Source organism: Lissotriton vulgaris, chromosome 12, assembly GCF_964263255.1.
Source record: "Lissotriton vulgaris chromosome 12, aLisVul1.2, whole genome shotgun sequence".
NCBI classification, from domain to species: domain Eukaryota; kingdom Metazoa; phylum Chordata; class Amphibia; order Caudata; family Salamandridae; genus Lissotriton; species Lissotriton vulgaris.
The window spans coordinates 385,001,904-385,146,082 of record NC_141700.1 but is presented as its reverse complement, the minus strand read 5'-3'; the positions used below and the strand labels follow the sequence as shown (position 1 = coordinate 385,146,082).

Genomic DNA, 144,179 nt, shown 5'->3' with positions numbered 1-144,179 from the left:
CCAGACCTCCCACATTCTATTACCAAGGTATGGACCTGACTAAACCCTTGAGAGAATTCTTGATGCAGATTCTTGGCAAAATTATCTTAACCAACTTAACTTAAAACTGCTACTTACTCATCCTTTCCCACGTATTAGGCTTAGGTCAGGTACATCGGGGTAGGCTTAGTTAGAAGCACCAGTTAAGTACGTTAGTCAATATATTTATGTATGTATATATTTTATCCATTTTAAAGTTTCATATGGCTAAGAAACCATACCAATGCTTTTACAGTATTATTTCATAATTCTACTTTTACTGTACGCACTTTACTTTAAGTATTGCAATTGTGACAATTCACTTCTCTTGCATGAGAAAGAAGACTGCTCAATAAATAACACTTTTTTATTGAAAACGCCCGTCTCTCTATTTCTCTGCACTCTGGTGAAACTAAGTATGCACTGCTGACTGAGTGAAATAGCGGTCTATAGTTTTCACACGACTCTAGAGATATACTCTTATTCTGAGGGAGCAAAGTTGTCATGTTTATGCGGTTGTCGGAAACTGAATTCCTTCTTGTCTGAGCCAGGGGAGGTGGTCCCTCCCTATTCATTCAAGAAAGTTTCCAGTGACCTCTGAGCTAGCTGGCGCAAACCTAAATTAAGTTCAACATAGTCAGTAGAGACCTAGTTGACCTCAGTCCTACGTCTACACTGCTGTTTATGTTATTCCAATGCGCAGAGCCTATTGGGAAAATAGGAACTACACTACATGGCGCCCAACGTTTGGTAAGGCGATAATCTACCGCAAGACACTAGAGTAACTCAGTCGTGCTTTTTCACACAGAACCCTTTCCCCGTAAAAACTCCAATAGATGTCTGGAGTGGGTGAAAGGTTAATATCCGCTGGAACTTAGTAGGATGAGAATCCTATGTATTAGTTTTTGGTTTGATCAACGTTGAAGGATACAGTGTTCCAAAATATTGTGCACCTAATCTTTGTTTCCTTGAAACTCGATCTGCAACAGAAAACTTTCAGTCAGTTAAATGGCAGAAAGTGACGAAGAAAGGGAGCGAGCAAGAATAGCAGCTCGACTCTTAGAGGAAGACGTAAGTCTCCATGAAACTGACCCGGATGCAATACTCATTCTAGTCAATGTAAGAAGAACTATAACTCTAAAACATATAGAAAATGGACTGACACCACGAGGTGGTACAGTCATATTCGTGATAGAGGCACATGAATATCGGCAGACAGAGGTATTCTATTCATGGATACATTTTCCAGCAGCACATGCTACGACAAAAGACTTCCACTGTTACAAAATAGAGGAACCTCCGGATGAATACACTCCTTTCGAGGAGATTGAAATCCCACTAAAATACTAAGAGCACCTGCTCTGGTTTAAAGGCGCCCTAAAACATAATGATCACATCACCAGGCTCGGTCCACTAGGTAGACCAGAAGCAACGGGGTCGGTCCTATGCAATTATGCAACACACCCAGACTATGAAATAATGTCAAGCGAACAACTCCTAGCTAAATTAAAAGAATTAACAAAGGCAAATAGAGAATTAGTTCAAGTGGCAAGGGATGATATAAAGAACCTCCAGAAATTGAAGGAAACTGATATAGCAGAACAACCATTTGAACTCACCAGAATCATAGAAAAATCCTATGAAGAGCTAGGAGGAGATAGTTTGGGTGGGAAACCGGTAAAATCCCAACTAACTGAAAATCCTGAAAAAACATTTATTAAAAATAATTTAAAAACTCCAAAAAAGAGTTGGGAAGGTAATAAACAAACCATTCCCAGGGAAAAACGTTTCCAGTCCAGAGGAAGGTCTCCTCAGCGTAGAGAGAGATCTCCGGGCCGAGAAGACAAGTCTCCCCAAAGGGAATCCTCTGAAAAAAGATACAACCTTAGAAATATGGATAAAATAAAAAAACCTGATAGATATCAAGATATTGATACACGTCCCTCTCGATCTTTTCAGACTTCCTCACAGAAATCGGAAAGAAGAGGACGGTCAGAACACAGAGAAGAGCACGCCAAGTCCAAAGACAAGGAACCTGCTCATCAAAGTAAAAATTTACAATTTCCCAGAAAGAAGGTAGCAAGTATTAAAATTGAACATGCCGAAAATTCTGAGGACGCAGCTGAAAAAGGAGAGTGGGCACAGACAATGCTAGACAGCGCAGCAGAAGTGACCATAGCTCGCAAGATCCTGATGAATCTTCTGGAGACAGTGGACACGAATGAGTACATTCAGGTGGAAACTGCAAACACACGAGTTAGTGTGCCCCATAAACTATATGAAATCACATTACGTATAGAGGGAGATAAAACTCGAAAAATAAAAGGTCTCTTTTGGGAAAAACTCTCAAAAGGCTATGACATTCTGTTAGCTGAGAAAGACTGGCCACCAGAGTTTGTCAGGGAGTGCCCTCATGGTGAAGAAATGATTATGCCTGCCTTCTCGAATCACATCCCGATTCATAAAAAATACACATTGGCAAGAAAATGGGCAGTAGCCCAAGCTCCTGCTTTATCCAAAAATCATGTAGGATGGGATGAGGACTCACCTCACCACAAAATCCAGTTAAATAAATCAGCCCACTGCACAAAGGCAGTATCCAGTTAAGCAAGAAGCTAAAAAACAAGTCAGGGAGATCTTAGATCAACTTGAATACCAAGGGGTGATCGAAACATGCACCTCTCAAATGAACAATCCTTTGTTTCCTGTCTCCAAGCCAGATGATTCATATCGTCTAGTTTTGGACTACAGACACCTTAACTCCTGTTGTAAAACATTTGCAGTACAAAACTCACATAGTGCAGCACTAATGAATAACATTGTGCGCAAAAAATATAAAACGACATTAGACACCTCTAATGGATTCTTCTGTCAAAACATTGCACCTGAAAGCAGGTATTTGACCGCTTTCTCAATATTTGGATCGCAAAAACAATTTTGCCGACTCCCACAGGGATTCAAGAATAGCCTAGGATTATTCTCAGCAAGGGTAACAGTTACTACAAATATATGATGATGAAGCATTATCATATGTGGATGACATCTATCTCACAGATGATGACCTGGAGACTCACTTAAAATGGGTGAACACCATAATACTTGGACTCACTTCTGAGGGTTACAAATTCAACTTTAAATATTCACGAATTGCCCATCTAACTGTCCTATTTTTAGGATGTGAATTATCAAGTGAAGGCAAAAGCCTGGCACACAATTTCTTAGAGAAATGTGCTGTACTCCAAGCACCAAAAACGCTGAAGAATTTACAATCACTATTAGGTTTCCTGAATTTCGGAAGAACCTACATTCTAAATTATGCTGAGAGGGTTAAACCTCTCTATGAATTAATAAAACCAGATTTCAAACAAGTCAATTGGACTCAGAAACACACAGAGATTTTGAGATCATTGCAAACAGACATGTTAACTAAAACAAAATTACAAACTCGCAAAAATACACGCAATCTTGTAATCCAAGTAATCCCAGGAAAATACGGATTCACATACCTGACCTCTAATAAGGGAGAAACGGTACCTATAGCTTACAAATCACTTTTGTACACTGAAGCTGAAATGAAATTCAGCTTCACAGAAAAAATTCTAACAGCAGTTAGAACTTCTGTAGCTAAAGAAAGACCCCTAGCCCAAGGCTGGAGAATTACCTGTTCTTTCAGCCGAATCAGCCCTTGAGGCATTAACAAGTCCACGTAATTTGATTAAAGTGGCTTTAGATCCGAAATGGAAAGAATGGGAAAATTCTTTTGTTACAGAAGACGTGAAATACTATTTTGACCCAAAACTGAAAAAACTAGATCTAGTATACGAACGCGAATATCCTCTGCCAGCTGAAATTCTGCCTCTAGAAAAATATACCTGTGTAATCTACATTGACAGATTCGTACAACACTATGATGTTGAAAATAAATCCTATGATGCAGCGTGCGCGATTGTTAAAGGTCGCTGGCGCTCTGGTAAATTCAAACCAATGATTACCAAAACTGAATCACTCAGGAAGTGTTCAGCACAGCGAGCTGAAATAAGAACTTTAAAGATGGTGCTTGAAAATGCTGATCGCGAATTCCCCATACTAATAGTGTGCGATTCGTATTTCTGCGTCAATTCATATAACAGTGACATTCAGACATGGATCAAAAACGGTTACAAAGATGACACAGGTGCTACAATAAAGCATAAAAGGCTTTGGGAACAGGTATTTCTTTTGCAGAAAGAACTACGAAGGACTCACGTGATACACGCATTGAGTCATCAACGTGATGGCGTTCACGTTGCAGGGAATTCATTGGCTAACACAGCCACAGCAGAAGCGGTTCGACCGGCTTCCGTAGCCACTGAAAAGCGTTCAGAAAAACACATAGATGGGGAAACCATGCTGGCAGTAAAAGCCTCATTAAAAGGCGATTATGCAGCATTACCTCTTAACTATCCACTCAGTAATACATACATATTGATGCAAACTCCGTTCCATTTGCTCGAATCCCTGGAGTGGGGGATAGGGTAATTCCAAACACGAACCAGAGAATCTTCTTACTACAAGAAGCACATATGGGGTTGGGTCTGAGGCACCAAGAGATCCTGAAATCTCTGATGGAACTACAAGCGGAGTACTGGTGGCCAGGAATGAGCGTAGATATCTACTATTTTGCAAAAAATTGCAAGGACTGCAACAGAGGTCGCAGTTGTGAACCGGTCCAGCCTGTAGCTCAGATACCACTATTAGATAGCATCCGGTTATCAATAACGCAGAAATCCAGTAGGAGAAATGCGTCCCCATAATAATTAAGACTGAATTCACTTAATAATGTAGACCCTAGCACTCGGCTGACGCCAGAACTGTTATAAAAGATTTGCGAGTCTTTATCGGCACATACGCAATTGGCATGCTACATTCTGATCAGGGTCCTGCGTTCAGCTCTCGAGCTTACAAAGAGGCCATGAACAGTATGGGCATCGCATTGCGGTACTCTTCTCCCTTCCATCTTGAGGGAAATGCGGTTGTGGAAAGAAAAAAACGGGACATAAAGCAATCTATAACGGCCAGGGTATTAGGTTCGGGTGATGGGTGGGTCAAACATTTAACAAGTGTCCAACGTAGTCTTAACAATCTGCCAAGAAACTCTCTAAAAGGTCTCACTCCATACGAACTATTGTTCGGAACTAGAATGCATATTCAGGACCTTGATAGTCACACTTCAGTGGTAGAAGAAAAAACCTTTGATATCAAAGATTGCTTGGCTGTTTTACAGGATTTAAATGAAACAAGAAAAAACCTGAGTAACAAAGTTGAAACAACAGTCGACAGCCACTGAAGAAAAACCACCTGTCCCAGCAAGACCTGTCTGGATTCCAAAGATTGGGGATCTGGTCAGAGAAAAGATCGCGGCAAAGAAGGAATTTGGGCCTTCTTACAGAAAAGCAGTACCTGTCTTAGCTATCAACGGAACAAAATCAGTTGTACTACCGCCACTTGCTGGTAAAAAGGGGAACCGAGTTGTATCCATCGACCTGGTAAAACCACAATCATGTGGCCGATAATAAGTAGTAGGCCCAGTGGACTCCCAAGAAATAGCAGAATACCAAAATGTGCAACTATCCAAGATGTTCAAACTGATAGACTAATCACATTTGATAAACCTACAGTACAGAAAAAGGACTATGCAACAAAGCCATGGAACTTGTGCCTCTTGAAACACAAATCTCAACAGGTCGTTATGAAACACCTGTCTACAACGATGTAGCCTCGGACTATGCAAATGAAACAAATAAAAATGCAAAAGAAAATGAAAATCCGGAAGCAATTCCAACAATTGACAGAACTGCATCAGGCTACTTCATCAATTTCGACAATTTCTCTGAAGATCCAAGCGAGCATGAAGAAACGCCTCCAACAAAAACTTTTAAAAACAAAGTAATTGAACTTTTTCAACAACTAAAAGGAACATATCTAATTTCACCATGGATTGAATTTTAGATTGTGTTAGGTGTACTTTTCTTCCTGCTTTGACTCATCATGGTTTTATGTTTGGGAAAATTAATTGAGGGGAAATATAGTACAATGGACACAGCAAGTCAGAACATCAACTTGGTCCTAAAGCCACACACATCCTCTCACATCGAGAAAAGAGAGCTATCATCAGTGAAAATCACAGCCATTCCAATACCCAGTGGGGTAGCATGGGACAGAACTGATTATGACATTTTTGGCCCGGTCGAGCTCTTAAAGTATCCTCACCAACTCAAGATTTCATTAAGTGACTTTGTGACACCTAGTACCTTCTCTGATGACTGGGACTTTGAAAACATGAATATTATGATGTCAGATTTAGTAATGTCAGCCAAATTTACAGAACATGATTACTTACAAGGTTCATCCAATTATGAAGAGCTATACTGCTACAACCATTATGGTGATCACTGTTTACATAAAACTGCTCAGCCTAGAAATGTTTTATCTTTTAACCAGTGGGAACACTGTCCAACTCCACCAATAGGCAGTTCGAAAACATTTTTTGAGAAATTCCAATACTTTTCAGGGTTTAATAACAGTGATCCAGGAACGTTTTATTTTAAAATGTTAAATAGAACAGGAATGAAAACAATGTTGACAAATACTAAATTGATTCATTCAGAAAATTTTTATGACAAAATGTCTACATTAGGTTTCGAATTTTGGAAAAACACCATTGAAACAAAATCAATCTGGGGTTCCAAAGATTGGCAAGTACAAGGACTAGAAGCACTATTTAGGGCCTGCATGATCCCAGAACAAATTATATTTTTGAATGACACTATTCAACAAACTACTTGTCTTGGACTAGCTAAGATAAATGACTTGAATACACCGTCTATTCCGAAACCCATACCTGATAGTGACAGCACTACTGATGTGGAGATAGACGTATCTAATATTTTACACCAAAACAGAACACATACTGATTGGAAAAAGTGGTTGATCTGGCCAACAGACACGAATAACTGTCAAGATAGATTCCTGAACAAATCACAGGGGTTCAAAATGACCAGACCAGACCCTAGATACTCCCAGAGACAACATCCAGGGATAGTTACAACATACAGTGTAGGGAAACTATGCCTTGAGTGGCTACAGAAATCCAGACTGGCTGAAATTAAGCAACACTTGACTTTACTTAAAAACGGTGCTGACTTGCGTGATTTCATAATGGGACCACGCAAACAGCGTCAAAAATGTTACATAGCAGCCGGTATATACGCTGCATACAACGAAGCATGGAAAGTAATGCAAAGTGAGACAGCAGAAAAAATACAAGAAATTGATCGTATAAATTTGGAAAAATCACTTTCTGTTGTGGACAATGGGTTAACGACTCCGTCTTCCTGAATATATTCACTGGACAGCATTGTATCATCTGCCGTTGATATAATAGAGCAGGACTTACTAATGTTACAACATGGTAAGTCTCAATTACGTTCTATTGTACAGCTTGGCTGGACGTTGCAAAATCTACGTTCAGGCTACGTGCCATGGCGTTTAATCAACACAACGTCATTATTTTCTATCTTTAACCTTACTGATAAACAAATCAGTTTGGCACAAAAAGGAGCAGACTATACGATTCTGAGCATTGAAAAACTTGAGAGATTACCATTGACAATGTCAGAGAGACCTGTCATCGAATGGATAATACATGGAACGATTACAATTCCGATAACAACTTTCCAGTTTAAATACGGTCAAGAGTATATACCAGCAGGCCAGTATGAAAGGTTGGGTAAAGAAAACATCAAATCAACCTGAGATTTACCTTATACACACAGATGTTATAGTGAAGGAAACAAGGAGGTATTTCTTAGAGGTAAAAATGGTAAAAAGTCACTAAGCAGTACACTTCTGTGTCAAGGAATTCATTTGCATGGAGCCTGCGAAGTGTCTTCAAACAACCTTTCATGCACCTGCATGGCACGCCTGCAAAACAGATAGAGCCATTTTTTAGACCACTTTCTAACAGTAGTTACATTTTAATAAGTGACCACAGCTGTTGTGGCATGCTGCCAGGAAAAGCCTATCTGACAACTGTAACTTCCAGGGCCATTTGCTGTATGCAAGTATTGTATCCACACAGCAATCCAGATATGGGGGCTGCGTTATGGCCTCGGTTGAATATCTCTTCTATTCGAATTGATACTTTAAGCAGAATGAAGTCTATTCTTTTACAAACAACTGTGCCTCTAACGTCATCCAAAGAAACATGATCTGCAAGTTGCAAGGACAGCAGCATAGATACATACCCTTTTATCAACAAATTGCCCCGTACATTTCGTAGAAGTGTTAAGCCAAATCTTAAACATGTCTGATACCAGTGGCATCGCACATGTATTTAAGACAATTTTTTCAGGACTGTTAGCACCCTTTGAAACAGTTCTGGGCATCGTCCCGAATTTAGTCCATTCTGTCTTTTGCGGCCTACCCTTAATCTTGGGACTCGTGGCAGGAATTTTATTTTTGCTCCTTCTGCACCGATATGGCAAGCCAATCCACAGGCAAGACTCTAGCAACGATGGAAGAAACGATCCTAGCAATACGATACAGAGACCGTATAACTGAGGTCCTCGGATTGGCCCGGCTAAGAGATCCAAGTACAACCTGGTTTCTTTCATTCAGACCGATCTGGCAAGATTGCATCATACCTGTGCTTCGATGTCTGCTATGCGGAGAAGAATGCGTGTTGGACGTCTGTCTTACACTACAATCAGCAGTACCAATGGAAATCGATACTTTGCTAGGTCCGGTAACGACTCATGCATCGTGTTGTCCCCAGCGGCTACCGATTCTGATGACGGCATTCGTTGAGACTTCACCACTACGAGTAGGTGGCGGTGAGGTACTAGAGGAAAGCAGCACCGAACAGGTACAGCCTTCTGTGAGCCTTGCTAATCCAAACATAGATGATAGCAATCACGCAGAGAATTGCACTGTTGCAGCATTTTCTTACTTGGTCGAACTTTCACCTGATGAGGTAGACCAATTTTTTGCAGGTCTGTCTGAAATAATGTTCTCTCCAGTCAATGAGAATAACTCTTAATAAAAACAATGAGCACACAGCGTTCCCTGAACTCTGAATTCGGCCTTCAATTTTTGATAAACAAAGCCAAAGAAAATATTTGGAACCTTTTCCCCTGAAAGCAAAATTATTTTTGCCCATTTTTCAAAATATTTACTTTTTTCGGCACATGATACTCTGCTTAAAGTAGAACTATTCTTAGAGAACAGAGCTTCTATTTTAGGATACTAGAGACAATATTTTACCTCAGCCTCTAGCACATATACAGCAATTTGTATAAATATGTGATGAAATGGTCTCGACCTTCTTTTCTGTATTTAGAGCCATTTCATGTGTAATTTTCGCAATTTATTCAGCTGATATATATATATATGCATTTATCTGAATGAAGACAGTGCTAGAATAGCGTACAGTACAAACACTCATTTTTCGTGTATTTACCTTATACCATTTCAAATGCGAAATATGTATTTTGGGGTGGGTCAGAAAACACACATGCATCATTGAATGTTTACTATTGCTTAGTTTTTAGTAATGATGGACACCAATCCGAGGAGTGGGTGTCGTGTTCATATCTAGGACCCTAATTCTATATTCCCGATTTATGCCCTTGTGAGGTATAATCCATAATATCCTGATAAAAGGCATAAGAATCCGATTCATATTCAGTAATAGCCCATGCAATCCAAAGCACAGCACGGCTACTCCCATAGACTCCTAGAAAGCACAACGCGTTCTTTAAACAAATCAAGCCTCCAGCAGCCCGTGAAAACCCCCCTGCTTTTGTTTTGATTTGAACAAGAACTCCTGAAGTCCAGAAAGAACTGTTAGTTCTTAGTGACGTCTTCTGTCCAACCTTACGTCAAACCCGGCACCTTCCAGGTATAAAATACCAACAGTTGCCTTAAGCAAACACACAGTGGTTTGGAGCAGAGCGGCCATTTACTTGCCCGAGAGCCCAGCTGATGCGTGTGCCCACGGAAGCCGCCCCTCCTGTTTGACGCACAGAGAGAGATGCTGTCTTTTTCTCCAGCCGAGAAAATCCAGCTCCGGTGTTTCCAGCCTACCCTTGCTGGTTGCTGGAATATCGAGTCCCGAGGAAAGAGATACCAGACCTCCCACATTCTATTACCAAGGCACGGAGCTGACTAAACTCTTGAGAGAATTCTTGATGCAGATTCGTGGCAAAATTATCTTAACCAACTTAACTTAAAACTGCTACTTACTCATCCTTTCCCACGTATTAGGCTTAGGTCAGGTACACCGGGGTAGGCTTAGTTAGAAGCACCAGTTGAGTACGTTAGTCAATGTATTTATGTATGTATATATTTTATCCATTTTAAAGTATCATATGGCTAAGAAACAATACCAATGCTTTTACAGTATTATTTCATAATACTACTTTTACTGTACGCATTTTACTTTACTTTAAGTATTGCAATTGTGGCAATTCACTTCTCTTGCATGAGAAAGAAGACTTCTCAATAAATAACACATTTTTATTGAAAACGCCAGTCTCTCTATTTCTCTGCACTCTGGTGAAACTAAGTATGCACTGCTGACTGAGTGAAATAGCGGTCTATTGTTTTCACACGACTCTAGAGATATACTCTTATTCTGAGGGAGCAAAGTTGTCATGTTTATGCAGTTGTCGGAAACTGAATCCCTTCTTGTCTGAGCCAGGGGAGTTTGTCCCTCCCTATTCATTCAAGAAAGTTTCCAGTGACTAGCTGGCGCAAACCTAAATTAAGTTTAACATAGTCAGGAGGGCGTGGCTAGCGGCATGGAGGAGTGAGACGTGCCTCAGCTCAGCTCCTGGCCCGCCGCTTAAATCCGACATATACTTTCACCCCAAAACGACTTTAAAAACCTGAGAGAAGGTAACCGGAGCCAGTGCGGGTACCCTGACCGCGAATCCGCCGGTTCCCCCGCAGGTCGGAGCTCGCAACCGGCCTGGAAAACATCGGAGGCTGGAGCCGCGCTGGGACGGCAAGATGGCGCCCGAGGAGAGCCGACGGACCCAGCAGTGACCAGAGCGAGGAACCGGCTTGGCGCCCCGTGAGCTTGCTGGCGGGCGGAGACGAGTGCCGGAGGAAATCGGAGACTGCATGGTCGGACGCCCGGTCATCGCTCCCCCGAACGATGAGTGCCTGCCTTGGTACGGGGAAGCCTGAGCTCGAGACCGGCGGCGCTTCCCTGGACCCCTCCCCCCCCAGTGACTGCAACCGCCGCGAAGGGAGCTGGAAAGTCCGTTTTTGCGGGGGCCTCGGCCGGAGCGGACCCCCCCCCCCGGATCTTGGGCCACGGAGGAGGCTCTTGCACATCGGGACGAGCCTGAACAGCGGGGGGCCCGCAGCACGTCACCTGGGTGGCAGAGGACAACATATGTAGCTTGGTGGTCTCACCCCTGGTCTTCATTGTGAGCTCACAGACACAGTCATTACGCGTTTCGACTGGTAAAACTGTCCTTGATCACATGTAGAAAACAGCGTTACACTGAATTTATTTGTAAAAGTGTTACAGTACACCCATCAGACATAAAGAAATGACTTTCACTCTGTTTTCGTGTATAATGCATGTGGGTCCAAGAAAATAATTTTGCTTATCCTCAATAAACATTTCTAATGCCATCCGGCTATTAAAAAGTGCACGCTGTATGTGACTGGGCGAGCTGCGAGGAAGACACTGAGATTGACCCCCCTCACCCACCGTGCATTGCCTTTCCCGGACATTTGTACCTGACCGGTGGGGAACGATGGGGAAGAGAGACCCGCCTGCCCGAACTGCCCGACAAGAATCCATCGAGACCTACGCAATGGCGAAATCGCAGAAAGAGCGACCCCAGACTCCCCCGGAAAAGCGCACGGACATGGCTGCGCTCCTGGAGGCGATCCAGGCCTCTAGAATCGACATTAAAGACTCCAGAATGGCGTTGGAAACTAAAATAGGCGAAGTAGGATCCGAAGTGCTGCTATTGCGCCAGGACTTTCGCAACCTCACTGAGAGGGTAACCACAGTGGAATCCAGAATCGGGGAGACGGAGGACTCCGTCGCCACGCTCCGCAAAGAAATGGCGGAGCTACAGGCATCCCACAGGCAGCTGTTGTGGAGAGTAGATGACGCCGAAAATAGGGCACGAAGAAATAACCTCCGCTTTGTGGGCTTTAGAGAGGGGATTGAGCGGACTGACACGGCAGCCTTCCTCCAGGGCTGGCTGCGTACCACCTTCCCGCATGCCCAGTTCTCTACCTGCTTTGTGATCGAAAGAGTGCACCGGGCACTGCTGGCGAGGCCGCCGGAGGGGGCGAGGCCGCGGCCGATCATCGCGCACTTCCTAAACTACGCGGATAGGGACCTCATCCTCCGTGAAGCCAGGAAGGCGGGTGAGCTGAACTTCGAAAACACGCACATCATGATCTTCCCGGACTACAGCCAAGACGTCCAGAAGCTGCGAAGGTCGTACGACTTGGTCAAGGCGAAACTCCGGAATCTGAATATATCGTATATGTTGCTCTTCCCGGCGAAATTGAAGGTGATCTTTAAAGGGAAATCGCACTTCTTCAGCCGCCCGGAGGAGGCCTGGCAATGGCTGGAAGAGAGACCCCTGTTTCGAGAGGCTGAGGAAGAGGGCCGCAGAATCCGGACAGAGCTCGCGGCAGCCAACTTTCGGAGGAACTCACCGAAGCCCCAGAGATCCCAAATTCCGCGAATGCGGAGAGGCTCACACCCGTCACCATATGTGAACCCCCGTCAGGATAACGGAGGATTGCTGGACTGTGACGCGTCCTCTGCTGTTACCGACCAACGGGAGACCGGATCCGGTGGTCGGGCCCTTCGGCTCTCAACGGACGAGGGAGGACTGGACAACGGAACATTATCGGAGATGGAGGAAGCGACGGACCGCTCGACGCACCCTCTGGAGGTGTTGATACGGGAGATGGAGCAGGGGGCGACAGGTGGAACACAGGAACAAGACATTGACACGCAGGACTCGCAGTCGTGAAGTGGTTTGGGACTTACATTTGTGTTGGCGGCGGGCCGCTGCTGACACCACGCAAGTTCTACGTACCTTCTTTCTCTTCTTTTCATTCTATGGACTCAGTTGGGGCTTTTGGGATGCGGTTGTGGGGCATGTGGTCTGATTTGCTCTAGATACGACAGGCCTCGGGGCACGACGCACCCACGAAGCTGGCAGCCCCTGTGGAACTCCCGTTTTGAGCCCTGGGGCTAGTTTGATAGCTGTCCTATTGGGTGGGCGACAGACCTTTTACTACCTGAAAGTCCTAGGGGCGCATGGTTTCTTGGAAGGACTGACTACTGTTTAAGTTGGGGAGGGATGTGCGGGAGGGCGACTGACCTGCTCCCATTGATGGTTTGGTCCCATGTTGGGGCACAGCTGGAAGGGGAGGGAGGTGGGGTGGGGGTGGGAGGGGAACGTTGGTGTTGTTATTACCTCATGTTGGGAAGTTGGGGAGGGAGGGGGACAGATGTGCGTGAAGCAGTGAGTTCGAGAAAGTTTACCCTTGCTACTACTCTGGCCCTGGGGTCCGGTACTCTATGGTCCTCGTGAAGTGCAATGGCAAGTACACTAGCTGAACCAAGCCGAGATGGCGCCGGGGTTAAGGCGCTAACCTGGAATGTGAATGGCCTGGGGTCCAAAATTAAGAGGAGCCTGGTTACTGCCTATATTAAGCGCGTAGCACCAGACATCATTTTCCTTCAGGAAACACATTTGAGGGGGAACCGCTGTGCTTTTCTGGCACGCGGACAATACATAGTCCTGGCGCACGCTGGATACACCATGGACTCACGGGGCACAGCAATACTCATTAGGAAAACGACACCCTTCACAGTGACACGCACATGGTTGGACCCACAGGGCACATTTGCCGGGGTGCAGGGGACTTGGAGGAGGCGCAGGTACACGCTGTTGTCAGTCTATGCTCCACCCAAATTGCAAACACGAACGATGCAGGAGATCACGAACATACTACTAGATACGGCTGACACGGTACAGATTATGGGTGGGGATTTCAATGACGTGATGTCCACGACACGCGATATATCTGGGAACCCTCACACAGTGGCTGCAGAGACTGCTTTGGCGCGTAGAATGGACACGATCGGTCTCACCGAGGTATGGCGGTGGCTTCATCCTGCGCAGGAAGCTTACTCATTTTACTCTGGGGCCCACAAAGTCTTCTCTAGACTAGATTATATATTCACTTCGAGACAGGAACTCTCGGCGGGGGACTCGGCAGAGTACAGGGCGAGGGGTATCTCGGACCATTCCCCGCTGTTCGTACACATAGGGCGGGGAAGGGGGAGAGGACAGGCACTGTGGCATATGTCGCTATGGGATATACAAACTCCTGAGATTCTAGGGGGCATTAGAGCGGATATCAGAGTCTTTGTGGCGGAAAACGAGGGATCGGTGCAGTCCGAGGTTATACTATGGGAAGCCATGAAAACCGTGTTGAGGGACCGCTTCCAATCCAGGGTAGGGGAGGCCAGAAGGAAACGCGCTGAGGCAATAGCGAAAGAGGAGGCAAACATCTTGACTCAAGAGGCCGAATACCACAGAACGAAGGGGGAGGTACATCTCACAATACTGCTAGACACTCAAAGGTTGTACAGGGAACTAATCACGGACGAAGCGCGTACACAGGCGCTGGCTACCCTACATCGCCTGTATGATGTCGGCGACAAATCCGGGAAACTCATGGCATGGCTGAGCAGGCGGGAGCGAGCGGCCAGGTGGGTGGATTGGATTGAGCTCCCTGGTAAGGCGTGGGCGTCCTCGGATGACACTATAGCAGAGGCCTTTGCGACCTATTTCGAAGACTTCTACAGGGCTGGAGACCTAGGGGACCGCGAGGTGGTGCCGTCGTTCCTGGGTAACATGGAAGTTCCGCAGTTGACCCCCGAAGATAGCGAGGCTTTGGAAGCCAACCTGTCCTTGGATGAAATCGCGGAGGCGGTGGCTGCCCTGAAACCGGGGAAATCCCCGGGACCTAATGGTTTCCCGGCGGAGTTTTTCAAGCGGACGGGGGACCTCCTTTCACGCCACTTGAAGTCGCTATATGCGGATGCGTTTGACTCCGGGAGTCTCCCGCCGGACCTGGTCCTAGCTACCATAATCCCGATCCACAAGGAGGGCAAGCCCAGAGGGGACTGTTCCTCCTACCACCCAATCTCCCTTCTGAACATTGAGACTAAAATCCTGGCCACTATTCTGGCAAGGCGCCTACGACGGGTCATAACGGACCTAGTACAACCAGACCAGTCCGGGTTCCTGCCGGACAGGGCCACTAAACTCAACCTGCGGCGCACCCACAACTGGCTCCAGGAAGTCTGTGACAGAAGTGAGCCACACTGGTTCCTCTCCTTGGACGCAGAGAAGGCATTCGATGCGGTCCACTGGCCCTTCCTAATGGGAACCCTTGAACGTTTTGGGTTTGGGCCCAAGTTCCAGCATTGGGTGCGACTTCTATACTCGAACCCTAGGGCTAGAGTGCGAATTAATGGGCGAATGTCGAGAGAGTTCGCGATAGAGCGGGGGACACGCCAGGGGTGCCCGCTATCCCCACTCCTCTTTACCCTCACGATTGAGATCCTTGCGATCCGTATCCGGCATAACCGAGATGTGACTGGCTTTCACTGGGGGGAATTGGCCACTGAACAGGAGAAGATCTCCCTGTACGCCGATGATGTGCTGTTGTACGTGACAGACCCGGCTAGGACAATACCGGCCTTATTCAAGGAACTAGGCGACTTTGGGGCAGTGGCCGGACACACTATAAACTGGCATAAGTCGATCCTCTACGACCCACAAGGTGCACCGCGGGGGGAGTGCCTGCCTGAGCTACTCATCCACACCACGGAAGGCTTCGGGTACTTGGGGGTCTTTATCACCCGAGATAGGCGGCGCTCCTACGCAGACAATGTCGACAGGGTGTTGGTGGCAGCGAAGGCGGAGATGGATAGATGGAGACCGCTCCCGCTCACCATTTTAGGCAGGGCCGCCCTGTATAAAATGATCCTGCTACCGAAGTTTTTATATGCCCTCCAAAATGAGTACTATCCCTTGCCGGCTATGACAATGCGGAAAATTCATGCTGATCTCCGCTCTTTCTTGTGGCTGGGGAAACAGTCCCGGGTGGCACTCACGACTCTGCAGCATTTTCTTACTTGGTCGAACTTTCACCAGATGAGGTAGACCAATTTTTTGCAGGTCTGTCTGAAATAATGTTCTCTCCAGTCAATGAGAATAACTCTTAATAAAAACAATGAGCACACAGCGTTCCCTGAACTCTGAATTCGGCCTTCAATTTTTGATAAACAAAGCCAAAGAAAATATTTGGAACCTTTTCCCCTGAAAGCAAAATTATTTTTGCCCATTTTTCAAAATATTTACTTTTTTCGGCACATGATACTCTGCTTAAAGTAGAACTATTCTTAGAGAACAGAGCTGCCCTGTATAAAATGATCCTGCTACCGAAGTTTTTATATGCCCTCCAAAATGAGTACTATCCCTTGCCGGCTATGACAATGCGGAAAATTCATGCTGATCTCCGCTCTTTCTTGTGGCTGGGGAAACAGTCCCGGGTGGCACTCACGACTCTGCAGCGCCACCAATATAGTGGGGGAATCTCGCTACCTAATCTGGAGGCCTACTACTGGGCAGAACACCTTACCCCGATCAATGATTGGATACACGCCCCGGCTGATCACCCCACTTATGCACTAGAGAGATCCAAATGGGGCAATAAGACGGTGCTACACTTCTTATATGGGGGGGGAGGGGGTCGCCAGCTCCTCCCTGCGACTAAGATTACCTTGTCGGCGTGGCGCAGAGCGACGGTTAGAATGGGCTGGCATGAAAGGCCCACCCGCCAAACACCCCTATGGTCATGTGGGTGGCTGGCTGAGCTGAACAAACTACGGGGATTTCAAAGGTGGGACGATATCGGCATCTCCACAGTAGGGGATGTCATAGCAAGGGGGGAACTTAAAACCTTCCAGGCGCTGCAGCAGGACTTTGGCCTCCAGAAAACCCAATACTATAAATACCTACAGTTGCGACATGCGTGGGGGGCACAAAACATATCTCTCACAGACATACCCCAGTTTGCACCACTCGAGGGCCGCCTACTGCAGGAACGGGTACAGAGGGGGGCGGTATCTATGACATACAAAACACTGACAAATAACATGTTGGGTGATTTACAGGCTCTCAGGGGGAGGTGGGAGGCGGATGTGGGCACGCTGGAGAACCTGGATTGGGAACTCATACTCATGCACCCGCGAGAAGTGGCCATAAAATCGAGGCTTCGCCTCATACAGTTTAAGGTCCTTCATCGGGTCTACTTTGACAGAGTGAGGCTCTTCCGGATGGGGAGGGTTGCCGACACCTCTTGCTTACGATGCCAGCACCAAACAGGAGATTTCTTCCACATCATTTGGGGGTGCACTGTGATACAGGAATATTGGGACGAGGTCTTCAGTGAATTGAGTGCGATACTGGAGGTGGAGATACCTAAGGACCCCAAACTGGCGCTTTTGGGCATGTCAACGGAGGTGGACATCACACGCACCTACTCATTTTTCTGCTGTTGGCTTTGGTAGTCGCAAAAAGAGACATAGCAAGATTGTGGGGGGCGCCTGGGAAACCCAACCTGGAGGACTGGAGAAGGGGTTTAGATATGTATATGGCAGCTGAACGAGTTACCTATAAAGCTAGAGGCTGCCCACGAAAATTTCAAAAAATATGGGCTAAGTGGAGGCACTACCATGGATTGGAGTAGGAAGTTGAGACCGATCAGGGAGGAGGGCGGGTGGTAGGGTGGATCACCGGGGTGGTACTTTTGTCGCTGATTCCAGCATAGTTGCTCCCGGAGGGTTCGGGCCATGGGATTGCTTATATTCAATGTCGCACAACTTAGAGGGCAGAGGGAGACTCGGGGGTCGGGGGGGTGGTAGAGAAGGGTGTCACGCTGCTTGGGGGGGGGGAAGTGGAGGGCGGGAAGGGGGGCTTCGAGAAGAGGTCTCAGTTGATGACTTTACTTGCAGTTGAGGGGGGTGGGGGGAGTTTGGGGTGAAAATGACAAATGGGTTCGTCATGATGAATGTTATGTAACTGACTATTAAAAAAGTTGCGTAATGACGGGAAGAGCGGAATGTTGACGCTCCCCCGCGATGTCTCGTTTCTTGTACTTATGATTCGCCTGATGCAACAATAAAAAGAATTTTCAAAAAAAAAAAAAAAGTTTAACATAGTCAGTAGAGACCTAGTTGACCTCAGTCCTACGTCTACACTGCTGTTTATGTTATTCCAATGCGCAGAGCTTATTGGGAAAATAGGAACTACACTACAGTACCAAGTTGTAGTATGAGGGAGGGCCACCTTGCATATTCCGGGCCTAGTGACACTAGTGAACTATAGTGGTGACACCAGGGAACATATTTCTTACCAGGGGAGTTTCTTTTTTTTTTCAGCCTCCAATTCTTTTCTAGGAAGTATTGTGTTGTTTGTTTGGCTGGAAGACAAGACAGTTGGGTGGCTACAACCAGGGGTTAAATAGGATGGGCACACTGACAGGGGGTGGGGGTGGAGGGGGTGTTAGGATTGTTAGAGGGTGGGGGTTTATTGAGTAACCTTGATTGAAATGAAAATATTTTATGGGCCATCTGTATAATGGCTTTGTATATGACTATCATCTGAAAGGTTCTGAGGGAAGTTGAAAACAATAAAAATCTTTTTACAAAAAAAAATCAGGCTCTACCAATTTAGAACAAATTATTGTAGAGTGCAGGAGGGGACTGCAGGCGGCGGACTTGGGACCCACCTCTGTAACCTTTGATGACGGGAGGGGACCCCACATCTTTACCTCAGACCCCAGTGACACGAGCACCTCTCGAGCAGAATCAGTGACTCCGCCCTTAATAACCCAATCACCCAACTGGCAGACACAATCATTTAAATGACAACTGCAATAACTCCTGTTTCCCCTTTACATTTTTGACTATATCATAATCTGGACTCTATCAAGAGTGTCTCACTGACTTTTTGGAAGAATCTGAATTTCTTGATTCTCATCAAGCAGGGTTCCGACCGGCTCACTCCACCGAGGCGGTGATCCTCACAGTGTTAGACACTCTCCATAACATGGTCAATGGTGGCTCCCCGCAGGCTCTAGTCCTGCTTGATCTCTCTGCAGCCTTTGATACGGTCAACCATAATCTTCTGGTCGATCGTGTCAGAGACGCGGGAATCATGGTACCCACCCTTGGCTGGATCATCTCCTTTCTGGAAAACTGGTATCAGGCAGTTAATACAGCGCCATTTACCGCTCCCAGAATAAGAATTTCCTGCTGAGTCCCTAAGGGCTCTTCGCTTTCTCCCCTGTTATTCAATCTGTACCTTCTCCCTCTTGTCCGAGCCCTGAAAGAGCGTCAAGTTTGCACATTCAACTACGCTGACAACTTTCAACTAATTTTTCCTATTAGCAACTCCCCGGAGTCGGTCCACGCCTTTCAGTCCACCATGCTGTTCATTAGTCAGTGGATGAACAGCAATCATCTTAAGCTCAATCCGGACAAGACGGAGTTGGTTCTAACCCGGGCATTACTAAGAATCCTTGGGGCCCTCATTTTTGGCCCAGGGAACTAGGCCAGTCCCCCTCTCCAACGAATTCGGCAAAGAGCCTTGGGATAATCATCAGCCAGGATCTCACGATGAAGCCTCAGATAGGGTCAGTGATTTCACCCTGTTTTTTTTAACTCAGGAAAATAAAAAAGATCTGTAGGTTTCTCACCTACGAAGCTCGGATTCAGGTGATTCTTGCCATGGTCATGTCTCACATCAACTATGCCAATTCACTTTACTTTGGCATTCCCCTTTATCTAGCAAAACGCTTACAGTTGGTTCAAAACCAGGCGGCTCATTTGCTTGTTCATCAAACCAGACATCTTCATGATACTCCTCTCCTGAAGCAACTTCATTGGCTCCAATTGTAATCCAATGTTGGATTTTTCAATTCAGGAAAATAAAAAAGGTCTGTAGGTTTCTCACCTACAAAGCTCGGATTCAGGTGATTCTTGCCATGGTCATGTCTCACATCAACTATGCCAATTCACTTTACTTTGGCATTCCCCTTTATCTAGCAAAACGCTTAGAGTTGGTTCAAAACAAGGCGGCTCATTTGCTTGTTCATCAACCCAGACACCTTCATGATACTCCTCTCCTGAAGCAACTTCATTGGCTCCAATTGTAATACAATGTTGTGCCTTTAAGGTTGGGTGCCTCATTTTTAAGTCACTAAATGGGAAAAGTCCTACATTTGTGAACAACCTGATCCACAAGCACGTTCCCATGTGAAATCTTCGCTCAGCACATAAGTTACTTCTGTCCACCCCTCTTTTAGATTGAAGCATACTGGTGGGGCCATGTTTGCCATTCGGGCCCCTATGCTCTGGAACTCTCTTCCCTCTGAAATACGCCTCTGTACCACTCTTCTCAGTTTAAGAAGTCATCTTAAAACCTGGCTATTCCGTCAGGACTTCTAATTGCGCATCTGTACTTGGGTTCTAAGCATAGTAGCGCCATGAAACCTCCCTGGTGTACGTGCGCTTTACAAATTTATCTTAACATAACATAACATAACATCAAGACGCTGGCAGTGCAGCTCTCTCCCAGTTCCATCCCATTTCCTGTTTTCATATGGACTGCTCACACCACTTGCTTTGGGTGTATTCACGGTTTGCCCCCATGATACATTTGTGTGCTTGTACCATGTTTGGTTTGGACGTACTGCCCATTGTGGTAGGTCCCCACTATTCGGAACATTTCTCATCCCAGTTCTGACCCTATTATCTATCCCTCTCCTACGTTCTAGACTAATCCTATCCATGTGTTGGGCGGGTGCTACCAAACCTTAAAAAGGGCTATCATCAGCAAGGTCCATGAGGCGTCTCTTCAGATGCTCTTTCCCTCTTGACACCACCATTGTCTCATCATGACCCCCACAGTGGACATCTGTTTGCTCACTCTGAACATACGAGGTATACACACAGCCCGCAAACGATACACTGTTAACTCTTATATTAAACAGCAGCAGACACTGATAACTCTAGGACAAGAAATTACCTTACTGCTGGAGAACTACACCGTCTGCTCAATTGTTGGAGGGTTACCCTCTGCACCACCCCGTAATCAGCATATACACGGGGCGCTGTTATGGCTCCGGCCTGGGATCCTCTTCTAGGAAACCCACAGTGTGGTTGATACAGAGGGACGATATGCCCTTCTAGAAGGGCTCTTAGATGGCCAATTGGTACACCTAGGCAGCATCTATGCACCTAACACTGAACAGGGCAAATTCTGGGACTCTCTGTCTAGCAACTTAGCCCAGTTTAAAACATCGCCAAGGATACTGGGAGGGGATTACAATTGTGTGCTAGACCTTTTCCTGGACAGACGCCACCCTCCCCTTCCCAGCTCCCCTACTGGGGCGCAGGCATAACGCTATCAAACCTGAGTGAACCACTGGCCACTTGTAGATGTCGGTATCCAGTGGCAAAACAATATTCCTTTCATTCAATCCCACATAACCTCTGAGTGAGCCCTATATTGCTTACTGTGCTCGCCCGCGGTTGTCCCCCTGGTCCAGCATGCCGACTATCTGAGCCAGATTCTACCTCATCACAATGCACACCTCACCTCCCCCGCCACCCATGTGGCGGCTGCCAAGCGACTGTCTAGCGGACCCAGGGTTCGCCATGAGCAAGAAAATAATATTCAGTGCTACCTCTCTGAGAATGCGAATACGCATCCTCTAGGATGCTGGAATGGGGTGCCTTTAAAGTTGTTACCAAGGGGGCATGCATTCAACAGATATCGGAGGTCCGCGCAACACTAGACCAAAACTTACAAGCGGTGAAGCATATACTGGTGGCTCTTACCAAGGCAGCGGATGCCAAAATGGAGTCACTGACTCAGATTGAGGAGGCAAAGACTGCATATGCAGAATTGCTAGAGGACCTTCAGCCGTACAACTTTAGGGTGCACGCCGCCATAGGGCATCAATAGGGGAGAGGTTAGGGGCACTGCTGGCCTGTCTTATCTGTCAACACACTGACATAACGGTGATTACAGAAATAGTCACTCCTTCTGGCGTTTCGGTGCCCACCCAAGCAGAAATCCTAAGGACCTTCTCTGACTACTATGCCGAGGTATACAGGGCTCCAGAACAAGATTGTTCTGAACCAATCGATCCATTTCTCGCCATCCTTGCCTTGCCTCGAATTGATCTGCCCGAGAGGACCTCTCTAGATGTAGAGATCACATCAACTGATATGAAACAGCCGATCTTGGCCTTGGCCCGGAACAAAGCTCCAGGCCTAAATGGCCTACCACTAGAATTCCATAGCACCTTTTCCACTCTCCTGGCACCTCAATTGGTGGACATGAATAGGGAGGCGCTAAAAGGCGGGGAACTCCCTGGTTCACTTTGTAAATCCCTCCTGGAATCGTTTTTAAAGGTGGGTCGAAATCCAACTCTGCTGGCCTCCTACGATTGCCCTTCTATCTGCAGATTACAAGATCCTCTGTAAGATCCTGGCAGACCGATATGCCTAAGCCCTCCCAGTACTTGTACATTTGAATCAGTGCAGGTTTGTCCCGGGCAGGAGCACCTCCCAAAATATCCGCTGATTGCACTATGTCCAGGATCAGGTAAAGGGTCTTTTTCTCCATGCCGCTTGTCTAGTCCTAGAGAAGGCATTCGATACCCTGTCCTGGCCCTGTCTATTTGTGGTCCTTCAGTGCCTGGGAGTGGGACCCACTCTCCTGGCCTATAGAAGGCTGCTATATTCAAACCCTATTGCTCTGGTTAGTCTTGGCCGCTATATCCTAGCTCCCTCCCTAGCATCGCGAGACAAACACCAGGGATGTCCACTCCACCTTACTCTTTGCTTTAACGATGGAGCCCCTGGATGTTCGTCTCCGGGGGCAGGGCAGAGACTAGAGTATTCCTCTGGTGAGCATTACCCACATTATGTCTATGTACGCGAATGACCTGCTACTCTATGTGCAGGACATAACGATGGACCTCGAGCCTCTATAGGCCACGCTCGCAGACTTTGCTACTACGGCCGAGGTGAGGGTCAACTGGACAAAATCCTCTTTTTATCCTCTTGACCCCGAACTCCCCCGAGAGGTACCATATGGGAGATAGTCACACCTAGAGTGCGCAGGCTCCTCGTTATATGGAGGTTCAACTTTACCACACTCCCCATGATTTCTACGGGGGAAACCACTGTCTGGTACTGGCCGGTATAAGAGCACTAGGTTTCTGGAAGACCCTCCCACTGGCCCCTATAGGGAAAATCACCCTGGTGAAAACGGTCCTCTTACCTCACCTTCTTAATCACTTCATGAATCACCCGCTCTATCCCCCCTGCCCCTTTCTTCAGGGACTGGATGCCCTACTCTACTCGCTCATCTGGGGAAATAGTTGTAGATGAGTAGCCATGGCCAAGATGCAGCTATCAGTCAACTGGGGAGGGTTGGGGGCCCATCATTTGAAGAATATTTCCTTGCAGCACAGCTTCAGTGGGGGTCACGATGGGCGGCGGGCTGTTATTTGGGGGAGGCCAGCTCTGACACTGGGCCCATATTGTTACCAGCACTAGAACATCTGCTACTGCCAGGAACCTGACCTGTCTCGACCCAGTCGGCCAAGGTGGCGGTAGTAAGGTCCTGTATACTCCAAGTCCGTCGCCTGTCTAAAGGAGCCACGCTATGCACCCCATTGCTACCACTGGCGGGCTTGCCCCGGGGTATACTGCTCAGGCACTGCAGGCCTGGACGGACCATTCGATTCTCGAAGTGGAGCCCCTTTTAACTGACGGACAGATTCTCCCATTCAACTGAGGGCAGCAGACTCCCTGGAGGGCACTTCCTTCTCCACCGGCTAATTATCTTGGACTGCCGCCAGCTTTGGGATCTATCAAGTGGTGAACCCGTAATGCACCCGGTACTCCACACAGTACTGTACATGGGCCCTGGCCATCACTTAATAACTTGGATATGCAAGGACATCCGCGAGCTCACAGCTATGCGACTCACCCAACTGAGGCATAAATGGGAGGAGTTTGAGAGGCCACTACATAAGGAGTGGGATTGTGACCTAGAGTTCCAGAAGAAAGTGTCCCGAAACTCTTGGTTCAAAAACATACAATTCGTTATCCTACATCTCGCATACCCGATACCAGCATGACTTCAACACTATTACCCAGTCAGTTTTCCCGTCCCGATGTTGGGCCCCCAGCGCAACATTTCTGCACGTGTTCTGGGACTGTACCGCCTTACAGCACTACTGGAATGCTATCCACAACACATTACAGGAGGTCATGGGGCTCTCTGACATTACCACCTGCAAGGCCTGCTTGCTAGGCATATATTGATGCCGGAAGCATTGCAAAGTCCAGACACGGTTCACTACCCTGGCCCTCCTGTTAGGTAAGCGAGGAATCACAATCCATTGGCGTGTGCCTACAGGGCCTCCATTGGCAGCATGGATAGGTGCATTCAGTAAGTGGGGTGCAGCTGAAGAGGAAGCAATCCGACACGAGGTACGGGGAACACACAGACAGTGCATCTCCACTGAATGGGTCATGCTCTTTCTGAGCTTCCAAGGAACAACTGAGAAACTGTGGACATCCCCACCGCCGCAGGTCTCACCCAAGGCGCCCCGCTGCATGCCCTCACCCGTCGTCTCAAGCAGGCCCTCCCCTCCAAAGTCTCCTACATGGCATATATGAACACATAACAATAACCGCTTCCCCCAGGCCATCTCTAGCCACTCCCCGCCTAGGCCCGCAACCCCAACAGTAAAGCCACAAATGTCAAGAACCCACCCTAATCCACCTCAACCCCCTGTCACCTATCCTTGGTTGGTACATAAGTTTGTAGTTAGCCAACTTGACCCCGATTTTCCCTTCCCTTACCCTTACCGTACACACGTAGGAAGACAATCCCCCTTCTTGTGGAAGGACTAGCTCCTTAAAGGTATCATTTGAATTATTCACATTGTCAGTTTCTAGATGCCCTGCCTTTAACCATGATTCAGTACCCGCGATATGTCTTTAATATTAGGCCTGTATTTACGGTTAATAACAATGTGTATTGATCTTTGATTGGGGAAAACCCTATAAAATGGTTTAACCCGTTGACCTCGGCGCAAATTCTGCCACTGTGCAGGCGAAATAATGAGTGGGCGGGGTTCGGAGGGCCCCCAGCCCTCTTCCACACTGTGACGTCAGACGGCCAGGGGGCTGTCCGATGCATGGAAAGGGATAAAAAAAAAAAAAAGGTTAACTGGACAGTGAGTTGTCAAAAGGCTTTTGAGACTCTGGAGGAAGCTATGTGTTCAGCACCCATTCTAAAAGCTCCAGATTATACCAAGCAGTTCATAGTGAAGACAGACGCTTCTGAAAATGAGATAGAAGCGGTCCTATCCCAAAGCAAAGATGACGGCCAGGACCAATATGTGCTTTCATTAGCAGTTTACTTCCCAGAGAGCAGCTTTGGAGTGCCATTGAGGGAAACCTTTGTTGTGGTTTGGTCCCCAGCTACATGATGGCTTCACTGGGTAAAGAGATGTCTTGTTTCAAATATCTTGTATTGGTAAACCCACACTAATGCCAGCGTCTCGGGTTGCAGGCTGGCAAAAAACCTACCAGCCTCTGGTGTCCTTGCTGACTGGTTTTTACCAGCCTGCCACCCGAGACGCTGTTCTGAACTTCTAGGGTGAGACCTGCTGATTAGCCACGAACGCGCTTAGTTCCCAATATGACTCTCCCCCACCGACAAGCCGCTCCTCCATTATCACAATGATCACTGCGGACGATCGTGTAATGATATCTTTCAATTTAGCTTATTATGGATTTAATTACATGTTACCACTTTACTTTACTTTTCCATTTCCATATCCCCAACATAAGGCACTACCCTGAGACCATAGGTTCCCTCAGTGTCTCTACCCCATTCCAAGATGGCGCGCTAACACGCAGCGCTGACGCTTGTACGTCAGAACCCCAAACCACGCCCCAAGACCAAGCAGGCCGCGTTGCCAAGCAACTAGCAGTGGTACACGCCCCCAGAACACGACTTTTAGCGGCGCCGGACACCGCTGAACTCCGCCAGCTGTTCTACGTGCCGAGCGACACGCCGGTATGTGGGTTTAGGTGCCGAGTGGCAGAGCCATCGCGCTGCTAAGGTAAGGGGGTGTAATGTAGTAAGCCCAAGACCCTGAGACTTTTTTCGGGCTTTTTTGGACCGCCTAACGGGGCCATCTGGGTCTTGTTTCCCCGCCATTCAGGGGTTCCTGGAAACTGCCCTCACCGGGTGTGTGGCGTGGGTGCGGCGCGCGCGATGCCCCCGGGCCCCCGGCCACCACGGAGGTCGATACCTGATCCTGGGGGGGTGCCTCGGCGTCCCAGCCCCCTTGCCACCGATTCCTGGACATGGGGGTATAACGCCATTGGGATGGACCGTGACCCCACCTTGGTGGTACGCAGTGGTTGGCCCTTGGGGGCCCGGGCAACTCCGCTGGGCCCTTGCTCCCGCCGCGATCTGACCTGAGCGGTATGTTTTGACGGGTACCGACGGGTGGTGGGCGAGACCACAGATGGACTGTTGGTCGTTTCCGCCCTCATCACACATCCCTGCCCCTCGGGACTATCACCCGTTTTTCTAACTCCCCCCTCCCCCTCTTCCCTTGTTTATCCCTGGCAGATACTTATCTCACAGCGCAGGTCCCACAAGAACAGACTGTGGGGACCAGCATTAAGAGACTGAGGGTAAGATCAACAACGTAAATCTCCTTTGCCCCCTACCTCCCTTACCTGTTCTTTGAGCTAACATGGCCACATTCCTCCGAAGATTAACAAATATAATCTGACATACGCATGATTTGCGGAATATTTGCTAGACGCCCAAATGTGGACATAGTTGACCGCTTTTCATTACTAAAGATATTTAGAAAGTCTCTCCTTTCTCTCACAATCGATTCATATGATCCCAATGGGCGGAAATTAACGCCTGTGTGTCTCTCTCTAAGTATACAATACTGACCTTCATTTTGTATGTGCTTATGGGGAATATTTATCTATTTTATTCTCCTCTCTCATAGGGTGGATTCCTACGCAGGACACCTACCTGCTCCGGTCTTTGACCCCTCAGGTTGTATAATACACACTCGTTAGCCCTTCCCGGGCTGATTATGAGTTTATGAGCACAAACCAAGGTCCTGAAGAATTGCCGATAAGGCATGAAACATGTCGACCTGATCATAGGCGAGGGTTGAACGAGACCAATCTCCTTAGTTTTTGAGTCCCGGTACCCCTCCCTTCACCATTTTTAATAAGGTAGTTAGCCACATGAATAAAGGTGTCTTAGTGGACTATACTAACCTTTTTTAACACACACCCCCTCACGCTCACTACTCCATCTACTTAGGCCCCTCACACACACTCGATCTAAGGCCAGGAACAAAAGATCTCCACAAAAGCGTAGCACTCAGTGCTACCCGTCAGGCATTGCAGCGCCGGCCTGACGCTGGAGCAGGAAGCCGATGATGAGACGAGACAACCTCCTGGCAAAATGACAGCAGTCATGAAGCTAGTAAGTTGTGTGAGGCATCCCTAGTTCCGACAAGGGACACTTTTTCCCTGACGTTAGGATACACATTCACCCAGAGAGAGAGAGAGACCATCTAGCCATACTAATACTACCCCCTTGGGGAACTTTGTACATCTTTTTGTTACAAGATTAAGACAGGACACGTACACTGGACCCCCATAAATATTGTCCTTTTTTAAGTCCCTCCCTGTTGTTTACCTGCTGATTAGCCTCCCTGGGCCGGCAAGCTTCAAACAGCTGATGACTCCAGAACCTTGGGAGAACTGCCTGCCTTCGATAAAGAGACCAAGACCTCCCAAATAATAGAGGAACTGTTCACTGCATCCTGCAGGAACTCCAAAAGCAAAGGCCAAACCCCGACAGCTGAAGCCACCACTGCACCTGTCGCCTCCCGCCTGAGTTGAAGTGGGCCGCCAGTGTCAGAGAGGTACGCCAGGCTTCCAGAACTAGAGTCTATCATGGTTTCACCCCACGTGTACTAGTAAACGTCACTTTCAGCCTGCATGCAAGCCCCCCTAAACTGCAACTTCTCCTGGTAAGAAACCCCAATGCCTAAAGACACCTCTGCATCCACCGCCCCCAGGCCGCGGAGAAGAGGACCCCAGGTGTCCCTACGTCCCATAGCATCTCAAGCCTTTAACCCCTTAAGCGCTGCCATCGGCCAACGGTCGTTGGCCGACGGGCCAGCACTCGTTATTCGAACGTTCAGCACTGGGTGCTGAACGTTCGACGCAGCTAAGAGGTTAACCCCTATGTTGGGTCACCTCGACTGGCCTTACAGCCTCTTTCCACAGTGACCAATGTTCATAGAAACCTATTGAGCTCCCAACGCTGTTTTGCACCCTGCAGTCCTCGTGTTACTGGTAGGGTTCTGTTGGGGTTACCTTGGAACTTGCCCACCACTCACCTTAACTGTTGGAAATTGGTCCTGTAAGTCTCTGTACTATACCTGCTCGCAGAACTTGTTCTTCCTTCCATAGGATAACATTGCCGAACTCAGAAATTGCACTGTCCCCACTTTTTGGTTTAGATTTCTTTTACTGATTTCAATTAAACAAAATCACATACAACACCACCATCAAGTATTACGTCGAGCAGGGCACCATCTGGTATCCTGAGTATAGCTATGGCAGAAAATTCAGAACATGACAACAAAAATAAAACAACCCACCCCTCTCCTCCTCCAAAGAAAAACATAAGAAGGTAATTTTACTCTAGGCTTCTTGCACCAGCAAGAGGAGTCCTAAGGTAGGAAGGTCTATGTTGTAGCTTGATCAGTCGAGGCTGACTGTACAGGTGGGTCCGCAAGCCACAGAAGTCGCAAATATTTGGGGCATGTGAGTTCCGTAAAATCAGTAGATAACAAGGTAAACAGGGGTTCCCACAAATTGTGAAAGGAGGCGCCAGGATGAGTAAGTAATAGCAACATTTTCTCCAACCCCAAAATACCCCAGAGTCTGTGGAGCCATCCCAGCCGGGTAGGAGTCATCGGGGTACCCCTATAGGAGAGTATATTTTGCAAGGCAGCCCCTAAAACTAAGACCATCTGTTTACCCCTCCGGCATTTAAGAGGAAAAGTTATAGGGTTCGGGAGGCCCAGGAGAACATACGCTGGAAATCGAGGGATTTGGGTGTCAAAATGAGAATCAATGTCGTCCAAGATCAGCACCCAATAACCCACTCAGGATGGGCAGTCCCATAATAAATGGGTGAGTGTGCCCAACGACCCACAGGCTCTCCAGCAGTGGGGACTGCGAGAGGGGTGCTTCTGTAGAGCGGGGGGAGGGGAACATACCAATACGTAACTATTTTAGTGGCTGTTTCGATGGAGGCAACATTGCGTGATGAATGTTGCGCCCTAAGGAAAACATCAGTCCATTCTTTCTGTGTTAGCGTTTGCCCTAATTCCCCTTCCCACCTTATCTGATCTTGAGCCTTCCCAGTGTTGTGAGAGATTGATACATTTCTACAGATCAGATGTAAAGTGGGAGTCGGTGTGTCGTGTAAGTAGCTACTTCTCAAACGTTGTAAGGTGCCTCTCAGCCCCCTCCCACACCCCAGTGTTCGGAACCAGACGGCAAATCTGTAGGTAATAATACCGTTCAGTCTCCGGAAGATCGCGATCCTCATGGAAGTCGGAGAAGGCCCGGGGTCCTGTGATATAAAAAAAAGTGCCCAATGTAGCAACGCCCCTCCCATGTCCAGTGCCTGAACCCTACTTGATCCAATCCTGATGCAAAGTCTATGTTGTTAACTATGGATGTAATCGGCGACGGGAATGTCGTGAGCTCCTGTGAGGTGGCAACCTTATCCCAAGCTAAAAGAGTAGGGTTGGTGATCTTAGACAAGTACAAGTTACGGGGTCGTGCATGTTGAGAAAGGAAGGAGACACCTCACAGCGGTTGCCCGGCCAAGGGCCGATCCATAAAAAGCCAGTGCTTTTCAGACTCTGGGTGGGACCATTCGACCAGGGCTCTCACTTGTGTCGCCCACCAGTATGCCTGCAGATTAGGGACCCCTAGTCTGCCCTCCACCGGGCTCCTGAACTCCAAATCCCTACGTAGTCGAGCTCTCTGATCTCGCCAAATGAATCGTTCTATATCTCACTGTAAGGAAAGTAGGACTTCCTCCGGTGGCACTAGAGGGAGCATTTGGAATATGTAGATGATCTTAAGAAGGATCTTCTTCTTTATGACAGCAATGCAGCCCAACCACGACAGCGAGTGTTGTCTCCATCGCCGTAGACAGTCCCAAACCTGGGGCAGTAGTAATGTGTAATTCGTTGTGTTAGTGACCTGCAGATTGTCAGAAAGTTGCAGTCCCAGGTAGGGACTGCAACTTTCTGACAATCTGCAATAAGACTGCTGCAGGAGATCTAACGTCTCGGGATCAAGAGAAAGATGAAGAGCTTGTGACTTATGCACATTGATCTTAAAACCCGAAACTAAAGCAAACCCATCTAATTCCGCCAGTAGGGCAGGGAGAGACTCCCTAGGCCGCTCCAGCATAGCAACCACGTCGTCCGCGTAAAGACAAAGCTTGGCGCCGACCCTCCAAACCGCTCCTATTATGCAGGGGTCGTCTCTTATCCTTTGCACCATATAGAGGACAAATAAAAGCGGAGATAGGGCACATCCCTGCCTCGTTGTATGGAGAACGGCTGCGAAACGGTGGGGCTGGTATAACCGCTAAATATCCAATCTATAAATTGGGAGGGTATGCCGAAGTGGGATAGCGTCGCCTTAAGATACGGCCAATGAACCCTGTTGAACGCTTTCTAAGCGTCGACAGAAAATATCATCCGCTCAGCAGGGAATCCGTTTAACCAGTCCAGAAGATGAAGGAGTCATTTCGTATTGTCGGAGCACTGACGGCCGGGGACAAAACCGAATTGATCCGGGTCAATCAGCCCGAGAAGATGAGGAGAGAGTCTCTGCGGCAGTATATCCGTAAAAAAATTAAAATCCACGTTCAAGAGGGAAATGGGGCGGAAAGACGGACACATGCGTTTATCTTTGCCCGGTTTCGGGATAACCATGATCAGCGCTTCCATCATTGAGGGCAGTAGAGGGGCAGAGGGCCCAATCGAGTTATAGACACTTACCAGCAGTGGGGCCAGAGTATTGCAAAAGGTTTTATACAAAACAGAGGGAATCCATCCGCACCAGCTGATTTGTGGGGCTTTAATTTTGAGATGGCGGAGATAACCTCTTCCAACCTTATAGGGGTAGCAAGCTCCTCAGCTTGGCGAGGGAACAGTTGGACCGGGGATATGCCCTATAAATACTGCTCCGGGACGTCCACCGTTAACATCTGGGCTTCGTATAGAGCAGAGTAGAATTGGCGAAACACATCCTCAATTTCTTGATTGGTGGTACACTCCTCTCCCTGCTGATCTACCATAAGGGGAATATGGATTGCTTGCCTTTGCGCCTGTAATCTGTAGGCTAAGAGCTTCCCGCATCGATCCCCACCAACATAAAAAGCATGCTTAAGCCGAAGGGGTATGAGAAATACATATGATATCCCAACTGGTATAATTCAAAGGCAATTGGGCATTATTTTTCACTCACACACCTTGAGCACCAAGTGCAATTTGGGTTGCTAATATTTGTTTTATTTGTATATTGCAGTGCTGTCACAACTGCCAATTGCCCTGTTTATTTTCCCTTTTTTTTAATACTTCTACATTAAAAATGATGCCATGAGCACATACATGAGAAAATTACAATTTGTCCCCATGGGAATCACTTAAAAACTTTTCATAAGTTCTTCATTAGTCACAACAGTGATCTATCATTCAAAAAATGCAAGGAAAATACAGTTTTTACTTTTATTTATTCTTTATAGATTATTTTCTTTATCAAAAGCATATAAAATGGCAACATAAATACTACTCTGTATACTGATTTTGTTTCTAGTAGTATGTAACACCTTTTGTTTTTAAACACGGAACAACAAAATACCATGTAGATAGGAATATGTCTCAATCAATTTCATTCATTATAACTACACAAAAAAGTGGTATGAATGACAACAAAAAGGTGTTAAGCGTTGACGTTTCGGTCCCTCGTCGGTTTATAAATTCCATAGGACCATCGTCAGGACAAGTTGCACAAATATATCTACAAATAAATACAAAAATCAATAATACACTCCTTGCATCAATGGTATCATCTAGTCACCCAAAGGGGAACAAAGGGAAAACAATCCAAGGACATGCACCCTACTTGTGACTAAAGGTGTACAAACAACACCACACCAAAACATGACAACCTGTGCACTGTGTGGTTCTTACTACTTATACTAAATATTAAAAAGATTTATCTCACCAGAGACCTCAAGCCGGAGGTTCTCAGCACTAAACGGACAGTAGTGTCCACATATCTACAAAATAGAAATGAATACCAGCGTAAGGCTAGTGTCAAAACATAAATAAATCTGTGCCTGAAATGAAATGGAACCCTTCAACACTATACTCACAATAACAGCTTCAGACAATCAAGCGTGTTATTCCATACAAATATGTATATTAGCCCTGTATCAAAAAAAGGGTTACATATCAATTACCCTCTTCATTCCGAATATTTTACACCAAAAGATGTTTTACACCAAAAAATGTGCACAGCAACCCTCGATTTTGAAAGTGGAATACTCACAGCCAGAACAGATCAGGGGCAAGTGATACCTGTAATCAAGAAAGCCAGTTAGCGATGTAAAGCCCATCGCGCCGAGTTCCCTAACTAAAGCACTGTACTATCGGTGATGTGAGTTACATCCAACCGCGTACCTCACACTAACTTGGTGTTACACTGTACACGCACTATTTAAATTAAACCCAGCCGCGTAGCTCACACATACTTTGATTTAACCGGTGCTGCGTCTAACTTCCTCTCAGTTTGTTAGTGCAAGAATGCCGAGCCCGGCACTCAGTATACATAGACCTTTGCCCTTAGCAGCGTCATGACGTCAGACGCATGCTCTATATCGGTATGTTACGGGTCGGTCTAAATACAATGTATTCGTCATAAAAGCATTTTTAAGTTTTGCAGCATTAAAAGCCCAAGAATCTCAGTGTCATATGTCGGGCTTACTGAACAATTATGGCGGCCATCTTTGAACGGGGTCCTATTATGTACAAAATACAGTAAAGGGCAGATGTATAACTAACCATCGCTACTATCCTCAATGGTTTTCTAAAACCACTTATGTTTATCATACCAGCGCCATACTTATAGATCAAATTACCAGATGTAACTTCGGTGGAAGCCCACTGGTTTCGGGCATCATGTATCAGACTTATCGCAGAACTCCGGCGGCCATCTTAGATAAGGGCAGATTTAATATTCTAACTCATAGCCAACCGTCGCTCATACCCAGACAATGGCCAGAGTCATGTCATATTATAATGGGGTCCATTATATACGGACTAAAGTTTCTGGCAGATCTAATATTCTAACTAATAGCCAACCACATACAGTCATCAAATAGAGTCTCCTTACCTCCTCCTTATGATAATATTGTATTCAGATCTTGCCTAATTGCCTTTGAATTATACCAGTTGGGATATCATATGTATTTCTCATACTCTCTAACCCAATCCCAACACAGTTGACGGGTTTTTGCTCCTGTTATTCGTACAATAAGCCGAAGGGGGGGGATAATAGGCTCTATCGACATCTAAGGCCACTAGTTGGATCCTTGCCACATTAAGCTGTTTCCATACTCTGGGAGCGCCTGTCCTCTGGTGTATGTGTTCTAGTTCAACAACCTCTCCCGTTAGTCGTTCCCTCTTCTCCCTCCTAAGCCTATTGTTCACTGCTGCTATCCCCAAGAACTCCCCCCCCCCCCTAACCACTGTTTTTAATGCATCCCAAAGAATGGCTGCCAAGATGTCTGAGGAATCATTTATGTCAAGATAGTCAGTGATAGTTTTAGTGATTTGCTTTATCATGATGGGCGTTGTAACATCGTCTCCTACAATGTCCAGAAACGGTGTGAAGGTTGTTTACAGCTCAACGACAGGGAAACCCCCACCCCAGAGTGATCAGATATGGGGCAAGGTACTATCACCGCCTCCTGTATCTTCTGTGTGAGGGTGTCTGTTGTCAATATATAATCAATCCTGGCAGTGGCTCAGTGGTTAGAGGCGGCAGACCCGGAAGCTGAGATCGGCTGAGATCGGCCGTGGACCAGGGTTCGATTCCCCGCCTCGGCGGGTCTCGGGCTCAAAAATTCCACGGAGTCGACAATTCTCGCTCCGGTGCCTACTCGACTCACGGGGTCACACTCTGCGACTCTGGGCAATAGCTTGCTTAATCTCCACTACGGCCCCTCGCGGCGGGATGCCTGGCTTTCACCTTGTGGATACCTGGCCGGGGTATCTCATAGGGGAATACCAGGACGGGTTCCCTAAGCAAGCGCCTTGAGACCCCTGTGTTAAAGTGCGCTATATAAAATCGAAACACACACACACACATTTACACACACATACGTTTTGTGGGAATGGTAGTAAAAGGTGTACTCTCTGGACCCTGGGGGACGCAGTCTCGAAACATCGGTGAGACCGGCCGGGGCCAGTAGACGAGTCCCTGTTCTGGAAAGGGCCCCTGTCTGTCCTACGCGCTGCGCTGTCTGTCCAGGTCATTACCAAATGCCAAATTGAAATTGCCCCCTAGGAGAAAAGATTTATCCGGCGAACAGGACAGGTCGTGGATCACTTCTCTGATTAACCCCTCCTGCCCTTCATTGGGGACATAGGCCGTAGCTACTGTAAAAGTATGCTGCCCCAGTGTAAAGGAGTAGGTAGGGGATCTGCCTTTAATCTCGGCCTGCTTAGGACCGATCTGTCCCCTAAACCCTGCAGAGACCAGTATTGCCACTCGCCGTTTTTGAGTGCCAAGAGGAATACATTTCTTAGGGGAACGCCTTGGACCGCAAGCTGTGGGTGTCTTGTGCCAGGAGATGCGTCTCCTGGGGAAGGCATATCTAAGCGTCTGAATTTTCTAAAAAGGACAAAACAGCGCGCCGCTTAATCGGGTTATTAAGGCCCTTGACGTTAAGGGATAGGATCTGGAGGTCGATCTGCAGAAAGGAGCAAGAGAAAAGGTGGCAAGCACAGGGTGGATACTAACTCAATGTCACCTAAACGCGCACCTGCCTGCGGGAACAAGAAATCAATACTACACACAAAACCCAATGGTCTATGCGCCCTGGAAGGAAGAGGAGAGGACCCTGTTGCCCTTAACGAAAAACTAACTAATAATAACAACAGATCAAGATATCCAACAGTGTCCTGGGCTAGCAGCCCTATGGCGAGACGTGAGATGGTCAGCAGGAATCTCCCGCCACCCCTGCCCGACCCATCACCGCAAGGTCCAAGTGCGCCCATTAGCAAAATGTCCCCATTTTACCGGATCCAAATGACTTCAGTCCTCTGCTGCTGCGCCCTCCACAAGTGTGTCAAGAACAGCTTTGCACTCTTTTGCCATTGTCGCTGGATCTGGGCGCAGGGGGGACAGAGTTCCCCCCCAACAGGGCTCCATCGCACTGTTCCGGACTGCTGGCCTTCAGAACCACACCGCTCCGGGGAACTCTTCCTCTCCTCCGGTAAGTTAAGAAGTGATGTAGCCTCCTGCAGTGTACAAATCTGGTCGAGCCTGCCTTTCTCCTTAAAAATGAGTCTGAAAGGGTGACCTCAAGAATAGGAGATGTCCTTGAAACGCAGGAACGCTGTGACTGCCCTGAAGTCCCACTGAAGTCCCACCGTTTCTGTAATGTGGAGGCGGCGAGGTCTTGAAATAGGAGGGGGCCGAGCTGACCGAAATTCGAGGGGGTGCTTGGCTTGCTCTTCCCGGAGGATCCCTCCCTTGAGCTGGAAGTCATGGACGCAAGCTAAGATGTCGGGGGCGGGGGGGGTACAGTTGCCGATCGATTAGGCCCCACACGACGCGTCCAATCCAGCTTGTTCTTCTGTTTCGAAGGGGCCTCCAAGATATGGCGGAAAAGTTCCTCAACAAAGGATTCAATGGCCTGCCCCTCAAGGCCCTGAGGAACCTCCCAGATTTGAATGTTGTTCCTCCGGGAACGGTTCTCGAGGTCTAACGCATGAGCCTAGAGGTCCAGTTGCTGATCCTGGAGGCACAAGACTTCCTGTTGAAGCTTATGGATCTCTTCGTCCCGCGTTGTCTCGTGCGTCTCCAGAGCACCCACTCTCCCCTCAATGGAATCCACGTCCCTACGCATCTCACGGAGTTCCGAGGTGATTTCTCTTTTCATGGTTGAATTCCCCGGTCCATGAAGCAAATAGAAGGACGCTACGGGTGACTGGGCCCTTCGCCTGCGTGGGATCTCGTTCTGCTGAGGATCCCCCTGTTGTCTGCGCCGTTTCAGCCCCACCAGTGCCCATCTTGTGGAAGAGGTCCTTTACGGACTGTTACTTCTTGGGCCTAGTGGACACCATGGTTGAGCATGAGGGGGAGACTGAAGTCCCTTTGGCAGGGAGGCTCCACGTGTAAGTAAAAGGTGCTTGGCCACAAGATCTGGGGGAAGGAAGGCGCACCCCAAGCGAGTCCCTTGCTATGCGTGCTGCCCCCAGCGAAAGTCTTCAAAATGCTAACCGTGCCCCTCCTCGATCACTGTAGGGGTCAGGTAGGCCCAAAAACTCCTCTGTGGGGAGGCAGGCACCAATCCCTGGACTTGTGCCCGTCAGACCAGGATCTCCCTCTATCACTACCCTTTTCTGGGGTACAGGCTGCCAATAGTGACGCATCCACTAAGCCGTGCAGACTGGGATAACCACCCCGGAGGCACAGTCCATAAAGACCAGCACAGCGGCCAGCCTGCGTCCGCTACCTCTGTCACCCTTGTCGTAGTATGCTGCGAATGCTGGGGTAGCTGCACATGTTCAAAATGGCGGAGATGAGGGTACCCAATCCCCGGCAGCGCAGCAGCGCAGTACCACAGTACCTTTAGAGATAGTGCCTTCAGCTTTCCCTTCGCCGTTAAGTGTCCGTGACTCAAGTCTCACTCGCCGCTCAAGACCCAAGGAGCAACCTCCACTGCTCCCCAAAAGCGCTCACCATGTGGCTTGAGGAATACTCCTAAGCAGTGAGAGAAGGTAAGCCAGCAAGTCCGAGGAAAGGCTCTGGCGTGTGCCCGTTCGTCAGCCCCGCCGATGCCCAGGGCGGGAGCAGGCTCCTCTGCACCTTGATGTCTTTGCTCTGCCACTGCCCGCAGGGCCTCAGTGGCAACCCAGCCGGCTGGCCCACCGTCTCCCCCCGCTGGGCAAGTTCACAGGGCCGGCAAAGCACTCCTTCTCCACCTCGTCACCGCTGGTAGCCCGGGGTCGAGGTCACAATCTTCTCTTCCAACACGACGGGGCGTGCTCCAGCGCAGGCGCTCCTGTTCACCCGGGACTTGGCCTGGTCGTGCTGATAAGGCGTGCGTCAGCCTGTGCCACGCAAGCTGCCCGCCTGCCCTCCTCTACATGAGGGACTGCCACCAGCACTGGGGAGAGGAAGGGCTCTGGTGTAGTCCGGCATTACGTTGGGCTGCTAAATGAAGCTATGGAGCAGGGAATTGGGCAAAGGACCGGAGCGGCGAGCAGGCACGTCCTACTCGCCCGCCATCTTGGCCACGCCCCCTGTCCTCACTTTTAAAGGTGAAAAGAATTGATATTTTAAAACGTACTTATGTGAATGATTATTTTCTGATGCCTAAACATATATAAAGATACTAGCTATTTTCTTTAATTGGTGTGGACTCCTTCTTGAGTAGTGTGTCATTTATTGATCATTGTGTTGATTTGTAAATGTCTTGCACTCCTTTGTGTTAAGCCTAAGGCTTCTCGAACACACTACCCTCAATAGAGCACTTTGGGATTGCGTAGCAAGGACCTGTTCCTCATAAGGGAATCCCTGTACTCATTACACTGTATATTAGGTTAGCGATATATCACATAAAGAGCCAGCTTCCTACAATTATAATACAGGCATGTACAGCCCCTGGGCCTCTAGGTCTCAGGGACCATTTCAATAAAACCTTTGTGCCTAACTTGGCCCCTTGGCTAGGATAACTCATATAATTATCTGACAGAGAGGGGTACGGGGTAGAGGGACAGAAGCACATTTTCCTTCTACTCAAACTGAGGAAGAATCCAAAACTTTATTCATTATACAAGCTCATTGCTCAGATTAACGCAGATGCAAAAAACTCTCCACTAAAATATTAGTAACTAGATTACAAGTACTCATGCTTCAACTGGTTCACCCTGACAATCTGGCTTTTATGTGGGGAGACGGATGAAGAACAATGAGAAGAACAGGTAAAAAAAAAAAAAAAGCAAGGGAAATCCATCTTCTGCATTTTGATATCATAACCAAATCATGGTTGGGAGAGGATAGGGCTCCAGTCCTGCATGAAGCCATTCCTCTAGGCTATCAAATAATCACCCAAAATCGTATAGCCAAAAAAGGAGGTGGCCTAGCTGTTGTATTCAGGCAAACAATACATATCACTTATATGGACAACATCTCAATAAAGAATTGTGCGGCTCTTCTAACAAGATGCAATCCAACACCGTCTTCCTCCTGTAACTTCGTGCTCCTTCACAGACATCCATCTAGCAAGGCAACATTCACAGAAGCACTTCTAGACACAGTCTCAAACCTGATAACAATACACTCCAACCTATGCGTTCTGGGTGACCTTAACATTTGGTTTGATAAACCCAATATGACCCATCCAAAAACAATCACCGGCCTAGACGCATTGAACCAGCATCAGATTGTCCACAATCCAACACACGCCGCTGGACATATCCTAGATCTCATTTTGGCTAATACTGAACTAGTTACCTTTCAAACTATAACTCCAATCACATGGTCAGACCACCCCTTGGTTGCTTTCCAACATAAAATAACGCTAAGCGACTCACCTAAAACTACCTTACATCCATCCACCTATCGGCTGTGGAACAAACTCAATTTGGAATACTTGGAAACACAACTAACATCCAGTACAAATCTGGAAACCATACATCCTGTTCAAAATCTATACGAGTGGCTACAGGAAGCTTTTGACATCCTGATACCACTCAAAATCACACAACAGAACAAAAGAAAACAAGCATTTACAATGCAATGGTCTCGGCATTATTAAAGGTAGAGCTATTGGCATTGCTCATGATTTTTTTTTTAAATCATAAATAAATGTCATTGTCATTTACATTGCCAATAGCTTAATCGTTAAATAAATGGCATTGTCATTTACAATGCCAATAGCGTAATCGCTCGCAAATGCAGGCCCTATTGCATGACCTATTTGCAATATTGAAACCCAGCAGCTGCTCGCTAATATTGAAAATAATCTCTGTGATCCGTTCCCATTTCTCATATGTGAGGTCCTGTTTTGATCTTAAAAAAACTTTTTTTATGGATGTTGCATAAAACAAACATTTCTTTGCAAAATATCAGTAATAAACTCACACATCACTCACATTAAAATTAATGAAAGGAAAAAGGTATTTAAAACAATCTGTTGAAGAATTATTCCAGGTCATCAGGGCAAGACTCTGCAGAACAGCAATGGCTCTATCAGGAACCCCTGAAAGCCAGGGGCCTTGGGCCAGAGGGCACTTTGCCCCTGCCTTAAAACGTCTCTGCTTACACCATATCTGCAAGACCATGAAAAGCCACGCCAAGTGGCTTGGCCTTGCCTTGTACATATGGTTTAGCTCTCTGCGCCACCGAGCATCATAAAAAGTGATGCAGTGCCAACGCCAGTGCTTTTAAATACGCCCCATGGTATGGAGACTATGGAAGAGAACAGCTTGGTGCCATATGTTAATGAACAAAGCGCTGAGGGGTTTCATATTTTTGATAATTGGCATGAGAACTTACCAGCAAACTGTACCTCCCACCGACACCCCATAAATATTGAGTAGAGTTTGGATGAATAATAAAAATACCAGCCCTGCCAAGTGTCACATATCTTGTGTTATAAGAAAGTATGTTGTCACTGTACCGCATTTAAAACCATTGTCACGCAAATAAGCTTAGTAAAAAGACCAACAGCACCACCCCAGGAAGAGACGCACTAGTAATGTAATACATAATAACAATAACTGCGAACCCTTCTGCTCCCTCCCAACTCTGCCGAAAGTGACGTTAATGAACTACGAGCAGCCAGTTGAACCCTGCGAGGCTGCATTCTTGTGGAGAGAGCAACATTATGCTTTAGTAAATCAGAGGCACTATGCTTTTCTGCAACTGGTATTCGGAACACGGGTATTTGAAAGTACTTCCCTTCGCCATATTGAAGACAAGCACAACGGAACCGGGGGCAGGAAAGCAAGCATATCGGAACAGGGGCATCAAGCACACAGGGGGCAGCAAGCACGACGGAACGGAACGGGGCAGCAAGCACGACGGAACGGAACGGGGCAGGAAAGCAAACACGACGGAACAGGGGCAGGAAAGCAAACACGACAGAACGGGGGCATTACATGCGGGAAATGACAGCTAAAGATGTTCCTTACCTCATTAGAGCGCACTTTGTTGTGGCGCCGGTCAACCCAAGCAGTGTGTGCTTCTTGGCGCTAGTATAAGGACCAGTGAGCGGAGTCCACATTCCCACGTCTTGGAGGCAGCGGACTAATGATATTGAATTATTTATAAAATATTGTATTTTCCCAATAAAACAGGCAACTGTTAAAGACTGGGTTTGGAAAATGCAGCGAACTGTCCCTCTGCAGACGGGCCGTTGGCGCAGCCCGCCTGCCCCCAGGGTGTGCATGCAAAGGGGTTGGGGGGTCCTTCCTCCCAAATTTAGTCATAATCCGGTGCTCGATGGCTCTGAATGAGGAGTTCACCCCCCCTCCCCCCCCCCCCCCCCAATGGATCACACGAGCCTCTCACCTTGGCAATGGCATGAAGGAGTCACAGCCTCTGCTCTGCAGTCTCCCCCCTACCTCGAGCGGTGCGGTCTCTCCTCTCCAGGGAGGGGGCAGCCGCTGCCGTCCAGTGGGAGTCGTCTCTTAACTCTTCCTTCAGGTCGCTGTAGTGTCTGGCTTCACGTTCCTCGTTTTCTGCAGTCTCTCGACCACAGCTCCTCGGTCTCTGCCGCACCTGGCTGCAAACCCGAGGGTCTCTGCTTTCCAATAGCCGTAGTCTCTTGCCTAGAGCTCTACGGTCTCTGTTGTCCGGTTTCTGGGGCATCTGATTGTATTTGCTTATTATTAATCGTTCATTATCGGTTTGGGAGAAAACATACCAGCAGCTCTCGCTGCAGTCTGTTGTAACTTCTCTTCTTTTCACAGTCCGTCGTCTTTTGCTCCAGTCGCAGTGGTCTCTGCTTTCTGCTGTCTCTTCTCTGCAGTGCCCGCCGTGACAACAATCAGGGGCCGGGTTTGCAGACTCTGTAGCCTAACAGTACCTTGCAAACTCTGCAGTCTAATTTTAGCTAGCAAGCAGTGTTTTGCAGTGTCTGACTCTTGTTGTCAGCCTTTCTCACTGTAATTCGCGTTTGAAGGCAGTCTCAGCCCTGGTCTGCAGTCAGACCGGAGCTTAGGGGCAGTCTCGGCTCTTGTTTGCAGTCTCAAGCCTGGAGGCAGTATCGGCTCTGATTTGCAGTCTCAGCCCTGGTCTGCAGTCAGACTCGAGCTTAGGGGCCGTCTCGGCTCTTGTTTGCAGTCTCGAGCCTGGAGGCAGTATCGGCTCTGATTTGCAGTCTCAGCACTGGTCTGCAGTCAGACTCGAGCTTAGGGGCCGTCTCGGCTGTAGTTGGCAGTCTCGGCTCTGGTTTGCAGTCTCGAGCCTGGAGGCAGTCTCTGCCCTGGTTTACAGTCTCGAGCCTGAAGGCAGTCTCGGCTCTGGTTTGCAGTATGTCTTGAAGTTGGAGGCGGACTCAGTTCTTGAGGTTCACTTCCTAAGACTCCGCGCACTTCCGCATCAGTGCTGTTCAAACAGAAGGTTCAAAGGGTATTCACCACAGCGCCAAAGTGGAGGCCGAGGAAGTTATTAGTAGACAAAAGCCAACAGAAAACAGCACAAAACAATGAACTAGCGCCCCCCCTCCCCGACGCTGCCTACCTCAACCATACCAGCAGCAAAATGGCTGGCTCAAGCTTGCGAAATTTTTCGGATTCGGGGGCGTGTTTTGCTGTCCTGAGTGACGGACCACGTCACGAGCTAAAGAACAGCAAAAATTACGCCCCCGAATCCGAAAAAGACGGGGCTTGTTTGGAGTGACTCACTTCTCTTCCAATGGCTGGCCTCTGTTTAGGAAGCCAGCCAATGGAAGCGAACGGAGCAGGGAGGCGGGTTTAAACTGCCCTACTCAAAAACAATAATTCTCTGGACCGGAAGCTGCGCAAAGCTGCGCTTTGCGCAGCTAGGTCCCTCGACCTAAAAAGCGCCTTGGAGAAACATAGAAATAAAAGACATAAAACAACAAATTAGAAAGCTGCAACGTACATGGCTCAAAACAAACGCCAAACAAGACAAACTTCACCTACAAGTCGGCTATCACAAAAGCTAAGAAAAGGTACTATTCAGACAGAATTCAAAACGCTAAATGTGCAAATAAAGAATTCTATAAATACTCAATGACCCACTTGTGGGACACCCCCGCGCCGCACGGCCACCAGCTGCTGCGTGTGCCCCCAGTGCCTGCCTCTGCCTCAGCGCCGTCCTCGCTGCTGCCTTGAGCGCTCCCCTTTTGTTTTTGCCCGTTTTGTCGGAAATTTGTGCTTGTTTTCTGTCTGTGCCCGAGATCGTGTTTCCACTGTTTTTTTCCCCGTTTTGCCCTGTAATTTTGCCTGCTTTTCTGTTCCGTTTTTTTACCTCCATTGTGCCTGCCTCCTTCCTGCTTGCCCGCCTACCTCGCCGCTCTCCCTCCCCGCTCCCGCTTCCCGCCACCGCCATTAGCCCCGCCCCTTTTTCTTCTGTACCCTCCCAGCTGCTCCGCCCACCCGCGCACTTCGCCTTAAATGGCGACCGTGCGAACGCGCAGCGGTCACGCGCAGCGGGCGCGCCGATTGTGCGCCGAAGGCGCGCCAAAGGTAAGCCCGTCTGCGCCCGTCCGCGACCGGACCGCGCCCAGCGCCAGGACCCCTGGCCCACGAAGACCCCGACCAACCCGCCCGACGTACTCCGCCGCCACCCTCAACGCACTCAACACCGGCCGACTCCCAGAATGCCATCAAGCCGCTCCACGAGGTACCCACGGACCTTTCAGCTGCCACACCTGCAAGTTCTCCTGCACCCGGTCCAGCCTCGCACCAGCACCCGCCAAGTCGAACACCAGCAGCACCCACCTCAAGTGCATCCTGCTCAACACCCGCTCCGTCCACAGACACGCCATCGAACTCTGGAACCTCCTAGATGCCACAGCCCCTGACGTTGCCTTCCTCACGGAGACCTGGATGAACGCCTCTTCAGCTCCCGACATCGCCATCGCTATCCCAGAGGGCTACAAGATCGTCCGGAGGGACCGAAACACCAACCAGATGGGAGGAGGCATCGCCATCGTCCACAGGAGCACCATCCGTCTCACGACCAGCACCGACAACACCCTGACCAGCGCCGAACACCTGCACTTCCAGATCCACACCAACCCGAACACCACCCTCAGAGGCACCCTGATCTACCGACCCCCTGGACCACGCACGCAATTCAGCGAGGACATCGCCGACTTCGTCAGCCCGCACGCCCTCCCCTCTGCTGACTACATCCTCCTGGGAGACCTCAACTTTCACCTGGAGAACAACAACGACCGCAACACCAGCACCCTGCTCGACAACCTCGCCAACCTGGGACTCAAGCAACTGGTGTCCACCCCCACCCACCTCGCCGGACACACACTCGACGCAGTCTTCTCTTCCAGCACAGACATCGACTTCAGCCACGCCACAGAGCTTCAATGGACGGACCACAGCTGCGTCCACTTCACCTTCAAGAGAACGACGACCCACCACCACCAGAAACAGGCCGCCCGCAGAAGCTGGAACAAGATCACAGCAGACCAGCTCGCCACCTCCCTGAGCCAGCACCCTCCTGCCAGCTCAGCGAACCCCAGCCAGGCCGCAGACAACCTCACGAAGTGGATCAACAACTGCGCGGACGAACTCGCCCCACTGAGGACCCCGCTTAGCAGACCCGGCAGCAAGAAGGCCCCATGGTTCACCGACGAACTCAAGAGCTCCAAGAAGAGCTGCCGAGCCCTCGAGAAAGTCTGGAAAAGGGAACCGACACCGGACAACAGGACCTCCTTCAAACTTGCCACCCGGAAACACCACCAGCTGATCTGCGCCGCCAAGAAAACAGCTTTCAAGGACCGGTTGGACAACAACGCACACAACTGCAAGGAACTCTTCAACATCGTGAAAGAGCTTTCCAACCCCAGCGCAGGAAACAACGACATCACCCCATCGCAAGACCTCTGCAACTCCCTCGCTTCATACTTCCACAACAAGATCGCGGACATACACAACAGCTTCAACAACCAACCAACGCACACCATGACCGAACAACCATCCCCCACCACCACCCTCCACGCCTGGACCCCGATCAGCACCGAAGACACCATCCGCACGATGAACTCCATCCACTCCGGATCACCGACCGACCCCTGCCCTCACCACGTCTTCAACAAGGCCGACGCTGTCATCGCACCCCACCTGCGAGACATCATCAACACATCCTTCGACACCGCCACCTTCCCCGAGAGCTGGAAGCACGCCGAACTCAGCGCTCTTCTCAAAAAACCCACAGCGGACCCCACCGAACTCAAGAATTACCGCCCCATCTCGCTCCTCCCGTTTCCAGCCAAAGTCATCGAGAAGACCGTCAACAAGCAGATGGCCGCCTTCCTCGAGACGAACGGATCCCTCGACCCCTCACAGTCCGGCTTCCGAGCCAACCACAGCACCGAGACCGCCCTCATCGCCGCCACCGATGACATCCGAGCCCTGATGGACAATGGAGAAACAGCGGCCCTCATCCTCCTAGACCTCTCCGCGGCATTCGACACGGTCTGCCACCGCACCCTAGTACGGCGCCTCAGCAACATCGGTATCCAGGACAAGGCGCTGGAATGGATCGTCTCCTTCCTCAACGGAAGAACACAGAGAGTCCGCCTACCACCGTACAAGTCAGAGGCCTCCGAAGTCATCTGCGGCGTCCCCCAAGGATCATCTCTGAGCCCCACCCTCTTCAACGTCTACATGAGCCCCCTCGCGGCCATCGTACGCAAACACAACCTCAGCATAATCTCCTACGCCGACGACACCCAGCTGATCCTCTCCCTGACCAACGACCCCGCCGCCGCCAGAGCCAACCTGCACGAAGGGATGAAAGAGGTAGCCGAGTGGATGACGACCAGCCGCCTGAAACTGAACTCGGACAAGACGGAGGTCCTCATCCTGGGCTCCTCACCCTCCGCCTGGGACGACTCCTGGTGGCCTCCCGCCCTGGGCACCGCACCCAAACCGACAGACCATGCACGAAACCTGGGCGTCATCCTGGACTCCTCCCTCTCCATGACCAGGCAGGTCAACAACGTCTCCTCGGCGTGCTTAAACATCCTACGCATGCTAAGGAAGATCTTCTGGTGGATCCCCACCGAGACCAGAAAGACCGTCACCCAGGCCCTCGTCACCAGCAGACTGGACTACGGCAACGCCCTCTACGCCGGTACCACCGCCAAGCTCCAGAAGAGACTCCAGCGGATCCAGAACGCCTCAGCCAGACTCATCCTCGATATCCCACGAACCAGTCACATCTCCGAACATCTGAGAGACCTTCACTGGCTCCCCGTCAACAAAAGAATCACCTTCCGCCTCCTCACCCACGCACACAAAGCCCTACACGACCAAGGCCCGAGCTACCTCAACAGCCGAGTCAACTTCTACGCTCCCAAACGCCACCTCCGATCAGCCAACCACGCCCTCGCCGCCGTCCCCCGCATCCGAAGAGCGACTACAGGAGGAAGGTCCTTCGCCTACCTGGCCGCCAAGACCTGGAACTCCCTCCCTCCCGACCTGCGCCTGACCCAAGACCACCTCTCCTTCAGGAAGAAGCTGAAGACCTGGCTGTTCGAGCAGTAGCGGCACCCCCCCCCCCCCCGCCCCCCCCCCCCCAGCGCCTTGAGACCCTACGGGTATGTAGCGCGCTTTATAAGTGTCAATGATTGATTGATTGAATGAATTTCGCAAACCAAATTGCCTAGAAAGAACTTATCCTGTTACTCAAGATTTCACAGAGACAAACTAGCAAATCATTACACGGATAAAGCAGACACGTTGGACTAGTACTTAAAACAGAAACAAAGCACCAGCACTAACTCTTGTACAAAACAACAATCCAAAGAATGTTCTAATCAAGCCTCTCCGTTCCTTCCAACACATCTCACACAATGAATTTATGGACCTGGTCAAAGCAAGCAGGCCTGCCGGCAGCCCTTCTGACCCCTGTCCCCCACAAACTTTCAAGACAATTCTTTTAACAACCTCTGCTGCCACTCCAGTAAGAAGAATCATCAACGATTCCTTAACTACCGGAATATTTACAGAAGAACTCAAAAAGTCATACATACGCCCTTTACTGAAGAAAACAAACTTGGACCCGGTGAACCCTGATAACTACAGACCAATTACAAATGGACCTTTCCTGGTCAAACTGATAGAAAGAGCAGTGTTCGCCCAGATGTCACAATTCATTGAAGAGAATGACATACTTTCTGACTTCCAAACAGGATTCCGTCCAGGAAGAGGCACTGAATATGCCCTCCTTGCAATCTGGGATGACCTAAAGAATACAGTTGACCGCAACGGGGTTGCTGCGCTACTTCTCTTGGACCTCTCAGCTGCCTTTGACACGGTTGACCATGACACTCTGAAACAAAGACTTTATGAAGCCGGAGGGAACTGCTCTAGACTGGATTGCGTCCTACCTTTGAAACAGAACTAATGTCATCCATACCCCATCTTTCTCGTCCAAACCGTACTCCACAAAAGCAGAGGTCCCTCAAGGTTCTATCATCTCGCCCATGCTTTTCAACATCTACATGAAGTCATTACCAGTACTGATCAATAAATTTCATCTAACGAGCTATAACTATGCAGATGACACACAAATACTCCTTCAACTGGAATGCCCCAAAGACATTGGAAAATCACCATTTTTCAGCTGTCTCAGAGCCGTGGATCAGTGGATGACTTGGAGCCATCTCAAATTGAATTCTTCAAAAACTGAAATACTCACGTGTGGCGATTGGAAACATTATAACCCGCTTGCCGCAGGGCCTGATGAACTGGGATCACTGCCTAAAGTATCAAAGGAAGTAAGAAACTTCAGAATGACCATGGACTCCAAGCTGTCGATAAATGCCCAAGTGGATAAACTTGCAAGATCAAGGTTTGCTACTATAAAAACGCTGCGACGAATTTTCCCTCATTTGGGATTTCCACACAAGGTCCAAGCTACCATCTCCCTTGTTCTGTCCAAACTCGATTACGCCAATAGCCTCTACCACGGATCACCTTTAACGACCATGAAAAGACTACAACAGATTCAGAACTCGGCTGCCAGACTACTCTTGCATATCAAACCGCGAGACCACATCTCCCCTGCCTTGAAAGCCCTGCGTTGGTTACCGGTTGCCAGAAGATCCACGTTCAAGCTGCTTTGTATCACCCACAAAGCAATACATGGAATAGGACCTCTCTTCATCAGGAATAAAATCACCAAACACATTCAACAAAGGAACCTCCGCTCTAAAGGAGCATCTCACCTCAAAATCCCACCATACAAGAAAAAAACCATGGGTGGCGCATCCTTCTCTGTTCAAGCAGCCAAACTATGGAACTCTTTACCCCCCAACATAAGGTCCACAGACAACCACCTTATCTTCAGAAAACGACTGAAGATTTGGCTCTTCCACCACATAAGCACCATACGCACGACATTTACAGCATATCCCTCTGTACATAAGCATTTGTTTTCACTATAGATATGTACCTATCTTTGTGTATAACTTTGTATAAACATGTAAAATAATATTATGTTAAGAGAAAAAATAAATAAATAAAAATCATCTTTGGTCTACATGTACATACTTCCATTGTGCATCTATGTACCTTCCATGTACTTGGATCTGTGTGTCTGTTACTTTTCTCCTGAAAAAGCATATCCAATGAACTACCCTATTTCTTATCCTGTGCCTTTATCAATATCTTTAATCTACATATACTTACCTCCTTTATCTATATACTTTCAATGTACTTATGGATCTATATATTTATCACTTTCTTCTAATTCAGCATTTCCAATGCACTACCCTATTTCTCAGCCTATACTTTGCTCAATATATATTCTAGCCCAACCTTCTGACTCATCTCAAACTTCTTTCTACTACTCCTTCCAATGCACTACCCTATCTCTCATCCTATACATCTATCAATACATCCTCTAAATCCACTCTCTCATTTATCCCAAACCTCATACCACTACTATGATCGCCAAAATAACCCTTTCTAAACTCTCTCCTACTCTACCCCCCCTTGCATCATCCGACACCTCTTTTTACTATACCGATCCCCTAAAACAAACCTTTCTAAACTCTTCCCTCTGACTCCTCCCCTCCAAAACTCCTTTTTACTCATTCAAAAGCCTCCTCCTACTGCTAAGACCTAAAAAAAAACCCTTCACTCTTTTATCCCTCCACTATCCTTTTCAATCAAAATTAACAGACTAAAATGTTCACTTCTCAAATTCCATATTCAACTATACTAATATACTACCCAAATAACTGAATAACATATCCACTACTCAAATTACTTCATATTTATACTATACTAATTTTCAACACTAATCCGTTATGGGTTCCGGAGTGGCATGCCACTCGCCAGAAAAGCGCTTCAACACCCATCAGGGGAACAAGTGCTATATGAATGAAAATCTTTCTTCCCCTTTTATCCCTCTGCTATTCTTCTCACTCGAAGTAACTGACTAATATCCACCACTGAAATTACTTCATATTTCACCAAATTAATTCACCACTTATCCTTCATAGGCTTCCTGAATAGCGTGCGTCAACAAGCGCTATATAAATACAAACCTTTGTCCTCCTCTATCCTTCGCTAACATTCCAAATCCAAATAACTGACTAACCTAACCACCACTTAAAATGTGCTTGCATGTTTTACTATACTAATTCAACACTAACCCTCTATTGGTCCCGAAGTAGCGTGCTACTCGCCGAAAAAGCGCTTCGAAGCCTCGTCAGGGGTAGTAAGCGCTATATAAATGCAATTACAATACAATACAATTACAATAAAAGGCCTTCAACTGGGTTGACCAGCACATCAACTCAATTACAGTAAAGTTCTTTATTGCGTGATTGATAAAAGTCTTTGCAATTGAGCTAAGAATACAGAAGATAGCACCTTTACAAAGCACATAAAACAACTCATTTCATTACAAAGAGGTTAATTTAAAAAACATCAAACAATTAACAATGTGTTTTTACTTTTATGTTAGTACTGTTTACTACAAGTGAAAATTGTAAAATCTCTTTAAGCAAAACTAGGTTAAAACTTCAACTCAACCAGAAAAAACCGTGGTATAGATCAGAGGCATCACCATGGGGTAAAAAAGATTTGAGAAAGAGAAGAGAAAAGAGAAATAAAAAGAAAGGAAGAGGAAGAGACAGATGGGACATTGCAGAAAGGAAAAGGAAGAAAAAAAGGGAAACGGAAGGAAGGAAGGGATCTTTTGGGAAGCTACACCTGGACACAAAGACAACACTCACACAGATGAGTCAAAAGGATATTGAGCAACCAAACCCTTAGAAGCTAAAACCATATATGAATCCAAAGTTCTCCAGACACCACTAGAAATTGAGGGAGAAATATGAGCTTCATCAACTGAGGTGTGTGCACCTCTCAAATATGAGACCCAAGCCACAATTGGCAACAATCCTTTGAAGTTCTGTGCATCCCAAAACTACTTCTTCCTCTAGCAACAGAATTCCGTAAGAGTGCTGATCAGAACACAGGGCCTGCTCTGGCCATCAAAGGGAACAGATTTAAAAGTCTGTGAAATGAGTAGAATGCAAAGCCGCAAAGATAACCAGAACTGACCTCCCTTCATCCTTAACAAATGATTCTTGCTGCCACTCTTACCTAAATGCCCAAGAAAAGCTAATGGACTGCAAATCTTACCCACCGGCCCAAAATATTAGAGACAGAAGCGAGTCGGAAAGCAGCAAGTATGGAGAGAGAAGTTGGAGTGTTAATGTGATTGCAGGACAGTGGTGGATAGTGTCGGGGCTGTGGCAATTGTTGTGGACCGTTCAAACTGGGATAGGACAGCCATGGCTTTAAAGCTTTCGATTGCACATGCCAGGATGCAGCAATGTTGACTGATTTTAACTAATACTATACATGTGCTATTCTGCCTAATGTACACTTGTCGTTTTCTAGTTTGTTTAGGACCCTATTAGTCCACATCTCTAAATCCTCAAATAGTGAGAGTAGGCCAGGGAATTCAGGAAAAGCTAGTACGTTTGATTTATAACAACTATACATCAGAAGGTCAAAAAAATATTCTTCTCCATACAGCCCCTGAAATACGATAGGTAGACTAACATAGTAACCAGTGCTTAGTCTGTAAAAAAAAAAGGAACAGCCAAGGCCCTTACCAGGAAGCCACTGTCTTTTGCACTCCCCATGTCGCTGTCAGCACTGCCAATTACAGTGTCAAAACAACTACTAACCATCACACTCCTACAAGTGTGACAATTCTGACTATTCCAGGCCCTCAAATCTATAAGAATGGCTTTGGCAGCAGGTATTAGTAATTTTTTAATGTATTTTTAATTAATGAACAACTGCTGTGCTCCTCAATAAATTGGACAAAAAGTCCCACGTGGCATATTGTTGTGAGTGCTGGTGTTGACAAATTAGTGACGTGCTGAGCAACCGGAAACCATTGGCTTAAATTAGGCACTGATGGTAACTCAGAACCTGAAGTGTTACAGACTTACTATAGTAAAGAGAAAAACTCTTGTCCATTTTAGTTCTGTAAATTGTATACATACTACATTGCATATACTTTCTGCGTAACTGATATTAAAATGAAGATGTTAAATTATTGATTCGCAATTTATATAAAATAAAGAAAAGACTGTAACCTAAGTGTCTTACATAAATGAGACAAAGAGCAGAAAATCAACTGTTGACATCGAGATATGGCCACTGAAAAAAACTTCAGTAATGTGATTTACCATCAGTCATGTTTGTCTTAAGATTGCAGCCTCCTTCCATGTGAATAAAAAACTGAAAGACAAGCGGTGAGGACTTCAAGTCTGAAGAGGCTACACAGTTGTTTGTCTTGTCCCAGGAACAAGTTTCTATACACTGACTATACCTATATTTGTGAGTAAAAAATTCTAGCAAAGAGGGAGCCTCAAATTACCACCTTAATGCCTTTTCTCGAAGGTGCCCCGGGCAACAGATCTGTTCTGACTGAGGGAATTCAACCAAATGGGCTTTAAGAATGGTTAAATAATGAAAGACTAGTTGATCGTTACAGGTATTATAACAAACAAAAAAGGGTAACAGAAATAACGCGGACATGCGAAGTGAAAACTGAAAAAAGTATTTTATTGTCATTTACAAATATTCCACCACATTGGTTCGAAGAGTGATTTCAGAGTACTTTGAACATATGAATTTTGCGTTCTGCCATATTAGTTCCCAATTGTTTTTTCAGGACCCTGCAAGAGATGAAAATAAAATATGATCAAAGATAAAAAGTGAAACGTATAAGACAGTGAAATGCTAAATCTATTTGCTTGATATACCTTGAAAAATATGATAATGGTGACCGTTTAATGTAGTCCTTCCTGTGCGTAATACTACGGGGATATTTTAGTTCCTTTTAAAGGAATATGCTACTTACCAGTATGCATCTGTTCTTGGCATGTAGGGCTGCTGACATTCATATCTGTGCATAGATCGCTGCCTAGTGTTGGGTCCGGATGATAGCACATTGTTGTCCTGGAAGAGTCTTTGAAGTATCACTAGATAGGTGGCTCCTCCCCTGGACTACAGTGCGCATGGGCATCCTCTCCATCCTCAGATTGTTTTTCGCCATTGTGGCAGAGATGGAGTGTAATACAGTAAGTGAGGACCATGCCTGAGAATGATTCTGAGTGCTACAGCTGCGACAGGCACCGGGGAGGAGGGCGGGCGATATGAATGTCAGCAGCCCTACATGCCAAGAACAGATGCATACTGGTAAGTAGCATATTCCGTTCGAGGCATGTGGGCTGCTGAATTCATATCTGTGCATAGAATAAATAGCAGTTACCTCCTTAGCGGTGTTTGCCCGTGCCAGCTCCAGCAGTCTGAAAAAGAGTTTTGAGAACAGCCTGTCCTACAGCAGCTTGCTGTTTGGAGTGTACATCTACACAGTAGTGTTTGGTAAATGTATGTATGGTGGTCCATGTGGCTGCTTTACATATATCTTCTAGGGGAATGTTACCTAGGAAAGCCATGGATGCCCCTAACTTGCGTGTGGAATGCGCTCTTGGGGGAACTGTTAATGTGCGTTTCGCTTTTTGATAACAGATTTGTATGCACTTAACAATCCATCTGGCTATACCTGATTTGGAAAAGAGTTTGCCTTTGTGTTGTGGAGAGAAGGCAACAAACAGTTGCTTAGTCTTTCTGAAATCTTTTGTCCAGTCGATGTAATACAGGAGAGCTATTTTAACATCTAAGGTGTGCAGTGCTCGCTCTGCCACAGAATCTGGATTGGGGAAGAAAACTGGCAGTTCAATGTTTTGATTAATGTGGAACTGCGACACCACTTTAGGCATGAATTTAGGGTTGGTACGTAGCACTACCCTATTAGCATGAATTTGTATGAAAGGCTCTTGAATAGTTAGGGCTTGAAGCTCACTAACTCTTCGTAGGGATGTGATGGTTACCAGAAAAGCCACTTTCCATGTGAAAAACTGTATTTCACAAGAGTGAAGGGGTTCAAAGGGTGGTCCCATTAGTCTGGTGAGAACCACGTTTAGATTCCAGACAGGTGAAGGAGGGTGCCCGAGAGGGATCACTCTTTTGAGTCCTCCAGAAAGGCTTTAATGGCAGGCACCCTGAAAAGGGAAAGATGCTGCCTGTTTTGAAGATACGCCGCAATGGCGGCCAGGTGTATCCTGATGGAACTATATGCCAGATTGCATTTGTAGAGATGCAACAAATAGCATATGATGTTTTGCGTGGACGCATCCAACGGATCAATGTCATTATTGGAACAGTAAATGACCAACCGTTTCCATTTGGCCGCATGACATGCCCTAGTTGTAGGTCGCCTTTCCTCCTTGATGATGTTCATACAGTCAGGGGGCAGGTGGGGGTAGCCAAACTATGACCTCAGGAGCCATATCGCAAGGCTCAACTGTTGTGAATCTGGGTGCTGAATGTCTCCATGGCTCTGAGTGAGGAGACTGGGCGTGAGGCGCAGCCTTTCGTGGGGCACCACTGAAAGTTCTAGGAACGTGGTGTACCAGGCTTCCCGTGCCTACGTTGGAGCAACCAGGATGAGCGTCATGGAGTGTAGTCGCAGTTTGCGTGCCACTAGTGGTATGAGTGGTGCTGGAAGAAAAGCGTACGCAAATCTGCCTGACCAGTTCATCCATATCGCATTGCCCTGAGACTGCGGGTGTGGGAACCTGGCGGCGAAGGTTTGTCATTTTCCGTTTCCTGTGTGGCGAATAGGTCGATCTCTGGATGACCCCACCGCTGGAAATATGGTTGGAGCACTGAGGGGTGTATCTCCCACTCGTGCATCTGATGGCTGTGCCTGCTGAGCAGGTCCGCCATCTGGTTGTCTTTGCCTGGGAGATGTTCTGCCATGCGAACATGTTTCTCTGAATGGCCCTCTTCCACATGCTCTGGGCTAGATGAGACAATTGTGGAGAGTGCGTCCCTCCCTGCTTCTGGATGTAATACATGGCAGGCATGTTGTCCGTCCGGATCAGCACGACTTTGTTGCACAAGTGTAATTTGAACGCCTTCATTGCCATGAAGATCGCCATGAGCTCCAGCAGGTTGATGTGCATCTTTTGCTGCTGTGTCGTCCATAGTCCTGGTACTGTATAATGGAGGACATGCGCTCCCCAGCCCTGGAGAGATGCGTCTGTCGTCAGCATTACCTGTGGTACAGGCTCTTGGAACGGTCGTCGCCTGCAAAGGTTTTGTGTGTTCCACCAATGCAGAGAGTTAGTTGTAAGCACGACCGGTCACCAACACTAGGACTTTTAGATGTCCATGAGCCTGGTTCCACTGTTGCGCTAAGCACTCCTGGAGGGGACGCATGTGCAGCCTCGCGTGCGGGACTATGAAGATGCAGGAGGCCATCATACCTATCAGTTGCATGAACACTTGCGCTGAGACCAGGTGTTGGGGTCTGAATTTCTGAATTAGCAATTGCATGCTGGTGACTCTGGCTGCGTTTGGCTGCGCTGTTGCTATGATAGTGTTTATTGTTGCCCCTAAATACTGTTGTACATGTGCGGGCTGAAGGTGTGATTTGGGGTAATTTAGTGAAAATCCTAGACTGTGTAGGAGGTGAATTGTGCGGGACATGTGGCTTGCACATTGCTGGGCCGACTTCGCTTGAACAAGCCAGTCGTCCAGGTAAGGATAGACATGGATGCGTTGTCTCCGAAGGTGTGCAGCCACTGTCGCCAAGCACTTGGTGAACACCCTGGGGGCTGTAGTGACCCCGAAAGGCAGGACCTTGAACTGGTAATGCTGGTTGTGGACTGTGAACCTGAGATACTTCCTGTGACCTGGGTGAATGGGAATGTGAAAATAGGCATCCTTCAGGTCTAGTGTTGCTAGGAAGTCACCTTGCCTGAGCAACTGTAGAACTTGCTGTAAAGTTAACATATGGAAGTGTTCTGACAGGATGTACTGGTTTAGGGGTCTGAGGTCTAGAATGGGCCGCAGGGAACCGTCCTTTTTTGGGATCAAGAAGTACAGTGAGTACACTCTTGTACCTTGCTGTTCTAAAGGCACGAGTTCTATGGCTCCTTTTTGCAGCATGCTGAGTACTTCTTGCTGCAATAAGTGCATGTGCTCTGCGGACATAGGACGGTGCCTTGGGGGTATGTTGGGAGGAGTGGAGGTTAGTTCCAGACAATAGCCGTATTGGATAAGTTGTCTCACCCACCTGTCTGTGGTAATGCCTTCCCAGACTGGCAGGAACTGCTGGAGTCTTCCCCCGACCAGTGTTATATGGTCGGGGGGCAGTGACAAGGCGTCACTGTTTATTGGTGGCGGAGGATCTGGCATTGTTATTTCCACGTCCTCTGCCTTTGGTGCTGTTCCCACGATATCCACCCCGGTTATTCTTGTTGTAGGTGGTTTGCGTGCTCCCCTTGTTGTACTGGGCTTGCTGTAATGCCTGACCACTAGAAGCTCCCCTGTTACCGGAGTGACGAAAGGAACTGCCCCTGAACCGCTGTGACTGCAGAGCCCCCATGGATTTTCCTGTCTCAGTGTCTTTTTTAATTTTCTCAAGGGTAGTGTCTACATCAGGGCCAAAGAGAAAGTCAGGGTTAACTGGCTGATTTAGCAAAGTTGTTTGGATTTCTGGTTTGAAACCAGAGATGCGGAGCCAGGCATGACGTCTCATCATTACGCTAGTGTTGATGGCTCTAGCTGCTGTGTCTGCTGCATCGAGTGCACACTTGATGGATGCATTTGAAATCAACTTTCCTTCCTGTATCAGCATTTCTGCCCCCTCTTTGTAAGCATCAGGCAGGTGTTGTATCAGCTGTTCTAGCGTGTCGTAGTGAGCCCTATCATATCTGGCTAATAGGGCCTGTGTGTTTGAGATCCTCCAAATATTAGCCACTTGAAATGCCACCCGTTTACCAGAAGCCTCTAAGATTTTGGATTCTTTGTCCGGAGGAGGAGCATCACCACTTGTTTGAGAGTTTGCTCTCTTGCGAGCATTAGCCACTACTAGGGAGTCCAATGGGATTTGGCCCTTGATGTGCATAGGGGCCACAGGCGCAGGCCTATACTTTCTTTCAATCCTTGGGTTTATAACCCTTGCCCTTTTGGGTTCCTTGAAAATGTCATTAGCATGTTTGAGGACACCCTTTAGCATAGGCAGTGTTTTTACCGATCTTTCTGAGGTGGAGAAAGTATCGAAGAGAAAGTCCTCCTCCACTGGCTCTGCGTGCATGTCAACATCATGGTTAAGGGCTGCTCTTTCAATTAAGGCATTAAAAGCTGCCGTGTCTTCAGTAGGCGAGGTTTTGACACTATAAGACCGAGTGTCTGGCGTAGTATGGGGATCATCAGGGTCAGCAGGGTCAGTCCATTGTTGAGACTCCCCTTGATCAGCGTCAGCATTGTAAATGAATCCCATATGACTATAATCATCTCCCACTTCCTCGTTGCTGCGTGTGGGTGAATCGGTACCATGTTGTGTATAGGACTGAGCATGTTCAAAGAACAGGTGAGGTTGCAGAGTCCTTTTTCTTTTTGAGGGGGATTTTATATGACTCCAAAGGATGTTCTGGTGCGATTTTCCTTTTGTGAATGGTGAGTCTGCCAGAATCCGAGTCGATGTAGAGCTTCGACTGATTGTCATACGAGGGGGCCTGGAACATTACCTCCTCTGGAATGGACTGAGATTTAGGAGGTCCCGATACCTTTTTGGAGGGTTTGGCGCTCCTTTGTGGATCGAGCATTTTGGGTCGAGCGGTTGGGGGCAGTCCGTATTTAATTGGTGGTGGAAGCACCGGAGACGAACCGACCGCCTTAGGGAGTGATGTCGGCTTCAATCCGATTGGCTTCGATGTATCACCAGCATGCTTTTGGCCTTGCGTCGACTCGAGCTGATGGTGCACAGCAGGTACGGCCTGGTCTTCGACGCGAGATGCTCCTTCGGGTCGGGTTTGGTCTTAGACTTCGACTCGAGGGCCTTACTGAATAGCGTCTTTGAGGCTGCAAGCGTCGGTTCGACAGTCTTTTTAGTCTGGAGACCTTTGGCAGTGTAGCCATGTTTGGACGTCGATGTCGTCAGACTGACGTGCTTGATCGTCGAGACTGGCTTCGGCGCCCCGCTCTTGGGGTCGGCGCCGCCTTGTGGCCCCAAAGGGTCGATGACGTTAGTAGACTTGACTGGAGCCGAGGAGCTCGAGGGCGTCGATCCGAGGACTGCCTTCACCAGTTTCGGTTTCGCTTTTGCCTCTGTTGGTTTCGGTTTCGATTTCTGTGGATCGACCGATGGCTCCATAGACGTATTCTTAGCCGGGCCTTGACGCCGGGCTATAGAATGTAACTTAGGATCTCGGCTAAGGCCTTCCCGCGATGCCTCGACCTGAGCCTTAGAGAGTACAGTGTCAATATTAGGCCCACGATTGTGGGTGGGCCTTGCTCATCGCTCGAGTCGTCATCGACGGCTCCGATGGCCTCTGCGTCGTCTTCGACGACGACTTCTTCATGGACGTAGTCTTCATCGACGTCCATACCGAAGATAGAATCTCGCTCCGACTCGTGGTCTGACTGCTGGTCAGGAACCTCTTCATCGACGCCTTCATCGTCATCGGCCTCGAAGATGTTCTCCGGGTCAAGGCGTCGCTTTTGCGCCGACTGTCACTCGGCGAGTCGAACACGAAGCGTCTTCTTCGACCGGAACTTTGAACAGGCCATACAGCTGGCCTCGTTGTGGTCCGGGGACAAACATTTATTGCACACTGGGTGCACATCAATGTGAGGGTACTTAGAGTTGCAGACGGGGCATCTCTTGAACGGGCTCCGTTCCATCGTCGTCGAAGTTGGGGCCTGGTGTGGAAAAGGCAAACGGCCTTCGACGTCCTGTTCGAAGAACTGGATAAATTATAGGCACCGAACGAGACAATACCGACGCCCGAAGGCCTTTTGGCCTTGCGCAAAGAGTTTTATGTCGATTCCGAACCTGAGTCAAGAAAGTACATCCGAACCCAATGGCGGAAAAAAACAATCTGAGGATGGAGAGGATGCCCATGCGCACTGTAGTCCAGGGGAGGAGCCACCTATCTAGTGATACTTCGAAGACTCTTCCAGGACAACAATGTGCAATCATCCGGCCCCAACACTAGGCGGCGATCTATGCACAGATATGAATTCAGCAGCCCACATGCCTCGAACCATTTGATTTCGGGCATAAAGCAGGTTGCTTCAATCATCCATATCATGAAATACAAAGATTCATGTCTACTTCACCTCAGAGTGACTTAATTTGTTTCTTCACTGTGTAAGTTCTGTTCAGTCTCGTATACCTTTCCCATAAAGTGATGTTAAGCTCTTGCTTTGCATTTTGTTATCTGGACTATAGTCCCAATAACTTCTGAGAGGAAAGTCATATTGCTGTTGCAACAGTTTAGTTCAAGACCACATAGTAGAGTTAAGAAGTGTGAACATTTGCAACTATTAAATATTGACAAAATATGCTTTGCAGAAACGAGTCTTTAGTTTGCAATGAAAAGTAAAATAGAATGACTTGATATGCTCCTTAGGGGGGTTAAACAATTTCCACATAAACCCAGATCTCTCTGGTGCACGAGTTGTACTTCTAGGGGAGAGATTTTCTTAAATTTAAAGAATTTTGATACACCTTTTTTGTAGATATATTCTGGAATGTATGAGGGTAGTTAAGGATGAATTGCTTCATGGCAGAACTATCATTGTAACTGAAAACAAAAAAAATAAAATCGCAGGATGAGGATCATGTGGCTGGAGCATCTGGTGCCAGATGGAATTTTCATCAGTCCAACAGGACTTACCCAGAAACAATGTCTGCAGTACAAATGTACTACAGTACCATTCGAGATAAATATGAATTAATTGGTTATGTAAGTCTGTTAATATTAGATTTTATGCTATTTATATTTGAGCGGAGAGAGATGGTTACAAGCAGAGAGTAAAGTCAAGAGAAGATCAATGGAGGACGTGAGGATTGTTGTACAAGGACACCAGCGGCACAGAAACACCACCTACTATGTTAAGTTAAAAGGACATAGAGCAATCCTTCTCTATCCCAACCCAGGTATATGTGCAGTACACCCAACTAGACCTTTGTAGTTGTTTGGAAGAATAACGGAAATTTCACACAGCAGCAGGTAGTGGAGGCATTTTATATAGATGGTTGCTGTTTCCGTGAGAGAGACCTAATAATGACCAAGTAATCATCAGGTCAGATTTGGGATCTGGATGCAACAAAGAGTTCTGTAACGAGTTTGTTAAGTATATTATCGTTTCTGTTAACATGCGTCAGTGCGTGTACAACTAGTTTGTGAGTATCACGGTAAAGATCACTGGGCTAGAATTTATCAGATGATAAAGATCACTGGGTTAGAATGTATCAGATGATAAAGAGCCATAGTATACAAAGTTAGTTAAATAACAATTTTACCATGGTTGAGAGGATAACATTACTTCAATAGCTGGTTGCCTTAAATGATTTGGGAAAACTCATAGAAACAAGCTAGAAGTAAGTATTACGTTACTCTCATGTACCGTGCTACCAGTCCAGATTTATTATATTTAAATAAGCTATTTAGGTTCATTTCTACTTTTAGTGAAGGACTAATACGTGAATGAGAAACTTAAAGATTGATGGTCTGACAGAATGCTACAAAGAGTCTTTAAAGGGTTATTTGCTTGGTTAATTTGAGATGAGCTTTGGTGGTTTGCAGTGAATGTTAAACAACGGAAGAGTGTCAAGCAAAATAAATGTGTAAGCACAGAGACAGAGAAGGAATCGACCTAAATAATTCACACTGGAAATTGTTAGGGATTTTTTAGGAAGCCCTCACTCACCACCCTGGGTGGTGAGACATGCTTCATCATCGGGCCCACCAGGAGAAGCCGAGTGCCACCCTGGTGTGCTGCAACGCCAGGATACTGCGGATCTGTTTTTTTTGTGACAATAGTGTGAAAAATTTGTAATTTAACAAAAAAGTCAAGGTACTTTAAGTGGAAATATTCAAAACATTATTTGGTAGATTTCCCAACACATATATTTTTAACCATGTCAGGCTGACCATTGAATAAAAAAAATGTTGTGGTACAGTTCCTTGACATTTTAAAATTACAAATTTGTCACACTATTGTCACAAAAAAACCAGCTCCGCAGTATCCTGGCGTTGCTCCGGTAATTGAAAGGCACACAAACACACACTAGGCTTCAAGCCAAATGAAGACCCCCGTGGCCCCCAGATTCTTGGGGTGGTGCACTTTCGACGGCACGGCAGCCACCAATAAATCATGCTACAGATTGCTCCGGTAATTGAAAGGCACACGAACACACACTAGGCTTCAAGCTTAAGCCACGGGGTCGTCATTTGGCTTGAAGCCTAGTGTATGTTCGTGTGCCTTTCAATTACCGGAGCAAGCTGGAGAATGATATATATATATATATTTATATATATACTGATTTGACCAACAATACAGAGATACTTTCAGTGAATTACATCGTTTACATAGGCTCACTGATATAGAATCTAATGCCCTACCTTTTGTAGTGCTTTCTAGCAGACACGTTTCTAGCTGTGCATGTCATCAGTGTTACATTCAGAGATATTCAAACGTGTGCACAAGGTTGGAGACTAAGAACCAAAATTGGAAAAGCTTAGCTCGTCAGTCAGTATCCTCTTGGAAATCAAGTCTCTGCCAAATTTTAAGAGTCTGATACAGAGAGGGAAAGGGGAAGCATAAAGTCACTTGCACAAAACAGTCCAAGCAGAGAATAAAGTCTGGACAGGGCTATGTTTTGTGTTTGAAAAAGTTCTTATAGTTGAAATATCTGTTCTTAAAGTCAGTTTAGCTTTTTGACTGATCTCCTAATTGAGTGTTCAATGTATTGCCTCCAAATAGGATGCCATTAGTAGGACACTTTTTCTTATAGGAGAAAGTACGATAGTGGAGTTGTAACATGGCATGGAGAGGGAGACAGATTGCCTTCATACGTGTTTAAATAAAACAAGCCAGCACTGTTTCACTTTAAGACGTGATAAGCAGTCCCTCAGAGTAGAGGAAGGAACAGTTAGAGGCTCAAAAAAGATGGGAACCAGCTTCAAGTGGTTGATGCAATGGTCTTGGTCTAGAGCTGCCTAGATTTATCATTATGACTTAATTCACAATACAATACCCAGGAGTACTGCAATAATCTGCAGAAACTTTGATTTGAAGGTTCGAAGCTCTGGAAGGGAATCTACTAATGGACTCCTTTTCACAACGTTTCGGGGCGTCTGGCGAAATCAATGTCCACCTCTAGGGACTCTTGTTTCCACAAGCCTGCTGTTTGCCTGCGAGGAGAAGGAGCCAGTGACCAGTTCCCCTGTGCTGAAAAGCACTTACCGCTGCGAGGGACGTCTGGTGGACTCAGTGTGCACGTTTAGGTACTCTCGGTCCCATAAGCCTGCTGTTTGCCTGTGAGTAGGAAGAGGGGCCTGTGACCAGTTCCCTCATGCCATGCGCTGAAAAAATGTAATAAAAGAGCCGCTCTTGTGATTTTGGCACCCTATGATGAACCTCAATCACCACCATTTTAAATGACTTTAGTGTGTTATTTTACCCTCGCCTTAATGTAGGACGGTCCTGCTTATGCCTGCTTCTCTTCTGTCCTGTAATCTTGCTGTCTTTCAATGGGAGCTGTTATGTCATTCTGTTTTCTGACTTTATGGCAGTGCTTAGCATGGACATGCTTTCATGTCATCTTGCTTTTCAATTCCATCTTGCTTTGGGCTTTTCTGTGTGCATGGCTGCAAAGTGGGGAGGGCATGTTCTGCTCTTCCTCTTGTTTTTCGCACTTTAGTGACTAGAGAAAACCGGCTCTTATCAGAGTAATGTACATGGTCCTTCTCGAAGCCACAGCAAAGGCCTGATCAACCGATGCCGTGGCCTTGGAGCAGACTGGTATGTGCTCTCATGAGAACGAGGGGGCGAGGCTTGCTAGAAGCTTCGTTATGTTCGGATTTGTATTAAGAAGGGGAGCCTCCACTGGTCTGGCGGGAGTTTGGATTCCGAGCGAGGGCAGACATGTCTATCTCGGATTAAACCCTGATTGCTGAGCTCTGATCCCCGGTTTTGTGAAGACTTTCCCTGGCCAGAAGTTGGCAGTTTATGCATCAGGTGATGTATTGAGTTTTGTGGTTTTTGCTATTGTGATGTGAGCCAGTGACTGATCATTTGAGGTGTTTTCTTTGTGGTGTACAACCAGAGTGATTCTCTAGAGTGAGTGAGTGAGTGAGTGCGTGTGTGTGTATATTTATATTCACTGAAAAAAAATAGGTTTCAGGCCTGATATAGTTAGGAATTAGCATTTAAAAAACCTTAGAAATTCACTGAAAAAAACATAGGTTTTAGGGGCGTTATAGTTAGCTGGACATTTCACTCATACAAAACCACCGATATAGTTAGTTGTACTCACTATATCTTGCGTGCCCGCAATCCACTGCTGATGATGTCACATATTACATCATTCATGACATGGTCAGTGACATCACTGATGACACCACTGATGACATCATCCAGGGAATGTGGTTTGCTTCGTTATTTAAATATGTTTTATATATATAGCAATTTGCATTGAAGAATGAGTGGATATATAAATATAAATATCTGGATGGAGGATTTAGTAGCAGTGTGATTGACTGTTTACTTGACTAATTTAAAGTGTCTCACTAAATATATTGGATAATGACTAAACTGTGTGAACATCTGTATCACTTTGTCAGTTGTGTAAACTGCTTCTCCAGTTGGTTACTAGCTATCTGAAAGTCTATATTAGTTATTGATTAGTTAACGGAGTATTTGTAAGGGAGAGTGAATGTGTGTGTGGTTCTGTGGGGGGTGTGCGACTGCCCAAAGACGTGTGAATAGTTGATTCAGTAGGTAAATTAAGTTAAAACTACATGTTATAACAGTTGTTTCGGTGAGTGAATATCTTTATAGGTGTGGTGCTGAGCAAATCTCTCTCTCAATGGTACATGTCCAACAAAGTAGAAAAATAAAAGGCAGGTTAAGTGTCAGTTGTTGTTTATAAATAAGTATACATAACACTCAGTGATTGTATGCATGACTATATGGATAACTGTATACTTATAATAGTGATTTTATAACACACTAAGTATAAGTTACTATCTATATGAATACATAAAGTAGTGTTTGTATAAGTGTATAGCTAAGTAAATGTAAGTATGATCCATTGATTGCATAAGTGAACAGGATGTGTGCTGGTTTGTAATGTCAATATAGGTGTATAAGTATATTTGATCGTGTTCTATTGATCATGGACTGCATGTATGAGTGAATCTGTAGGTAAGTGATCAGATGTGTGTATAGATCTAGGAATCACTGAGTGGGTTTTTAGAAACTTGTATTGGTGTGTCAATGGATTCAAATATGTTACTCTGTAGTTTACAGTGAGTGATGAAAGGTTATACTGGTGTATGATGAGGTGTATCTGATTGTCACGTGGATGATGTCATCAGTGATGTCACTGACCATTTCATTGACCATGTCATGAATGATGTAATATGTGACATCATCAGCAGTAGATTACGGGCGCGCGAGATATATTGAGTACAACTAACTATATCCGAGGAATTTCAATGGTTTTGTACAAGTGAAATGTCCAGCTAACTATAACACCTCTAAAACCTACGTTTTTTTCAGTGAATTTTTAAGGTTTTTTAAACGCTTATTCCTAACTATATCAGGCCTGAAACCTAGGTTTTTTTCAGTGACTTTCAAAGGTTCAAAGGCACTGGTGCATCTCCTGTAAACAATTGAAAGAATGCGTCCTTGTGGACCCCCTGAGCAGGCCTAGGGGTCAGGGTGTTTCTACCCTGCCCCTTTGCGTCTTTTGCGCACTTATTTTTCAGTTTTCTTGTGCCTCGGTTCTACCGAGACACAAGATGGCTGCCAACACTTCCTGGTTTAACCAAACTCTACCTTTTTGCCAAATTTGGTGTAATTCCGTTCAGCAGTTCGGGCTGTAGCTGTGTCTAAAGGTCCCTATGGAAAATTGGATGGGGAAAACACGTTTTGGGACCCTCCTTTTTTCTGGGCCCCCGCTTGACGAATCACCCCGAAACTTTCAGGATAGGAGCGGAGGGCCCCATCTTCTTGGAGAATTTCGCGAACATTCGTCGACCGGCTGCGGATTTCCTATGGAAACTAGGTCCTAACTATATCTACCTACCGGCGACCGCCAGTAGGAAGGAAGGAAGGATGGAGATTATATATATATTGGAATTGAAGATTTATTCAGACACTGTAACAGTGTCTGAATAAATCTTCAATTCCAATGAGCGGAGTGCTGGTCTTTCTTTTCTTGAGTAATAATTTACGGGACCCGGTCCTGGCCCCGAACCAAGCACCGACTTGCTAAGCTGTTCCCTCTGCGACGGGATCGTTCGTGAATAATATATATATATATATATATATATATATATATATATATATATATATATATATATATATATATATATATATATATATATATATATATATATATATATATATCTCCATCCTACTGGCGGTCGCCAGTAGGTTGAGATATAGATATATATATATATATTTATAGATAGAGATATAGATATATATATATATCTTTCTGATCTCTTGCAGGACGTCCAGTGTAATCGGGACGGCCAGTGTATCTTATCTTATATCAGTTCGGTTACTGATTCATGCCTTCAGATTATAAGTTTGCTACATATTTAAGGAGGAGCTGGACCTTAGACTCCTACAGGTAGATGAAGTGGAGGGGGTAGAAACGTTGGGGTTCTCTCTACACTCTTCCAGTGGGAACCTCCTCACAGATCGGTTGTGCTATAGACCTCCTGGTGAGACCGTACATTATCAACATTTTCTTGAATGTATCACCAATCTGGCATTGACACACTCTAACATGATCATTTTAGGAGACTTTAATCTCTGGGAAGATGGGAATGTCAATAGCTATCTACGTGACTTAAGGCAAGCATGTGCAAAATTGAATCTTTCCCAATTGGTGGAAGGTTCTACACATCGGGGAGGTCATATCCTAGACTTGCTATTCTCCAATCAGTCAACTACTAAGATACTCAACATAACACCACAGACCTGGTCTGACCATTATTTTATCCACTTTAGCATTAGGCTGGAAAACATCGGGGATAGTGCTGGTCAGCAAAGGTCTTATAGGAAGGGCAGGGAATGGGCTAAACTTACTAAATCTGGAACTCCAATATCTGACCTGGATGTTACCCATTTTGAAGCTATGCTGACCGTAGAAGAAAACTACAATGTATTTACAAAACACATAGATGATATCCTGGACCAGGTAATCCCCATAAAGGTTATAAAAAATAGAAGCAAAATGTCGGCTCCGTGGTTTAATGAGGAGCTTAAACAACTTTGTGCGCGCCGCAAGATGGCAGAAAGAAAATGGAGGAAAGGCTATGATGAGCATGACAAGAAAGATCTTAGACGGATACAGTTGCAATACAAAGAGGAAATCCTCAGGGTCAAGGCAGCTTTCTATGCCAGTTCTATTATACAGGCGCCGAATAGTACCAAAGTACTCTTCAAAATTAACTAGGACCTCTCCTCCCCTATATGCATGGAAAACAAAGTGGTAGCCTCCCAAAAATTATGTTATGAAATAGATACACATTTCCAAGATACGATTACTAAAATTGTGAGCAACCTGCATGTCAATGACCAGGGTGAACAACCTCACCCTGAACTAGGGGTTGAGGCAGTCTCACAACAGCCTGTATATCTAGATCATTTCCAGGCTTTAACAGAAGAGGAGTTTGCCTGTTTGGGAGATAATGTATCCTCTGGCTCCCCCCTTGATTTTCTTCCCCACAAAATATGGATATCTCTTGGGGGTAATACCTTTCCATGGGTGAGGCAGATATGCAATCAGTCTTTGGAAGAAGGAATAGTCCCGAAGCGCTGAAAACTGGTGGTGGTGTCTCCACTGATAAAAAAAACCTTCTATGGACCCGTCAATACCGGAAAACTTTAGACCCATTTCACTTCTCCCCTATCCAGTGAAGATACTTGAGAAGGTGGTCAGTAGGTCTCTGTCGCGTTTCCTGGAGGAGAACAATCTTTTAGATATAGACCAGTTTGGTTTTCGCCCGGACACGGGACTGAGACAGCTCTGGCCACCACGATGGACAATCTGCGGATGGGAGCCGACAACGGGAATACTACAGTTTTAGTACTTCTCGACATGTCGGCCGCATTCGACACGGTGAACCATCTCATACTAGTGGAAAGATTGAAGAGGATAGGAGTGAAGGCCGGGCGCTGCAGTGGCTTCAATCTTATTTAGAAGGTCGACAGCAGATGGTAACTTTAGCACCTTTCTCCTCTGGTAAATCTCTAGTAGCCCATGGGGTGCCGCAGGGCTCTGCGATCAGCCCCATTCTATTCAATGCCTACCTGCAACCCCTGCTTTCCATCATTAAGTCCTCCTGGGTCAGTTTAGTCAATTATGCCGATGGCACACAACTAGCCTTCTCCTTGGAAGGGGATCATGCACTATCTCTGGAGGCGTTCCAGCATTGCATGCGGCAGACGCCTGAATGGCTCAGGAGGAACTCATTGCAATTGAATAACGGAAAGACCAAGGTAGTATATTGCTCTGCAGGTAGGATGTCTAGACCTTTTCCATCTGACAGACTCACACCAGAGGAGGAACCTTTAACACCATTCAGGAAGGTTTGTAATTTGGGGGTGATGTTTGATGACGACCTCCAGATGGAATCTCAGGCAAAAAAGACTGCCAGTGTTTGTTTTGCCTTAATTCATTTGTTACGGAAAATACTCCCTTTACTACCTAAAGAGGCTCGTTCTCTGGTGGTAAGTAGCATTGTGGGAAGCAGGCTGGATTATTGCAACTCCCTCTACTTGGGGGCCCTTGCCTATATTCTGCAGGGATTGCGGACAATCCAGTCTGCAGCAGCTAAACTGGCTCTTGGCAGGTTACGGAGTTCCTCCTCTACCCTGGCTTTGAGAGAGCTACACTGGCTACCGATCAGGGAGAGGGTCCATTTTAAGACTCTCTGCTTGGTCTTTAGAGCGGTGCATGAGCTAGGTCCCATTCCTCTTCAGGAAAGGTTCACATGATATCGCCCGACAAGATAGCTCCGCTCCTCCAGTGCGTGCCTGTTGACGATTCCCTGGTTTAAACACTCAAGGTTAGGAGGAAGAGCATTCAGCGTGGCTGGCGCACGGTTATGGAATGAACTCCCTCTGAGTCTTAGACAAGCCAAATCCCTGCTAGAGTTCCGTAGGAACTTGAAAACCTGGCTCTTCCCTAAGGCGTAAGCTTGGCTCCTCTATCCTGTTCTGTTGCGACCTTGTTTCATTCTGGTCTAAGTCTGTAGTCTGAAGTGCCAGGATACCCGTAGGGTGACAGTATGCGCTATACAAGTTCCTAATCAAATCAAATCATACATTTGAATCTTATGCATTTGGTATCTGAGATAGCCTTTGTTTAGAGAGTATTATATAATAAACCCCAAGCTTTATTTTAAAAGTGATAGAGTCTTTGCATTCTGTTAAATAAAACCCCTTTTCAATAAGGTGTTGTTTGTTTTGTGTTGCAGTCTTGCTGTGCCAGGGGTGGTAAGACATGCTCAAAGGTGTATATTATTCAAAGATGCAGTGGTATATTTGCCTCCCAGGTGGGAGTGCAGGGATTGGGTGAGGCTTATTGGTGAGAAGCCACATTCAAAATAAAAGCAGCCACCGCCTACTGCTGAGGGGATGCGCCAGGGCCAAGCCCAGGCCAATGGTGGGCCCATATGAATCAGTCAAAGACCGGAGGAGGCTGGGTTCGCCCCTCACCCCCCTTTCCCCCCCAATCATTGAGTACAGGGAGCGAAGACTTTTTGCTTTGAGCAGACCAACTTATCCATTCCCACTACTAACTGCTCGGTGGTGGAAGGGGTTGTACGGGTGCAGGCAGATCCAGTGTTTCCAGAGCTTCAGCCGGCCTTAGGAGGACCAGTGGGAGTTTTACCCCTAATATTCACATTTTGCTCATTTTAGCTTGGCCGCACTTGTTTTATTTGCTCCTCTTGCCCATTTTCTTAGAGACTCAGCAACTTGGTGTAATAGTGGCAAGTTGATTTTTAAGGGTTACCAGAATTTCACATGCCCAGGTAATCATCCAGAGCAAGAAAGGAGCGATTGGGGGCCCAGCTTAAGTATCTTTACTGGACCAGAGGCCATATAGGGCCCAATTCGTTCGAGGACCCCAGACTCGTGAAGACATAGCAGTCCAGCCACCACCGCACCGGCGCTCCGACCACCCTATTACAACTAAGGCGATAGGAACGCCATGGAACCACTGTCAGGGGACCGCTGCTGTCCTGCCAAACATATTTCAAGTTTCCTCTCCACTACAGCTTTCATGGCGATTCCTCCTCCATGAAAAGCATGGAGGCGAGGAAACAAAGGGGGCCCTACTTGTGCCTCTGGGCCCGGGGTGAATGCTGGGCCCGCCTGTGGTCATGCGCCACAGTACCCGCACGGCATGGACTTTCCATTCACTGCCGAGCAGGAACTTTTTTTTACGTTCCCACTGCGGTGAGCATATTCTGAGACACTACTGTGGGACTGCTGGAAAAACAGCCAGCCAGACAGACACAGAAAACACTCATAATCTTGTGGGCGGCCCAGCCACATGACTCCACAGCGAGCCGATCGAAGACACCTGCTGGCACGAAGGGGTAATGCTCACAAGAATTTCTCCAGATCCAGTCTGATTCCAGAGGATAATTCGAAGGTAAGGAATCTGTGGATAGATCAAGTCTCTACCATATACGGCATTACCGAAAGTAAGTAACTTGTCCGTCTTGAAGGTCCAGCTTTTAATCCAGTCTCCTGGGTCCAGGACTGATAGAACCCAAGCCAATGTCCTGAATTTGTCTCTTTTTGGGGGATGGGGGTGGGGGGGGGGGGCTAAGAAGTTAAGAGTTCTCAAATAGGATGAAGGACTCCGCCCTTCTTTGGCACCAAAATATAACAAAAGTAATATCCTGACCCTTTTTCAGATGCAAAAACCCTCTCTATGGCCCCTTTGTCTATGAGCCTGGATGTCTTGTTGCAGAATGGACAAATGGTTCTCCGAAAGCTGCTCCGATGTGGGTGGCATATGGAGCAGGTCAGACAGGAATGGTATCCTTGAGAAACTATTCGGGGGACCCATAACTCTGATGCAATGCTGAGACACCCATGGAGGTAATAACTTTTCCTGGCAACAGCCGGCTGTTCATGTGTAACTGAGGGCAAGTTGCTAAGCATCTTGGAAGCTGAAGTGGTGGGGGGGGTAGGGTTAGAGGACTGAGCAGTACGCTGCCCAAGAGGGACTGGACGTTGTTGGCTGGCTCAAACGTCTCAAAAGGACTAGGGTTCTTTTGCTGCGGTGCAGGGCTTCGGTGTTGTCTTTCTGTCAAACACCTTTCAAAGCACTGAAAGATACAAAATTACTGGGAACAGTGCTGCACAGTTGCAGAAAGGCTGCAGGAATTCCTTGTGACCCTGCTTGCTTTGAAGCGTTTCAGGGCAGAGTCTGATTTGACTCAGACGAGCCAGGTGCCATCAAATGGCATACTCATCAATGAAGCTTAGATGACCCATTAATGCATAATGCCAAAGCACTATACTGGTACTGACTGCCCCTTCCTAAGCAGTCAGTAGTTTACAGCCCAGAGGGAGCCAGGAGAGTGCCATAGATACCCAGCATGGCAACTTTGAAAGTCTCTAGCTTTCAACGACTGACCCAGGAACTCCGATTGGATTGGGATCAGTTGTGGAATCAGGTCCTCAGTAGGACATCAGAACAGAAGTGCACTCTGATGCCCCCAGAACTTCTCATTGTATGAGCAGCAGGACGGAGAAAAATTCTGTTTCATCTTCTTGGACTTTGACTTACCTGAGGATTTTGAATGTGAGGAGGATCTTTCGCAGTAACCTCCTCAAGACAGGGTGCAGGTCTGCAGTATCAACTTAGATCGGAAGCGGGTCTTACGTAATTTTCTTCTGTGTTAACCAATGTAGAGTTTCCCGGTGCGCCTTGGAGTTTATCGGGCACAGTCATCAGAGGCCTTTCACTCATGCGACAACCTTAGACACTAGAGGAATACCTCATGGGCGTCAGTGTCATCCATCTGTGTGGTACCAACGTCTTGAAACCCTCACAGGTGATTAGTCACACTTTATAAGACACTGATTGATTTGTGGCCATCCATATCACTCTGTAGTTGTTGGTGGGGAAATGTCCCTTGCACACTGGAAAATTCATTTTGGAACAAAAACCTCATCAGAGAAGAGGTAAAAGTTAGTAGACGAGCTCTGGATCTGTGCCCAAAATTGTGGAAAGAACTAAACAGACGTTATCGTGCTGTGGAGGCCCTTGTATGTGCGCCAATGTCACATTTGCAAACACGGAACCACACACCACCACCTGCTGGTAAGCGGGAGCAGTGCTGAGAAAGATCTCCAGATCTAGTCTGTCATCAGGGAGTATTCACAAAGTGAGGAATTTAGGATCAAAAGTATCCATCTGAAGAGCATGCCCACAAGAATGAGACAATGTATTTTAAAAGCTAACTGAAAGATGAAAAAATTAATAAATGTGCACCTTTAGAAAGAGGTGAAACAAAATCAAATGGCATCCAGCAAAAAAGTGCAGGGAAGGTGAACTAAAGAATAAGCTATCTAGTTGTAGAACATGGTAGTAAATGGGGGAGGAGAAAGATGGCAGGTTGACGCAGTCTCTGAGCACCAGCACGCGAGGAGCTCCTGAGGGGTTTACTGCAGCGAAAAAAATTCGGGGCTGACATAAGGCAGACACGAGGGCGAAATACTTGCTGAATGCCTGCCGAATATCTGCTGAAATGGAACATCTTTTGAATACTTTCTGAGTTATTTATCGCTGTCTTTTCTCGTATGCTACCCTTCAGCTTCTTTGTGCCTGGAGGAAACGCTGGTCTGGACGCTGGGGCGCTGGAAAGAAGAAGTCCATTAGAGCGCCAATCGGGTTCTAGCGCTGGAAATTATGGGAGCATAGAATGCTTCTGGTCTTTTTAACACTTCTGAACCATTTAAACTGCTTGGCATCTCGGTTAAGACTTTTGGAAAGAAGAGATTCGAACGTGCAGGAGCGAGGAGCAAATACTGTAAGGTGAACACACATTTCTATCGGATGCTGGTAGCAGCGCAATTTGGGTTACAGCGCTTGCCGTATGAGCGAGTAGCTGTGTGTTTGGCGGCTCGGCGAACTTTGCTGGGATTTTGCTGCCAGCCCACGTTTGGTTGTGGACTGCGACTGTGGGAAGTTTCTTGAAGTTTGGCAGCCATGGCACCTCCCAAAAACATGCAGAGGAGCACCCGAGCAGCAAACCGGACATTGGTAAGTGCTGCTGGTCCTGTTGAGGGTGATGTAAGTGATGGGACCCAGAAAATGGAAGCTCCCAGCCAATTAACGGGGACTGGAAGGCTTGGGAAGCCGATTTTGCGCTTTTTGCAAACAAAGAAGTCTGCGGAGCTTTTTCTGACGGAAGGGGCAATTGAAGCTAACACTAGCAGTAGACTGGCAGAGGTGGTTGAGCATGCCATGAATGAGCAACAGAGTTCCATAGTATCCCCAGGCCTTGAGGCAGCAAATAGCGAGAGTGGAGCCAGTATATGCTTGGAGAGAGTGTAAGAAAACAGTTTTACTGATATTTGCAAGGAAAGACAGGATCTGGTGCTTGCCGAAGTAGACATTTCTTTAGCGGCTGAGATGGTAACTGAGCTAACTGCTAAACATGCTGCTAATATGGAACGTAAAGAAGCTAATGAAGTAAGGGAAGAGGGGTTATCAGCATTAACACCTGAGGTGCTAGACTTGAGAGGGGATTTGATTGAGGGTCTGAATTTAGCGACAAGCAGCAGGAGTGACTTAGAGCGTGACTTAGAGGGTAGCCCTTTACCTAATCACGAGAAGAAAAATACTGGTACTTCTACTGGTATTCCTACTCTGGCTATGTATCTTCTGGATGAGTCTCTAGCAGTTAATATTGGCAGCAACATAAAACGGTACAATGCTGATAAGGTACAAAATCCTCAAAATTCTTTGCAGAATGCAATAGCAATAGCAACGGGGGTGAAACAGAACCAAAACTTAAACCCTCTGGATAGATAGAAGAAGCACCCAATAACTAAGTCTAAAACACCTAGGGCTGCGAAGTCACTTGCTCGCACTAGCCAGCAATCCAGCAGTCAGAAAAAACGGGAAACTAAAAATTCAGGGGCTGGGAGCCCTATGCGACGGTGGGTGCAAGCAAAAGGAGGGGTTAAAACACTGAGTCCTAGGCTATCGGATGCAGGCTTAGTTGAAGATGTGTGTGGGGCTCTTAAACTTTCAGTTGAAGGGACCCCTGTGGAAATATCAGAGGAGGCATGTTTTCAGCATGGTGAGAGACCACCGGCCAGGGAGGAGGATGGTGAGATATCTGAGGGGGATGAGGACACCAAGTAAGGGAAACGTCGATGCTGGCATTAATTCTGCTATCTCTTAAAAAGCAAAGAGAAGAAACACAGGAACTCTTTGCCCAAGTCAGGGCTGACAATCACGGTATTCAGCAAACAATGAAGGAGATAACCTCAAAGGTTTTGACTCTCTCAAACGAAGTAACAGACTTACAGACTAGGGTTGCCGAAGGCGAAGAAACAAAGGGTGGTGATGGGCGATTTTAACTGTATTATGGATTACGGAATTGATACAACTAGGCGGGGGCATTTCACAGAATGCAAAAGACCAGAGCTGCAATCAAAGAATTGGGGCAATTACAGTGTATTAGGTATGTGTGGCGGACACTATATCCAAAGGTCCCAGGCTACACCTACTACTCTGCTCCACACAAACTCTATACACGGATAGATATGGCTTGGGTCACAACCTCTATTCTATGGACAACGGACATAGAAATATGCCCAAAAGTGACTTCCGACCACAACCCTATTCTTCTAATATCAAAAATCCGTGACGAGAACAAAGCACCTAGAAACTTCTCGTTTCCAAGGTATGTCCTATTAGATAAAGAATACGTAGATAAGACTAGAGGACAGCTTGTAGCTTTCTTTCAGGAAAATATAGGATCTGCCTCTCCCACAGTGATATGGGATACTTGTAACGGATGTCTTGGGTTTTGGGCTAATTGGGAGGGAGAAGACTAGGGTGGAGTGTTATTTAAGGAATGGGAGGGACGTAACCTGTCTTACCGTTTTAAGTAACTAGGATGAGGGCGGTAGACGCTCGCTCACTAACTAAGCAGGTACGCAGCATGGCGGGAGATTATGCTTTTCAACTAGTTTGTGAGATGTGTGGGAGGGATCGAGGGATTTGTAGCTTTAAATGCGAACGTGACAGAGAGAGAACTATAAAGTAAATCGCATTTTTAGAAGTTTACGTATCTGATGTAAACAGTTTTGAGAAACAACGGCGGCACCTTGATTACAGAGGGTTAGCGGGATGAAGAGTGGATATATCGGAAGGGAGGGAGGAGTATTAGCAAGAGCACTACATTGTTGAGAATGTGGTTCACTTCCCGAGTTTTAAGGACTGGACGAGTGATGACTCAGGGAAAACAGTGGGAGTTGCATTGGGATAGTGTATTTCAGGGTAATGTTTTAGATATGATGAAATGTTTCATTTAATGTAAGCATGCTATAACTTAGTTTTTTGAGCATATGAACTGCTAATGATTTGTTTGTATTATTATTAATTTATAGTGACCCCCGAAGAAGGGCACGAGGAGGCCCGAAATGCATGGGTTTTTTATCTTCAAAATAAAAGGTTGCTTGTGATGGACTTCTTGCATCAATCGTATTCTTTCAAAGAGGCCTAGATTGGCACTGTCTGAATGCAAGAAACCTGAAAATTAGCACCATGACCCGATTGTTGGACTTTTGGATAAATGAATGAATTAACGTTTGAGAAAATTGAGTCTAAATAAGGTTAAAAGGAGGAGAAAATGAAAAGTTGAAAACGTTTTTGAATAAATGTGCACGCTAAAATGCGGCACGAAGCTGTGCATTTGGCATAGGGGCTAACAAGTCCCTTGTCTTACAAGTATCTTAACTAGTGGCAGTGGAGCATGCCTCAAGCCGATCTGCACGCAATTGCGCTAAAGGAATGATGAAACTAAAGAAAAATATTGATGTGGTTTAAAACAGGTATGCACCCCTCTACTTTCAAGAATGTTCATAACTATAGCCCTGCCCAGGGATTGCACCTGCATAATACAGGACAAACAGAATATGAGAACGAACAGAGTATCAGGATCCATATAATCGGAGAAAACATCGAAGTCCACCGCAAGAAACTGAATTAAATCAGAGGCACTTATTTGGACGATTAGCAGGGCTAAACACATGCATACACGAAAGAATAAGACATTTTTACATTGCCACATTGTACTGTCAATGCAATGCACTGAAGCTATGCACTAAGGATATTGTAGTTCACTTCAAGATTGAGCTAGGATGCAAAAGGATGTCTTGGGTTTTGGGCCAATTGGGAGGGAGAAGACTAGGGTGGAGTGTTATTTAAGGAATGGGAGGGACGTAACCTGTCTTACCGTTTTAAGTAACTAAGATGAGGGCGGTAGACGCTCGTTCACTAACTAAGCAGGTACGCAGCATGGCGGGAGATTATGCTTTTCAACTAGTTTGTGAGATGTGTGGGAGGGATCGAGGGATTTGTAGGTTTAAATGCGAACGTGACAGAGAGAGAACTATAAAGTAAATTGCATTTTTAGAAGTTTACGTATCTGATGCAAACAGTTTTGAGAAACAACGGCGGCACCTTGATTACAGAGGGTTAGCGGGATGAAGAGTGGATATGTCGGAAGGGAGGGAGGAGTATTAGCAGGAGCACTAACATTGTTGAGAATGTGGTTCACTTCCAGAGTTTTAAGGACTGGATGAGTGATGACTCAGTGAAAACAGTGGGAGTTGCATTGGGATAGTGCATTTCAGGGTAATGTTTTAGATATGATGAAATATTTCTTTTAATGTAAGCATGCTATAACTTAGTTTTTTGAGGATATGAAGTGCTAATGATTTGTTTGTATTATTATTCATTTATAGTGACCCCCGAAGAAGGGCACGAGGAGGCCCGAAATGCATTGGGTTTTTTATCTGGAAAATAAAAGATTGCTTGTGATGGACTTCTTGCATCAATCGTATTCTTTCAAAGAGGCCTGGATTGGCACTGTCTGAATGCAAGAAACCTGAAAATTAGCACCATGACCCGATTGTTGGACTTTTGGATAAATGAGTGAATTAACGTTTGAGAAAATTGAGTCTAGTTAAGGTTAAAAGGAGGAGAAAATGAAAAGTTGAAAAAGTTTTTGAATAAATGTGCACGCTAAAATGCGGCACGAAGCTGTGCATTTGGCATAGGGGCTAACAAGTCCCTCGTCTAACAAGTATCTTAACTAGTGGCAGTGGGGCATGCCTCAAGCCGATCTGCACGCAATTGCGCTAAAGGAATGATGAAACTAAAGAAAAATATTGATGTGGTTTAAAACAGGTATGCACCCCTCTACTTTCAAGAATGTTCATAACTATAGCCCTACCCAGGGATTGCACCTGCATAATACAGGACAAACAGAATATGAGAACAAAGAGAGTATCAGGATCCATATAATCAGAGAAAACATCGAAGTCCACCGCAAGAAACTGAATTAAATCAGAGGCACTTATTTGGACGATTAGCAGGGCTTAACACATGCATGCACGAAAGAATAAGACTTTTTTACATTGCCACATTGTACTGTCAATGCAATGCACTGAAGATATGCACTATGGGTAATGTAGTTCACTTCAAGATTGAGCTAGGATGCAAAAGGATGTCTTGGGTTTTGGGCCAATTGGGAGGGAGAAGACTAGGGTGGAGTGTTATTTAAGGAATGGGAGGGACGTAACCTGTCTTACCGTTTTAAGTAACTAAGATGAGGGCGGTAGACGCTCGTTCACTAACTAAGCAGGTGCGCAGCATGGCGGGAGATTATGCTTTTCAACTAGTTTGTGAGATGTGTGGGAGGGATCGAGGGATTTGTAGGTTTAAATGCGATCGTGACAGAGAGAGAGAACTATAAAGTAAATCGCATTTTTAGAAGTTTACGTATCTGAAGCAAACAGTTTTGAGAAACAACGGCGGCACCTTGATTACAGAGGGTTAGCGGGATGAAGAGTGGATATGTCGGAAGGGAGGGAGGAGTATTAGCAGGAGCACTAACATTGTTGAGAATGTGGTTCACTTCCAGAGTTTTAAGGACTGGATGAGTGATGACTCAGGGAAAACAGTGGGAGTTGCATTGGGATAGTGTATTTCAGGGTAATGTTTTAGATATGATGAAATGTTTCATTTAATGTAAGCATGCTATAACTAGTGGCAGTAGGGCATGCCTCAAGCCGATCTGCACACAATTGCGCTAAAGGAATGATGAAACTAAAGAAAAATATTGGTGTGCACCCCTCTACTTTCAAGAATACTTGTAAAGCTGTTATCAGAGGCCATACCCAACAATATGTCTTACAGCAAAATAAGGAACTGAGAAGAGAAAATAAGGAGACTATGCTGGCAATAAGGGTGGCAGAAGATCAGCATGCAGAGGCTACTTTGGGTGGGGCTATGGTTTTGGGAAAATTGGAACAACTGGGATTTAGTTTAATCGACCTCAGATCGAAATTAAAGAGTAAACTTAGATAAAAAGCTATAGCAAGCTATAACAAACACCGTAGAACGCAATATGAATTCGGGGAGAATATTGGAAAGATATTGGCATACAAGGTAGCAGACGACAGGGCTAAGTCTCACATGAAGGCTATTAGGGGGCCGAACGGTATTCTGTATGAACAACCACAACATATACTAGTACAGTTTGTTTTGTACTATCAAAGACTGTACACTCCATTATCTTATCCTAAACAAGAGGATATCCTTAGCTATATTCAGCACAGTTATTTGAAAGATATGGGGGAGGAGGTATCTGACTTACTTGATGAAATAATTTCAGGTGAAGAACTGGATAGGGCAATTAGTGAACTACCCGCGGGTAAGGCAGCAGGGGAAGATGCGATACTCCTAGAAATAAAATCTTTAAAGATGTTCTGCTGGCACCGCTTAATGAGGTAATAGATTTCATTGGTAATAATGGCACAATTCCTGATTCATGGAATAAGACTCAAATATTTTTTTTCCTGAGAAAATATAAGCCATCGGAGTAATGTAGCTCATATTGGCCAATTTCACTTCTAAATGCTGATGTAAAAATATATGCGAAAATATTGGCTAATCGGCTATTCCCTATAATGCCTAATTTAGTTTCCCGTCATCAGCATGGGTTTATTCAAGGTAGGGACACAACAGCCCATGTCAGTATGGCAATAACTGCTTTTGATGTGGCAGATGTTAGATCCACCCCACTCGGTATGATTTTATTAGATGCAGAGAAGGCGTTTGATCGAGTGGAGTGGAACTTCTTATGGGCTAGGCTGTCTGCTTTTGAGGTCAAGGGCCAATTTAAAAAACTGATACAAGCCCTATATGATAAGCCGTGTGCTAAATTAACATATTTAGGGCTGCACTCCTCAGTTTTCCCAATACTTTGTGGCACTCGTCAGGGGTGCCCTCTCTCACCCTTACCATTTGCTCTTTACATAGAGCCGTTTATTCAAGCCCTCCAAAATAATCAGCAAATACGGGATTTTAGCGCTGGAAATAATTCGCTTAAAACTATAGCATACACAGATGACGTAGCTGTTTTTTCAATAGAGCCAGCAGAAGCTCTTCAAGCAATAACAGAGGCAACTAATAAGTTTGGCTTAATTTCAGGCTATAAGCTAAATGTAAATAAGACCCAGGTTCTTCTTAACTATAAAAGCACGATTCCTTTACAAGGGGTCTGTTCGGTGGTCACATATCTGGGGGTTAAAATAGCAGCACAAATTTTTTGAATTTTTTCTTTAAATTATGAAGAGCTACTGAATAAAACGGCCAAGTCTTTAAAAAAAATTGCATAAACTGCCTATAGGTATTATAGGTAGAATTAATATTATAAAAATGAAGGTTTTACCCAAGTTCCTTTATCTTTTCCACTCCATTCCATTGCGGGTTCCGAACTTATTTTTTAAACGATTGGAGGGAATTTTTTGTAGTTTCATATTGGAATAGAAGAAAGCGCAACGAGCGTTAGATTTGCTAAAACTACCCTATAGGCAAGGGGGATTAGAATTTCCGGACTTCATGAATTTACATTATCTACGGAGATTAGGATGTTTCTATATAGAATCAATGACCCAAATTATTTTAAAAGGGTTAAGTTTGAGACAATACGAGACAATGTAAATATATGGCGTGCAATTATTCTTGGTAAAAATATTTCTTTTTACCATTGAAAATACCCACAGTGGCATAATCCAAGCTTGCCAGGTATATTTCAGGACGGAACGGGCAGTAAGTGGGTTAAAAGCTTGGGAGATCTCAAAGTGGCTTTATTTTATTTGAGAGACTGCAGATTAAATATAACCTGCCTGATAATATGCGGTTTAAATACTATATACTATCAGATTCGCAATTATTTTTTAAAGGACGTAAAATTGGAAAATATAGTAGATACTGAGATATGGGACTTTATATATGCAGTAGAACCTAAGAAACTAATTAGCAGAGTGTATAAATGGCTAAATCGCTCTAGAATCGATGACGGGGGGAGACTATTGGATTAATGGAGCAGGCTGTTAGGAGAGACAGTAACACTCAATACTATATCGCAAGCCTTTAGAACAATAGATAAGGCAGTTCACTCTACTAACTTGCGATTGCGGCAGTACCACACGTTGTGTCTTTTATATTATACCCCGGAGAGGATCGCTACGTGGTCAGTCGATAATACTATGACTAGTGATCGTACAAAATGCCCTAGATGCAAACTAATAGCGGCTGACGTTTTACATATGTTTGTTACATGTCCAGTATTAGATACTTTTTGGCTGGAAGTTGGGACGGTTCTCTCTGAGAAACTGGAGATAGTGGTCCCGCTTTCACCTTTGGAGATTATGATGGGATATAGTTCGGAACATCTCAAGAACAATAGCTTATATTCTATACTATTGGTTTCAGCAAGATCATAGCCAGAAATTGGATATCACCAAAACCACCATCCGTTATGGAATGGTGGGCTTTCGTAAGACAAATATATGATATGGAACAGGCATTGACCAAAACTAGAGGTCTTTGCTCAATGGCAAAGTTTATGACAATTTGGGGGTCTTTATTTTTGACGGAATTAATTTTTTTTTACTCAAGGTGTATTAATTCGGAATGATGCAATGTAATGGATATATTGGTTTCTTTTCTCTTTCTGTACATTATGTATTTTGCTTTCTGTTTCTGAGTTAACTTCCAGTTGACAAAATAAAAAAGTAAAATAAATAAATAAATAAAAGAACATGGTAGTAAATCTAAAGACTCGTTGGCATTTGATATGTTTGTATTGTGGAATGGCACTTCACATGCTGTATATTAGAAAATGCATGTTTGCTTATATTGTTGCATTTGATTAGATGTAAGCTGATCTCCGAATAATCCTGCAGAGCATCTGTGGGGAGGTGATCATTTACCAATGATGTATCTGTACAAGTGTTGTCTTGACATTACATAGTAGAGGAAACAAGAATTACCCTTGGAAATCTATGACAAACACACACATACACAAACACAGACTCACCACAGTTACTTTTAACCTGTAAATAGATTCAACGTGAGGTTACAGGGAAACCCACCCTCCAGAATTGTATACCACCAATATTGAGATCCAACAACAAGGAATATTTTCTTTGTATAAAAATGTTATTTTAATAAAAAACGTTTTCTACTTTGTATCAAATCATAATTCCTTTCTATTAGTAGTAAGCTGATCAGCTAATGCAACAGCTTTTTTCTGAACTGTGCATAAAGGGTTCCCGGTTGATATATCGGACACTTTAGATATTCCAAATATTTTTTTTTTTTTTTATATACTGCATATATTGTTTTTAAATGGTATATTACCTGCCGAATATGAATTTTATGAAATTGTAAATATTGTGACTACTAATAGTGCCCTGTCACCTTGGGGTGGGGACCTCCTCTCCTCTATAGTAATTGACATTACATAGACCAGTGGTCTTTAAACCTCTTAACGCTGTCCCCCGTATTAAAAGAAAATCAGCCCGACTCACTTTTTCACAATTATTTTGTTAAATTGGCAAAGTTTAAATATGTTTAAACATTGCAGTTAAATTATATTACCCCTTTTAAACATGCTCCCAGTCAGGATATAAATGACAAAAGAGGTTAGTGATGACCCATTAAAAAGTAGCTTACTAGGCGTGGCTTAGCGGGCGCTAATGGCGGACGTGGCTCTCTAGAGCTCCCGCTAGCCCGGTGATTATCCTTACCTTTATCCTGGCCCTCGGACCCTGACTTCTGTGCCACACGTGAGGTGACGGTGGCGGATGGTGCTGGGAGCCATCCGATCCCAAAAGCGGCGCTCCCGGGACACCCGGGGTATCGGAACCGGCCAGAGCGGAGAGCGGCCTAGACCCGGGCGCCGGCGCCGGGGCCTCGAGTTTGGCGTCCCCGAGCCGGTGGGCCCGAGCGTGGCCCGAGGAGCCTCCCTGTCTGCCTGACCCCCGGGCTGCCTGGTGTTATCGAGGCACTGGGGTGATCCCTGGGTGCCCCTGCAGTGGTGGTGGCTGGGGCTGGTGCCCCGGGGAGCCGCGGAGGACATACGGCGGCCTACCTCGCCTGGCTGAAGCAGGGGCCTCGAGTTTGGAGGCGCCCCGCCTGGCTCCAACGGCCGGCGGCGTCCCTCGTTGAGCAGTGGTCTGGGAGCCGGAGTGCCGGCCGGGTGAGGAAAAGAGGAGCGGAGGAGCCCCCTGCAGCTTGCGGACCTGCCGGCATAGCTGGGGGCTGCGGTGAGGCGGCCCTGCGGGAGGACCTCGTGAAACTTGAAGCAGCCGGGTCCCCCTGTGACCATCAGGGACAGTGTGGTGGCGGTGCGGGCCTTGGGTGGCCGGCGCGAGGAAGAGAGCGCCACGCCCGTTCTGTCGATAGAGGTGGGCCCTGTGGTGAGGCCCCGAGGGGTGCCGGTCTGGTGGATTGACTGGGCCCCCGGTCCCCGCCGGCCCGGAGGAGTGGACTGCGACACATCGACGCCTCTTTTGCCCCCCCCTGGTTCCGGGCCCGTGGTCGGTGGCTGGTGAGGCTCAGAGAAGCGGCGTTCTCTGGCCGCCGTGACAGCGGACCCTGCTGTGCCTGCTCATCTACGGAGGTGGGGTGCTTGGCGGACCGTGGATTGCGGTGGTGACCGGCGTGGATTGGTGGGGCCCCGAGACGGTAGGGTGCTGACCTTACTGCTTCGTTTGCTGCTGGGGTCTGGTGAACCATCAGGTGCACCTGCTTGCTGAACTTTGGCGTGGTGGTGACGAGTGGGTGTGGCGCAGTGCCCGGCAAGACTCAGATACCCCGGTTTTCCCCATGTGGTAGTGGATTTTGGAATACAGTGTTGGGAAGCCTGTTACGGACGTGCACCGACCCGCCGCTACTGCCGGAACCATGACCAGAGGCGGAGGTGGCACGGGTGCCACTAAGCAGGGGCCCATTGATAAGTTTACCGGACCTGGAGGAGGCTCGGGAGCGGCCGGGGGGGGCCAGAACACCGGACCGGACAACGCGGCACTGATGGCAGCCATCACACAGTCCAGGGACATGTTGGACACAAAAATTGGCGCGGTCGGGGCTGATGTGATGCTGCTGCGCCAGGATCTCCGCAACGCAGTCGCCCGCATCACGGAGACCGAGACCAGGGTCGCAGAGGTGGAGGGAGACGTTGGCACCCTTAAAAAGAAAGTGGCGGACATGGAGAGGATCCAGAAGGGCCTGGCGCTTCGCGTAGAGGATGCAGAAGGGCGAGCGAGACGGAATAACCTGCGCTTTGTTGGCTTTCCGGAGGATTGCGAGAAGGGCCCTATGGACGCCTTTCTGACGCGGTGGCTGGAGAGCTGGCTTCCCCCAGACACCTTGTCGCGCTGCTTCGTTGTGGAGCGCGCACATAGAGCCCTGATGCAGAAGCCACCGGCGGGGGAACGGCCTCGGCCGGTTATCGCCAAAATCCTGAACTTTCATGACAGGGATGTCATACTCCGGGAAGCAAGGATCAAAGAGGCGTTGTTATTTGACAATCACAGAATCATGATCTTCCCGGATTACACCAAGCTGGTCCAGCAGCAGCGGCACTCCTTTCTGGCGGCGAAGGCCAAATTGCGTGGCCTGAAAATTCAATACTCTCTGCTCTATCCGGCCCGTCTTCGGGTGATCTTCAATTCCAGGACTCACTTCTTCGACTCCCCGGAGGCTGTCTTCCAGTGGACGGATGAGACGGTCAGGATCCGACCGAATGCCCAGCCAGGGCTGAGCTCTGGACTCTCGCGCGGCTCATCCCAGCACCACCCGGCAAAGGGAAACGTCATCTGAGGTCCTTGTCCCGAGACCCCCTCTTGGGGGACACGCAGCCCGACACGGACCAATCTGGCAAGGACTCTTGACTATTTCATAACGCTTACATTTGCCGATTGCCTTTGGTCCATTGATGTACTCTGTGGCAGACTGGACCTTGATGGTGGTGCGGACGCTGGCTGGTGCAGTATGGCTTTAAGTTTTAACAGACTCTGGGGTTCCCCGGGGGGCCGGGTTATATCTGCTGTGCCTTACTAAGTGGATTGAATGCTTGTGGAATTGGGGTTCGGGGCACTGTTTTGGGGCTACCTACTCCTCGTGGGGTTGGGGGTGGTCTTGGGGGCGTGTCCAGTTAGTGGGGGGAATAGTTGGGATCCATTGGTATGGTTGGCTTTAGGCGCTCCGTTCTGGGCCTGAAGCTCCCCATGCCGCGACAGGTACTTCAATGTTTTCTGAGGTATAGGGGTGGGGGGTGGGGTTGGGGTGCTGGGCTGTTTGGGTGTTGGGGCTGGTTGAGGGGGGTGAAGGGGGTTGGGGTTGTTCTGACCGGGGTGCACGTGCTTCTTGTGATATATACTGGTGTGGTGTCGGGGACCTGGGTCGGGTCGTGGAGGTTGCAGAGACTTGCTCACCGAGATAATGGTTGATATCCAGCAATCTGTACAAGCTGGTGCCTCTATGCGAATTTTGAGCTGGAACGTCCGGGGGTTGTTAGACAAGATCAAGCGTGGGGCTGTGCTGCGCTGGGGCAAGAGGGATCTGGCTGATGTGATGCTCCTTCAGGAAACGCACATGTTGGGTACTAAGGCTTTGAGTCTGCAGCGGTTTGGCTTCCATCAGGTGTTTCAAGCCGGGTTTACCAGGGGCTCGAGGGGGGTGGCCATTCTCGTTCACAGGCGGCTGTCATATACACATGAGCGTCACTGGCTTGATCCCCAGGGTCGGTATGTGTTTGTACAGGGGAGGATTGGAGCAGAACCGGTGGTGTTTGGCAGTGTCTATGCCCCTCCCCCGCTGCAGTGGTCCCTGGCTGAGAGACTGTTTGACTTGTGGACTGAGATTCCCCACTCCCTGGCAGTGATTGGAGGCGACTGGAATGATGTTGTGGATGTGAGTCTAGACAGGCAGAGGGGGCAGGGGATTGCGGCTGCGGCCCCGCCAACGCGGCTGAGTGCACTAATTGAGGGCCTGGGATGGGTGGACGCGTGGAGGCATCTACATGCCGGGGTGCGGGAATTCACGTATGTCTCAGCAGTGCATGGTTCCCTCTCACGTTTGGATTGTGTGTTCGTACCGGGGGCCTTCCTTGACAGGGTGAAGGGGGCTGCGATCCCGCCTCGCGGGCTGTCCGACCACTCTCCAGTGGCAGTACAGATAGACCTCTGCAAGGCGCGCCAACCGTTCAGGTGGCGGATGTCTTCGTGGCATTTACAGCGACCGGCCTACACTCAGCATCTGCGCAGCGCAATCGCACATTACTGGCAGGACAGCCTCACAGAAGGGGTAGACGCGGTGACGGTGTGGGAGGCCATGAAGCCCGCCCTGAGAAGTGTCGACATTGCCTGGTGTGCTTCTGCCCGACGAACTCGGCAGGAGAGCATAGTGACGGCGGCGGAACAGGTGGGGATGCTGGAGACGCGCTACCGGGAAGGGGGGGATGACAGGGCGCTGCGACTGCTTCTACAGGCGCAGCAATCCTACGCTTCAGTATTAATAGATGAGGCTCGCCAGGCGTGGCTGGCTACACGGAGCAGGGTGTACCAATGGGGAGACAAGTCATGTACCATGCTCCATAGGCTCTGTCAACAAACATTGCAACTGATTACTTTGCCTGGGCTTACAGACGCAGCGGGAGCGGTAGTGACGGACCCTGCGGTCCTTGCAGGGAGCTTTGCGCGCTATTATGCGCGCCAGTACGCCTCCCGAGAGAGCCTTTCACCCGAGGCGATTGAGGAGTTCCTTGTGGGGGTCCCTCCGCGCGCGGTCTCCGACGAAGTCCGGGCGGCCTTGGATCTCCCCCTGACGGAGGAGGAGCTGGGGGATGCACTGGGTCAACTTAACGTAGGTAAGGCGCCGGGGCCGAGTGGGTTCCCCAGTGAATTCTATAAGAAATTTCACTTGCAGCTTGGGCCGCACTATAGGCGGGCGTTGGAACTGGCGCGGGAGCGTGGTAGTCTGCCCTCGGACTGGCGTCAGGCCGAAATTGTGGTCTTTCAAAAACCGGGTAGGCCTCCCGACAGCCACGAGTCCTATCGCCCAATCTCCCTGATTAACTTCGAAGCCAAGCTTCTGGCCAAGGCGCTGGCGAACCGCTTGCTCCCGCATATTACTGATCTCGTCCACCCGGACCAGGCCGGCTTTATGCCGCACGGGGCGACGAGACACAACATTCGCCGTGCACAGGCCGCGATAGACGCGGTGGGGGCGACCGGAGATCGGGCAGCGCTATTGCTTGCAGACATCGATAGGGCGTTTGATTCGGTCAGCTGGACCTATCTTTTTGCTCTCCTGCCGCTTCCCAACTTGGGGCCGGTGTTCATCTCCTATGTGAAATTGCTCGATACAGACATAACTGCCTTGGTGCGCGTTTCTGGGGCGGTCTCCGAGAAGTTCCCCATTGCCAGGGGCACTCGTCAGGGATGTCCCCTTTCCCCTTATCTTTTTGCGTTGGCCATGGAGCCGCTGGCTGTACGAGTGCGCTTGGACGCGCTATATCGGGGCTTTGTGTGGGGGGCGGAGCTCTCAGATCGTATTGCTTTGTATGCGGACGATGTCCTTTTCTTCATGACCGACCTCCACAGCACGGGCCCTCGTATACTGGATATGATGCGGGAGTTTGGCGAGGCGTCGGGGCTCTTTCTCAACCCACGCAAATCGACTCTGTGGGTGCTGGGGGATGAACCGGTGACATGCCCGTGGGCCGCAGCCCTACAGGTGGCGGCCGGAGGCCTGAAATATCTAGGCGTCTTCTTGTCGGCCTCGGCTACGGTGGCGTGGGACCGAAACGTGCAGCCGGTGTGGGACAAGGTTCAAATGGATATTAAGACTTGGTCACGCATGCCCCTCAATATCTATGGTAGATCCGCCATTTTTAAGATGGTGGCCCTGCCGCGGCTTCTCTACCGGTTTTTGTGGGCTGGGGGTGCCTCCAGGGTGGCACTGCGGACGTGCTTTCTGTCCACATACTGTGGCGGCCTGGCTACCACTGACCTTTTGTCCTATTACCAAGCCGCCCACCTCCTGGTGCTCAATGAGTGGTGGTATGGTGATCATAGTGACCCGGCTTATGCACTAGAGCACTCTCTGATGGGGGATGCCACGCTCCACACCATACTATACTCGGCCAGGCGGAGGAAGAGGCTGCCGCGGGTCACCCAGGTGGTCTTCGCGATTTGGAGGCAGGCATTGCGCCGCATGGGTTGGTGGGGCAGGCTGACCGCCGAGACCCCGCTGTGGAATAATGGTCTGCTTCCGGCGCTGGCTTCCTTGTCAGGCTTTGCAGGCTGGGACGTGATCGGAATTTCCTCCCTCGGCCATGTCCTCACCGGGACTACTCTTAAATCCTTCCAGGACCTTAGCACTGAATTCCATATGCCCAAGACCCAATTCTTCAGGTACCTCCAGTTTCGCCATGCCCTCGGCCCGAGCCTGGTGGGTATGGAACTACTTCCAGACTTCAGCCCCATTGAAGCCAAACTTTTTATGGGTGACTTGGGCGACAAGAAGGTTTCTCAAATATACCGCTCCCTGGTTACGCATTGCTCCCCTTCCCTGCAGACACTGAAGGCCTCCTGGGAGATTGATGTTGGCCCCTTGGATGAGGATGACTGGCGTGAGGCCCTTGAATCCCCCGTGGAGCTGCCATAGCAGTCCGCCTTAGATTTATTCAGTTTAAATACCTTCACAGGGCGTACTACACTAGGGAACGATTGTGAAGGGTGGGCCTTATTGCCGCCCCGGAGTGTCTGAGGTGTGGGGCTGAACGGGGGACACTCCTGCACACAGTATGGTCTTGTGGGGGCCTGACCCGATTTTGGAGTGGGGTCCGGAACTGCCTGTCGGAGGTACTGGGGTGGGACCTTCCACGTACACCTCGGCTGGGCCTCCTCCATGTCCTTGAAAACGTTGGGGGCAACATTTATAAACGACATCTTTTGTTACTGGGGCTGGTAGTAGCTAAGCGGGATCTGGCAAAGGCTTGGAAAAGTGACCGTGCCCCCCCACTCAGTGCCTGGAAGGCGGGATTAGATTTTCTCATGGGGCTGGAACGGCCTGTGTTTGAGGCCAGGGGGTGCCCCCGGAAACACTATAAGATCTGGAAGCGGTGGGCGGACTACAGAGGGCTGACCCTGGACCCACCAATTGACTTTGAGGATGTGCTGCCTCCGGATGTGGACCCTGGACTTTAGGTTATTGACCGACACCTACATGGCCTTCCATATGATGTTGTTATCTTGTGAACACGTGCACTGGGTTAGGGTGGGATAAGGGGTGGGTCGTTGGGGAAGGGTGTTGGGGTTTGTTTAGGGGGTTGGTGGGGCGGGGGAAGGGGTGGGATATGTTCTTAAACTGTGGGTTCTTGGTTATGCTACTGCCTGCATATTACTGACAGTATCCTCCTGACTGTGGAGTACTGTATTGATGCTTGCCTGAACTCTCAATAAATACGGTTCTGAAACAAAAAAAAAAAAGTAGCTTACTAAAGGTCATTTGTTATCACTTAAAACAAAGCATGATGGTTCTCTTCATCAAAGCCCGACGCCCCCCTTGGGATCACTTAGGGCCCCCCACTGGGGCCGTCCCCTGGTTTCAAGAACTCTGACAGACACACAGGGTTGTCCTTGAAACAATTTAGGGTGATCCTGGTCTCCAGTCAGGGGTGCGATCCCTGTAAAGAAAGGCTTTAACAACTGCCAGGCACTGGGACACATAATTCAATTATAGCTAGGGCTCCAGGTTTTATGTTATTTATTTTACCATTTCCACCTGTATTCACCCATATTTATGTTTGGCCATCCTATTGGTATTTATCCTTATTTGTTTTGTGGTTTCATAATAAATGGAGTCAAAAGTTGTCTATTTCTACATTGATTTAACTGATAAACATGGACTCATACTTTGATGCCAGTTTCATTTTAAGCCAATTCAAGAGCCAAATATAGCAAAACCATAAACCCACAGGTAAATAGTAGTAAAAAAATACAAATATATTTTTAACAAATGTATGTATTTAAGGAACTCTTAACCTGTTTTTTAAAATCCCTATGCGGATTATCTGCTCAGCTGTTGTCCTGGAATTCACAACAAAAACCATTGAGACTCACTCACAAGACGCACAATATTAGGATTTTTTTCCTCTTTTAAAAATAAATACAGTCAGGAAACACATCGTTTTCTGCGATTATATATCTGCAAAAATGAGTAAAAACGGAAAAGTGGGAGCTGTAATTATAGCTTGTAAGTTAGGCAGTTGCCCGACTCCCATTTCATTTACTATGGGGTTAAACAATTTCCCAGTGTAATACATACTTTCCCTAACCACACGTATAGAGTCAGAAATGGCTAACGGAATGGACAGAGAATAAAAACTTACTGTGCCAAGTATTTTCTGTATTAATCGCCGGAGACACTTTTTGGTAGCGTACCCGGACTAGTATCTGCTATAGTAGCCAAATAAACAAGGTTTCTGTGCAGAATCTGCTGGTACCTACAAAAATAGAAGCAAAATTATGTAACAATCCAAACTAAAGTATTTTGTGTTGTTTCCATTACACTTAGAGCAAAGAAATATGTGAACGATATGCAAAAATGTTTTACTTTTCATGCAATGTTACCAGGGATTTTAACAATCTTACTGGTCTATGATGGCACTAAGAGGGTAGAAAATGATAGGATGGTACATACACCAAATAGTTTTAAATTAAATGCCCCTTAATCATTTCCGAATGTTTTACCCTCACCATTTTAAGAGCGGGTGCCCTAACACCCGAGTTCACCTCTTACCCCTAAAGTGTTTTATAATGTACATTACTGAAAGATTCCCGCTGCATTCTATCTGTAGAGAAGGCCTCTAAGGCAGACATGTAGGGCAGTCTACCCAATTAAATATTCTTATTAATCTTTTTTAATATGGACCTTACTTGTAAATTATCATTTGGTACCTTCTTAAGTCTAATAAGGGAAAAAGCAAATTTTCACAAAGATAATGTAGGTGGAAAAAGGATGCACTGGAAAACATGGGAGTCCTCCAACATTTAGTGACGCAGCTCTACTGTGTACTGAAGTAGTGCATTTTATTTTTCATTTTAAAGCACTGGTGAGGAAGGCAGGCCGTTTAATTCAAGGCAGTGCTCCATTTATTTATTTATTTCATTAGATCTCTATAGCAGCACACAAAACAATTGGCTATAGCAGTTTTTAGGTGTATGTGAGACAGGACCTTCTAATTTTATTAACTTTTTATGTCATATGCTGCCCTCTTCATCCACTGGTCTGTTGTGCCATTCACATTTTTAGTCCCACCAATGGAGCACACAGCATGGGGCAATGGTCAGCCAACTTCAGCCATTGGCTAACTTTACTTTGAGTGACAGCATTCTGCTCTTTCCCAAAAAGCACCTCTGCACACAAAGCAGTTCCAGTCAGTGCTACAATGCATGCTTTTTTAGATGTTTTTTTTTAAATTTTAGCCAATGTTTTTATTTTATTAAACAGCCCAGAAGCAGTTCGCCCAACAATAAAGTATCTTATATATATAAAAAAATGGCAAAAAATATTTGACAAAGGCAGAAAGCTGGCACCCAATATCAGACCTAATGGCTTTGCCGATGCTGGTTCTTCTGTGTTATCATGGAGGACAGCCCCTGTAGCATGCCAAGCTAGTAATTCAACTGCTGAATTACATAGGAGCAGGCCATGCTGCTTCCGAAAGCCTTCCTCTTCCTTTGAAATGTAGAAGGGACTTCTTTGTACGAACTCTGTAGACATTGAAGCACACTACACTCAAATATACACTAAGGACTATGCATCCCATTTCCTGTATTTATAGCAGACAGAGCAGTCAGCCACAGTGGGCACAGAGTATTAAAAATATGATAAATCTGTGTATTCTGGAAAATAATGTAATTATGATTGTTTTGCTGAGTTTTTTCGCCAAAAGAAAGGGACGCCTTTTGTTTTAGAAGCTCAAAATATGCTTTCTGAGAAACAATGGAGGATTATTTCGGCCCAGCATCTGACTGCAATGGATAATACTGCAATCTGTGAAACGAGTTATTGCCTATCCACTGCTACACTGATATTCAATAAACCATGATGGGAACACAACCTTTTAATATATTTCGTCACACATACATATAAACTATCATTTTAGGTTTGTCATCAATTCTCAGTATATGCCAACGCCTACTCAGCCTTTCCGATGATACAGATTGGAATAAGAATGGGGCATAAAAACAGGAACAATCTACTGAGTATCTATGAACATAAATTCTGACTTCTAGAGCTAAAAAATGTGTGCATTGCAATCATAACGGAACCCCCCCCCCCCTTCTCTGTCCACGATGGCATTTCTGAAAACGGAAAATCCTTCCATGAACTGAAGGAATGCTCTTCCTTTTGGACAAAGCTGCATCCTTCAAATAGATTCATACCTTCAGTCTCTAGACTGAGAAAATGACTGCTGGAAATTATTCATAAGCTTTGTTTGCTAGAACAGGTTGACTTCTTGTAGTGCTTTATATTTTGTGTGACAACCTCGACCTTGTCTCTCTACAGCTTTTCTACAAAATTAGTTATCTATAGACAATTGGAGGGGGAGGCGCACTTAGCAAACATGGTCAGTAATCAACTGTAAAAAAACAGAAAACAAAAAGACTCGAAGTAGTAACATATTTAGATTCAGCACCTTAGAGAAATGTCAACCAATTAATAGCTTTCACTCTCAAGACATTGTTTTTTTAATCCTGATCACATAAACGCGGTTGTGAGACTAAGGAAGGGATGCAGAGGTGCTCCGCAGAATGACTCCTGTGCAGCAATAACAGTCTTGGAGGTCACCATTTTTTAGGTCTCGGCTACCAAAGGCTAAGCTTGCCTAGTCTCGCTGGCGAGATCTTATGTTTTGCAGAGTGGGGCTTGAACCCGCCCCTCTTCTCCATTGGCTGGCTTCCTAAATGCTAGCCAGCCATTTGAGAAGAGGTTTGTCCTTTAATTTAAGCCCTTTTTCAGATTGAGGGGTGTGTTTTTTTCGGTCCTTTCTCTCCTCTTCCCATTGGCTGGAATTTTACATTCCAGCCAATGGGAAGAGTAGAGAAAGAAAAACACGTGCCCCAGTCTAAAAATGATGGGTCGTTTTGGAGATCCATTTCTGGCCTGCGAGTGGAGATGTGGAAAATTAATACGGTTTGGTGAACATTATCTGCGCCATCTTGCCCTTTTCTCCGATGCCACACTTTTTGTCGTACACCCCCCCGCCATTTCAGCTGCCTTGATCAGAACCATCCTCTGCACACCCCTGACCCCCAGCATGGCTCTTCACCCTCACGAACACCCCCACGCACTGATCACTCCCGCTCCCACATGCCTTGCGCGTAAGCGGCAGCCATTTTAAGCACCATGGCCTCCCTGCCCTCGCTGATAGCCAGCGCGTCTCTCTCCCTCCTAACCTCGCAGGCATCCCCCGCACGCTGACAACCCCCTCCCGCTCTCACATGCCTTGGGTCATAAACCCCTCTTCAGCGCAGCTCTGCCTCGGAATCCCATCCTGTTCCCAGCGCGACACCTCCTTCCATCCCTTGTCATGGTCCCGGGTTCTTTGATACAAATCCCTTTTCCTGTGTGCCCGTTTGTCTCCCTTGTTCCCAGGCCGCCACCTGGCCCTGCGGATACTGTTTATTACCCCCCCGTACAGTAGGAAGCTTCCCCCTATCAAAGGACCCTCGATTTGATCAAAGCCCCCACCCTATGAGATCCGATCAAACTCCACGCATTCCGTGAATCGGCGGAATGTCCAGCTGCGCGATAATCATCACCTGTTGTGACCGGGGCGGGGACTTCAACTGTAAATGTGTGGGAACGGGCTTGAAGCGGGGATTCCTAGGATGCTTTTCCGTACATCAAAGTATTGACAAATATGTGTTTCATGTAATAAAGCAATAAACCTGTGTATAAGAGGCCAGGCCTCAGAGATGCGGTTAGAGCACCTCGTGACGATACTTGCTGTCCGAATTGATGTGTTCTCCTCCGGAGAGAATAAACCCTCGTTTCCTGCCTTTCAGTCTCCAGCGCCTGCTTCTTCATTGATTAAGATTTTGTGGGTAATAGAGGCGACACCGCCGGGCAACACAAAAGGGTCTTTGGTCACTGGTTGTCTGTGCCACCCTTTTACAGAGATGGCGGTGCAGCGACTGCTGGCTCCGACTGAGGTGAGGGGAATCCATTCACTCCAGCGCTCAGGAGGGATTTATTCTCCGCCGTTCCCCGGCTCGTGCATGTTCCTCCACCCTCACATCCCCGGACCCGCCATGGAGCGCTGGAAGGGCCGAGTGCAGGTGGGGTCGCTTATCCCCCGGGCATCGCCAGGTTTCGGCCTGCCTGAGGGCGAGGGGGGTTGGGGCTGCCCTCTGCAAGCTCAGGCCAGCATCCTCGGACGAGGCTACTCGGTCGGGTCAGGCGGCCCCCGGGCAGAAACTATGACCGTAAGGTGTTTTTCTAATGTATAAAAGATACGTTATTTAAGAAATTCAGCGAAAATGGATTTCAATGTTGATGACGAGTAGTTTAATGGTGACAAGTTATGAAACATTATAATATGCACATCTCATTTTTGACAGCTGTATCATCGCTGTTCCTATTTTAGGCATTTTAAAATGTAGATTAGAACTAGAAGCAACAATTTGGGAAAAATGCCACATTCAGCCTTATGCTCCAATGCGTTTTAGAGAGCCGGGATGCTATTTGTCAATAGAAAATATATTAAAATATCAACCTTTTCCCAAAAAGAAACCAGATTGTGATGTTTTCCGGTGTACCTGTAAGCTGTATGACGGTGTTTGTTGGAGGCCGATGATATTGGCAACAATAAATTGACCGTCTCAGATTTCCCAATGTACATCAGGAATAGTAAGATGGCGTCAGGCGGCTTCCCGAGATGCTTCAGAAACAGTAAGATGGCGGCTGGGGAGCTCTGAGTGTCAGACGAACGGTTCGTGGGTCGCGGCTCCTAGGATGTCAGAGCCGGAGCTGGGGGTACGGCGGGCCGAGTCTGCACGGGCACTCCGTGCCGAGCAGCTGCGGCGCTGGCGGGGCTCTGAGGCAGCGTTGGCTGCCCCGGAGGAGAGCGGCGGCCCCGGGTGCGTTTTGAGGACGGCACCATATTTCTAGCTGCCTGTTCCAGTGGGGATACCGAGGAGGTGAAGCGGCTCTTGGCTCGTGGGGCGAACATCAACACTGACAATGTGGACGGGCTGACCTCCCTGCACCAGGTGAGAGTGCGTGACTGGTGGAGAGTGCAGAGCCACCTCTCTTAGAGGAATTGCACTCTAAACGGGCACCTGAATGAAAATGATTTAAGAGCTGAAAAGGCATATAGTTTGGGTATTTTAGCCTTTGCACCTGGTGTGTCTGCTGGTAGCATATCCCACACCAGGTAAAGTGGTAGTTTACTTTCATGTTCGCGGTACTAGCTTTTAAATAAAAGCTGTGTATGCTAAGACGGCGAATAGCAATACCTACAAGTCGTGGGGTTCAAAAGGCAGCTGGAATGTATGTCGGGTGCTTTATTTGTTTTCATCCTCTGAGGCGGAAGCCGGAGGACTGTGTTCACCCAATTGAATTTTAAAAAAACTTGTAAATTGTGCCTAACTTGTGTTTTTAAAACAAGGAGCTCACCTGTTTAAGCGCCCACATCATGCGCTGACACAGCCCTCCTTCCTCTTCCCTGAGACAGCGGTCCGCGCTGAGACAGGGAACGCCCAAGGCCTAAGCCACGCCCACTGCGAGGCCACGCCCACTCCAAGGACTACAAAAACGCTAGAAACGAAGCGTTCACCATTATTTGTTTTCATCCTCTGAGGCGGAAGCCGGAGGACTGTGTTCACCCAATTGAATTTTAAAAAAACTTGTAAATTGTGCCTAACTTGTGTTTTTAAAACAAGGAGCTCACCTGTTTAAGCGCCCACATCACGCGCTGACACAGCCCTCCTTCCTCTTCCCTGAGACAGCGGTCCGCGCTGAGACAGGGAACGCCCAAGGCCTAAGCCACGCCCACTGCGAGGCCACGCCCACTCCAAGGACCACAAATGTGCCGGCCATACCAGCGCAGCGGACGAGCGCAGCGGGAGCGCCGTTTGGGTGCCGAAGGCGCACCCAAGGCAAGCCCGTCTGCGCCCGTCCGCGCACGACCGGGCCTAGGGCCAGAACCCCTGCCTAACTCATCCTACCCGAAGGTAAGCTACTCACGGAGAGAGCTGCTAAGTCTCAGACCATCTACCAGCTCCTGTGACTACATCCATGATCTTAATGGACCTTACATTCGTTGCTCTCTATGCAAACCAGCCCAGCTCACACTCCCTACAAAATCCCACAAGCCCGCTTCCCTCAAACTTGCATCACTAAACTGTCGCTCACTTCCTAAACACGCGACACAGATTAATCATCTCATAGAAGACCTGGAGATAGATATCCTTTTCTTACGGAAACGTGGCTTGCCCCACATTCACAATCAGACATGGCACTAGCAACTCCTACGGGCTACCTGATTCAGTCCCTACCCCGCCCTTTAGGAAGAGGCGGTGGTGTCGCCATTATCCATCGAGACCATCTCCACTGTAAAACCAGTGATGCGCAGATTATGGACTCAGAAAGTTTTCACTTTACCATTAAACTAAACCCTACCAACTCTCTAACGGGATTACTTGTGTACCGTCCTCCCGGTCTCCCAGGCTCATTTGCTAGTTCCCTCCTAGACTCAGTCACTACTCAGGCTCACCCCCTATCAAATTTTATGATAATAGGTGACCTGAACATTCATTTTGAAGACCCGGCAGACCCAGTAGCTAAAGATCTGATCTTAGATCTGGCGGCACTTGACATCCGCCTACTTAACTCCGGAGCCACCCACATCAAGGGACATCTATTGGACCCGGTATTCACTAGCTCTCCATCAATGCAAGCGAAGGGGGCTCTTCCCCTTCCCTGGACAGACCACTTCTTAGTCTCCTGCTAACTTCCTGGAATTTTCAGGAAACCCCAAATACCGCCCACCTACAGCAGAGACAGGACCTGGTCCAGACTACCCACTGAAGAATGGGCCAAAACTTTAGAAAGGTCCACCCCGGCACACGCGGAAGACCCGGCTAGTGCCGACAAACAATTCAGAGAATGGATTACCTCCTCCCTGGACTCAGTACTCCCCATCAGAACTAGGGAAGACAAAAACGGCAAACCCGGGTCAGCCCCGTGGTATACTACGGATCTCAGAATACTTCGTAAAAACTGCAAAAAAGCTGAACGGCTTTGGAGGAGAAACTGGCAGCACGCCAAAAAAGAAGCCTATCAATTCACAGTCAGGCAGTATAAAGAGGCCATTAGACAAGCCAAAGCCTCACACTATGACAAAAGGATACAAGAATCATCCAACTCAGCCAGGGAATCCTTCTTAATTGTAAAGGAACTGCTCAAAGTGCCCATTTCCACCAGTTCCACTACCCCCAAAGTTGATCGAAGTGAGGAACTAGCCAATTACTTTGATGACAAAATCATACGCATCCTGGCTTCCCTCCCACCCCCCGGCCCCCCTAGCCACATGGAAAACCGTTTATCCATCGACCAGGCCAAAAGCAATCCGCGCCCCACACTGCCTACATTTCGGCCAGTAACTTGCCTAGAGGTTGAAAGAACCTTGACGAAACTGAAAAGCAGATCACCTCGGGACCCAGCTCCGATCAGGTTCCTTAAAACCGTAGCCTCAGTCATCGTGCCCACCGTTACGGACCTCATCAACAGTTCGCTCGCCCACGGATCTGTCCCCGATAGCTGGAAGAGTGCTGTGGTGAAAGCACTTTTAAAAAAACCTCAGCTAGATCCAGCAGACTTGTCCAATTACCGACCAATATCACTCCTCCCGGGTATCAGCAAAGTAGCAGAGAAATTGGTAAACATCCAATTATCTCAGTTCTTTGAGACCAACAAACTACTCAGGCAATCCCAAACTGGATTTCGCCCGGGCCATGGGACAGACACCGCACTCCTAGCCGTCATTGAAGAAGCTAGGCTCATACTGGATTCAGGAGGATCAGTGGCAGTGATCCTCCTGGATCTAAGCGCAGCCTTCGACACAGTCAATCATCGTGTCCTTCTGCATAGACTGGCGGATGCAGGACTTACCGGGACGGCACACAGCTGGATTGAATCCTTTCTTACAGGGCGCACGTTCCAAGTTTGGGACAATAACCACCACTCATCCACCCTCCCACTCACTAGCGGTGTCCCTCAGGGCTCCTCCCTGAGTCCGACACTTTTTAACGCCTACATGGCCCCCCTCGAGGATGTGGTGACACCATTTAATATAAAAATGGTAAGCTATGCTGACGACACTCAGCTGGTCGTCTCCCTGTCCCAACTGATCGCCCACCCAGAAAACTTGACCAATTGTCTTTTAGGGATTCACAACTGGATGAACAACTCATCACTAAAATTTAATGGGTCAAAGACGGAGGTGATGCTCCTAGGGAAGCAATGGACGACCATCCCTCCAGCAATCTGGCCTGACGTCTTCGGGGAAATACACCCCCCCCCCCCCCCCCCCCCCCCGAAGTGTGAAATTAAGACACTAGGTGTGTGGCTTGAGCCAGAGCTGTCTATGAAGACACAAGCAGCAAAAACTTCGGGCACCTGCTTCGGGCTCCTACGCACAACCCGCAAGATTCTCCCCTTACTGCCACCTACTTCTAGGAAACTACTCATACAGGGACTAGTACTGTCTCGTCTCGACTACAGTAATCTGGTCTACTTCGGAGCCCCTGAGGCCACATTGACAAAACTCCAGCGGACACAGAACGCGGCGGCACGCCTTCTCACCAACCTTCCCGCTAGAGTGTCCGCCAAGCCGGCCCTCAAGACTCTGCACTGGCTCCCTGTGCGCCAAAGGGTGCAATTCAAAGCGATGTGTACTACACATAAGTTGATCAATGGTTCTGGCCCGGCTATTCTCAGCAAAATTATCACCCCCTATACATCAAACAGATCACTACGATCCCAGAACGAGAACCTGGCCAGCATACCTAGATTTAAAAGGACTCGTACAGGAGGACGGCAATTTTCCGTTCAAGCGGCCGCCGGATGGAACGCCCTCCCACGCTCCCTCAGACTTGAACCAAACTACCTGGCATTCCGCAAGAAACTAAAGACATACCTATTCCCTAAATAGAGCCTCCTGATAAGTATCTTTCCTCCCCCCCCCCTTCAACAGGATGACAAATTTTGATAGCGCGGGGATGCCCTTGGGTCACCAGGCGCTTTAGAAATCGTTATTAAATTTAAAATTAAATTATTAAATTATTTCAGTGCTGGTGGGCGCGCGCATGTGGTAGTCGCATATTTGAAGGTGGAGGTGGTAGTACTGAGGCTGGTGGTTGTGCATTGGGGAGGGGATGTTTCTTGTTCGTTCGTGTGATTTTGGCTGGAGATTGGTTGTTGGTGCATCATGAAGTAAAATGTTTACTTTTTAATATTGCCTGTTGGTACCGGAGCTTACCATGCTGCCTGTTTGTTAGTACTTTCTATTTTGGCAGCGAAGGAAATCCAAGCACAGAAATGTTAAATTTGACCAGCATCAAAGTGTTATCAGTGCAGCAAGTGTGTTTATGGCAAGAGATGCCTCACCCCTCGGTGCACTCCCTCTTCCCTACCCTGGCTGCCCCAGCCCGTGGAGGGCAGGAAGAGCCGCCTCCTGCATGGGCTGAGCTGGCAGGGCTGCGGTTCAGCCTTGAAATGGAGAATTTGGACTGAAACCGATCAGAGCTGGTCATTTTCAGACAGCTCCGCATCCATCACCCCGCGCACTAACACCCTCCTCCCTCCCTCCACCCCGCCCCCCTTCCATCTGCCAGCACCTCAGATTCTGCAGCTTTGCTTCTCCTCCGTACCTCCTGGACCCCCTCCTCTCTGTACAGAGGGGGCAGACACCCCTTCCCTGCACCCCAGACCGTGTGTGTGGCTGTGTGTGTGTGGCTGTGTGTGTGTGGCTCGCTGTGTGTGTTGCTCGCTGTGTATGTGGCTCGCTGTGTGTGTGTGTGTGTGGCTCGCTGTGTGTGTGTGTGGCTTGCTGTGTGTGTGTGTGTGGCTTGCTGTGTGTGTGTGTGTGGCTCGCTGTGTGTGTGTGGCTCGCTGTGTGTGTGGCTCGCTGTGTGTGTGGCTCGCTGTGTGTGTGGCTCGCTGTGTGTGTGGCTCGCTGTGTGTGTGGCTCGCTGTGGGTGTGGCTCGCTGTGGGTGTGGCTCGCTGTGTGTGTGGCTCGCTGTGTGTGTGGCTCGCTGTGGGTGTGGCTCGCTGTGGGTGTGGCTCGCTGTGGGTGTGGCTCGCTGTGTGTGTGTTGGGATCTGTGTGTGTTGTGCTCTGTGTGTTTGTGTTGGGCTGTGTGTGTATGGGTGGGTCTACTCACACTTTACTCCATCTCTACTACTCTCTTATACTCTCAATTCACACTCTACTAATCACACTCTAATACACCCTCTAACTACTCTCTACTACATACAAGTCACACTACTCACAACTCACTCAATTACACTATCCACAATTTTATACTCACTCTCTACTACACTCTAATACTCAAAAGTACTAACTAACTACTGCTCTCTAATATTTACTCTATTCTAAAAATCATTCACTACTCAATCTACTAAATAGATACACTACTCCATATACTATCTACGACTCACTACACAATCTATTTTTATATAATACTCACTACTACTCTGTCTCTACTACTCGCTAACTCCTACACACTCTCTACACACTATCTACTACTCACTCTATACTACTCTCTACTTATCTACACTACTCACTAACTACTATTGCCTACAACTCACTCCTACTCTACTCTATTCAAGTATACTCTAATAATAAACTAGTCACTCTCTACTAACTATTAATCACTGATAATACTCTCTACTACTCTCTAACGTTCATCTTTTGCCATTGTAAATGACAATACCATTTATCTATGGGGGTTTTTTAAAACAAAAAATGAAAAAAATGCCGTTTGCAATGCCAATAGCTCTAACTTTAGCAAAGACGAGACCATTGCATTGTAATGCTTGTTCTGTCTTTGTGAAGCAGTAATAAGCACAAGTTAGTTCAAAGCACACAAGAATAAGCACACACAAAATCAGTTTCTTACTAAACATTCATCCAGACGAGCCAGTTGCATTTTAACAAAAAGATAGACTAGGACCAGAATTTCTTTACAATGAAGCTTTTAAAACTTTGGCAGGTTGAATGTGAATACCCCCAACACTGGTGCGGACTGTATACCTTTGTGGGCACGAACTAAAGCCTCACAGAAGTAACATCTGAACATCTTCACTGAATAAAGATGAGAAACATTGGATAACAGTTTACTTCGGATACTCTCAGCCAGTTGTAACATTAACATGTGAACTACACCAAAGACATAAATGCTTCGTCAAAAATAAGTTGAGAATATATTCGGCTCCAGGGGATACTTTAAATTTCCTCCCTACACATCTTGACTTTTGAGTGCAAGTTACCTATTCCAGAATGTAAAGAACCACGAAAAAAAGCTCAGTAGATGATGGATAAAACTTTAGATAGGTAGCAGAAGAAAAGCATTGAATTCTAAAGCAGTTACTTACTGAGCGCACTGGACCGCTCTTCCCTTATTTTGATATTCAACAATGCACCGTATCAGCTGATCATTTTCTTCGAGCAACTGAAAAAAGTAATTACGCGTGTGTTAACATTTCAATTTGCAAAGTTCTTACATGTATGTGATAAATCCGATTTTTTTTTCAAGCTGCACCATACAGAAATACACAGAATCACTGCGATCTGCAACAGAAGACTATTCTTTGATAGAACATGATGGTTAGATGTTTTGCAATAATGCAACCTCAAAAACGTATCATAAGTTGGCTAAGACAAATGTTCTGCTTTACTTTCCCCATAAAGATCCCCGATGAACCATTACCTTCTATTTTTTTAACTGCTTGAGGAAAGAAGGAAAAAAACTATTTATTTTTTAGCAACAATCAAATAATACAGTTAATTAGTTATGCTGGATTCTTTGTCATGAAACATACCTTTTTCATTTGATCATTTTCTCTAATGTCTGTGGGCTATTTCTGAATGCCACATTCTAGATATATATGAAATATAAGAATGTTTAAGGTTTAAGGGCCTGATTGTCCCAAAAATTCTTATTCTTGTAGGCCTACATGTGGCTCGAACGTGGAGTAGGTTTTTTATATGTTTTGTGTTCCTAAATAATTCCATAAGCACAACTTGGAAGCTACGCTACGGCTGTGCAGTCCAGGAGTAGTCACATGTGATATAGTCTGGTAGATTGAAGTGGAGTTATGTAGATTGGAGTAAAGTGGTTTGGACTGGGGTACATTGGAGTAGGGTAAATTGGGGTGGGGTAGACTGGGGCAGAATTTGGTAGATTTGAGTGGGGTAGATTGGGGTGGAGAATATTGGATCTGAGTGGGGTAAACTGGGGAAAGTGAAGTGGGGAAGATAGGGGTAGAGTGGAATAGATTGAAGTTGGCTAGATTGGAGTGGGGTGGGGTAGATTAGAGTGAAGAGAAGTTGGATAGATTGCAGTGGAGTTTGGAGTGGAGTGGGGTAAATTGGAAGGAAGTGGAGTAAATTGGACTGGGGTGGATTGGAGTGGAATAGACTGGAGTGGAGTTAGGTAGATTAGAGGGGTGCACATTGGAGTAGTGTGGATTTGGATAGGGTGGGGTAAACTGGAGCAGAGTGGGTAGACTGGAGCAAAGTGGGGTAGATTTGAGTGGAGTGAGGTAGACTGGGGGAGTGGGATAGATTGGATTTGTGTGGAATGGACTGGGGTAGAGTGGAGTGAGGAAGATTGTGGTAGATTGAAGTAGAGTAGTCTGGAGTGGAGTAGACTGTAGAAAAGTGGTGTGGGTCAGAGTGGAGTGGGGTAGAATAAGGGAAATGGCATTTTTAGAAAGTTACCTTTTCCCTGCCCGAAGACCCTGTAAGCTGATGTGCATTAGCCTCCAGCTACAACTCTGACTGCTCTATCCCTGAAAGAGGTGTGAAAACTGCTCCCAGAACAGAGACAAAGCCTGGAAGTGGGAAGGTGTCCCATTCCTCTGGCTGGATGACCATTTGGGCAGTGACCAGTAGCTTAATACATTTCAGAGGGGCCTTCACTGTCACAGGTTGATGTCTGATGACACCAAGACAAGTCACTTCCTTCACTTCCCCAGTCAAGCAGGCACCAATCTCACTGAGAAGGGAGCAGTCTATTCACCTATCTGAGTGGGGAGGTAGCTGCTCCCACAACAGGTTTGTAGTGACCACATGGCGCATTTCCCTGGCCAACCCTCTGAAGTAGGCACATAGGTTGCACAAGGGGAGAAGGGTCTCACCATTTTGGATTTAGGCAGTGAGGGGCATGGAGGGATTATCTGCAGTAGGACACACATAATATGCTGCAAAGGTGAATAGGGTAAAAGCTGGGAACTTTCACCCCATTTGTTATGGGGTGCAAGGAGCCACTCCCACCCACAAGCTGGTGCCAGGTATAAATGTGGCATTCCCGGTACCATCCTTAGGAAAGTACTGGACCTGAGGAAGTTCAGGAGAGGACTGAACCTCATGTCTGAGAGAAGCCATGATGAACTGGACCTTCTACCTCTTTTACCCAGGCCAAGGAAGGGAACTCCAAGGGGCATAAGGTTGACAAGATGTTCAACTACAGGGAAACAACAAGCTACAGAAGACATTTTCTGAAGACTGCCACCTGCCCACTTCTAACTGTACCCTACTGGTATCTTCTGCTGGTGTGAGTCCAGGCCCCCATGTGCTGTTCCCTAGGTGCTGGAACCGTGGCGGTGCCTGGCTGGACTTCTCCTACCTCTGTGACTTAGAAACGTACTGGCTCCAAAGACCTTCGAAATTCCAGGGCAAACCTGCCAAGGTGCGTTGCTGCAGAGCTGAAGATTTATTTTTTCCTTGCTCAGAGATGTTTCGCAATAGCAAATCCTCTGCAGCGAGACCTCATTGAGACGTGGAGCCCTCTTTCGCTACAGTCTTGCCATGTTGCAGGAATCCAAGCTCGAAAATTTGACTGAGTGCAAGCAAAGAAATCTTGACTAGGAGAAGGTGCCAAAAGTATTTGGCTTGCAAGGGACCTTCATTGGGTGCGAAATTCGAATTGCTTAGACTCTGAGCTTTCCCAGCAACTGCTTCACTCTGACCACGTCCAATGGCTTCAACCTCGCTGAGCCCTCCTAAGCTACAGACAGCTGCCTTGCCCCACTGAAGTTTTTTTACTTTTATTTTCAGACAAAGTACAAAGGTAAATCCTCTGCCCTGTCGAACCTCGTCCTTATATCCAACCTGTGCTTTCTTGCGATCGGCCTCAATTCACACCTAGGTCCCAGTTTATAGTGACCATTTGACTGTGATTGGAGCATAACATTTTTTTACCACCATTTTTATTTAAAACTTTAAAAAATCCTATCTGTGTTTCCCCTTACTGGGTTGCCATCGTTTTGGTGTCACTTTATTTAGTAAAATATACCATTTTATTCCATTTAAGTTTGAAATTTTTATTGTGTTGTGACTTTGCTGTTTTGGCACTGCAGATAAGATTTACACATTGCTTCGAAGTGAAGTTTGTCTGTTCTGTGCCATAGCTACCAGGGGGGTGAGCGCAGGTTAATTTATTGACTTTAGTAGTTCACCCTGACAAGGGCTGTGTATGTTATTTAAGGTGAGTAGTCACCCCATTATTTAAAAACCCAATTTCTTATAATGTTTATGTCCTTGACCGAAGTAAATTTCCAACCGCATCGGGTGTGAGAACATGCTTGCCAAAAGCTTCTTAATAAGCACAAACTTGCCGTTATGGTGAGAAGAAGCACTTATTTAGGCAGAAATCCCCGCACCCCCAACCCCCAGCAACACCCATAACTGTAAACAGATTGGCTCATACATAAACATCACGCCAAACTTGTGTAATATTACATGTAAAACTGATTTTTAGAAGTGCAAATTCCAGTTTCAAAACCACAAACCTAAGTTTTATGAACAGGTTTACTCGCCCCCCCCCCACCCAAAAGTGTAGAGTAACATTTCTTGTTTACATTTGTGAACGTGCACTGATACATTAGCCTGCCATAAGGTTATATGAACAGCTACTGAGTTTAATTGTAGCACACTCCAGATCTTCGCCAATATGCTGCTATTTACATATGTTGTTCTCAAGAACACAGACACAAACAGGCTGCTCTGTTTTTCCAGAATCAGGGATAAAGGTCATTCGGGCCTAAGGCATTGAAATCTGGGACTGCTCCCTAGAATCGGGGACAAATGTGAAGCTTACCCAAAAATATGACTGAGACTTGGATGAAGCATTCTGAAGGAACCAATATAGGGAATTATTTAGTTTTGAATGCAGAATGGTTGTGGAAACGATAAACATAAACTGGTGATTTGTGAAACAGTGATTTATGGCTGTAGGTACTAGATAAGTAGTTGGGGTTCTTCTCAATAATAAAGACGCTTGCTGCCTTACACAGGATTTCTTGATTACTTGTATCATTTATAGCTTTTGGAATCAAATTCCCAATAGTGACCAGAGCTCTGCGTGACCAAACACCCAAGTTCAAATAACCACCACCTATCCTTGTAGATCAACACCGTTTTCGGAAATAATCAAAAAAGAAATGCAAATGTGTACCGAAAAAAAACAAGCAATGGCAAACCCAATAGATCTCACCTTTCAATTATGTTACTCGACCTTTTGGCCGACCCAGTTATACATCGGCTAAAAGAACAAGCACTGGCAAAGCCAATAGGTCTAGCCGATGCCAATGTGTTAGCGATGCATTACAACAGCTTGGCTGCTGTTCCAGGACTACTCAGCTAATAGTTAGTAGCGCAGAGGAGAGTGGAGTGGTGTTGAGTGTCGTGGAGTGACATTGAGTGGAGGGATGTAGAGTGCAGTAGGGTGGAGTGTTGTTGAATGGGGTATACATGATGTGGTAGTACAATGCCAATTCAGACAACACAACTGAAATGACCTTCACATTTGCACAGACATACTGTCTTAATTACAAAACTATGCAGTGCACCAAGGATAATGTATGGAATTGGAATCGCCTAGCGTATTGATTTGTTCTGATTATATTAAAATATTTGTTTCCAGCACACTTCCGAATTACAAACAAAATGTGCTTCATTTGTGCTTTCCTAACTCTGATATAGTCTGAAATATCTGCACAGTTAATGTACAGACATTTATATTTTGTCTGCTAGGAAAAAAAAAAAATCCTTTCACACCCCAGATTGTCAGATAAATCCTCTTACTTTGTAGTCAAAGGAAGAAAAGTAAACATCATGCTTCCTCTGAAGACAGCCTGACATCGACCCTGGTCTTTGAATACACAGCTAATGTGACCAAAGAAGAACAAAATGTAAAGGCCTGTTTACAGAGAGCAAGCACTCGTGGAAAAATACAGTAAACAAGCTATGCAAAGGTGAGCTACAAACCACAAAGCCAATGATAAGCAATGGGCGGAATGAAAACTTAGGTCAGGTTTCAGAATGTCCCCAAGAAAGCTGTGCTGTCTGGTAGGCTTCAACCTAACAATGTCAAAATCTTAAAACACATGGTCTTGGTGGACAGCCCGCCTAAACACTAGGAAAAAAACAAGCATTGGCATAGCCAATAGGTCTCGCTTTTGGGACATTATAAGTATTTAGTTAGACAGCACAATATCCTTGGTGCAACAACATCAACCGCTGCATGGCTAAACATTTATAAGGTCCCAAAGGCGAGACCTATTGGCTATGCCGATGCTTGTTGAAATGGGAATAAGTGGTGTTTTCTAAGTGCTACTCTGGCAGATTCCTAGGACTTCAGAATCTTGAAGCTATGTTCTACTTTGCCTGTAAGCTCTCTGGTGTTTAAGAAGGATATATATATATATCACATGTGCGTTTGCAGATGCACATAAACAGATACAATTCCTTGTCCACTGTTGATGGGTGTTAAAGAATACTGAGGTATGTAATAATTTACATTGCTGGCTGACTGTAATCCTAGAACAGGACAAGTGATTGGAGTGAGCCTTGTGACTTGCAGCTTATGTTGTTGGTTGGGCTCGAGATTCACTACTTTAGTTTTAGAAAGATATTTGTTAGTGAGGAAAATAATCAAGAGAAATCGGATTTTGTTATGACACATGTAAGTGACCCTCTAGAGGATGATGCTGTGCTGCACAGTGGCAAAACTGGCACTTCTTTAATGTCAAATCTCTTTAAGGTTCACTAGCTGTTAATAATTCCTTCATCAAGTGTTGAGTCCAGAAGTGTTGGGGTACAAAACTGTTTCTACTCTTGGTCGGTATCAACATAGGCAGCGGGTCAAGTTCGCCCTTAATAAAACTACTGAAAAAGTAATGGGGACAGAAGCCTTGCAGTGAATGATGTTCAGTGTGGGAGTCGTTCCTGTAGCTTCCTTTGTCTCTGAAAACTTTTTGCAATTGTGCCAGGATTCTGAAAGTGGTGTGGAGGGGTAACCTATGTTTGTGGAGGAAGGTAATCCTGGAACTTGAACAATTGCCTAAAAAAGAACAGTTGAAACCTTCCTAAAGGTCAAAACACTAAAGGGAAATGGCTAAAGTTAAACATGGAAACTCCCTAAATTTATGAGCTGCTGCCTCCCAAAAAAAAAATTTAAAAAAAATAAAATAAAAAAAATAAATAAAAATCGACAAAAGCAGTGCATTGATAGTTTTAATTTGCACTTTTGAGAAGGAAAGCTAACCTTGAAATGAGAGTGAGGGCTGTACGTTTTGCAGCAAAGCTTCGAGGCGCCTAGATGGCATGACTGACCCTAAAATGAAGAGTTGGGAACCATCCGTGCATTTCAGTAGGTTGCGTGATCACTTGGCAACTGCACACATAGATCTGGCCTTTGTCGTACTGTATGACAAATTATATATGCTACTGAACATGCCTCAGGAGGACACCACATGCAGCACGCTGCATGGGGGTGCGGAGGGGGTGTCTCCTTGACAGGTGTTGACCAAGTTCGGTCTTTATTCTGCAGCAGCCCTCCGCGCACACACACATGGATGCCCCTACCCACAGAGGTGTGTGATGTTTGCCTCAAACACAGAATGTACTGGCACTCGCTGGCTGCCTGAACACCCGGGGGGATGAGGAGGTGGAGAATCCATTGGCATGGCAACCGGGGAGGTGGAAGGGGGCATGACTCAAGGGAAAACAAACAGGGTGGCTGCCATGTTTTGCAACAAACAGTACGATTGCCAAGACACTGTCTGTGACCAAAGCCTGTTCTAAGAAGCGCATGCAAGTCCAGAAACAAATCCCTCGAGCAGCTGCTATTTATGATTTTTAATGTCCTATTTTTGCTTAGCACTCGCTTTTAGTCTAGAGACTCGCCTACATACCTGATGTGACCTGTCCCTTTCTAGGGCGCTGTGCGCGGACCATACGTCGTTGGGATCCGAAGTGTTTGCTAAATGCCTGGCTGTTTGGCAAGGCACTTGCAGCTGTTAGAAGCCCTGTTTGTTACAAAAGGGACGCTGTTCTTGTCAGTCTAATTTAACCGATGGATCTGAACCTGTGCTGTGAGCAGTTTCTTGAGCGCGAGGAGGTGATCTCGGAGACGAAGGCTGAGCAGAACACCACAAGGTTGAGTCACAAGGAGATCACTGGGCTGGCTGATGAGGCGCGCGCCGCGCTGCTTGGAGATTACAGGCCTGCGCGCCAGGGGAGGTCGCCTGCGTGGGAGGCCGTAATGCTGGGAGATCAAGGGGTTGCTGTGAGAAGGTAAGAGGCGCGACAAGGAAAGGGTCAGTGTTACATTTGTGAAACAAACAAAAAAAAAGCACGTTTGACGAGGAGAGGAGGCGGCAGCAGGGGGAGGGGAGAGAGGAGGGGACCTGCGCCTGTTTCCTTTGCGGGAGCGAGCAGAGGGAACCATCTGTTTGAAAGTTAATTACAAACAGATGGTTTCAAAGCTCGCTCCCGAAAGGGAATCGCCAAACGTGCACGCGTTGCCGTTGAAAGCAATGCAAAACGTGCACGTTTTTGGCAGAAAAGGTGAAGCAATTCCTAAAGTCTCCTCCAAGCAGCGCATGCGCGCTACGTAGGCGAGACCTAAAGAACCACACTTCAAGCTGAAGGGGTGCTGGCCTATACCTCCTGCTCTCTCTATATTTTCTTATTGTAACTTATTGAATATATAATTAAAGGAGGCACAGCTGCCTGCAACCAGACCTAAAAAAGTTCTCACTGAAATTGCCATATCTTTAAAACCTCAGAAGGCACACTTGTGAGTCTGATTTTCTGAGACAATTCAGACTGGATTAGCACGAAATCCTCTTTTACAGGACACAGGGTTTACAGTGTCCAAACCAGGAGGTGAACGTGTGGCTGAAAGTGCAAGATCTTTACCAGCATTAAAAGCTAACCAACGCGGACAGTGCTTTCGGAACATTAAATGCAAATATAATTCTCAACATAAGCTATTTTGCAGAAACCCCATATTTTAGGGGGGCGTGGCTAGCGGCCGAACATGGCGGCAGCATAGAGGACTAGCTCCGGGAGAGAAGCGGCCTCTCCATCTATCCGCACGTTAATCCGTGGCTAAATCTTACCTCAGACGGCGGCACCGAACGCCCGAGACCGGGCGGAACTGGCAGCAAGTGCCCGGACGGAAGTCGAGGGCTGGATGACGGAGTTATCGTCGAGTGTTGATCCGATCGTACTGCAGGCCTACCTCCGGGAACTCTGGTGGCGACTGAGGCCGACCAGAATTGCAGCCTGTTCAGCTACCGCCGACAGGAAGTGATCGGTGCTGGAGGGTCACCCAGAGTGACGACCGACGGGCGAGTTCCCTGTCTAGAGACGGAACACCTGCCTTCACTGACGGAGGTTGATCGAAGGAGGTGCCCGAAGTCTTCAGGAACACCATAAAAATACTGTCCTGCTATCTGCTCCGTTGAGGCTATCGGGGCGTTTCCCTCATTGCTGCGAAAGCCCCTCTTCGAACTAAATTGAGGGCCGCGCTGTGATAGTGGTTCCTCCTGGTGCCCCATTGTACCGGCGAACTGTATTATCTCCGCGATCGAACTATGTCCGGGAAAGGTGTTAAGGGCGGTACGACCCAGACTCGTATCGACCGCTACACGAACGACAGAACCGCTTCCCCTCCGGCGGATGGGAAGCATTCCTCCGTGAAACCAGACGAGCCTGCGGGGACGAAGAAGGCGACGTTGGATGATGTTATGAAGACTCTCTCGCAGGTACAAACGACGGTGGGCTCCATCTCGACCGAAATCACCCTTATCCGAGCGGACCTTCACAAGATGGCCGAAAAAGTGGGTTCATTGGAACTGGTCACGAAATCGCTGGTTGAGGATGTCTCGGAACTGCAGACGGCCATGGAAGCAGTCATGGCGGAAAACATACTTCTGAAAGATAAGCTGGACGACCAGGAGGGCCGCTCCAGGCGGAACAACGTACGCATTCTTGGTGTTCCTGAGTCGGAGGGCACAAGAGCGATGGACTTGTATGTGGAAGACCTCATTAAAACGCACCTTCAACCTAAAGGACTGTCAGCCTTCTTTTCGGTCGAGCGGGCTCATAGAGTTCCAGGAGGTCAACCTAAGCCAGGGGCCTCGCCCAGGCCGATCCTAGCAAGACTATTTAATTACCGCGACCGGGCTGTCATCCTTCAGGCGGCGCGGGTTTCACCACCAGTGAAAATCCTTAACTCTACGGTGGCATTCTTCCCGGATTATACGGCGGAGGTGGCCAGGAGGCGGAAGACCTTCCTGGACATTAAAAAGGAACTTAGGAAGCGAGAACTCCCTTACTCCATGATTTTTCCGGCCAGGCTCCGGGTGGTGGCGGAGAACAGGACCTGGTTTTTCGATAACCCTGAGACTGCACGAGACTGGCTGGACGGCTGGCGTCCTGCCTCCCACTCTCGCCGCCCTGGACGGACTAAGAATGGCTCACATCAAAATGAACGGGACGACGTTGGAGAAGCTGGTACGAACAGTGGCAGAAGCTCGCCAGTAAGAGACAATGATGATCTGAATCAGGAGGTAGACCCATGAACACTCGACAGGTACGAGATATTATTGCTGGGGTCTGCGGCTGGAACTGCCATGGACAATGGGCCGAGGGCCTCCGCAGAGGGTATGAGGGGTCGCTAATTCCGGAGTACTCCTCACCCCCAACGAGCAAGTAACTGTGTGGTTTCTTTGGGATGGGTTTAAGCACTCTGCTAAATTGGGGTGGCGGGCAGTTTGGAGTCCGTGTAGCAGGGAAGCAGGGCGGGTGGGGGTTTTGGGAACGGGGGGTTTTGTTGGTTTGCTTGTTTGAATTGTTTGGCTCTACTCATCGTTTGGAAATTATTACTAGTCACACATGGCCGCATTCCTTGTACCGGGTGTGCCACCTCTGATCTTCTAGCACTACGAAGGCACCGACATGCGAATAGTTACACGGGGCAGGGAAGTTCTTCAGCCACCATAGCTCTGTCCTACCCCCTGGAACACCAACTTGCACGTACGTTTACACAATGGTGGAACTCCCACGACCTAATAACGTAACAACTGACACTGGAGTGGGGTCTGTGCCACCGCTACAGATAATGTCGTGGAATGTCCGGGGGTTGGGGGATAAGGTGAAGAGGGGACTGGTTTTGCAATGTATTAGGCGACTGAACTGTGACATCGCCCTTCTTCAAGAAACACACTTGGTGGGGGCGGCTACCAAAGCTCTGGATAGGAGAGGCTATCACATGGTAGTACATTCGGACTTCACTTCGGGGTCCCGGGGGGCGGGGGTTTGGGTGAAAAAAGCATCGCGCTTTATAAAACACTCCACAAAATTAGACAAACATGGCCGCTTCGCGGCAGTGTGTGGACAATGGGAAGGTGTGCCCATTAATGTGGTGTCTGTGTACATCCCGCCAGCGCTACATTCATCGGCACTTCCGGACCTGGGCAAGTTTCTTCTGGAACTCCCGGATGGGGACCTGCTGGTGGGCGGAGATTTCAATGCGCTAGCCAATACTGACATGGATAGATTCCCGGTCCGCACCCCCCCGCTGGCCCAACGAAATTCGGGGACTTTCTGGAAGCGCAGGGTCTGGTCGATATCTGGAGGCAGCTCCACCCTACTGATCGTCACTATTCCTACTATTCATCCACTCATGACTGCCTGTCTCGCATTGACTACTTTCTCACACTGGGGGGTGGCAGACTCACGTTTGCTGACGTGCAGATTAAGCCCCGGGGAATATCGGACCATTCTCCCTTGACTGCTACACTGTCCTGCACAACCGCGGCTCGTAAACGGCTCTATCCTCTTTACCCTGATTATCTTAAACTCCCCCCAGTTCGAAAATCCCTTAAAACAGCCACCAAGCACTACTTCCAGGAGAACTCCGGCTCGGTGTCCTCCCCGACGATACTATGGGAGGCGTATAAGACAGTGTTAAGAGGCCAGGCGATCGCGGCTATAACCGACCATAAACGTAAGCAAAAACAGGAACTGGTTGAGTTGGAACTGCAGTTAGAACAGGCTAACGTAGCTCATATGACTGTACCGTCGGACGACACTCGACACGCATTGCATCTCTGCCAGCAAAGGCACGACGACCTTCTCCGTCGACGGACATTAGAACACATAGAGTCGACTGCGAGCAGGGTTTATGATGTGGGCGATAAGGCCAATAAATTACTGGCCTGGTTAGACAAGAAACGGGACGGTGGCAGGCACATTCTACACTTGCGGGACCAAGGAGGGACGTGTCACACGCACCCTCCCAAAATTGTTGACCTCTTAGCGGACCACTTCCAGAAGGTGTATACCCCAGAGGTGGTGGTTACGGCAGAGGCGGCGGAGCTGGCTCTCCGGGATGTAGAACTAGAGATGCTGTCGCCGGAGGCGGTGACGGAGCTGGAAGCAGACCTCACGGTGGAAGAGCTCCGTACGGCGATAGGTGCGCTGCATACGGGTAAAGCGTTGGGCCCCAACGGGATACCGATCGAATGGTTTCAAACAATGTCGGATACACTGGGCCCACATCTGTTGGCCATGTTTGAGAACTGCCGAGAGACCGGAACGTTGCCTCTAGACCAGCGCTTGGCGACGATAGTGGCTATCCCAAAACCCGGCAGGCCTCCCGAGGACTGTACGTCTTATCGCCCAATCTCACTCATTAACGCAGAGGCGAAGATTTTGGCGAAATTGATTGCAAATAGGCTGACTCCGCATCTAACCCAATTGATCCACCCGGACCAGTCGGGTTTTATGCCACATAGGAGCACGGCACTGAATCTCCGTAGGGTGCACGGCGCATTGGCTCGAGCACACTTACTGAAGGAGCCGGCGGCCATTTTGTCGTTAGACGCCAGAATGGCTTTTGATATGGTAGAGTGGCACTACCTGTTTGCAGTTCTGACCCGGATGGGCTTCGGACCGAAATTTCTATCGTGGGTTCGACTTCTCTACACAGACCCGGTAGCTCACGTGGCGGCCAATGGCCACATCTCACGAGCGATTCCTTTGACACGTGGGACTCGTCAGGGCTGCCCCCTATCCCCACTACTGTTCGCGCTGGTCCTTGAACCACTCGCTATTGTTATCAGAAAGACACCACTACTGAAAGGTATTAAATGGACGGAGGCCTGGGAAGACAGAGTATCACTGTATGCCGATGATATGTTGGTCTACTTGTCTGCTCCCGAATCGAGTGTCCCGATTTTACTGGCACTTTGCGATAAGCATGGCTCGGCCTCCGGCTACACTATTAACTGGACGAAGTCGGTCCTTTATGTCCTGAGGGGCCCTGTGCCGGTCCTCCCTGAACACTGTCCTTTAGTGTTGACCGATGTCTCCTTTAAATACTTGGGCATCCATGTCACCAGCGACATGGCCATGTTCCACGATCGGAACCTGGCGCCCCCCCCTCCTTCGTCTGAAGGCTGTCGCCTGACACTGGTCAACCCTGCCACTCACGCTCTTGGGGCGTGCTGCCTTATTTAAAATGATGGCACTTCCACGCCTCCTATATGTTCTGGAAAACACCCCTGATGTAATTCCGCCTTCCTATTTCCGTAAAGTCACCGCTGTTGTGACTACCTTGCTGTGGGGTGAGCGTCCTCCGAGAATTGCTCACCTCAAACTCAACCGTGGTTGGTACGACGGGGGAATAGCGTTACCGAATGTACAACTCTATTACTGGGCATCTCAACTCAAGGTACTTAACCAATGGCTCCACGCACCACACGATGACCCGGCATACCTGGCTGATAGGGCCCAACTGGGAACGCAAAGTCTGTTAGCCCCGTTATATAACCCGAGTCTCCTTAAAGGACTGATTCGCCCTACTAAACATACAGTTGCCTTATGGTATAGGGCGCTCACTCGATTGAAGTGGAAGGGGGTCATCACGAAACTCACCCCACTTTGGGACACCAAAAAACTGGGATGCCTTAGGTCCAGCAAGGGATTCACCCAATGGGATAATATAGGCATTTCAATGGTGGGGGATCTCTGGACGTCCTCAGGGGTGCTTCCCTTTTCACAACTACAACAACAGTATGCCCTAGGCCCCACTGAAACATATAGATACATCCAAATACGACACGCTCTTCTGGCGGTGCTGGAACCAGGGACCACCGTCCCGGAGTCCTCACCCCTAGAGGACCGGCTTCTTACGGACTTTTTACAGGCACGCGCCACCTCACTCACATATCGCAAACTCCTGAATAACCTCCCGGATCCCCTGCAGAAATTACGAGAAAAGTGGGAAGATGAGTTAGGAGCTATGGATGAGACGGATTGGAACGCTGCTATGGCATCTCCAAGGGAGGCAGGGGTGTCGGCCAGGTTCCGGCTTATACAGTTGAAAATATTGCACAGAGTATACTACACGAGAACCACCCTGCATAGAATAAATAGGGCCGAAACCCCTCACTGTCTCAGGGGATGCGGGGAGGATGGTACGTTATTACATACACTGTGGAATTGCCCATTCATTGTTAGATATTGGCAACAGGTCATGCGCACAATATCCCAAGCCCTTGGCACCTCCCTTACGCCGGAGCCACGCCTCTGTCTATTAAATATCTGGGAGGGTACTGACCTTAACCTTCGACAACAGCAGTGGGTTACTATTGGTATAATGATGGCCAAGCGAGATGTGGCACAAAGATGGGGGGTGGCGGAAGTACCTACATTGGCATTGTGGTGCAGAACTATGGACAAACTGATGCTATCTGAAAGAACTGTATATAAAATGAGAGCGAATCCAAAGAAATGGAACAAGGTATGGGAGGCGTGGAATAGATACAGAGGGGACTTGTGTGAACCGCTGCCGGAGGATGATGACGAAGAGGAGGAAATGGTTGATTGAATCAATAGGGTGCTCTGGGGAGGGATCGGAAATGTAACCTTGCTGGTAGGGGTCTTGATTTAGCGTGATGCTTGAGGGGGGAGGGGTATTCACCTGGGCGGTTGGGATCGGCATACCTTATTGATAGCATTTTTTCTTCCTGCTTTGTGACTATACAACACGGATGAGCCATTAAGTTTGGTTTGTTTATTTTTTGTTCTTTTCTTCTACAAAAATGTAAAAATGCTCTTGAAAACGTAAGATTTCATGGCTCCGACTACTACATCCTGATGGCATTCCATATCATCTTTAACATACGCTGCCGGACCGGAGGGTTGTCGGCTGAATAGCTGTGTGCAAGTACAAAATACTGCATTGCCATACGACATGTATTACTGACTAAATGTACTATTGTTATTTTGATGATAACTGTCAATAAAAATCTTACACCAAAAAAAAAAAAAAAAAAACATATTTTAAATGTCTGGGCGTATAAGGGCTGCCACAGGAAACTGGCCTTGTTAGCATTATACCACTGTTCTTGTACAATTATTTTTTGAGTGATGGAGACGTTTTAAAATCTGGATGAAATAAATGGATTTGCCCTGCTGTTTGCCACTAGCACAAAGTTCTTGTAATACCTCCAAGTAGGAACACTGCTTCAGTTTTCAAGGCCCATGCACGAGTTGCTCATCAAGTCCCGGTTCCTTCTTCCTATTCTAGAACTTGTGGTCCTGTTTATCTCATTATAAAAGTAAGACTACTAGTACCAAAATGCAATGGAAACTACAAGGCATGATAAGCTATTCATGTATGGAGCTCGTAAACTTAAGAGCTCTGTGTGCGCACTATAAAATTTCTTTGGAGAACTGTTCCGAAGTCCAATTATTCTGCCTCGTGTTAAAAGAATGTGTGGTGTATGCAGACATAAACATGAGCTTAAAGGCCGCGAGGTTATAAAGGGCAAAGTGATTTAGCAACACTTTTACCAACAGTAAGTCCGGGCTATAGCTCCTAAGTGCTTGGTTTACAGAAAGAATATGCACCAAACAGCTCACAAGCACATCACGAGAATCTGCCTTGTAATGAAACACAATTTGTTTGCCACTAGTGCATACCTACTGGCATGTTAGAGAGACTCCCTAATCAAAGCATATTTATGGCAGTGAAACATGTTTTTTCTGTTGCTAGGCTGTGTTTCAGGGCCAGACATCTATTGACAACATGCTGTTTCTCAAATCTCATCGTGTTTTCTTTTAGTAGCTTGGCTCCAGCTCACAAACTATTTATTGCTCATGTCAGCTCACAGGTTCATTTCCAAAGTTTGTTTTCAGAACTCTACATGAGAACAAACCAAGCCGGCCCATAAGTACATGAGGATGTAAAACAGGCAGAGTCTAAATTGCACACAAATACAAATAATAAATTAAACAAGAAAAGAATGCAGCGCTTTGGAGAGCAGAAAAAAAGTACAAGCGTTATGGAGGGAGCAGCAGGAAGGCCAAGTGGAAGGAGGAAGAAATAGTACTATCACATCAGGAGTAGCGGACAGGAACCGATCAGGTTTTATTAACCTGTGTTTGGTCTCTTCTCCACTGAAAGGATTGGAAATTAAGTTTGGCCAGTGCTGAACAATGAAGGTGGCTGCAAAGAGATGCTGCATGTAATATAATTGGCACGCAATGAGTGTACTCCAATCCATTTTTACGTCGAGCCTAGATAGCACGTGCGCTGTCTCTTCAAAACATGTTGTATATACTTTAATGGCTTACAGCCTGCCCATTGCTTCTCATTTGTTTATTTCAGTGTCCTTCAAAAATCCTTGCTTCCAAGTGGTTAGTCTTTTCTATTTGTCCCTCCTGTTAGTCGGTTGTTCACTCCCACAGAGCAGTGCCCCATTACTTGTAGCCTTACACTTGTGTGCATTTTGGCTTGTTTCTGTGCACTATTTTCTTCTTTTGTTTCTACATGAGTTTCAGAAAGGTACCGTTTTCTTCCTCAGTCATGTTGTTCCGAGGTGTCTCCGCCAGCATGGGAAGACTCTCCGTTCGCACTGTTGTTCCCCATACCTTTCGATTTTGAGGGCGATTGATAACAGGCCTGTAAATCTTGCTGCCTTTTATCTGCACGGCGCCCACTTTCATGTTTCACCATTGCATGCCTTTTATTCTATCAGCACAGCGCCCCACAGGTGGTCATCAGCACTGAAAGGACTCCGGTATGTGAAGCCTCAGGAGCCTACTCGCCTCTTCTTTTTTTTCTTCTTTCCCTGTCGTTGCCGTCTTTGATGTTTCCTGTCCTTTGCTTACTCGGTTTATGTTTATTTATGGAGGGGGTAAATTAGTGGTAGAGGGGGCCAAGAGGGAGTCTGCACATCTTTCAATCAATCAATAATTCTTGGTTTTGTTGAACGCGACTACTCACCGTTGTGGGTTTCAAGGCGCTAGGGAGAGAGGGGGAGGTGCAGGTTCCAGTCCAGGAGGTCTGTCGAAGAGCCATGTTTTGAGGTTTTTCGTGAAGATGGGGAGTGATGTGGTCAGTCTGAAGTAGAATGGTAGGATGTTCCAGGCTCTGGCTGCAAGGAAGGAGAAGGAGCGGCCTCCTGGTCTGGACTTCCTGGTGAGGGGGACCACAGCAAAGGAGAGTTGGGCTGATCGTAGGGTCCTTTGGGGTGTGTGGAATTCGAGTCGGCTGTTCAGGTATGCAGGTACGGTGTTGTGGAGGGCTTTGTGTGCGTGAGTGAGAATCTTGAAGGTGATTCTAGCCGTGATGGGAAGCCAATGGAGTGTGCGCACGTGCTGGGAGATTTGGCAGTGTCTTGGCAGGTTGAGGACCGGTCTTGTGGCAGCGTTCTGGATGTTTTGTAGCTTGTGGGTGAGTTTTTTGTTTATTCCGGCGTAGAGTGCGTTGCCGTAGTCAAAGTCTGCTGGTGACGAGGGTGTGACACACCGGCTCAGGCTTGCCGCTAGACACGATTGTGGAGCTGCAGTGAGTCGTGTGGGCACATTGGTGCCTTGCTCTGTGCCAGTGGTGAGGGCCAGTAGAACTGGTGAGGCCTGAAGCTGCTGGGGGACGCTGGCCGAACCGCAGGGAGGGTAATGTCCCCCTTCCATTATTTCCTGATTGTGGCTACTTCGCCTGGGTGGCCTGGTCTGAGCGAATGTGCATGGGCTCCCTGACCCTACTCCTTACTAGATGTGCCTCAGGAGCTCTATCATCAGATGCCAAGTCTGCTCGTGTCTCCTAACTACTAGGGGTGAGGCGAGATCACGCCCTGGTGCTGCTGGAGATAGTATGGCACGTTGCTGGATTGAGTGGGGGCGCCCTCACTGTGGTGGACTCCCCTGCAAGTGTGGCAGTACTCTGCCTGGAGTGTGGCCTCCTCTGGCCGGGTCGGGTGGCTGCACCAGACTTGAGTGGGTGAGTTGGGACGGCGGCGAGCAAGCCTTAATACACCCACATGCAGAATCTCGATGGGAAAACACCCAAACTCTAGTGTGAGGTGCGAAAGAGTGCACGCTCTGCCATGCCTGTGCCCACCCAGGATAAAGCTGCAGGCAAGTCTCAGATGCAGACATGAAACATCTATCAACAAGGCAATGCAGGAAAGCTTAGCCTTGATTGACAACAAAATGGATGCAATAACAGTGTGACTTGACGTCATTACCCAAAGACTGACAACAAGTCTGTCAGCTAAAGGAGGCAAAGCAGACGATTTCTAGAGCGGAAGATGACTTGGTGGTTAAGGGTGACAAGATGCTCATCATGGAAAAGATAATCAGGGTGATTGCCGCCAAGAATGAGGATTCACAAGCACGGTCGTACCGTAATAACATTTGCTTAGGTGGTGTGCCGAAACCTACTAACACTGGCCGACTAAATTGCTGGTGACGCTGTTCAGAGCAGAAGACTTCTCAAGCTTTTTGGTGGTGGTGAGGGCCCACCACTCTTTTGGTGTTCGGCTGCAGCTAGGGGCACTGGCATGGCATTTCATAGCACGCCTGTTGAATTTCTGTGATAAAGACAATAACTCAGGCTGTCACGTGAAAATGGTCATCTTAACTTTCAAGGTAACAAGGTCTTGCTGTACCCAGACTTGGTTTAGGAGGCACGGAGCGAATTTGTCCAGGTATAAAAAAAACGCTTATGCATAAGGGAACTCCGCATATCTTCCAGACCCGGCAGCAGGGAATGGAGTTCTACGCCAACTGTCAAAGGACCCCAGTCCGAGACAAGAACAGAGATCACCGATAGGGTCACACGCCCGTCAGTTTGACTCTGACCAATGGTAATTAAGTTGGCTCCCTGTTACCCGAGAGGGATGCTTGTAGTGTAGGGGCCTCTTGTGTAATGCGGGATGCCCCGCGTGAAAATGGTGCCCAACTGAATACAGCCTTGCTGCATGGCCGCTGGGTGGTTGAAGCTCACTCCTGGCGAGGTTCGACACCTAGGGTACAAGGATGGATTGTGACTGGTCTCAGGTACACTGGATGGTATGATATGCACACCTTTAGATGTCCCGGGCACCCTCTGTGACCACTGAGGATGACACACTGCCTCTCATGGTAGCCCCAGAGGATTGTCCCACCTGTTCTACAGATATAGGCACTGTGTGCTGTTTCTTTTTTGTTTCTGAGTTGCTGAGGGCAGTATTAAAGCTTTATCAGGATTCTTTGTTGGGTGGGTTAAAGTGCTGTGTGGGATTGGTGCCACAGAGTGTGAGAGCAGGGTACTGGGTTATGTTCATTGCATACAAAGTGGAGCATGCTGCACCTATATGTTACTGCTTGGAGACATTGCAGTAAGCACAGACAGGAATTGTAGGCACAAGCAAATGTATACAAGGCTGACTGATGACTGACGCAGGTAGGGGTGCTAGCTCTTGTCGCAGTTCAACTTGGAATGTCAGAGGTCTCAATAATCATCAGAAAACCAGGCAGGTCTTCGCTTATTTAGATAGACATAAGATGGACACTGTGCTCCTGCAAGAGACCCACCTAACTATGTGCTGGGATGGGGGGCTGATGGGGTGGGGGGGTGTTTGTTCCTTCTGCTGCATCAGTTCCTCATATTCTGCCTATGCAAAGGGGGTGGCCATATTAATACAGATGGGCCTCCCCATGAGTCACTGACGGATACGAAGAGCCAGTATGCCATACTTTGGGGAAGGCTGGGCCCCACACAGCTCACTATTGTTAACTACTACGGGCCAAATATAGATGACCCTGCATTCTTTGCTCTCTTGTGGGATAAAGAATTGTCCACAGGCTTTTATATGAAGGGGGGGGGGGGGGGGGTTAACTTTGTATTACAACCCAGGTTGGATAGCCAAGCTATCCAGTGGATCCAGAGTGGACAGAAGAGTCATGGAAAACAGTCAGACAATATGATCAATAGGAAGAAAGCCAATTCAAGACATTAGTGGACAGTTAATGGTTAATGTTCATATTCTTCTTGGGTGGAAGCTGAGCTACTGTATCTTCCCTGCTTTATGATGTCCACTGACGCTGACCTTTTTTATGTGAACAAGTGATAGCCACTGAAGCTGAATTCTTATGTGAACAAGCTTGTCATCTTATGGGTAGGCATGCAGACCTTCCAGAGAGTGAAAATGGACTGAAGGGGGCGATAAGCAGAGGGACAAACCTCTGACCCAACCACCGCCTCCAGCAACCCCCTATCATAGTATTACTCCTTCGGTGCACGCTAGGTCAAATATCATCTTCCTTAAAAGTAGAAACAAAAAAGTAGGCCAGCGTTACAGTCTCCGATGGCTTGGACATACGCAGTTCCATTGCCCGGAACATTTAGGCAACTTTATTAGTTTACCTCTTCTTCCATGTGTCATTCATTTTTGCCTGGCACTGAATAACTTATGTCAATGACCCCAGGAACGCAAAAGAAAAGAGTATGCTCTGCTGCTCTTGGAACTGGGGATTGAGAAAGGCTCATCCTCTATGAAAAATATGGGGGGCATTTTGCAGCAGACTCACCACACGCCGGGAGTGCAGCAGCACTGGCTCCATACCATACCGCCAGCGCCGTGAGGGGAACGGCTGATCTTCTCCGGGGCTCGCCACGGTGTAGTTCAACCAGGCGAACTACACCCCCCACAAGCCCTGGGGGTGACGCACGAACCTGACGCTCTCCACGCGCCCGGAGGCGCTCTAAGAACTCGGAGCGCCGGACACTCCTGAGGGCATTTTGCAGCAGACTCACCACACGCCGGGAGTGCAGCAGCACCGGCTCCATACCATACCACCAGCGCCTTGAGGGGAACGGCTGATCTTCTCCGGGGCTTGCCACGGTGTAGTTCAACCAGGCGAACTACACCCCCCACAAGCCCTAGGGGTGACGCACGAACCTGACGCTCTCCACGCGCCCAGAGGCGCTCTAAGAACTCGGAGCGCCGGACGCTCCTGGGGGCATTTTGCAGCAGACTCACCAGACGCCGGGAGTGCAGCAGCACCGGCTCCATACCATACCGCCAGCGCCGTGAGGGGTAAGGCTGATCTTCTCCGGGGCTCGCCACGGTGTAGTTCAACCAGGCGAACCGGAGGCTGTCTTGGCAGGGTTTTTGGCTCTATTTAGCAGTGATATAGACTTTAATCTTGCTCACATCTAGGATAGGTATTCTTAGTTTGTGTTGGCCCTTTTAAGCCCTTTTTTCCAGACCTAGAAGAGGATAGCTGCTTAATATGATGATAGATCCCTTATTCTTGACTCTAATCTGTCTATTGCCTATTGGCTTTGACATACTTGACACATTGGTATTCTGACAGAGCTAAGGGGTATTTCATCCCTTTCAGGCCTACAGGCCTAGAACTAGAGGGACTCCATCTTGATGGAGCTGAGAGGCTTTTCAGGGTAAAGGTAAAGTTTATAGTTAAAGCTGTTGTTCACTTGGAGAGAACCGGTCTGGGCCAGCCCTTATCGGTAGGCTGTATTATTCTCTGTGTCGAAGACACCACAAAAGGCTGGCCAGCTGGGTGTGTGTCCTTGATGCGAAGTGGTGCAGAGATCTGGTGGGCGGCAGGCTGATGGCTGGAACTTTCCATGAGGAAACAGCATTCTATATCAGTGAAGTGCAGAGGCGGAGTCAGTCAGTCGAGTGGAGTTAGCGGAGCCAGAGAGTCGAGTGGAATTGGAGGAGCGGAGAGGAGTCAAGCTGGAGTGGTAGAAGAGTGAGGAGCTGTTGGAGTAGGAGAGAGAGAGGGTTCAAGCTAGAGAGAGCTGAGTTGAATTGGAGGAGCAGAGAGTGTTGGTAGAGTTGGAGGAGTGAAATTGCAAGAGGAGAAGAGACAGGACATGCTTGGAACCGAGAGAAGACAAACAGACAGTCAGTGAGCTGGAACTGAAGGAAGCAGTCAGAAGCAGTTACTTATCAGGAGGAGGTGTGAATAGCTGGAGTCTGAAGTAATGCCTTTTAGAAGAGACGGAGGAGAGATCGTGGACTAACCTGTGGGAGCAGCTGGAGTTAATTGGACATTGGCACAGAGACATTTAAAACAGAGTGAACAAGCTAGTGGAATGAAGAGCATCAGAGCGGCAGAAACCATTAGATTGAAGCTGGAAGGTGGAGACAGTTCGTGGGGGAGAGGAGTCCAGTTCAAAGTGATCAGCGCAGAGGTGTATCCAAGAGTGCAGGAGAGAGAGAGAGTCTGAGATGAGCCAAGGCACAGACGAGAGAGGAACCCAGATGACAGCTAGAACAAGACTTCACACTAATCAGGTGATATCGGTCCTGTCATATTAGTTTACTTTACACTTGCATCTTAATCTTGTCTTTATTCCCTAAGCTATTGTATTGCTAATCCTTTTCCTTGCAGCGGTGTGTTCTATCTATAGTCTTTGTCAGTTACATGTGGATGTGTCCATTACAATACCGATCTGTGTAGGTGTTTATATTGTTATAATAAAGCAGCCCTGGTTCTTAGTGAACTGAAATGTGCCTTGTATTCTTATTCAATCCGGGTAAATGTAGCTCCTAGTTGGTTGTTGTTTATATGAACGGATGATTAATCCCGATCAGGTAAGTGGTGATCAAATAAATAGGGAGCGAGTGGACCTTTGATGCCAAGAATAAGAGGTACATTATATTAATTGGCTAACTCCTAATATTGTAGTAGCAAGCCCTTAGTGAATAGGGAGAGAGAGACTTCCCAACATATAACTGAAGGTGTTCATAGGAATGTGGTCGTCGTTGATATACGGCGTTAGTGAGAGCGTTGGGGTGGATTACCAACGTGTATACCCACAGGATTGTGGCTTGTGTAAGTGAGAGCGTTGGGGGGGGATTACCAACGTTTAGGTTTGCCGGATTGTAAACCGTTTGGAAAAGAGAGCATTGGGTTCTGCAGGCCCATGTGTAGACACGCCGGATTGTGTGTCATATCTGCCCTGGGGTAGATCAGTCTGGGTCGGAGTGGCCGCGAGACTAACTGATGTGAATAAGATATGGTAGAAAACCTATGCATGTTTATTGCTATTTCCCCATCCTTAGGTACGACTTGTACATATATATATATATATATATATATATATATATATATATATATATATATATATATATATATATATATCTATATCCATTGTGAATACGTTCTAAGGAGGGAGGTGAGTACGTTCTGGCTGGGTTAGAGGGGCCCCTAGGGGCTGATCCCATCTAATCAGAAAACCCGGCCATAACAGAGGCGCTCTAAGAACTCGGAGCACCGGACGCTCCTGGGGGGATTTTGCAGCAGACTCACCACACGCCGGAAGTGCAGCAGCACCGGCTCCATACCATACCGCCAGCGCCGTGAGGGGAACGGCTGATATTCTCCGGGGCTTGCCACGGTGTAGTTCAACCAGGCGAACTACACCCCCCACAAGCCCTGGGGGTGACGCACGAACCTGATGCTCTCCACGCGCCCAGAGGCGCTCTAAGAACTCGGAGCGCCGGACGCTCCTGGGGGCATTTTGCAGCAGACTCACCAGACGCCAGGAGTGCAGCAGCACCGGCTCCATACCATACCGCCAGCGCCGTGAAGGGTAAGGCTGATCTTCTCCGGGGCTCGCCACGGTGTAGTTCAACCAGGCGAACTACACCCCCCACAAGCCCTGGGGGTGATGCATGAACCTGACGCTCTCCACGCGCCCGGAGGCGCTCTAAGAACTCGGAGCACCGGACGCTCCTGGGGGCATTTTGCAGCAGACTCACCACACGCTGGGAGTGCAGCAGCACCGGCTCCATACCATACCGCCAGCGCCGTGAGGGGAACGGCTGATCTTCTCCGGGGCTCGCCACGGTGTAGTTCAACCAGGCGAACTACACCCCCACAAGCCCTGGGGGTGATGCACAAACCTGATGCTCTCCACGCGCCTGGAGGCGCTCTAAGAACTCGGAACGCCTCCCGCATCGCGGGACGCGCGCGGGCGTCACCGGGCAGAGGGCGGGTGCCTGTGGCCGTCCGGGGACGGCAAGGGACGGGACAGGCCCAATCCCTAAGGAGTGCATTCCAACATGGGTAAGCGGAAATTACAAACTTCTTTGATTGGTGGGAGCTCTATTGCTAAAATCCCTCGCAAAACATCAAGCATAATCTCCTACTTGACTTCAGCTGTTGGGGTCCTTAACAAGGAAATAGAAAATACTGAACGGGAACTGGGGTTGGACATTAACAAACCATCTGAACAGATCTTGTTGCCTGATGGTAATACATCTTCCAGACAGGTGCCATTGGAGCCGTTGGTCATAATCAAGCCCCCAGTATCCCTATCCTATCTGATCCCATCATCCCTTTGAGTCCCGCCCTTGGAACCTGTAACAACCCTGACATCCCAAGCGAATCCATACAGGTTGTCCCTGCTATAACACTTGTCAAGAGACCTCCCAGAAAATCAAGGCGGAGACACACTACCCGAGGGGAAAAAGGTTCAAAATCATTAGCTCATCTCGAAGGAACTATTAAAGACATGGTGGCGAACATTTTCTCGGAAAAACTGGAATCTGTACTCTCATCGATTGCTAAAGACATCATTGATACCTTGAATGAATGTGTAGCAGGGATCTTAAAAAAGTGCGAGCGGCTTAACACTTTTATATCAGCTAAAGATCAACCTAAGATTCTTACTGCAATTCCTCCCGAGCAATTAACTGGGGCTCCAAAGCGCTGTGATCATGGGAGGGGGGATAGATGTATCTTGACTCCTCTCTTTAAGGATGGTTGTCTTGCCCCCCCCACATTGTATTTCACTCTCCCCCAAGGGAGGGATTGGCTCTAAGGGTTCGCTCTTGGGCCCAGTCCCTAAGAATCCTACTTGCCATACAAGGTCACCGAAGATTGGGAGGGCGACTACAATGGTATTTGCCTCGGCCCACCATCCCAACATTAATCTCCCATCAGAAGCCTCACCTCTAGTTGCTATTCTGGTGAATGTCCCCCCTTTAGGGGAGGTTGAGACAGAAACCCCAGATTCCCTGCTAACATCCATTAAAAGCTGGTGTAATGACAACTGTACAGGTGATAAACCGATCTCCTCGAGTATCATCATGGGTAGACGAGTGGGATGGTTGGGCCATACAAAAAACCATCTGAAGGGGGACTGCCTTATTGTAAACTTTAATAATCCTACAGAGGCTTCACGTCTGTTTTGGGATGCTTCACTTTTAAATCCCGCACAAGAGGGTACAAGAGCTCTCCCTCTGGGCTTTTTTTTATCCTGGTCCTTATACTAGTTACAGGCAGCAGAAAGTACCTCAAACCAGGAGTATGAGTAATGGTGAGACCCAGCCAGCTTCAGGGCACCCTTCCAGCTGGATAACTCATAAATCAGGTCTATTACCTAAGCCTCATTTTATGGCTAGCAGAGTGTCTAGGGAGGGGCTGATCCTCCATAATAGATTCGCCCCTTTCTCCCAGTTAGAAGAGGTGGATTGACTGGAAGGTTCATTCAAGTTGCCCCCACCTCCCACCATCCATAAAGAGGGGTTGTGGGAGACGGCCAAAATACTAAGCTGGAATATTGCAGGGTTACGTTCAAAAAGAGACGATGAGGTTTGGACAAATTTCCTGAAGGAGTATGATATTGTAGCCTTACAAGAGACCTGGGATAGTGAGTGCAGGTTCTGGGTCACTGGCTATACATCATACTTTGTCCCTGTCTGCCGCTCTCCGGCAGGGAGAGACAGAGGAGGCTTGATGTTGCTGGTGTCGGTGAAATTAGCAGGTACAGCTAAAAAATTAGATTCTACTTCCCCTAATCATCTGATAGTAGACGTCAGATTAACTAATAACACAACACTTCTACTTATTAATTTTTACAACTCTATGGTAGGGGAGAGCCCAAATGAGCACCTTTCTGCACTGGTCAAATTTTTAAATGTGTATATGGAAAGTCAAACCAATTTTGTCTATTATATTTTGAAAGGAGATTTTAATATTCATTTGTGTCATTTAAATTGTTAGATTGCTAACGAGGATGGTCCTCCTAACTTAACCCCCCAACACTTTGAACATTCTGCAAAGGGGGAAGCACTGGAGGACTGCCTGTCAACTATGGATTTGTATGAACCTGGCTTTCATGATAGGAATGACCGGGTGGTGACATATAGAGCCAGGGAGAGCAAATCTATTATAGATTACATATTTTTATCTCCTGGCATTTTAGGCTATGTAACTTTCTATAACGCTGTTCCCTCCACGTACAGTAACCACAACCCTGTGATACTGGAACTGGATCATACTTATACCCTCTTTAACAAACAGAGTGCTTCTACAGCAGTATTGGAGGCTAAACTTAAGGATCAAGGGAGGAGACTAAAGTGGGATAAAGTAATTCCAGATGAATTTTTTTAATACCATTAGCTCGAAAGTTGGGGATGATTTGAACGTCTGCTCGGTCCCCTTAAGTCAGGGAGGGGATGTTATTGCCTCCTTTGAGACAATTTGTGCCCAAGTGGCCAAAGAACTCAGTGAAAACCCGGCCCAAAAACACATCGGGCAAGGGATGGTTTGATCAAAACTGCTCCAGGGCACATAATCTGCTTATCCGGGCCTTGAAAAAGTCTCCTCGGGATAAACTGCAAGTTGTGCAGCTGAGGAAAGAATATAAATCCACAGTTCAGGCTCATAAAAATGAAATTAAAAGGGATGTTTGGGCCGCACTGATGGATAAGGCTACTATAAGGGACAGCTCTAAATTTTGGGCAATAGTTAACAACCCGTTATTTTCTGGCGTTGAGAACGGCGCCTTGGAAATAAATATCTCTGAAGGAGATTGGTTAAACCACTTTGAGGCAATCTATGGGAGTAATCTGGAGATTGAAAGCTTTGAGGTCCCTTCGATCAACTCGACCGGGCCATCATGGTTTTTCACTAATGAGGAGGTAGAGAAGGCGATAGAGGATACTGCTGGCCATAAGGCCCCTGGCCCAGATGGTGTGCCCTCCGATTTATACAAGTCCAACCCTAAATACTGGGCCAAAATTCGTACAAATGTTTTTAACACCTCAGTTGTCGCAAGGCGCCCAGCTACTTGGTCATGTTCAACCATCATCCCAGTGTATAAAAAGGGCCAAAGTGGTGACCCCAAATGTTACAGGCCAATATCCCTTCTGGATTCCTCAGTTAAAATCTTAGGGAAGGTGATATTGGCAAAAATAACGGACTGGGCTGCAGAAAATAACATCTTATCAAACGCCCAGTATGGGTTTCGAGCCGGCAGAGGCACGGAAGACGAGTGCCTCAATCTGCACTTAATTATAAATAAATATACGGTGGCAGCCAAAGGTTCAGTCTATTTGGGTTTCATGGACCTGTCCACAGCCTTTGACCTGGTTAATAGGTCAAGGCTGTGGACCTTACTACTGGACCTGGGGTTGGACCGTGTATTGGTGTACTTCCTGGCTGAACTTCACAGGGACCTGTATGCATCCATAAGAATGACACAGGAGGGGAAGTGCACAGCCAGGTTTAGGTCTGGTAGAGGAGTGCGCCAAGGGTGCATCTTGGCCCCTATGCTCTTCACCTTATACATTAATTCACTGGAAGATTCATTGGTAAAGGTATCTCTTGACATTCCGCGTATGGGAGGAACGACCATCCCTGTATTCCTAAACGCGGACGATGCCGTTCTGTTGGCACGGAACCCCCTTGGCCTTCAAAGATTGTTAAACTCCTTCGGAGAATTCATGAAATCTCTAGACCTGGTCATTAATACTGGCAAATCAAATGTTATGACACTGGGTTTTAATAAATATAGCTCCAAAACTTTTTTCTGTAATGAATGTGCGATCCCCAGGGTGAAAGTTCTTACGTACTTGGGGGTTGTGTTTGATGATAGAGGTACCTGTGGCCCCCAAATTACCTCTAAAGTAAATGCAGTTAAAAGAACTTCTGCCGCCATCCTAGGTTTTGCTAAACGGTTATGGGGGAAACCATGTGAAGCAATTTTATCCATTTATAAAGCCAAGTCTATTGCTACTGTAAGATACGGGGCTGGCATTTGGGGGTATAAACAACATAAGCCTATCCAGACGGAAGAATATAAATTCCTCCGTGCCCTCCTAGCTCTCCCCCAAGCAACAGCTACATTTTCGGTCCATCAAGAGCTAGGGATGGGCTATATTACAGACATCATAAGCTTAGCCCCCATTTTATTATGGATAAAAACCTGGCTGAACCCAAAACTCACCCTGAACCATGAGATTTTAAGAGATTGTATGAAACTGGAGAAATCAAAGGAAATCCAGTGGCTATCTTTTATTAAGAAAACCGCTATGGAATTGGGACATCCTGAGATTTTCACTAATCCAGATGGGTTGGTAAAGGGTGACATCAACTGGGTTAAGTCTAATTTTAAGAAACTTAGAGACCACGAGCGGGAATATGTGCAATTAAATAAACCTACTGTTAGGGCCCATTTCCTACTAATTGTGTCTCTATCTATCCAACCATATCTCAGTACCATAACGGTCCCATTCCATCGTTGGTTGTATACAAAATTTCGTTTTAATCAAATCCATGTCTTTCTGTCTGATCCTATGTGTTGGTGTAGGCCAGAGGAAGCAGTACCATGTAAATGTGATGGCCATTCACCTCAAGATATAATGCACTTTTTATTTTTCTGCTCCTTTTATAGTAGTGGCAGGAAAAAGTTTATTCTCCCACTTTTAAAAGATAAGGGTTACTTACAAATTAAGCCAGCACTGCTCTATCTACAACTAATGGAACCCCCTGTGATCATGTTTGGTGTTGCTAATTTTTTTGTAGCATCCATTAGAAGCAGGAAGATTAGACTGGCGAAAATAGTATAATGATGCCATAAGAATGTGTTTTTAAGAAATAATAATGAATTGATGTTTTTATGCAAAATTGCCTCTAAATTGTTTTTATTGTATTGATGTAACTCTGGCATTATTTATTTGTATAGTATACTTTTATGATTTTTATTAATCGAATAAAGTGTGTTTTGACTTGACTTGAATATGGTACACAACTCAGTCGGGTTTAGACACAGAGCAGGCTTACTGAAACTAGGTACAAACTAACCACTTGGAACCACAGGGAGCCACAGAGCATCAAGAAGTGATCGGGAGACAGGCAAAACCAGCCACAGAGTGGCCAGGTGGTGAATCTCTCAGTCCCCTTACAGTCACTCCCCTTCGTCATCTGCCTCAGTCTTCCACTCAACCTCTCCAGTCTTCAGGAATAAAGAACTCAGTAAGCCCATCACCACCTAGTACCTTTTCTACTTCATTGCTGGAGCCAAGAGCTAATGTCCCAGTGGGTCTATAGGCGTTGCCGTTCAGGTATTCTCAGGTCTTCTTTAAGTCTAGGTACCTTTGGATGCTTTGTGCTTCAACTGTGCTACTGCACAGGAGAAGCTGTGTAAAACATTAAACGTTGTGTTTGTTGTGGGAAGGCAGGGGATCAGTTCAGAAGAGGCAATGGCACTATAAACAGTTGTCCCTGCTCGTCTAGGATGGCGACCATTTTTGGCTTCATTCCTCGGATCATGGTACTAATAGTCTTGCTTTTCTAATTATAAAAGCAAACCATCCCATCAGAAAATGAAAAGCACAAGCTTCTTACTTTCCTACGCTGGACAACTTCAGATCTAAAGCAGTCTCAGGCACAGAAGCATATCTGATGATATTTTACTTCGCACCCATGTATTCTGAAATGCTAGGGATAACGAGAGTCAGTCAGTCTCTCAGTTGTAGACAGTCAACAGCCAAGTTTGATATCTTAAATCTTAGTAAATAGTTTATGCACTTTGAGTCGTATACACTGAGTACTTGGAATACAAACTAAAAGCAGTCTTAAAACGTATTGATGGTGATCCAGAGCTATTTAACAATATACTAATGAATGTTGATAGTGTTCACTCTGGTTTTCAAATGCATTTCAAAATTTGCTAACGCTTTGTGCAGCAGACTAACCCAATACCAGAGTGAGTGTTCTGCCTTTGTATGGCTGCAATGCACCCACCTGGGATGTAATGGAACCACTGGGCTATATGTTACGGTATTAAGACTTGCTTCAGAAGTATAGGAGTACATCCACTCCAATAAATAGCCACTCAAGAACCCTCTATCACCTGCCCTCCGACTTCGTAAAGCACATTACTCACTCGCTGGATGGTATCCTGGTTGATCTCTGCTTTCCCTCTGTACCTCTCCGGGACAAAAGTAACAGACATTCCAGCCTGAAATTATCTTATTATAGCAATTTGCCACCAATTCCTCCGCCAGTCGCCACTCACTTTGAGCTGATGTTACAGGTAACCTTGAAAAAATAATAAAAGGACAATCAGGTCTCAGAATATATTACAGCAGCCATTGTGGATAAAGTATAGTCCAAAATTAGTGAAAAAAGAAAATCTCTAACTCATTAAACACATTTAAAGCTTTGACTAAAGCCAACATCCCCTATGAAATGGCAGTTAGCCATAAAATGCAGTTTTGAAAGGCAGTGTCTGCTTTATAAGTTTATCATTTAAACAGAAAGGACTCATCATTCCTATTAGGAGCACACAGAAAAGATAAAGAAACAGTGGAGTGTATCGAAACAGAGGGTTGTAACCTATAGAGCTTGTTTTTTTAGGTCTTTTTCTATTAAAGTTTTGCAGACGCAATTTTTAATATACATATATACACACATATAACTAAGGCAACAGGCTTCTAATAAATAGCCATGTGAAATGATAGAACGTAGCAGAGCCTACACACCAGTAAGTGGTTAAATATGAAAGTACAAGACCACCCTTCTCTATTTAGTTGAACACATTGCTGCCATCTTACTGTCAATGCAATTTGCATTTACTAGCAGAGCACTGTAATGTTCATGGTATTTTATACATTTTTGAAAAGTGGATGTATTCAGTCAAGCATCAACCGACTCACTCCTTCGCAGTGTCTCGGCTGAGAGTAATTGTCCACGAGTGGGGTGGTAGCCTGCTTTTCTTGGTTTTAGAACATGAGGGGCACTGTGCGCTTATTGTATTCCAGTTGTTCTTCGCATGATCACTGGTTCATCTTTGGGGCTATTTAAAGACATTAGTTACACCTGCTCCTCCTTCACAGAGCAGCTATTGGAGGGGCCACATGCGAGTGATCAGATCAAGGATTCTAGGCTTAATCTAATAAGGTTCGGGTGGCAACACTTTGGTCTGTATTTTATTTATTATTATTATTTTATTTATTGAGATTTTTGTGAACTGATACAATCAATACAGCATATGTAATTCACAGGTAGAGTGTAAACTGTACTGAGAGAAGAGGAAAGTAAGAGAATTACAATAATGAAGATTGACAGAGCATCATGTTGAATTTTATACAAGCAGTAATCATTGTGCTAGAGTACATACATGAGAGGACGCTATTACCCCGGGGAGACATTTATGTATTGGCGAATTTACAGTCAATCCCAGCAAGATGCAGGCATCAGAGGCGAATAAGCAGGAGTAAGTCAATTGTCCGCAGGCGCCGACAGCCTGGACGGTGTTGGCATGCTCCAGCGGGTGAGTGAGCAAATATGCTGTAAAGGGGCCCCAGATATCACGGGCTGTGAGGCAAGGGGAAGGAGTTCAGCAAATGTGTATGTTTGTTTCTGCCAGAATACCAAGTCCTGAATCCAATCCTTGAATTTGGGTGCCCTGCCTCGACCCCATCTACATGCTATCCTTCGTTTAGCTAAGAGGAGGCTGAAGGAGACAAATTTCCGGTGCGCAACAGCCAATTTCTCAGTGTAGCCCAGTAAGGCAAATAAAGGAGAAAACGGAAGTTGCAATAGTGTCATTTGTTCTAATACTGTGAGAACTTGGTGCCAGTAGCTCCGGACAGCGTCACGCTCCAAGACGAGATGTAGGAAATCCGCCCCTGCAATACCACAGTGATCACAGTAGCCACTGTCGCACAACTTATATCTGTACATTTTGGCTGGGGTATAATAGGTGCGGCGTAAAATTTATAGTGAAGGATGCGGAGGTTGGCCACTGGACAAGCTCTGCTCTGTCTGCAGCAATAGGTCCACTGCCCATCTGTGATATCATGCCCCATCTCGGCGGCCCATTTATCTCTAGCAGTACAGTGCGGTGGGTTCGGGCGGTGTATAGGCTATGGTACAATGAGGAGATTAAGTGAGACGCAGCATTGTTACGCAGTATCATGCGCAGCAGGGCGACCTCTAGTGGTTCTAGCGGGTATGTAGGTGTGTGTTCTTTGAGGCCCTGCCTCAGCCGGACATAGAGGAAGATGTCCATAGGAGATGGCGGGTGCTTGAAGAATAGTTGCTGTGATGTGCAAAACTTGCCATTGAGATAGAGATCCCCAGCACGTAATCCTGTGCTAAACTTTAGTCTTTTTGAAGACACCCTCCTATGGAACCTTTGAATAATGTTTCAGATCAGTTGGGAGTCGTATCAATAATATCAAACTCCAGTGTAGCAGGTATCACATATTTACTCAAATCAGAACCAATCTTATGGAAGGCAAAAGAGACACGGAGAGATTGTGGAATCTGTTCTTCAACTGATTTTATATAAATTCAATAAAGTAAATTTCAGATCAAAGTATGGGGAGACCTACAGAGAAAGCAAAAAAGAAGTGAAAAGGGGTACATATCACTTCACCACATCGATTCACCGCTTAAACATCAGCTCCAATCAATTTTATAAACAACAACCAATAGAAGTTAATTGATAATGGTTGTATGTCTGTGCACAAGCAACAGAGAAGGAGATGATGTAGCTGTCCTTATTATTGATACGACTCCCAACTGATCTGAAACATTATTCAAACAAATCCCTTGTAGCATTTCTTTGACCTAAAAATAACCATTGCCCAAGCCTACAAGGGTTTATTGGGTTTCCCCCGGTACGATCACGCTCCTATGGAACCGGCATCTTCGGTTGATAAGCTAGAGGGAGTAATGAGGAGTACAAAATGGGGACCTGGGAGCGTGTGGCGATGTCCTGCTATGCCTTCGCATTGCAAACGATCAGCGATGGTTCCACCCCTTGTGACGTAGTGGGAGTCAGTATGGCGCCCTCAAGCGGTATGGAATCAGATAGCCAATGTTCTGCAGCCACCTGCGGCATGTATTTAGGGGGTGAAACCAAAAATGGGCATAGTGGGCTTGCGCACATATCTAATGTAATTCAAAATTGGGAACATCGAACCCGCCCTGGGAGTATGGCTTAGTAATTGTGTCCCATTGCAGTAAAGGATATTTGCCTCCCCAGGTTAGCCGGATCAGTTCCGAGCGGAGTGAGGCGAATAAATGTTCACCTGGGTTATATGAAATGTTGAGAAAAAGGTAGAGGAACCTAGGTAGGATGACCATTTTTATGAGGGAGGTACGTCCAGCGAGGGAGAGCAATCTATCTCGTGACATTGTCTTTCAGCTCTACCAGGGCCCTGCCGTAATTGAGCCGCATCAGTTCTTCCCGATCAGTGGTGACAAACACTCCGAGGTATTTCACCTCATCGGCACACCACTCAATGGGGAAGTCCGGTATAAATGCTGCCACAGATGAGATGAGGGGGAAGATCTGGGACTTTGTCCAATTGATGTGAATACCAGTGAGCCCTCCAAAACTAACAAATTCCCTGAGCAGTGGATTACGATTGAGGTGTGATTCTCGGATATATAAAGTGATGTCATCAGCATAAAGGGAAATAAGAATCAGCCGGTGAAAACAACGGAGCGCTTTATCATGGTGGTATTGTCTCACCCTGGCAGCAAGAGGTGCGACAGCCAGGGTGAACAGCAGAGGAGACAGTGGGCAGCCCTGACTAGTGCCCCGGGTAATGGGGAAGGAGTGCCCATTGATAAGAACCTGAGCTTCAGGGCCAGTATACAAAAGGCGGACCCATGCCAGGAACCCCTTAGGCATTCCCATGTTCTGAAGGATAACGAAGAGGTAGTCCCATTCAACAGAATCGAATGCCTTTGTGGCGTCCAAAAAGACAGCCACTTAAGGCAATTGGGGGTCAACTGACTGAGAAGAGCGTGCGTAGGTTATGTGATGTTGCCCGACCTGGGATAAACACTGCCTGATCTGGGAGAACTAGGTTCTCCATTAGTAGGCTGAGGCCATTAGCCAACATTTTTGCCAGGATCTTCGCGTTGGTGTTGATGAGAGAGAGAGAGAGGACGATAAGAGTTGCAGCAATCTGCAGGCTTGCCGGGTTTTAAGAGTGAAGAGATCAGAGCTTACCTCAAGGACGGAGGAATGGACCCCAGCTCCTGCGCTTCATCAAAGACCTGTTTGAGAATGGGTAGCAACTGATCGAGGTACACTTTGGTCGGCATTTTGTGTTATTTTATTCATTTTAAGCTTCCTTTGAGGTTATTCTGAGGCAGTTTATTCTGTAGCAGAAGCAGCTGAGTTCAATACACAAGTTTATCATAGTTGTGCCATGGGTGTTCACAACATACAAATAAGGTGTAAAACTCGCAGCTTCTGTTTTACTGATTTGGGGTGCACAGGGTTCACCATTATGCGATGGGTTTAATTTGTGTTTACATGGGGTATCTTGCTTTAAGGTGACCAGGAGCACAAACTGTGGGGAAGGTTAGCATCAAGTGTTTCTAGAATGTACTTGTTACACATATGGGATTTGATATCATGGTGGCACTATGGATTTATGCTTGATAAACATTGCTGATTGGTGTGCTGATAGGATTCTTTCCATAGCTTGTATTGTAGTCACCCCTGACAAAGGGAATCTTCCCAATATGCACTGGGTATATGCCATATTGGATGTAGTTTACACCGTCACACGATGTTGAAACAAGCCTGAAGTTGTTCTGTGTATGATTTTTTTAAATATTGTCATCTGCAAATAAAATATGGAAAATACGGAAATCTTCGCTTCATTTGGGTTCATATTCAAGACTATGACAAAACTGTGATAAAAATGTCAAAATAATGTTGGAGTGATGTCATTGCGGTTGCGCATCCTGGTACTGATTCACCATTTGGGTACTAGCTTTTTTGCAAAGGTCAATGATAATGCCATGAAATAAAACTGGTGGGAGCAACCGCCATTGATTCGAGCACGCGCTTATACGTGCAGCAAAAATATTTTTGTCTCCTGAGGACTAGAGTTTGGTGCATCCTCATCTCCCAGATGTGTTCAAAGCTGGTAATAGAGACTGGTAACTCCACTAATGTTCTTGAAAACTGAGCTAGCTGACTTACGGAAGGTGTACGCTCCCCTCACCAGTCTTCATCCTCACAAACTGCAATAGACATACCTCCTATTCCAGGTGTTGTGACTGCGCGCCAATCTTAAACCAGGACACTCGGTCTGTTAGGTGTGGCAAATGACACAAAGAAGCGGTGCTGGAGAAGGTTGCATTTGCTAAAGGACTCCTTGGTATCACTTTTTCCAGGAGGTGCTCCTTGTCTTCAATGGTCAAATGGTGCTGGCTACTCGTGCCTTTTGTCACAGCAGTCTGTGGATTCTGCGCTAATGGGGTTGTGGCAGGTCAGTTCCTTTTCTGGATCCTATCACTAAGCATACTACTCTGTATGAGGTTTCACTACTTTCCTTATCGAGATTCCTTTGTTGCAACAAGTACAACAAGCAGCTGCAACCATAGTATGCACCAAGTCTGCTAAGATGACCTAGTCACCTGCAAAGGCGTAAAGCAGACCTCTGCAGATCCAGGGACTGGGGTGTGGGGTGACACAGAAAGAGACTATGATACAGGAAAGCCATCCTCAGACCACAGAGGTACAGCCACAGATAAAAGATCTCAAGGACAGAGTTGGCTTCCTGCAGGAGGGTTGAGGGCAGGTTCAGACGTAGTAATATTTTCATATCAATTTTAATAATAATATTTTGGAGTGCAGTCTTGAATTCCTTTTCTGATGTCCCTCGTAAAGTGCGGGTCGCTCTAAATAAGGTGAGACACGATGTGTAATTTCTCTCCCTTACACCTTGAGTCCTGGGCTAAGCAGCCATCTAGGGAAACCTACCAAACCCAGACATTTCTGGAAACTAGGCACCCGGGGTTTCCAAAATGGTCCATTTTCGGTGGAAAAATTTGATGTGTTGATGTTGCGTTTTGGGCCATTTACTGGTGGGAGTACTAGGCCTACCCACACAAGTGAGGAACCATTTTTATCGGGAGACTTGAGGGAAATGCTAAGTGGGTGGAAGTTTGTGGCTCCCTGAAGCTTCCAGAACTGTTCATCACAGAAATGTGAGGAAAATCTGTTTTTTTTTTACAAGGTTTGAGGTTTGCAAGGGATTCTGGGTAGGAGAACCTGGTGAGAGCCACACAAGTCACCCCATCCTGGATTCCCCTGGTTGTCTAGTTATCAAAAATATACAGGTTTGCTAGGTTTCCCTAGTTCCCAGCTGAGCTAGGGTGCAAAATCCACAGCTAGTCACACTGCAAAAAAGGGCCCATTTTCAGTGGAAAAATGTGATGTATCCACGTTCCGTTTTGGGCCACTTCCTGTTGCGGGCAATAGTTCTAACCACACAAGTGAGGTACCAGTTTAATCGGGAGACTTAGGAGAACACAGAATATTAGAACAAGTGTTATTACCAAATGACTTTCTCTGCATTTCTGCCTTCCAAATGTATGACAGTATGTAAAAAATAAGTCATTTTGAAATATGCTCTCTAATTCACATGCTAGTATGGGTATCCACAGATCCGGAGATGTGCTAATAACAACTGCTTCTAAACTCCATATGTTGTTGCCATTTTGCAAATACATAGTTTTCGTTGATACCTATTTTTCACTCTCTATATTTTACCAAATGAACTCATGTATTCCCAGTACACAATGAAAAGCCATTGCAAGGCGCAGCCCAGTTACTGGCTCTGGGTACCTCGGGTTCTTGGTGAACCTACAAGTCCTTTATCTCTCGCAACCAGAAGGATCCTGCAGACGTAACAGTATATTGCTTTTAAAAAATCTGCCATACTTAGAAGTTACAGGTGAAAACATAGGCACAAATGGCTGTTTTTTTCACCTCAATATGAATTTGTATTTCAACTGTTACTTTCTATAGGAAAATGTTGACGGACCTACACAAGTGACCCCTGCGGAATTCAGAATTTTGTCTCCCATAGAACTTTTGCAGCCAGACTCCACGACGCCGGTATACGGGGAAGGCCCTTCGAATGGATCTGTTCCTTTCTCTCTGGCAGGACCCAAAGGATCCGACTCCCTCCCTTACTCTATGTACCTACTGAGATCAACTGTGGAGTACCCCAAGGATCCTCGCTCAGCCCCACGCTCTTCAACATCTACATGGCCCCCCTCGCCGCCATTATCAGACAGCATGGGCTCAGCATAGTATCTTACGCCGATGACACCCAGCTCATCCTCTCACTCACAAATAACCCCGTAGACACCAGACTCAACTTCCACGAAGGAATTAAAGATGTTGAAGCCTGGATGAGCAACAGCTGCCTAAAACTGAACAAATCCCTCCACAACATCAGACCCAAATACCTCAACGAAAGAGTCTCCTTCCATGTACCCAAAAGGAACCTCGCCCTGGCAGAGACCCCACAGATCTGCAGTACCAGAGCAGGTGGAAGGCCGTTCTCCTACGTTGAAGCAAAGACCTGGAAAGAGCTCCCAGTCAGCATCAGATGCTGCCCCACTCTGCACACCTTCAGGAAGTGCCTTAAGACCTGGCTTTTTGACTGATCCGGAACTGCACCCCCCTCTCCCCAGCACCTCCTCACGTGTGAGTAGCGCACTCACTAAGCTCCCTGATTGATTGAATCAGAGGACACAATTCACGTTGCAAGAACAGGAAGAAGAAGCGAACATCTATGAAGGATCACGATTAATCAAAGGGGTATGTCTCGTGCAAATTAAATACAAGTGAATTTAGAAAGAGAAGTGCAAGAAAAGGTGTGCCTCCATAATGTAAATATCAGGGAGAAGTGGACATTCACGAAGGGATGAGTATGAAAAGAGCATCTCTGAAGGTAAGAGCGGGTAAAATATGATAAGAAATTGCAGGATAAGGGATTACTGAACAGAAGTGCAGAACAACCCAGGTCAAACAGGATTACTTTAGAAGCCATCCCAGAGTCATTGGATAATCATCCAACTACCTTAGAAGTCATTTACACGTCATCAGACATCATCAAGCTCTTGAAGTCATCAGCAAGCTGCAGAAGCTCAGCCTGATGATTTGAGGATGACTTGAAAATGAGTATCTGCTGACTTTAGTAGGTGTCATTATTCGTGATGATCTGAGGATGACTTGTAAATGACTCTCCGATAACTTAACAAGATGACATTGTTCCTGATGACTTTGGGGTGATTTGAAAATAAGCATCTGAATACTTCAAAGGTACTACTGTGTTTTCAATCAGATGTTTTTGCGTCTGGTGATTTTAACAGGAATTGCATGTCCATTTAAAGAGCACGTCCACCACTTTGGTTTCAGTTTTCCAGAAAAATGCAAACTGTTGGATAATTGCACAATGAATTGCAGATAAACGTCTGACCTCCTGCAGCTGGGAGCCCCAAAACCCAAACACACCCTGAACCCCCAAATTAACCCTTGCACCCCAAAACCCAAACACACCTTGAACCCCAATATTAACCCTTGCACCCCAAAACCCAAACACACCCTAAACCCTAAAATTAACCCTGGCACCCCAAAACCCAAACACACCCTGAACCCCCAAATTAACCCTTGCACCCCAAAACCCAAACCCACCCTGAACCCCAATATTAACCCTTGCACCCCAAAACCCAAACTCACCCTAAACCCTAAAATTAACCCTGGCACTCCAAAACACCCTGAACCCCCACATTATCCCTTGCACCCCAAAACCCAAACACACCCTGAACCCCCAAATTAACCATTGCACCCCAAAACCCAAACACACCCTGAACCCCAATATTAACCCTTGCACCCCAAAACCCAAACACACCCTAAACCCCCAAATTAACCCTTACACCCCAAAACCCAAACACACCCTGAACCCCAATATTAACCCTTGCACCCCAAAACCCAAACTCACCCTAAACCCTAAAATTAACCCTGGCACCCCAAAACCCAAACACACCCTGAACCCCCAAATTAACCCTTGCTTGCCAAAACCCAAACACACCCTAAACCCTAAAATTAACCCTGGCACCGCAAAACCCAAACACACCCTAAACCCTAAAATTAACCCTGGCACCCCAAAACCCAAACACACTCTGAACCCCCAAATTAACCATTGCATCCCAAACACACCCTAAACCCTATAATTAACCATGGCACCCCAAAACCCAAACACACACTGAACCCCCAAATTAACCCTTGCACCCCAAAACCCAAACACACCCTGAACCCCCAAATTAACCCTTGCACCCAAAACCCAAACACACCCTAAACCCTAAAATTAACCCTGGCACCCCAAAACCCAGACACACCCTGAACCCCCAAATTAACCCTTGCACCCCAAAACCCAAACACACCCTAAACCCTAAAATTAACCCTGGCACCCCAAAACCCAAACACACCCTGAACCCCCAAATTAACCCTTGCACCCCAAAACCCAAACACACCCTGATCCCCAATATAAAATTAACCCTGGCACCCCAAAACCCAAACACAACCTGAACCCTCAAATTAACCCTTGCACCCCAAACCCAAAAATTAACACTGGCACCCCAAAACCCAAACACACCCTGAACCCCCAAACCCACCCTAAACCCTAAAATTAACCCTGGCATCCCAAACCCCAAACACACCCTGAACCCCCAAATTAACCCTTGCACACCAAACACAAACACACCCTAAACCCTAATATTAACCCTTGTACCCTAAAACCCAAACGCACCCTGAACCCCCAAATTAACCCTTGCACCCCAAAACCCAAACACACTCTGATCCCCAATATAAAATTAACCCTGGCACCCCAAAACCCAAACACACCCTGAACCCCCAAATTAACCCTTGCACCCCAAACCCAAAAATTAACCCTGGCACCCCAAAACCCAAACACACCCTGAACCCCCAAACCCACCCTAAACCCTAAAATTAACCCTGGCACCCCAAAACCCAAACACACCCTGAACCCCCAAATTAACCCTTGCACACCAAACACACCCTAAACCCTAATATTAACCCTTGTACCCCAAAACACAAACCCACCCTCAACCCTAAAATGACCATGTACGCCCTAAAATCCAAAAGCCCTACAAACCCCCAAACTGTTTATGAATGCGGAATGCCGGGAGGCGCTGCTGTGATTGCAAATGATACTTTCTGTACCCCCAGGCTGCACTTCCTTCTTAGAGTATTTCCATAAACACATATGGGCAGATTTACAAGCCTCTTGCGCCACTTTTGCGTCACTTTTAACATGGGGAAAGTGACGCAAAAGTGGCGTAAGGTTCTTGTAAATCTGCCTCATAGTTTAGTGGAATCCAATTGTTAGACTCATTAAACAACTGCGGACAGACCTTCTCATGGCCCGAGGAATAGGTCTTGCAAAGGAAAACAAGCTTTGTAGTCATGGTGACTGCCGAATTCACTCCATCACAATACTAAAATACATTTTTAAAAAGCACAGCTACCTCGAACATAATGCCAAAATCACCTCCTGTAAACCAACAGTTTTCCGGCTGGCTGGGACTCGAACCGCAGGTCCTCAATGGAGAGCAGCTCTCTCACCTTTGCATATACCTGAAGCCGGAGGATTCCTCTTGCAAAAGCCTACGCACATCCGGGAGCGCCAGAAGTTACGTCATTGTTCTGCGGCAAGATCGAAGACCGCCGTGAGTGCAATGGAAAAGGGACAGATGGATTGGCATCGGTCTCTTTATTTTTCCAACTCTACTTCCTTCATCGATTCCAGCGTATACTCAGGTAAGTGCTGCAGCTGTTACCAGGGGGTAGATGTTAGTCCATCGGGCGAAGCTCCACGCTATATCTGCACGCGCCCATCCTGGGTCAGAGCCCCCATGCATAGCGCTGCCTTTCTTTAAAAAAAAAGAGCAGCATCGATTCTCCGCTCTCGGTCCCAGCTGCTCAATTTCCGTCCCAGACCAGCTTCCTCATTTTTCGGAAAGCACGAGTTTTCATTAAGGGGCCAAATTCAGACGCAGCTCCCTGCATGTGTGTGCTTCGTACGTGTTATAATGAATGCCTGTGTTGCAATGTGTGTGCATTATGTGTGTTTGATGTTTGTCTGTATCAGCCTGCCTGCTTGTTTAATATGCACCTTTTGTGTTTGAGCATGTGTAGTTTTGTGTATGTGTGACGTAGTGCGTGCCTGTGTAAGTTGTGGAAAATTGCAAAAAGCCTAAATAATGTGTTTTACAGCAAGTTCTTCGCCGTAAGGAAAAATAAATCACTGCCCGTGTATTGTAGGTCCCATGTTGGTTCCAAGTGTACCTGCGTGTATTCTAGATTGTCGACCAAATGGAACAGTTTTCGATCAACTGAAAAGTTGTCAATCAAAGAAGGCTAAACGCATTTATTTATGTGAATACTGTATATTGTTGAGCATTACTTGTGTCCTTGCAACTTGTAGTGAGCTTTCATTACTAAATGAATGTGTGCTCTATTGTTGAATCCTGGTCACGTTCCCCAAGTTGTGTAGTGTGCAGAGCAGCACATCTTCTAAAACACTGGCAGTTTTCATGGATGCGTTTCAAAGCATAAGGATAAATGCTTCAAATAACTTAGCCGTTGTAATGCTGGTTTCTTATTTTGTTTGAATGAAATGAAAATGTGACTTGTAGAGCGCTGCAGCTGCCCTTTGCTATTTGTGTAATTGAAAGGGCAGGTTGCCTGTGGCGATTGAGGTTTACCTCCTATTTAGGAAACGTAGTCAGACGCATTCCAACATCTTGCAATATCTACTTTTGCAAATCTGGCTATCATTCTGGTTTCGTTCCATGTGCATGCAATGTTTTTAACTCGTTTGTATATATTATTAAGACAGGGCCAATTACGTATTCCCTGTTTGCGCTAATTTACCTTGACCGCTAAGATCTCTGTAAAAATGAAGCCGGTCTTGTTACATCTGCCACTATCGATCCCAGCCATATATTATCCAGTTACAACCTGACCTACTGCTAAAGTATTGAGGCAGAGGGATCGAGCCCTAAGATAAATCGCATTAATATTTCCTAATAATTCCAGCCCATTGGGTTTCAATCATGGCCAAGCGGCACTCTGCCCCAGGAGCCTGCGTGTCCTGGTGGCGGTGTTTACACAGCGGCTGAGACGCGGTAAATCATCTACCTGCCTTAATGGAGGATTATGTATTACCTCGAGCTGGGGTCTCGATGGGAGCTGCGCAGGCAGCATTTCCAACCAAGCATCGTGGCCCAATGCTTTTCTCTCTCTCCTTCTCTCTCCTTCTCTCTCCTTTTCTCTCCTCTCTTGCATTCTCTCTCCCACTTCCAGCATTCAACTGCCTCGGATCATGTGTTAAATATTTATACGGTGAAAGCACGCACAAGTTGCAGTAACACGTGCCTTCCCCATTGATTGAGATCTTATAAGAGGTTTCCCCATGCCCTCTTCTCGTTTGAACTGCGGGTACTGCATGTGTCAACGAGGTATGGGATCCCTTTATGTTAAATTGCATCTCTTACCAAACTTCCAAACACCTCTGGCAAAACACTTATAAGGTCCCAGAGGGGAGACCTATTGGCTATGCCAATGCTTTTGCTTTATGTATTTGCCATTGTAATGTCTTTTTGTTTCATTTATAAAGCCATTACATATTGCACAATTAACGTACAATACTACTAGCAAAGCTAATACTTTTAGCTTAATAAAAGGTGAAACCTATTGCATTTTTAACGCTTGTCCTTTCATGTTGGGGTGCCGGTGGGCAGAGGGTAGCAGGCATCTGACTCCCTATGCATCTGTGGGGATAGGTAACTTTCCCGTCACAAACCCCGTGTGAAAGTTCACTTATTGATAGTTCTTCTATTTCTCTCACAATGCCTCTACTTTGCTATTGCTATTTGCCCTGAGCAGCAAGACCTAAGCATACACTCTGGCTCTCCAAAACTAAAGTTGATTATTAGGTAATTTCCTCAATGGCCTTCAGTGCATGCCCAAACACGTCTTTGTAGTCCAACATCTAGGCATATTAGATAGAAATTGCACCAGGTCAGTGTACTTTTTGGGGTGCTTTTCTCCAATGAAATCTGCTAATCAGTTTGATATGCTTTGTATTTTACCTCTGAAACTTCTACCACACACAAACTAATTCCTGATTTTTATATCTAGCAGGACATAATCATGGTTTCATTCAACGTCCTGTTTTTCACTTGCGATCATTCTGTGTGTGTTCGAAAAGATGGTGACTTCCTGCTTTTGGACAATCCCGGGGAAGTTATTTGTAAATGGCTGGTCGAAAATCTAGATGAAGCTGGTAGGCCAATCACCGAAGAGAGAGATTTTAAAGCTATGATTCTGTTCCAATCATCTGTTAAGCACAATAAGTAAACCTTTATAATAAGTTTGCAACTGCAGGATAACAGTACAAATTACCAACCTGTTAAAGTAAAAACCTACATTTGTGATTAATTAATCCAATAATGGACAGTAAAAATGAACATGCATGTCCCCACATATGCCTTGGATTGCTCTCCAGAGACAAATGTAACACTTATGAAAAGGACTGAAACGTTTAGCTTGTGGCACTACTATATGGCATCCATTTTTGGATAAACTATTTTATTTAGGCAACTTTCTTCAGGAGGTTCAAGTTCAGGCTTACAATGTGTACTGTCCATTAAGGAAAACTTACTTACTTGGTTATGGATAGATTGTACATTTGTCCTTTATTATCAATACCTCTTTATTTAAATATTATGGCTAGAGCGTGAATATATATTGCAAGTGGTCAATGTGTTTTTATCTGTTTTGAAGTTTATATGTAAATATATATATTTTTTCTCTTGCTTTTTTTTTTAGTGAAGAAACAGTGTCTAATGATTCCGGATATTTTTCAAGAGATAATTGCAAGCTATTCTGCCACAACAGAGGGTCTGAAACGGGTGTTACTTCAAAGGGCACTGGAGGAAAAGCAGATGTTAATGGACTGTGACAATCGGGGAAGCGCTGGTAGACTTAAGAGGGGGTTACGCGAACTACAAGAGGAAGAAATTGCAGAGAAAAGATGCAAGGACAAAAAAGCCAAGCAGAGTGGACTGGATTATATAAGAGTTGGTAACAAAGCTCATGCTGAAAGCACAACTTCTCAGCCTGGTGATGCAAGTTTGCGGATGAGTTTGCAGAAACTTGAAAACCTGGCCCTTTTAGCAGGGATGGCTAGTGTCCTTCATCAAAAATCCACAACTAAAAATTACGCATCAGACCGTGAAAATGAACTTGTCTTGGAGTCCCCGCTTAAATCCAAATATCAAGGACCAAAACATGCCTCCCTTTCACCACGTCATCCTAGAGCATGGGTACTCATAGTACGGCCCTTCCCTGGCGGCCCGCGGACCTTGCAGACATCCTACCAATGTATTTTTTTTTCTTTTAAAGATTGTCTGCTGCAGCGCGACTCTGAGAGTCTCTGCTGCTCTGTGGGGGCCAGGGTCGGGTGATTCTCACTTAGCCAGAGTGGAGCTGCAGGGGCCTAAGATGAGGTGGAATACAACAAAGCCTCATTAGCATTCAAATGGCCTTTAAATACCTGTGAAGTGCTTGGGTGCGGCTGTGTGTGTCGGGAAGCTGTCTCACCCGGGGCTGACACACAGGCAGGGTGAGGTGACAGAGAGAAGTCGAGGGACATAGACAGAGGGAGGGATGGAAAGAGAGGGAGACAGAGGGAGAGAAGGAAAGGGAGGGAGAGAGAGGGGAGAGGGAAAGGGAGGGAGAGGGACTCAGAGAAAGGGAGACAGAGGGAGGGCGGCGACAGAGGACGACGGAGGGAGTGAGGACGACGGAGGGAGTGAGGACGACGGAGGGAGTGAGGGCGACGGAGGGAGTGAGGGCGACGGAGGGAGTGAGGGCGACGGAGGGAGTGAGGGCGACGGAGGGAGTGAGGGCGACGGAGGGAGTGAGGGCGACGGAGGGAGTGAGGGCGACGGAGTGTGGGTGAGGGAGTGTGGGCGGGGGAATGACAGACA

At 47.0% G+C, this 144,179-nt stretch overlaps 2 protein-coding genes across 4 annotated transcripts; one reads left to right on the top strand and one right to left on the bottom strand.

Annotated features, from left to right (window-relative positions):
* Positions 1 to 51,927: 51,927 nt before the first annotated feature.
* SS18L2 (SS18 like 2) lies at positions 51,928 to 139,865 on the bottom strand. Of its 3 annotated transcripts, none has more exons than XM_086945150.1 (5): positions 139,747 to 139,865; positions 129,211 to 129,365; positions 99,797 to 99,873; positions 88,518 to 88,631; positions 51,928 to 52,061 (listed from the first exon to the last, which is right to left on the bottom strand). In XM_086945150.1, the coding sequence occupies exons 2-4, from the start codon at positions 129,277 to 129,279 to the stop codon at positions 88,538 to 88,540; spliced, it is 240 nt and encodes a 79-aa protein (XP_086801276.1). In that variant the 5' UTR covers positions 129,280 to 129,365; positions 139,747 to 139,865; the 3' UTR covers positions 51,928 to 52,061; positions 88,518 to 88,537. The 3 variants fall into 3 exon arrangements, with proteins under 3 accessions (XP_086801276.1, XP_086801275.1, XP_086801274.1); XM_086945149.1 differs by having other exon boundaries at positions 139,673 to 139,787; XM_086945148.1 differs by having other exon boundaries at positions 139,650 to 139,782.
* LOC147674086 (uncharacterized) lies at positions 139,833 to 143,866 on the top strand. Its single transcript, XM_086945560.1, has 4 exons — positions 139,833 to 139,941; positions 142,327 to 142,541; positions 142,694 to 142,701; positions 143,017 to 143,866. The coding sequence occupies exons 2-4, from the start codon at positions 142,339 to 142,341 to the stop codon at positions 143,652 to 143,654; spliced, it is 849 nt and encodes a 282-aa protein (XP_086801686.1). The 5' UTR covers positions 139,833 to 139,941; positions 142,327 to 142,338; the 3' UTR covers positions 143,655 to 143,866.
* Positions 143,867 to 144,179: the final 313 nt, after the last annotated feature.

Coding starts and splice junctions, on each gene's coding strand:
- SS18L2 (XM_086945150.1), bottom strand. CDS start 129,279: ATGTCTGTTACTTTTGTCCCGGAGAGGTACAGAGGGAAAGCAGAGATC. Junction 99,874..129,210: donor ACCAGGATACCATCCAGCGA/GTGAGTAATGTG, acceptor TACTTTTTTCAG/TTGCTCGAAGAAAATGATCA. Junction 88,632..99,796: donor AGAGCGGTCCAGTGCGCTCA/GTAAGTAACTGC, acceptor CTATTTTTGTAG/GTACCAGCAGATTCTGCACA.
- LOC147674086 (XM_086945560.1), top strand. CDS start 142,339: ATGGTTTCATTCAACGTCCTGTTTTTCACTTGCGATCATTCTGTGTGT.